Genomic DNA, 144,179 nt, shown 5'->3' on the forward strand with positions numbered 1-144,179 from the left:
TAGAAGGGTGCACAAAACTTGTTTGAAGCTACACTTTACACTACCAGTGTAATATGAGACGATTTCGATTTGTTGACAAGTCGTAAAACGCTTGCATGTTACCCATCTGAGATCGACCTGTTGATGTTAATTTTTAACATCAGACCATGCGTGTGCAAATCACCTACTTGAAGTTCGAAAAGAACGTGACACTTTTTCAATCTATTTTGCATTGACCCATTTGCGGTCCTATATAATAATTGTTTGTCTCAAACGAGGTTCGGAATAAAAAGGGCAATGTATCCGTCGTTCTGTTGGATATAGAAAAAACAGAAAAACTCGACATTTTTGAGACACAGAGAGATAGAGAGAGAGACGCTCACCCCCTCGACCAGGGCATCGTAGAAGCGGACATCTTCGTGTTGGAACGAAAAGGCAGTGCAGACGACGTCGCCTTGGAGGACTTTGGAGCACTCGGAGTCCTGGACCTGAACGGACATGGGTCTGAACCGGGCCTCGAAGTCGTCGACCTCGCTCAAGCTCTTAAAATCGCTGGCTTTGAAAACCTGGTCGTGCTCCTCGGAGAAACCGCAGTACTGGAGCCTCATAATGTCGCCGTCTAACTCCACCATCACGCTATACCACGCATCGTCGCTGGTCGCCCTAAAGTCCAACTTCCCCAGAGGGTTCCCCGGTACAGCATTCTCCGACGACATGTCGCGAAAAACACAAACTCAGCAAACAAACATTGAGCGAGAGTCCTTTGATCGGTTGAGGAAATGTTTAGAAAGATAAATGGGTTCCAATGTTCTTTAGGTGCAGGGGAAGTCGAAGAGAAGAGCCGGGAATGAAAATGCACTGTATATTTGTACACGTGGCGTACTATCATTTAGAGCATATGGGAAATGATAGGATCCCGCTGGGATTCCCTTCGTTTGTCCCGCTCAATTTTTTTTTTTTAATTTTACAGAAAAGTTAAAAAAAATGTCATTTAATTATATTATGAATTTTATTATTTTTTCAAAATATTTAAAAGTGTTAAAAATTTGATTTGAAAAAAATATTAAAAATTATTTTTTTTAACACTTTTAAATATTTTGAAAAAATAATAAAATTCACAACATAATTAAATGAGAGGTTTCATCATTTTTGGACATTTTGCTAATTTAGAAATGATTGACTAGATTTTTAGCTTGGGATTCAATGAGTAACCCATGACTATTTTGGATTAAATTTTCTTCAAGATTATGGAATTTTGAATGATTAACTTGATAGATTGTATTTCATTTTGCCTATGGGAAGGCTTAAAGTTCTATATTCTTAAACTTGATCAGTCATAGATATAAAGACACTATTGATGCTTGAACTTGTAACAAAATTTTGATGGCTTTCTTTCACTTTTACACTTGTTATAAAATCTGTCAAGCACCTTGGTTATACTGAAAAATGTGCTTATTGTCTAATTAACCGATCATAATCTCTTAGAATGAGAAAATGATTGGGAGAAGATGAAATTAGAGGTAAATCCAACTTCAAATTAGAAATGGGTGAAAATTGCATCCCAAGTGTTTGTTTTATTACTTTTTACAAGTTTAATTTCACTTCTACACATTTTCCTTAAGTCTCTTGGTTCTTGGTAATTTTAGATACATAGATTCATATTTATTTTCATCTCTCATGGTCGATACATCTTTTACAATAGAAATTTCACAAATACTTTGATAACCCTTTTTGTTCCTGTGGAATACGATTCTAGACTTATCCTTGATACAACTTGACACTTCTATACTTGGAAAAATACATTTGAGACAGAGTCAATAAACTCATTAAGGATTTGTTTTAACAAAGTCAAATTAAAAATAAAAACACCAAATTTACAATGATTTCTAAGAAAAACACCAAAAGGTTTGTCAAATGACTGACTAGTACTGTTGAGTTTTTATTTGTAGTTGTACTAGTACTAGTGTAACACATTTTTAGCGATTAACTAATGGAACTCGAGAGAAGATTAACCTCAAATGTTTTTGGAGAAAGGAAAATTTTGTAATTGTTCTCATTCATGTTGTCACCAAAGCTTTATATAGTTATGCATGTTGCTTTGATTCTATCAACATATCTCCAAAATATACACTCAAGTTTGTCGTAGCACCAGTCAATTAATTGAACTTATTGAATATCAGTCCTCGTCTAGTTTGAAATTTAAACTGAACTGAGATCAATTTAGTTTAGTCTAATTTTAATGTGAGTCTAATATCTAAATACCAAACTTTCAAATTACTAAACTCATCACAACTCAAAACATCTTTACACGTGGGATCCACAATTTTTTTCATCTTAATACATATTTACATGTGAAACCTTCAATCTTTTTTAATTTCTCATAAATACATTTAAACTCATATTAATATCCAAATACATCTAAACTCATCTTAGGTGGATCTCACAAAACTTACTCCACCAGTCCACCATCTTAAACTATTCATAAAGAAACTAACTCATCTCAACTCAATTTAACATCCCAATGTAAGTTATTGTAGTTTGAACCTGAAACCCAGGCTAATTCCACATTCAACAAATTGAGAATGAATTATTCTTTTCATCAACCCCCTTAACCCATTTTACAACTTACAACTTACGTAGCAGTCAAATCCAATCATTAAAAAAAAAAAAAACCATCGACTCTTCAAAACTCGCCCCAAACGAATGCCCTTTCGCCACGAACACTCATCTCCTCCCCTCTCCTCCCCTCTCCTTCCCTCTTCGTGCAGGCTATTCTGAGTTTCCCCCCTCTTTGGTAGCGGCCTTCGTGTACAGCGGCAATTGATAAAAACAATCAGAAGCTCCATCGCCCAAGGCTAATAGAGTAATAGCATCAATTGTTGGTGATAGATTTAGTTGGTGGGCTAGTTTGGTAGTGACTATGGAGAAGTGGTCTTGTGCAATCTTGATGAGGATGTAGAATAAAATGAGAATTAGGAGGGAGAGAAAAGAGATAGAAAGAAATGGGTTTTGGCTAAATAGGCAAGAGTAGTCGAGAAGGGTATCAAAGGTGGATTTGGGGCAAGGGGATCTTCTAGTTAGGAGCAATCTATTTGAGACTAAGGAAAAAAAGGTATGGGTGAGACGAGAATTTAAGGAGAAAGAAGAGGAAGGAGGAGAAGAGGGAGACAAAAAGTACTTCAAAACGCACGTTTTAAGAAGAAGAAAAAAATACACGTCAAGTGTGGAGTGTAGGGTGAATAGTGGTTAATGTATAGTATTTCTTATTGAGAATAGTGTATGCACACAGCCACATCTGCACACATGTTAGAGACCTCAGTCTAGTCCCTAAACACTATGGTTCTCTAGATCCGCTTTACCCAACTATGACCGATGAGCCTATCCTTCTTGCTCTCCTTCTTACTTGAGTCTAGACTTGAGTGATGAGATTTGGTGAATATGGATGATGGGTGTTTGTGGTTTGTGAATTAGATCTTAGTGGGATGGTATGGTATATGGGATGATGATGGTATGGTATGGTATGATGATGGCCGAATGGTGTGATTAGGCTATGGTAGGCGCCCCTTGGGTGGTATTATGGTAAATATGGAAGTGAGGTTAGGGTTTAAGGTTTCCTAAAATATAGAATATCCTTATGGGGGCTAGGGTTTATGGTAAGGAATATGGAGGCACTAGATCTAGTGTAGATCTAGGGCTTTATAATGAAAGGGGTTTAGATCTAGGATTATGGATGATAATATGGTGATTGAATGATATGGAAGTAAAAGAAATATGAAGGGAATAATCCAACAAGACTAGATCTACTTGGCAAAGTAGATATAGTGTGTTGGGATGATATGGTGCGTGTGATATAATGTTAAATGCAAAAAGAGTGATGTAAATAACAATGAAATAACAAGATTGAAACTCAATAATGGAAAAGAGAAACAAACTTGCTCATATATTGATAGATGAAGCAACACCCGTCCACAAACGTCAAGGTGTTGAATCTCTATTTGGGATTCACACGGGTTGCACCCAAATAGCCCAAGTGCCAAGCACCAAAGGAGATCTCAAGAACAAATAAGCCAACCACAAAGGGAATGTGTCAAAAGATAATGAAAAATGAGACTAGGATGGCCTTTATATAAGCTTACAAGGGGAGAGTCCTAATGGTACTTGAACAAGGAAATAAATCCTAAAAAGGAATTAATTCCTACTAACACTAGCCTAAGAAATTAATTCCTAGTTGTATTAAAACAAGGAAATAATGAAATATATAAATACTAGATGATTTTATTAAAATAATAAAATGCTGATAAAATTCTGACCGTGGGGCCCATGTGGGACCCACGGCCTGACTGGTGCTAGCCAGTGCTGAAAATGGCCCATGGCATGGGCCATGGGCACTGGCTGGTTAGCCATGGTCTGGTCGCATGGCTGGTGCCATGGTTGCTGGCCGGCTGGTCTAGCCCTGCTGCATGGCTGGTGCTGATGGGCAGCATGCATGGCCTGCATGCTGGTCATGCTGCTGGCCAGGCAGGTGGCCTGGCTGGCTGGCTGGCCTGCTGGGCGTGCTGGCTAGGCTAGTTGGCTAGGCGTGCTGGCCAGGCAGGTGGCCTGGCTAGCTGGGCATGTTGGCTAGGCAGGTGGCCTGGCCATACACGCTGGGCTGGCTGGCTAGCGTGCTGGCTAGCCAGGCTAGGCTGGCAGACCAGCCCACTAACCTCACCAGCATGCTGGTGCATGCTGTGCGGCACCAAGGGGAGGCCAACAGCCCTACCAGCGTGCTGAAGCATGATGGCCGAGCTGTTGGCTGGCTGGTCCGTCATGGCATGGGTCATGGCATGTTGATGGCTCACCATGGGGGCCGACTAGGCATGTCAGTGAGTGTGTCGAGGCTTGTCCCTGGGCAACTTTTCTAAAGGGTCTAACATTCCCCCTCCCTTCAAGCACATCCTTGCCCTCAAGGATAAATTGGGGAAACCTCGACTCCATATCCTCATAGTCCTCCCAAGTGGCTTCTTCTCTCGGCACTCCACCCCATTGGATCAATACTTGCCACACCTTCCTCCTCTTTCTTCCTCGTGTGATCACTCTATAATTAAGTGCTTCCTTTGGTTGCAAAAGCATCCTTCCCTCTTCATCAAACTTTGGCAACTCTTCCACAATGAGCTTAGGGTCACTAACTCTCTTTTTTAACACGGTCACATGAAAAACCGGGTGTAGTTTTGATGTGGAAGGAAGTTCCAACCTATTGCCATATCTCCTAGCCTCTCAATCACCTTGAAAGGCCCATAATATTTCTTGGACAACTTCAAATTAAGCTTCTTCCTTAGTGTCATTTGTCCATAGGGTTGTAGCTTTAGGTATACATAATCACCTACCTCGAATGCAACCACACATCTTCCTTTGTCATAATATTTCTTCATTCTCTCTTGAGCTCTTTCTTCACCTTCACTAGGATCTCATTCCTAGTGATTAATTCCCTCTCCACCTCATCATTCATGGCCGTGCATCTCTCATAATTCACCAAGATAGGTGGTGGTCTTCCATACACTACCTCAAAATGACTTCTTTGGATGGAAGTATGGAATGATGTGTTGTACCAATACTCGGCCCATGACAAGTAATCTCCTAATCTCCTTTGTTCTTCATGGTAAAAACACCTCAAATATTGTTCAAGTGTTCTATTGACCACTTCGGTTTGCCCATTGGTTTGAGGATGGTAAGAAGAACTTGCCTTCAATTTGCTCCCTTGGAGCTCAAAGAGTTCTTTCCAAAAGGTGCTCATGAACACCCTATCTCGATCGGTCACAATACTCTTTGGGAAACCATGGACCTTCACAACATTGTTCACAAAAGCTTTGGCCACACTCTTGGCCGTGTACGGGTGAATAAGTGGGATAAAGTGGCCATATTTGCTAAGGCGGTCCACTACCACTAGAATCACCTCAAATCCACCACTAATGGGTAGCCCCTCCACAAAGTCCATTGACAATTCCTCCCAAATTAAGTTTGGAATTGGCAAAGGTTGTAAGAGCCCGGAGGGAGGTCTTGTCTCATATTTTTTCTTTTGGCATGCATCACACTCGGCTACTAGAGTTTTCACCGCTTTCTTGAGCCCTTCCCAATTGAAGAAGTGCTTCACTCTTATGTATGTCCTCAACCAATCCGAGTGTCCCCCTTCCTTGCTATTATGAAAGTGATCAAGGATCTCTTTCCTCAAATTAGGAACATTCGGCACATAGATATTCTTCTTGTAGTAGATAAGACCGTCTCTTACCTTGAAGTTTACAACCCCCTCCCTTTGTGCTTCTAAGAGCTCAATAATCTCTAGGGATCGTGCATCAATCTTTGTGGCTTCGCAGATCTTGTCCCATATCTTCCACTCGGCCCCACTCAAGGCCAACATAGAGGACTCATCCTCTTCATGTACTACCCATAAGGTAGTGATTCCCTCTCTTCTACTTAAGGCATCGGCTACCTTGTTTTCCTTACCCGGTTGGTACACAATGTAGTACTCAAACCCAAGTAGCTTGACAATGAACTTTTGTTGCTCGGGAGTGACTATCTTTTATTGAAGTAGGTGCCTCAAAACTTGTTGGTCCATCACTATGGTGAATTTTCAGCCTAATAGGTAAGGCCTCCACATTTTCACGGCATGGACCACGACTAGCATCTCTCTTGCATATGTGCTCCAAGCTTTCTTCATTGGCCCAAGCGCTTTCGAAATAAAGGCCCAAGCTGAGCAATTGCAGTGCAACCACTGCCCAAAAAATGAAATGATGTTTTTCATTTGCAATAAAAAATGGTGCATTTTTTTCTCCTTTTCCTTCCTTCTTTCCATCCGACTCCTCTACAACTTTCTCCTTCGTCCTTTCCCTTTTCCATCGTTCTCCCATTCGTTTTCCCCCTTCTTGCTACAAACACTGTCTATGAGTATTGGTTCTAGTTATAGATTTAAGATTATTGGTCATGGTCCTCTCATTCCTTTGCTTCCCCACAGGCTTATTTCCCCCCCCCCCCCTCTCTCTCTCTACCCCTCCCCATTTCTTCTAGTCATTCCAGAGTTAGGTTTCGAAGGGGAGACAAATAGCAGTTCAACTTCATCTTCCTCAAGCATGAATCTTCCCATTCCACCACCTTCCCAAGAAGACCATGACCTTCGAGACGACCCATCAAGCCGAAATTTGTAACTTCCCCCTTCAAAACCGAAATCTTCCCACTCCCTTCGAAGCCAAAAGCTCTACCTCTCCCTTTGATCCTCTGCCTCCCCCATTTCTTCCAATCCTTTTTGAGTCTCGAGGTCAAGTTTTCATGGGAGGATAAAAAACAAAGGCTTCGAGTTTTGGTTGCAGGGTCGTCGACGAACACAGAGTAATAATTTGTGATTTTTGTATTTTTGGTTGCACAGGCTGCTGGTGAGGAGAAAGTTTTAAATGAGATAGATGAAAAAGATGAAGAAAATAAGTGGTCAGATAGCAAAACTGATGAGGCAGAGGATGAATCTTCAGCGCATGACGTGAATGATGTGGAGTTTCATGGCAAATAGGGATATAATCTTCAGCACAACCAAAATCTTGTCATACCTTAATCAAAGAAAGGATTCATTAGAGTTTCATGGAAAATGGGGATATAATCTAGTTGAGGGGACATGATTCTCTTTTGTAGATCTTACTTGATGCAAATAAATATCATTTATTGAATTAAGAATGCATTTGAGTTTATCTCTCTCTATCTCTCTCCTGGTTGATTGTTAGTAACTTGTTGTTGCCTTTTTTATTGCATCTCTTGCACCTATTATTGATGAAAATCATTTTGAAGGGAAGTGAATGGGAGAGATGGGGTAGTTGAGGAAGGAGAGAGAATGGAGGTAAGAAAGGGATTTGAGGGCTGTGAATGAAAGAGTGATGTCGTTTGCAGAGCAGTTGGAGAGAGAGAGAGAGAGAGAGAGAGAGAGAGAGAGAGAGAGAGAGAGAGAGAGAGAGGAAAAGGAGGTGGCGGAAGGGCTTGGAGGATTCACAGAGGAGGGTGGCGTTGTTCTTGCTTTGGTATGGGTCCTCAAAGGCGCTATAAGAAAAATTAATATTTGTAAACAATTTTTTACAACTAAAAGACTATTTGTGACTCATTTTAGTTGAAAATAATCATTTCGATGGAAATAAATAGTTGCAAATAAGCAGTTTTTTTGTAGTGAGGTTGGGATGTTGAGAGATTGTAGATCATAGTTTATGGGTTATGGAATGGAATCTGCCTTCCTACTGCATGTGGATCGATTTCAGGAAGAGATTTCTTTACTTTTCACATTTTGCATTTTTGCTTTTTGTTCTTTTTTTTATTGCACGTAAGCTTTACGTACGGCCGGTTACCCCCCAATTCCGCATGTTGGTTGTACCTAGCATATTAGAATTGAATACTAATATGTTTCTGGATTGATTCTCTTTCAACCTCTTCCTTTAATTATTATTATTACTATTATTATTATTATTATTTTGTTTCCTTGGTCCTCAAGGACCACAACTTTTAAAGGAAGTGTTCATGTATACCCAAATTAATTTTCGATTGAAGAAGAAAATTTTTATTTTTCATTAGTATAAATATAGCAAAAGATTTATTTGTAAATTCATTTATTGATTGATATATGTTAGGGGGTATTTTCGTCAGGGCCTAAAGCCCATGATACTGACCCAGGCCCATTATTTGGCCAGGCCTAATGAGCTCCAGGAATGTCAGCCCACGACTGGAAGGGCCCCCCTTAGTAGCCAAGGGTGGGTCCTAAACCCATGTGGATCGGGTGGGCTCCAGACCAGTACAAGTTAGAGGTAATCATCAATATTGAGATTGGACATTGTAGAACGACACGGGAAACCATTGTTAGGAAAAATGGGAGAGACGGCACCAAGTAACATTGCCAGAAACCCATGCCACAGTAAATGACTAACACCAAGAAAATTAAGCCGCATTAAATGTAGCATGGCGGTGGAGACTTCGGGGGGAGGCGTCTCTCTACCCCAGAGCACAGGACATGGCCCACTTGACCTAAAAGACCAAGTATAAAGGTCACCTAGAACAATAAGGTAAGGAGGTTGAACACTTGAATCCAAGTCTGTTGTGAATTATACTCCACTGTTGTCTTCTTGTTTAAAGTACTTTGATCTCTATACTAACTTTGACATCAGAGGTTTTTCAGGCCACCGCAAAGCCACCATTTGCTTTCCTCAGGATCTGGCTCGAGTGAAGACCCGGTCCGGCTGAGAGACCCAACCCAAGGGCATACGAAATGCAACGTTAACATTTGGCACCATCTGTGGGATCTGACTAATCTTACGGTCAAACGTGTCGTTCGTATGCATGCGAGGACCCGTTCTCAGTTAGCACGGGAGCAGAATGAAGGCATGGCAAGTTGCAAGAAAGCAAGGTTGGCCGCTATGGAGCAGCTCATTGAAAGACTCAATAACGAGGTGATGGACCTTCAGGAGGAAAACCAGGCCCTTAAAGATACCTTCCGCAACTCGATACACCACAATGAGCCTAGCGTAAGCGAACACCATTCAACAAAAGAGGAGGAGGGTGATAATGCCCAGGACGAAAGAAAAAGCATGCAGTAGGACTTACGTAACCTTCAAGGAAAGTATGAGGAGGTATTAAGAGAGATGGCTAGCTCTTCCTCAGTAGACCAACTACTGATCAGCACAGGCCAACCGTCCAGAGCGAGGGTGATGGCAGTCTCATTGCCACCAAAGTTTCGAGTCCCACCCATGGAAGCATGTGACGGGACTCGAGACCCGATGGAGCACTTCGAGACCTTGAATACCCACATGACGCTGCATGGGTACCCGGGGAAGTGGCATGCAGGGCCTTCCTACTGACCCTGAAGGGACCCACGAGAGCATGGTTTGGATCCTTGGCATCTGGATCCATCAAGAACTTTGACGAGTTGGCCCACCTGTTCCTCACTCACTTTATGGCCAGCCGAAGATGAAGATGCCCGGCCGCTTACCTCATCACCATCAAGCAAAGGGAAGATGAGAGCCTGAAGGCTTACTTGGCCAGGTTCAATAAGGAGCGGATGACCGCGGAAGACCAAGATGAGAATATCATGCTGGCGGCATTGCTCGGAGGAGTCTGGCCCCGATTGATGTTCATGGTTGAGCTGGCAAAAAAGACCCATGCCACCCTTCGAGAGTTCATGGAACAGTTTGATAACTTCATCAATGCAGATGATACCCTCCTCACCCTAACTGAGCCCTAGCAGAAGGAGCTGAAGGGAATGTGCAAGAAGGAAAAGGCCTTGACCAAAGGCCCAACCCGGGAGAAGATGGAACGTAAACAATAGGAGTTGAGAAAAGAGGAGCCCTCTGTAAGAGGCATGCAACACGGGTCTGACCGTTCGACGTTCACTATCGACGTTCATTATTGCACAGGAGGAGAAGCAGCACACCTCGGGGGAACGTCGCTACTGCACCTACCATCGAACCATTTCTCACCACACCGGGGAGTGCCGATCACCTCCAACAGGCTATCATCCACTGCAGTATCCACCCTCCTAGTGGAGAGAGCAGCTGTGGAGGGGGCTTTCCAAGGAGAGGAGTTCCGCCCGAGAATACCAACATAGGAGGCGGGAGAGCCCAAGAAGAGGAGACACACAACGCCAACTGCCCCCACCCTCTCAACAGGCGTACCAAATGATTCCCCCTACAAGGGAGATTCGTACCATCGCGGGAGGCTTCATTAGTAGAGGGACAACCTCGTCCGGGAGAAAGGCCCATGCCAGATAGGCCCGATATTGAGAAGTTTACTCAGCCTCCTATTGACTTACGAAACTCCCCCGAACCGAGTCCGCTTCTATAATCTCCTTCGAGGAAGCTAACAAGCAAGGGGTATTATATTCGCACAATGACACACTAGTGGTCACCATGCAGGTCGCCAACTTCACTACCAGAAGAATCCTTATCAACAACGCCAACTCGGTGGACATATTGTTATGGGATGCATTCACTCTCATGGGGATAGACAGCTTGGCTCTAACTAGCCTCAATGCCGCTCAAAGGATTTTCGGGAGAACGATCCAGCCGGTAGGTACCATCACCTTGTCAATCTTAGTAGGCAACCAGCCCTGCGTATCCTCGGTTATGGTCGACTTTCTGGTAGTAAAGATTCCTTCCTCTTACAACGCCATCATTGGCCGTCCGACACTCAACCAGCTACGAGCCATCACTTCCACCTACCACCTAAAAATCAAGTTTCCTATGGTCCAAGGAATCGATGAAATCCAGGGAGAGCAGACCTCAGTGCGGGAATGCCATATGCAAGAGCTAAAGTCCACCAGGGGGAGGCGATACACAGGCATGCACCAAATTTGAAGTCTTGACAAGCTCCCATCAGGATGCATGCTATCCCGACTAGGAGGAAGGAGGAGCAGTGCATGCCAAGAAGAAAGGATAACTAGGGCCTTCCTCGTTTTCTCACATTTTTGTTTTTTATTTTTATATGCATACTTTTTAAATATGAACTTGTGTTAGATTAATGAAAATGTTGAATCTCTTTCAAGAAACTTGCAAAACTACATATGACTACGATTATCAGTCAATGAAACAAGGCTCTCCTGAGAGAATGTCGAATCTCCCCCGAGGTAATGCACCTCGCACGGGAAAGCTCTCCTAAGAGAAGGAATGAACCTCTCCTGAGAAAATACTCCTCACAGGAGAAAGCTCCCGAACAAGGGAAGGATCCTCCGAAGGAATGCTTCGTTGAGAGGTTGACGATCCTCCGTTACGGGGAATGCTCCCGGGCGTAGGAAAGCTTCCATAAGGGAATGAACGAAGGCTCCCCTGAGGGAACGACAGACCTCTCCCAAGAAAATCACCTCGGGAGGGAAAGCTCCTGTAAGGGAATGAATGAAGGCTCCCCCGAGGTTCCACCTCAAGCGGGAAAGCTCCCCCAAGGGAATGAATGAAGCCTCCCCAGAGGCTTTACCTCGCGCAGGAATGTCGAACCTCCCTCGAGGAACCACGTCGCGCGGAAAAAGCTCCCCCAAGGGAATGAATGAAGGCTCCACCTCGCATGGGAAAGCTCCCCTGAAGGAATGTCGAACCTCTCCCGAGGAATCACCTCGTACGGAAAATCTCCCCTGAGGGAATGAATGAAGGCTCCCTTGAGGTTCCACCTCGCGTGGGAAAACTCTCTTGAGGGAATGAATGAAGGCCCCCCAAGGTTCCACCTTGCGCGGGAAAGCTCCCCTGAGGGAATGTCAAATCTCCCCCGAGGAACCACCTTACGAGAGAAAGCTCCCCCGAGAGAATGAATGAAGGCTCCCCCAAGATTTCTCCTCGCATGGGAAAGCTCCCCCAAGGGAATGAATGAAGGCTCTCCTAAGGTTCCACCTCGCGTGGGAAAGCTCTCGCAAGAGAATGCTCCCCTGAGAGAATGTCAAACCACCCCCGAGGCCGTGCACCTTAGCGGGAAAATCTCCCATGAGTGAATGCTCCATTGAGAGAATGACAAACCTCTCCCAAAGCCATGCACCTCGCGTGGGAAAACTCCTCCAAGAGAATGCTCCCCTAAGGGAATGAACCAAAGCTCCCTTAAGGGAAGAAATGAACCTCTCCCGAGGAAATACTCCTTGCTCGAGAAAGCTTACGTAAGGAAATGAACGAAGGCTCCCCTGAGGGAACAATAGACCTCACTTGAGGAAATCACCCCGTGCGGGAAAACTCTTGTAAATAAATGAACAAAAGCTCCCTGGTGAGGAAAAGTTCCCCGAGGGAGCAAACATGCCCCTCCCTCAGAGGAATGCGTGTAGCCTAGAATGCATGAAGTCTGGAGATTAGCTTAAGCCCGCAGAGGCTCTGAAGTCCCACCATGCCGAATTGGCAAGATAGGTCGGTAATGGTCAAGTTAAATTTACATATATACACCTGCACATTGACGTTTACAATGAACTTGGTCGAGTTTGGCTTACGCGACGCTCGACCATTTATTGAAAATATGCCAAGTTTGCATAACAGCACATCGGGGGAATCTCCATCACAGCTTCAGCTATGCGGCATAATTCAAGTGAGATGGGGACATTATGTACAAGATCGCAAGCCGATTATGCTTCAAAAAGTCTCAAGGGTCAACAAGGGCATAAGCACAGTAATGCCCAACGGGGTATCGGCAGGATAATCATCACTCATTGCGACGTGAGAAAATGGATGGTACATAGCTACCTGTGAAAGGCATGCGCAACATAAGGCATCGCAAGTAAAAGTATCGAAAGTAAAGGTAACTGATAGGAAAACATAAAGAAGAGAATTTTATTCATCAACTGCCAAGAAAATTACAACCAGAGGAATATGATACAACAGTGGGAAACCATGCAAAGATATACAAAAATAAAGAACAGCTCAAAGGCTTGAATCAGTCCCGATGGGGTACGGTAGCATTGGTAAAAAAGGGAACGGTGGCTCCCAAGATTCAAACAGCAACCCCAAAGAGGTACTATCCAACAAGTACCGAGGCGATGGGGGAAAGTAGGAGAGATCCTCCATCGTCCCTCCCTTCGCAGACCCTACTCCTACTCCTACTACACCCTGCGCAGGGGAGGAAGCGTCTAGGCTTGGGCAAACCTAGGACACTAGAAATCCCCTCCATTGACCCGGCCAGGGAAGGAAGCCCTGCTTGTCCCAAATGCGGGAGCAACCCAGGATGTAAGGAAGAACCGCGAACTGCGCGAGGAGTTCTGAGGCAGCGAAATCCATTGAAAGATTGTCCCGCAAAGCTAGGGACATGCCATCTTTTAAAAAAATCTCCTATTAATGAAGAACAGTATAACTTTTGGAAGAGCATTTGTGGGAACCTCAATGAGGCTGCCATGCACATATCTCCATAAAAACTCATCACAGGATTTGGCATTGCAAAGCCAACCCTGAATTAGGGTACCCATCGAAGTTAAGAGCAACCGGTATTAGTGCAAAGGGAGAAAGAGATAAGGTAGAATTTCAGAACACTTGAGGAAGCAGGAAGGAAGATTTGGTGGGAAGCAACGAAGGTTGAGGACCTACATATAGGTTGGGAATTACAGTTCACATCTTGAGATTCAGGGTATATGCACGTCGAAGGGCTCCATCAGATTAGAGGCAAATCTTGCAGAAACCGCCATCGCAGATTTTGTGGCACGCATGGGAAAACGGCATTCATGCCATGAAGGCAGGACAACCAACTGATCAGCAATGAGTGACTGACTATTTGAAATCCCTCCGAATCCGCAGGAGAAACGCTAGCCATTAACTCACTCCCTCTAGAAGGCTAAAGGGCAGGTACAACATTAATGATAGGAGAGCAGAATTCAAAGCGTCATCCAGAAAGAAAAACACTACAAGTAAATGGCCGCCAAACAGTGCTAGAGACTAAGTCAGTGCATGGAAAGAAAGTCAGGAAAGAAATATACATCTTTATTGATTAATCCGTCTGCAATTTACAAATGGACCACGTGGCATTTACTACTGACGTGGCCCCAAGAAAGAACATGAAAAGGAAAAGAAGAACTACGGTTGTGGAGGAGGATTAGGACCAGGAAGCTCTAGGCCCTTCCATAGATCAGAAGAGTCCGTCTTAGGAGGGTTCCGCTCTCGTTCGAAGCTAACCAGGGGATCTTCACGGTCCCCTCCCCTTGTGCCAGCCGCGGAAGTGCTCGCAGGGAGGAAATTTCTGAGGTCATCATCTTCCGACAAGAACTCATCCAGGATCGCCTCCCACCCTAGCTGGCCAACATGATTAAGGGTGGCAGCATTAGGCTTGAGGGTCTTGAAGTCCAAAGCCCGCAGATGCACCTCCAGCGCCTTGGAACTGCATTGAGGGTTGAGAATGATGTAGTCACTTATCCTGTCCAAGCCCTCTAGGTACCTGTGAGACCATGCCTCGTTGCGAACAGAAAGAGCCTTTCCCAGCTGCTTAATTGATCGCTTGGCCACCTCTAGCGCCTGTGATAAGTCGCTACGCAGATCTCGGATAACCACATCTTGACCAACAATGCTCTCACAAGCGGCAGCTAGGTCGGCCAACATCTCTTCCTCGTAAACCCGGGCCGTAGCCAACAAAACCCTACAATCCTCCACGATGGCAGACAGGTCGGAACGCTCCTCCTCCAGCATCTTGATTCGGCGTAAGTGGAACTCTTACAGGCTCCTCAACTCCTCATTCTTCATTTGGAGAATGTCCCATGATTCTTTGAGCCTACTCAGGGACTCTTGGGTCTTCAAAGCCCACTCCCGAGCCACAGCTAGCTCTGCCTAAGTATTCTCGCTCTTCCCTCTCCTGCTTCACTATGAACCGGAGACGCCATACCTCACCTTCAGCAAAGCGCTGGGCTAGCACTCTTATTCCCTGCACGGGCTCAGAGGTTAGACAGGAGACTCAAGACCAAGAGAGTAGAAAAGGAATGCAGAATGCGAGAAGTACCTTAGAGAGAAGTTCTTATAGCCGCTCCACCTTGTGGCCTATGGCAGGATCTTCCCGCAGTGACTCATTCAGAGGATCGACAGGAACTGCCGTGTTCACAGTTTTTGAAGAGCACACTTCCCTTTAGGAGGACTCGACTATATCACCTCTGCTAGGCCAAGTCAAGGCACCCTCGATCATCGACAAAACTAGAGGAACTACCACAGAAGAACCACTCTTGCCCCCGAGTTGGCAACCGTCATCCCCAAAGGAACCAACTGCCTCAACTATCGATTTGCCAGGACTCTGCGGGATGTAAGCTAAAGGTAACTCGGCACTTCCCTTCCAAGGCTCGGCGAGGTGGAAGAATCTCACACCCCCATTGGCCTCCCCTCTCTAGACCCGGCTTGGGCAGTAGCAACCGGGCTCTCACCCGCGCTGGGGACGCGCCCAGAATCATAGGCACCTTCATCATCGTGATCAACTTGGAGGGGATCCGAAGCCTCATCAAGGTCGAATGCTTCAATCAGGGACCGAGCAGTGGACGACGGAGAGGGAGACATCTCGATATTCAACTCCATAAGGGATTTAATCATCCAGGTTTTTCGAGATGCCCTATCCAGAAGAGCACTTCAGAAGTGCATGTTGACCACTTTCGCCCTACACGAAGTGCCGGTTGCATCCGCCAAGATGCACGGGTTCCTATGGTTAGGATCCCTCATAGAGACAACAAGAGAAAGTTAGAAGTTGCACTCATTCCGGCAACGCCCCTGCCCGCTGGTGTTGGTAGAGCATTGAAGAAGAAGAATGAGGGCCAACCACCTTTGCGGAGCAGTGGAGATAGGACGAGCCGCACTAATCATCCTAGGAGCGAAGGCCTTCGGATATGTCTGGACCTCCCCCCTTGGCTCCGGACAGATCCTTTTCCCTTTATCTTTGGGAGATGATCCAGTTGCTCGTTTCCTCGAAGAGTGCAGCAAAGGTTCAGGCACCACACCTCAAGCAAAAGGAGCGACATGACCCAACGGGGGAAGGAAGGAAGATAGACTATCTTCTCTAAGGAGGACCTCGGAGTGAACTAGGAGCGGATGCCGGGCTACCTAATCCCGCATGATCACGATGCGACTCAACTCATTTGATGTGACCACAGAGTGCACAACCTTGTCATTCAGCATAACTCCCCAAGCCGTCTTTATCGGGAACTCGACCCTGGAAATTTGTCCCACTAGGAATTCCCATCCTCGGCCACCCACGAAAAAGAATCTGTCGGTCCAGTTTGAGACTTTGTGGTATCTTGACTCTAGCACAACTAGCGTAGGCGCCACTCCTCTAAAGCTACCGATCTCTCATGTTCCTCTTTGTATATGATGGGTTAGGAGGAACTTGCGATAAGTAAGATTGGCATTCTCTGGGTCAGACTTCAACAGAGCCTACCGCCATAACAAGCAACTGCATATCAAAATCCATCAAGCATTCAGATGAAGCTGAGCGGGAGCCAGTCCCAAGTGGTATAGGACTTTGTGGATAGGACGGGGAAATGGTAGTCTTAGCCCGCAGGAAAACATGCCGGGAAAAAGGGCAACCCTCATTGTCGAGCCATCCGCACTCACGGCCGCCCGACCTAGGAACTTCTAGAATAACCGAATTCGAAATGTGGTAAGTCAGTCTTAGAGATTGAAGAAAGGCTGGAGTGGCTCTAGAGTGCCAGCGATGACCCAAGAATTTGAGCTCCGACGAGTTAGCCTTAGAGCAGTGCACAAAGCTAGTTAGGTTATCGGGTTTCTAGGAAGCCATCGTGGCTAGGAAGACTAAGTAAAGCAAGAAAAAGTTGAGGTTGCAAGAAAAGGAGGGCAGTGAGCATAGTAGAAACACGAAAAGGTAGAAGAAGGTTGCAACGCAGACAAAGATGAAAGCGAAGGCACGGTCTTACAGTCACAGACAGGAGGTAGCAGTTAATAGCCTAATTTGTAGGGTGTGATAACCCGCTTTTGAGTGTATTTTTGCTGAAATAGTTGTTTTTATTTTAATTAATATTTTAGTTATTTATTTTAATTTAATTGCGTTTTAAAATTGTTTTTAATTTAATTGATGTTGTGTTTTATTTCTTTTAGTTGTTTTGTGGTTTTTAATATTTTCGCGGCGGTTTAGTGTTGTTTTTCCCGGACTGAGGATTAGACCTCGTCTTTTCCCTGCATCTCTTTCCCTTTTTCCTTTTCTTTTTCCTTTTTCTCTTTTTCCTTCTTTCTTTTTCCTTTCTTTTTCTTTTTTCTTTCTTTTCTTTTTTTTTCTTTCTTTCCCGCTCGAGCCCCCCCGGTCTTTCTCTCTCTTCTCTCTCTCTCTCTCTCACGCCGGAACCTTCAGTAGCTCGAATCGCCGCCGTCCGGCCACCGTGCGGCTCACTGCCGGTCCCATCCTCTTCATCTCCCTCCGGCGCACCACTCCACCGATTTCCACCCTCATCCGGCCGGCCGTTTGGCCGGAAAAGCTCTCCAAAGGCTGCACGAATTTTGCCCCGATCCGCCGCCGTCGCTCCACCTCCGGCCACCATTTCTTCACCACTTCATCACCGGTCCCTTGCCGTCCTAACCCACCTATTTCCGGCCTCCAACGACCATCAGAACAGCTCCTATGAGCTAGCTTTCCTTTTTGGGAAATCCGGCCTCTTTCCGGCGATTCCGCCGCCACCCACGGCCAACCACCACTTCCAATAGCTTCACAACCATCCCTAGACCATTCCCTATCAATCCCAAGCCCTAGTTTGTCCCCGTTCAAAAGTGAGTTTTTCACAACCCACGGCCACAGTGAATTTTCACTGTGACGTTGCTTTTTCGCCGCCGTTTGCAACGCCGCGAGTTTTCTAAAATTGCCATATAGCGCTGTAAGTATTTTCCAAACCCTATTTTCAGATTTAAATATATATTGCTCTTTCAATTAATTAATCTGCTGGTTGGTTGATTCCGGACTGAGTCCGAGGAGTTCGGGGGTCGGGTGGATGGAGGACGGAGTTGCCTGTTTAATTGTTTTATGTTGTTGGATTATTTTATTATGCATTGTTATGGTATTGCATGGTGCATGCACGTGTGTTTATGGCAGTGTGTGAAAAGCCTGTGTATTGGCGTGAGTGGTCTTTCGGGTGCGTGTGTATCACGACCCCAAGCCGGGATGGGGTATTATCCCGGTGGAGCTCCTCTGGTCACTTGGGAGCGGAATAAACTGAGTGATGTCCCCTGAGTTGTCGCTAGACGACGGGAGCGGGGGCTAGGGGTTGCTTGGCTACGAACGCGCCGGGCGCGGAACCGGGCATCGCTCTACTCACCGACTCCGTGGCCCTTCGCTGGTGAGGGCTAGAGGATGTTTGGCTACGAACGTGCGGGGCACGGAACTGGGCATCGCTCGTTAGGTGAGTAGAGTGTGGCACTGGAGCCAGGGTGTGCGGATGACCCCTAGGGGAGGTCATGGTGCATACAGTTAATATGGATAATGGTTTGAGACGGATAAAGGCCAAATGTGACTTTTGGCGTGTTTTTCGGAAAGGATGTGTTTTTGGGCCAAATGGGTTTTTGGCGTGTGTGGAAAATTATGTTTTTGGGTTTTGTGCATTGGGCATGTTTCATGCATATTGTTTGAGTTCTATGTGTTTTTATCTGGTAGTATTTGGGTTTTACTTACCTGCGGTACCATTTTTGGTTCTGTAGCTTTTGGTGCAGAGTTAGAGGACGAAGAGGAGGAGGCTGAGCCCGAGGATGCGGCTCCGCCGGGTTGCTGATGCTATGCTTTATGTTTGGTTTAAAATTGTATTTGTGTTTTTGTAATATTTTATCTATGTATGTTTTGGACATCTTGTATTACGTTAAGAAAAATTCTAGTACTTAGTTATGACTTTCGTTATCCGCTGCGTGTTTCTTTGTGCACATATGTTGCTTTTGCACACACTTGGCACCCGTCGATAGGATGGTGACCCGGGTTGTCACCATCCGGACGTCTCGATTTCCCCGTGTTCGGGCGTGGGGATTTGGGGGCGTCACATAGGGTATGCGAATAGATGAGAGCCGTATCAGTACCTCATGGGTAACATATAGGGAATCGACATTAGACACATGGAGCAGCCACTAACCAAACCATGCCATGATTTGGTGACAAGAAGATTGATAAGCTGTAACAAGCAAGTAACTATGGAAATTCCCATTAGGCTAGCCTGATGAGAATTGGCGGAATAACTGTTAGGGGGTATTTTTGTCAGGGTTTAAAGCCTATGAAACTGCCCCAGGCCCATTGCTTCGCCAAGCCCCATGAGCTCCAGGAATGTCAGCCCGAGCCTGGAAAGGTCCCCTTGCCACATTAAATGACTAACACTAAGAAAACTAAGCCGCATTAAATGCAACATGGCGGTGGAGACTCCAGGGGAGGCGTCCCTCTGTCCCAGAACACAGGACATGACCCACCTAACTTAAAAGACCAAGTATAAAGGTCGCCTAGAATTAGAAGGTAAGGATGTTGAACCCAAATCTGTTGTGAATTATACTCTACTGTTGTCTTCTTCTTTAAAGTACTTTGATCTATATACTAACTTTGGCATCAGAGGTTCTCCGGGCCACCACAGGGACACCCTTCTCTTACCTCAAGATTCGGCTCGAGTGAAGACCTAGTTCGGCTGAGCAACCCGGCCCAAGGGCGTACGAAACACGACGTTAACATTAGACATGATATCGATTATGCTAGGGTTGAGCACCGACTTTTCGGAGTCGGTATTGTCGTCCTCCGACTCCGACTTTGTCAGAGGTCGAATGCGACCTCCGACTTCTATAGGCTCCGCTCTGACTCTGACTTTGACTCCGACTTCTATAGGCTCCGCTTCGGCTTGTCAGAGCCAAGTTGGAGTTAGGCTTTTTTATTGGATTTTTTTCTTAATCCATTTGATATTTTAATTTTACAATTTTGGACTCTAATCGGATTTGGGCTTCTATATCAATTTTTTTAAATATAATTTCTAATTTATTTAACCAAATTTGTAAAAAGAAATCATTCACACAAGGATTCTTCATTCTTAAATCCTTAGAACTTGATATACTCATTAAAATCTTGGACACTGTAAAATAAAACAAAATTCAAACTTGCAAGAAGAAATTTTTTAACTATGATACATACATTAAAAATACATAACCAAAATTACAAATTAAAATCATCTATACAAAATTACAAATTAAAAATATATAACCAAAATTACAAACTAATTATCCATCATTATCTATTCTCCCAAATTATCCAACCAACTCATAGCTCATCATTCATCAAGTTCTAATTCCATCAACAAGTTACAACTTACAACAAAAGAACCAATACAAATTGCAACGAATTTCATTTCAACTTGTGCCTGAAGAAAAAATAACAAAATTAGCATGACATGTTATAAGTTATTATAGAATCATATATTGATTACTATAATCTATACATTACTAGTACATGGTATATTAGGTACATTAGTGTTACATGTTATTATAGTAAAAGTGTATTATTTTAGGTACTTTTGTTCATACTATTATCGAACTCACTATATAAGTTATAGTTATATAAAATACATATGATTAATGTATAAAGAATATAGATATTTTTATAATAATAATTAACTCATGTTAGTATATATATTATTGAGTTTAACTAACAATATAAGATATAGTTATATAAAATCTACATAATCAATATTTTAGTTATTATACATTAGTATTACATGTTATTATAAATTTATTATTTATATATTAGTGTTTATTCATTGGTGTTACATGTTATTATGCATTTTAGTATTTATACATTATTATTACATGTTATTATATTTATATGATTAATATATATATAAAAATACATATATTTTTATTAAATATGTACAATATCAGAGTGAAGGCGGAGATGTTTGAGTCGGAGTCGGAGTCGGAGCCAGGACATTGGAGTCGGAGTCGAAGTCTGAGCGGATCAGAGTCAGTTCACCTCCACCTCTGACTTCGACTTCGACTCAGACTTTTCTTGGGAAAAAAACTCCGACAAGTAGGAGCAGAGCCGAAACGAAGTTCGTGTCAGAGTCGGATTTTCAGATTTCTACTCAGCCCTAAATTATGCAGAAATCTAGATACCATCAAATTAAAAAAAAAAAAAAAATTGTTTTAAGATTTTTATAACTGTTTTGAACCAACAATAATATACAACGTACATGAACCTGTAAACAGGAGAAGTACAAATCAAAATATAAATCGCGTACGTATATTTGGTCTTATAATTAATATATTAATAATGTATTTTAAAATTTTGAATTAAATACAAAATTCTAGCCCAGCCACTGTCGAGATCGATCGATCCAGCCTAGCTAGACCGACCCATATCAGAGTGCTTTCTAAATTGCCTTGTTAAAGTAGTTGAAACAAACAAAACAAGGAGGCCTACCAAGACGGATCAGATATGTACGTAGTAAGCAACCAACCTCCCACTCTCAGATGGCCAGAATATAGGCACTGCCACCTAATTGTCCCCCGGCTCACCCCCAAGGCCGCTAAGAACGTACTGCTAGCTGTACTTCTGTTTTCTGAACTACTGGCTATCTATGGCTAAAAAACCAAAAACAAAACAAAACAGTTTTGTCTCTACTATGCATGGCCGATGGCAGACTTACTACATCATTTCGCCTATAAATTAACAGGACGAGATAAACATATAACCTTTGAGAGAAAGAAACGATAAACATATAACCTTTGAGAGAAAGAAACGAACGTCAAATTTATCTGACGCTCTCTTATCTCTAGCTTGCGAAGACGTATGCATGCAAATTAATGCCAAATTAAAAGTACCCAAAGCCTCATCTCCTAATGTCCAACTTCGTTGGATAATTTGATCTATCACAGTATATTAGTTTCGTATAGAACTGAGGAGAGACAATTTTTGGCTCTAGACCAAGACCGATCGAGGCAAAGGGATTAACACATTCATATCCAGGGGCTCCCATTAAAGCAAAAGAAACAGCAAGCCAAATGAAACCCGATCGTGATGAGAAGCCAGGTATTCTGTCTGTCTTTCCCGGCTTTACGTCCCGTTTTGCTTTTGTAAGTTGCCAAAATCATTTCAAAAAGTGAGGTCTGCGAAAAAAATTATAAAAGTAAGAAAGCTAGCTTATAGATTGTTGATCACGTAATTTCATTTTATAAATTACCAAACAAACATTTCTCAATGCATTAAAAAAGTCGTGCAAACTTGCTAGCTAGCTAGTATATATGAATGGCCGTATTATATATATAGATCAGTATTTAGATTACTAGAGATCAAGGGTGAATTAGGGGATGAAATCGAGGAACATGTATATACGTATAGCATTTAATTCGTTGCGACATCACAATGGCAGTACGTATGTACGTATATAGTACTTACTATATATATGTGTGTGTATGTGCATGACAGTTCGACAGAAATATTTTAAAATGGCATTTTGACACTGTCAGGTAAAATCAACGAGTCTCCAATTGAGCAAGTGAGGGATACGATTCCCACCACAGATGATCCAACTATGCCAGCGCTAACTTTTCGAACATGGGTTTTGGGTCCCATAATAAATGTTTTCACGTCCGCCATGTTTCAAATCTTTTACTATCGACAAGTTGGCGTCATTGTGACAATCTCTCAAACCCAAATATTCATCCTTCTACTTGGAAAGCTAATGGCAAGGAAAATTCCAAACCGGATAGTGAGAATTCCTGGGACCAAATTTGAGTTCTCCACGAATCCGGGACCATTCAACATAAAAGAGCATGTTTTAGTCACCATACTTGCCACTACTGGATTCGAATCTTCTCAATCCATTGTCATTATGGACGTTGCGAGAGCCTACTTCCACAAGAAAATAAGTCTTTTACCATCCTTTTTGCTGGTCCAAACAACTCAAGTGAGATGTTCTTTCTATGGATCTGCATTAATAATTAACGTGGTAGAATCATGAAATGCATTTGTAACAAGTATGCGCGCGCGCGCGCACATACATAAATTATTTGATTGGCATGCATTTTCATTCAACTCATCATCAAACACCTTCATTTGCTTTACTTGATATTGAATTGTTTTATGAAATTGCATGCATTCATGACGAAGGCCGAACATACAGATTCAGCTTCTATTTTTCAGACAAACATTTATATTTTCAAGAACTAATTGATCGACTGGGTTGGCCCACTAGATCTCCATAACCAAGCTGATCAGATACCTGCGCCGTACGTACGTCTCTTATAAGTAAAAACAAAATATACTGATCATCGCCCGTTGTATAATTTACTGCATAATTCAAGCATGCATGCATTGAATCAGCATCAATGGTAGAACGTACAGTCAGTAAAATTCTTCCTCTATACGTACACAGATGATTGGATACGGGTTTGCTGGAATGTTATTCAAGTTCCTCGTTGAATCTCCTTATATGTGGTTTCCTTTTCTCTTACTGGACGTATCGTTTTACAGGTTAATTACTCTCCTCCTTTCCTAATTACTTGGTTATTTTATTTGTTCTCGTTCACTCCTCCTAGCTAGCTAGCAGGCCAGCCATCTGGCATTAGCTAGCACCCTCTCAAACTCAAATATATATATATATATATATATATATACATTTTTCCATGCACAAAATTGATTGAGCAATTAAGCTAGCTAAAAATTAATTGTTTTGTATATATGATGTTTTGTAGATCTCTGCACGAGACAAATGGAAGGCCCAAAGGAGGGCTTAGCAAATTACAGTTCTTACTCATTGTTTCTGTCTCAATGTTTGCCTACTCTATTGTGTCCAACTATTATATGGCATCGCTCATTACCGTCTCATTTGTGTGTTGGATATGGAAAGGCTCGGTCAAGGCACAGATAATTGGTTCAGGTTCTCATGGTCTTGGAATTGGCTCTTTTAGCCTTGACTGGATGTCCATTACTGGCTATATAGGATCCCCCATGGCCTTTCCCATATCTACTATAGTTAATAAGCTGGTGGGATTTGTGGCCATGATGTATATAATTGCTCCAATTGCATATTGGGCTAATTTATTCAATGCCAAGAGATTCCCCTTTTTCAGTCTTAATCTGTACGATTACGAAGGAAAGTTATACAAGACCGCTAGTGTCTTTGGCGACGATTTGGTACTTGATCCTCAGGCATACCATAATTATTCCAAAATCTATTTCAGTATCTTCAGCGCCATGGACTCGGGGTTTGGATTTGCAGGATTAGCAGCCACACTCACTCACTTTTTTCTATTCTACGGAAGGTACGTACGTGGGATAATTTTAATATTGCCCAATTCTTAAAATCAATATATATATATATTACATTAGTACTATTATGTTGTAGTCATTATGATGGACGAGAGAGCTCATGATATCATGTACTTGCGTATGTACGTGTGACTTTCAGGGATGCATGGGTAAGAATAAGGCAAGCAATACAAAACCAAAATAGTTGCCAAGACATTCACAATGAACTCATGAAGAAGTATCAATCCATACCTCAGTGGTGGTTCAACACAATAATAGCTTTGTCCGCGGGGATTTCCATTCTCAATTGCCAGGTATATGGGGACCAAATTCAACTTCCTACCTGGAGTTTTCTGGTTGCAGTGCTCGTGGCCGCCACTTTACTTCTTCCCATTGGTGCAATTAAAGCTACAACTGGAATCGTAAGCGGCATTTTTTTTACCTTTGGTCTATTAATCAGTGTTTAATCAGACTAATTTTGAGAACGTACAGAAACTGGTCTGCTCAAAAAAGTATGAAGATTATAAGATTACCAGTAAAACTCCCAAGATCTATAAGTGAAAGTGATTATAAAGAACGAGAAGCTTTTTTCATTAATTAATTAATATCCTAGTGGATCGGTATCGATTCTTCATGTGGGTGCAGTCTCTTTCAATGTTCCTCGTTGGTGAGATGATCATGGGTTATGCATCACCGGGAAAACCCTTGGCCAACCTGGCTTTTGTAGCATATAGCCAAAGCACCAAAAATCATGCCTTGAACTTTATAGCTGAATTCAAATTGGGACATTACATGAAGATTCCTCCAAGATCCATGTTCCTTGTTCAGGTAGGCATGCAGTACTGATCGATGAGAGACTTGCATGAAAAAACTCGATCGCTCTATATGTGTGTGTGTGTGTGTGATTTTTTGAGAGATCATGTGCTATAATATATAAGTATGTATATTTATGACAGATTGTTGGAGCATTGCTAGCATCCACAACACGCATTTTCTCATCATTGTGGGCCCTCACTTCAATCAAAAACATCTGCGTCCCGGAGGAGGGGAATATCTGGACATGCCCTGCCGTTACCAATGCCTACAACAGAGCATTGATATGGGGAGGAATTGGTCCAGGCCGAGTGTTTGCACCGCATGGGCAGTATGCATGGCTATACATCTTCTTCCTGATAGGAGTGATGGGACCAGTGATGGTTTGGATTCTAAGTCGCAAATATCCTCAAAAGAAGTGGATTAGACTGATCAATTTCCCAATAATATTTGCTGGCCCAGCAATGATGCCCCCAATGGGTGCAGCCCATATATGGAGTTTCTTTATCGTGGCCTTTATCTTCAACTTCTGGGTTTACAGCAGGCACAGAGGGTGGTGGTCTAGGCATGCTTATGATTTGTCTAATGGCCTCGATTTAGGGACTGCTATTTTCGGTGTACTCTATATGACTCTTGCTCTTCAAGATATCTACGAGGTGGAATGGATTGGGGGCTCTGATGAACAGTGCCCTTTGTCTGTCTGCCCTACTGCTCCTGGCGTTATTAAAAAGAACTGCCCCGTCTTCAACTGAAACCAATCTTTACTGCATATGTTATGTTTGACAGCATATGTGAAACGGATATCAAGCACATGTTATGTTTGACAGCATATGTGAAACGGATATCAAGCACTAGCAGACATTCCGTGCAGATATTGCTGGGAAACAACAACTACCCAACTTCATGGCCTCGTTATTTTTATATAGAAATAGGAGTAGAGGAGTCCATTAAAATGCCAACTCAGGTTATATAAATGCAGGCAGGGAAAACGTTGCATTTTTCATCTAAAATTGTTACATCTATAAAAAAAATTACACAAAAATAATCTTACAAACTAAAATTACTTTATCTGATATGTTAGATTAACTTTATAATAAAAGTCATTTTAATATTTGATGAACCAGATCAAATCATTTCAGTTTGTAAAATTGCTTTTGCTTAATCTTTTTGTAACTAGAATATTTTCATTTTTCATCTTTCAAAACTCCCTTATCCACCCACCACCCACAAATTAACTTATTAAAGCATTCAGTTAATATATAGTAGGTACGTACACTGATCAGGGGAGCCATATATATATATATATGCATATATATATGTATGAAGCTGATCATTGATACTTATAATTACTTAAGTGATGCATTGCAATCAAAAGCAGCCAACAAATCGGGAAAAAATTAACCCTCTGTCAGGCAGTCCTCAACTAGGAAATTAAAGAGAACATGCATTCAAATACATTTTCCTGGCCAGAGGATCTCTCTCTCTCTCTCTCCAACAAGTCATTCATTTATTAAGAGACTTCACAAGCCCTTGAAAATTGGAATCACTTCATTCCATTCCATTCCATTCTGGTAATTTTTCCTATAATGGTAAAAGAAAAAATAAAAGTTAGCTTTATAATGGTATGCTCAAACTACGTTATAAAAATAATACTTAATTGAAATGACCAGATATGATTGATTTTACCGTCAAATAATCAGTGTATCCTCTCATTGCCAGTTGACTTCGTTTTTTATTTTTAAAGTATTATCATAGGTGAATAAATCAATTTATCGTAATTAATTACAAAATAAAAAAATTCAAAATTCCATTAGTATTTTGTGTCATTTAATATCAATGGAGTAATGCTACATTCAGTTATTTTTATGTACTCTATGTGCACTCTACTGATATAATTGACTGGATTAATTTTTTTTAATACACAACTAATCATATCACTGAAATGTACAAATGAATATACAAAAATGACTGCACATAAAATTTTTGATATCAGTCATATACTAGATGTATCAATAAATAAGCTTGTAAATAGATATATATATATATATATATATATTTTTCTAATTGGAAATAGAGTTTTGCTGCTGCAACAACAACAACAACTTCAAAAATAAATTGAAGGATTTGAAGTTCACAGATTGCACTGAATGGCAAATGCTGATGGCAGTCATATGTATTGTAAGACTTGAACTACATATTCCGTCCGTACAAATATATTTTGCCAATGCAGCGTTGGAAACTTGGGAACATCTGGGATGAAATAGTGACTGTCAATAACTTACACGATAAGTTTTAATAAACAATAAATATGAAAGTAAATTAAAAAGAAAAAGAAAAATGCTCCCCCTGCACTTCAAAACCTCGCTTCATTTTGCTCTCTCTCTGCCCCTCTCCCTCTTTCTTCCTCTTTCTTCACAGACACAGATCAAATTCAAAATCCAACAAAAAATTCACTCTTCTGCCAAATTTATCCTCAGTCGCTCTTCTCTTTCACCCACACCAATCCCTCTACCCTCTCATCTTCTGCATCTCTGTTTCTCTCTTGTTTCCTCCGTTTGTCTTGCTACAATTGTACACACATACAGATTCACTCAGAAATATATAACATACAAATATACATTTACTGTCCGTGTTTTGTTTTTTTTATCCGGCGGTTGCCAAGATGAGCGGTGGTGGGTCCAGGGTTCCAATCCCAACCAGTGCGAGGAAGATGATCCAGAACATCAAGGAGATCGCTGACCATCACAGTGACGAGGAGATTTACGCAATGCTTATGGAATGTTCCATGGATCCTAATGAGACTGCTCAGAAGCTCCTTCTTCAGGGTACGATTGCTTCTATTTTCAGCTTGCATGGATTTTTGATACTGGTCGTGTTTTGATGGCTCTTTTGTGATCCATGGGTCGGGGCTCCGTTTCTTCTCTTCTAGGTTGTGTTAGTTCAGCTTTGTTTTGTTGTGTCTTCGATTTTATTCTGAGTTCGATTAAGCTTTGGTTGTAGAGGAAGTGAGAGTTTTTTGAGTTGGCTATTATGGGGTTTAACTGTTGGTATCCTTTTTGTAAGACTAAGTTGGAGATTCTGATATCGTCTTTTTGTTTTTGACACATTTTCCTTTCTGAAAGAGAAGCTCTTTTTATTTATTTATTTTAATTACTTTTTATTATCTGTAAATTTTGGTTTTGTTGGATGCTAGGAATGATATTCTGAACCTTTAAGGGTTTATCTCATAATTAGATTGGTCTGTTTAATTTTCCTAAAAGAAGGACTAAGTTACGAAATGGCGTTTTATTTCACAGCCATTGTGAGGGTCCTCATGAATTGCTCCCAAATACATGAAGCTCGTCCATAACTCCATTTTGCGTTATTCTATCTGATACCATCTATTTGTTTGCCCATAATGCCCAAGCAATAGACTAAAATAAATCTTGAAACTTGATCAAATAGAATCTCATTTTATGTATTAAAAAACTGGAAACTTCTCTACACAGAGGAGAGAGGCAGCCGGGGATTGTGGGGAGGTAATTAGATTGACCATGGAAGGTAGTTGCATTAGGTGTGGTGAAGTTCTGATTTTTGCATGACCGGTTCACAGGAAAGGAAAAATTATTTTCATCATTTTACCTCGCAAGCCCCATATCATTTTGTAGCAACCCAAATTATTATTGTTGTAATGATCAATAAACAGTTAACAGGAAAGGAAAAATGACGTTCAACATTTTACCTTTCAAGCCCCTTTCATGTTGTAGCAGCCCAAATGATTATTGTCGTAACGATCGATACTTTATTAGAAGCAACATTCAATCCTAGTCATTAGTCTGTACTCAGTAATACACGCCATAGTTGTGGTTGTGAAACATATCTAATTCAAAATAATTATTTTTCATTGGTAGCTTTGAGTTTTGGTTATCAAGATTTTATTGCCACCTCTTGTGCTTGGAGAAAGTTTGTTATCCTGAGTACTTTCTGCAAAAGCTTGTATTTTAGTTGTTCAAAGAATCTTTACTTAATTAAAAAAAAAAAAAGTTGTTCAGAGAAAGTACTTTTTGGTTGTTGGTTGAAACAGTCCATGGACGATTTGTTAGTTTTACATGTGGTTTCTGTTGCATATAATTACAAAGTGGTTCATCATGAAGTGCAAACTATTAATTTTGGGATTGTAGAGAGCTGTATTGGTCTGGCTGAAGACCCATTTTGTATCAGGAACTTACTAAAAATGTTACCATGCAGTGAAAATATTTGTCCATCTCTTATGGTTTCTTGGTTCAAGCAAGTGGTTGGCAAGTCTTTCTGATTGTGTTTCCTGTTTTGTGTCACTTTATTCCCTCCTATAATTTACATCTGATTTACATGTTCTGATTTGAATGGCTAAGAAATTTTGTTTACACTATTGGCCATATGGCATGTTCTTCTTTTGCCTTTTTGCCCTTTTCTTTTCCTTCTTGACCAAATTGAGATGTGTAATTTGTTGTTCCACAGATACATTTCATGAGGTCAAAAGGAAACGTGAGAGGAGAAAAGAGGTAAGACGTTTCTATTGGAAGTTGCCAATGGAGCAAGGTACTTTTGAATTTGTATATTTGAAAGTTTTATAGGATTGTGACATGCGTTATCAGTGTTATCATAATGGTGCAAACATATATTGGCTGCTAAGCCTTAACTTTATTATGGGAAATGTCTACAAAACTTTGTACAATTACAGTGCTTGTGATCTAAAATAATGGCTCACCATACTTTCTCACAGCCGAATGAACAGGCCGAATACCGTGGAATTTTATGCATATGCTTGTACCTAGTTGTTGTGATCTATACCGTGCATCACTTTAATGAAATACTGATGGACATTCTTGTAAAATGTTAGTTGAGAGCACTTGTGATCGGATAAGTTACCCCGCTTGGTTAACCAAAACAAAAAATCTCATCTTATCTCATCTTAACTTATCATTACAACTTTTTCAAATCCCCATACAAAATATAATAAACAATTTAACTTTTTCAAATTTCAATACAAAATTAATATTAAAAAATTATATTATAACAATATTTTATCCATTACTATTCAAAACATCTCATCTCATGTCATCTATGTAACCAAACGGGGCCTAAATGTTTCTAATCCATACAATTGGAATATATACGTAGTGTAAACGGCTACAAATAAGTGTGTGCCTGCTTTACTTTGCTTTATTTTTTGTTTCAAATAATCTTTTTGGGATAGGGTCAATGGTGGAAAAGGCTGAAATTTAGTGATGGATCAAGGGATTTTTATTTTTATTTTTCTTGGTTTCTATAATTTAGTGATGAGTATTTGTTATATTTTTCTTCAGACATTAGTACCAAGTTTTCTACTTTGTTGCTTATATTCTTGCAGAATCTGAACAACAAAGAGTCAGCTGAATCACGAAGAAGGCCAAGCATTCAGGGGCGAGGCGGCCGGGGTGGTCGAGTGAATTCCACACCTCATCTCTTGTCCCATGGTGAACAACCAATTTAAACTAAAATTTCCTTTAGGATTATTGGCCGGGATACTTTTTGCCGTATCCCTTCGTTCTAATATATTTAGGCTGATCTTGTAGCCATTAGCTGTCTTTGTTGGTTAACTATCTCCAAATATTCTCTTGCATTGACTATAACTGGCTTACTTTTTTGTGGAATATGATTCTGTGCTATTGGCCTGAGTCTGGGGCCGAGGCATTCCCGTCCCTCCTGGTTGCAATTATTGTATCATTGGGGTCAGTCTTGTGTCATAACAGCTAAGCTGACTGGCTTCTGTATATGTCTTTCCAGATGTTGGTGGTAGGAGGAATTCTGATCCTGGAAAGTTGAATGGAATTAACGAAGCTGCAGAAAAGGCTGTCATTCAAACTCTACCAAATTCACAGGACACAAAGACTAAAGATAAAAGTTTGGTAACAAGGTGGTTATGGTTTACGAAGTCCAACACTCGTTTATACTTGTTAGGTGATCTACATTGTAGTTTTATAGTTCTTAAATTGGTAAATTTTCATACAATATGTGACTAAATATCCCTTGCAGCTCTGGACCTGTCATTGCCAATGGGTACACTGGTGGTACTGAAGAAAGTTTATCCTCTGTCCCGATTACTAATTTGGGAACTGCAACACCTCCTGCTTATACAAACAAAAATTCTGTGAGTACCTTTGGAACTGAGGACTTGCATGGGCAGCCCTCACCAAGCTCCAGTAATTGCTCAGTATCAACAATACCATCATCTTCATCAGCAATCTGTTTCTCATCTTTGGACCCTGTACTAGTACCATCTAATGATTCACGGCTCCCAGGTGCCGTGGGTGCAATTAAACGTGAAGAAGGGAGCAATCAACCTCCTGGTGAACCAAATGCACTTATCCTTGCAGAGAACAATACTGGTCAGGACTCTAAAAGGAAACTGTATTCAATTTGATTTTCTTAGTGGTTAGATTAATGTAGTTTAGGTTTTATTAATGACTTGCATGGCAGCCTCCGAGATTGGTAGCTCATCCATACGAGGAAAGGTGCTGAGCAAATCCCTGGGAGCTGGAAAAAATCAGCCTGCTGAGTCTTCACAACCTTCATCTACATTAACTCATAGCAGCTCTTTGGTTAGTCGGCCTTCATCTAATTACAACAGCCGACCACATCAAATAATTGGCCCTCAGAAAGGTATTTCATTTTGAAAATGTTCTTTGTCTCAATTTTCAATGAGATCTTCAAGGATGTTAGTTTAACTCCCCCACCCCCCAAAAAATTCCAAAATAATGATTGACAGAAGGAGTGAATTTACTGTGGTTTTTTTTATAACAATACAAACACCCCATGGGCATGAAAGTTCTTAGTTTTTATAACATTACAAACTCCCCATGGACATCAAAGTTCTTACTCATTCTGACCTGCATGTAGACATTGGTTTGGTATTGGAATTCTAGTCGTGTTTCATGGCTGCTGACATTTTATTCTTATCCAGAGCATGTTTCTGTTGAAAGTGTTTGTTTGTTTCAAAGGCCTAGTGTTTCTTTTTTTTTTCCTGGAAATTTGGACCTTCTTTTTTTATTTTTTTTTGGGTAAGAAGTAAGTTTTATTCATACGAATGAAATAGGCATAGTCCGCGTACACTAGGCCTTTGTTTCAAAGGCCTAGTGTTTCTGTTTTCCTTCTTATTGCATAATTTATTTTTTGAATGAATTGAAACAGATCCGACTTCCTAATTCCTCTTTCTGTATCTAATTTATTTTTCTATCAGTCAGAGTTACTTCTATGATGTGGATGACTTGCTCAATACTTATGAGAAATTTATGATTTTTGTCTTCAACAGTTGGTTCTAATAAGGAATGGAAGCCAAAGCCAACAAATGCCAGTGTTGTTCAAGGTTCCGGAACAGCTGGTGCTGCTGGGGCATCTGAGCTTTGCATTGTTTCAGTTGAAGCTGCTGATCAGACACAGCTTGAAACTTGTGTGCTTGATGTGGAAGAAGCAACTTCAAGGCTGCAGAAGAAGCTTGGAGAGTTATATCCTTCACAACGTCAACCTGTTATACTTCCAAACCACATCCACGTCCCTGAATCTGAAAGGACCAAGTTGAGTTTTGGAAGTTTTGGTGCTAGTTTTGGAGTAACTGCAAGCTATGTTAGTGGTCCTGATGGTAACAAGAGCTTCACACCTCTTTCTGAAGCTTCACAAGATGTTGGAGAACCTGCAGAGGAACAGGCCTCAAGGTTTGGACTTATATCCTTTTTAACTTTAGTAAGTTTTAATGTACTCAATTTTTGAGCTAGTTTTTGAGCTAGTAGTTTTTGAGCTTGTAGTATTAACTGGTGTTATGCTGGAACGCAATGTTTGGAGAGATAGTGGTAGAGTCAAAGAGAATTGTGTTTGCGAGAGTAGGAGCTAACTTTCGCATCTCTGAAAGAGGTTGGAAGGAAAAATATGAGGTGGTTGTGTGCCGTAACACGGTGCTATGGCTCGTCCATGTTCTGGAGGAATGTCTGCGAGGGGGGAGAAAGGAGGTGTATTCCGTGGTAAGGGAGGGTTTTAGGAGTTTCATTGCACAACGCTGCACAAATCACCGTGGGCGCTATCTCTCGGTTGCAGAGTACGGACGTGAGGGAAGAGTTTCCCTTCTCTGTTTTCCAGAAGGTTCAGGTGGACGGGGTTGGAGGAGTCTAAAGGAACTAGCTCAGGAGATGACCAGGTTGAAGGAACAGGTAGTGAAGGTTGCTGGGGCTCAGGCGTATAGAACGAATGTGAGACAATCCAACCTGACGTATGCAGAAGCTCTCACGGTGGCGAGACCAGTGCACGGCGAGAAGAAACCAGGTGACTACGGGCGGGATGGGGTTGAGTCTCGAGCCATCCAAGCTGTATGGGGTGCAGGTTATGGCAGGCCTAAGGTTGGGCAGGAGACGTGGGTGAGTAGTAGGCGACTGTTAGACCTGCAGGGGCAGTTGAGAAAAATGCAGCGGGAATTGCAGGAGGTACGTGAATATGTCGGGATGAGAAAGAATGTTAAAGGGAAGGGGAAGATGCAGTTTGCTGAGGGTGTAGTGGACTCGGGGCCGTTTCTAGGGCCAGACGGGCCCAGGTGTGGGCCTCAGCCTCTCTCGGCTAAGGAAGGGGACCTAGGGCCTGGGCTTGGGCTGACCCAGCCCACTCACATCCCGAGCCCTGAGACCGGCTCACCCTTTATTTCGCGTGACCCAGGGCCTGGGCTTGGGCTGGCCCAGCCCACTCGCATCCAGAGCCCTGACCCGTTGTCCCTTTCGCGTGACCCGGAGCATCTTTCACTTGACCCGTTAGCCATCAACGTAGTCTCGGCTACGCCCGAGCTCGTGTTGTGCTCGCCGGCGAATGACTTGCCAATGGCGACTCCACAGAACGTGCCGACGGGAGCAGGGGGAAATTCCGGCAAGGTGCCGGCAGCGAGGGGTGTACAGTACCCTAGGCAAATCCTTAGCGTTTCAATTCCGGCAACGGCAGAAATTTTTTCCCCACTCCGAGATGGCCAGACAATGCCGATTTATGCAGGGGATCAAGAGGGAGGTGGATTGGAACTCTCAATCCTTTCAGAAAGTGATTCGGAGATGGAAGTTTTGGAGGGGGAGGGGCCCGACAACTGTAACCTTTCGGTGGAGGGGGTTTTTGAGGTTCCTTTTGATGGTGAACAGATGGGGCTGGAAAACATAACTCTAGATGGAGTTTTTCAAGGAAACCAGTTAAATAGAATGGAGGAACCCACTCCATTGAATTTCTGTTTTCCAGCTCAACCAAACGTATCGGATTGGGTATTTCACAAGGTGAAAGAAATACAGAAAATAGTGGGGCTTGAATGTGAGGGGTACGAGGAGCAGTTCATGGCCTTGTTTACAGCAATTGAGGCAGGGCATAAACAAAAAAATAAGGGTGAATCAAAGAAGCACCGGGAGCTCAAAAGACTGTCTTGGTCTATGAACGTGGAGGGCAACTCTAGTAGGAGTAGAGTAAAGGGGAAGGGGCAGACTGTTCTTCCATGAAACCAAAAATAGTGTCCTGGAACGTCCGTGGGCTTAATGATGCAGATAAGCGCTTGCGGATAAGGAATATGATTAGGGAATGGAAAGTGGACATTGTCTGTCTGCAAGAAACTAAGTTGAATTATATTGATAGGGGAATTGTGCGAAGTTTATGGAGCGGGGTTCATGTAGATTGGGCTTACTTGGCATCAAATGGGGCGTCAGGAGGAATTGTGGTATTGTGGGATAGACGTGTTGTAGAAAGGGTGGAGGAGTTTGTTGGAGATTATACGGTGGCTTGCTCTTTTAAGAGTGTAGCAGATAATTATCTTTGGGCTTTTGCAGGTGTTTACGGCGCCAATTTAGACAAAGACAGAAGCTTGTTATGGGATGAACTTGTTGGGATTCACAACTGGTGGGATCTCCCTTGGTGTATAGGGGGAGATTTCAACGTTGTGAGATTCCCAAGCGAAGCATCGGGAAGTAGAAGATTACGGCCAGCAATGGAAGCTTTCTCGGAATGCATTTTCGATCTGAACTTGGTAGACCTGCCGTTAGCTGGCGGTACCGCTACATGGTCTAATAATCAGTCATGGTCACGACTGGATCGGTTTTTAATTTCACCGGAATGGGAATGTCATTATCCGGAGGTTTGGCAGAAGCGGTTGCCCCGTATTTGCTCGGATCATTGGCTGATTTTGCTCGATTGTGGAGGAATCCGTAAGGGTCGTCGGCCGTTTAAATTTGAGAATATGTGGCTGAAATCGGAAGGGTTTGTGGATAGGGTAAAACAGTGGTGGTCTTCCTACCAGTTCCAAGGTACTCCCAGTTTCATTTTTGTGGCAAAAATGAAAGCTCTCAAAAAAGATTTACAAGTATGGAACATGGAATCCTTTGGCAACGTAGGGGAAATGAAAAAAGCGAAGTTGTTAGAAATCCAGGAGATTGAGAGACTGCAAGAGGTACAACACCTCACTCAGGCGGAACAAGAGAGGAAGGGTGAGCTGGTTGCAGAAGTTGAAAGGTTGATTCTTTTAGAAGAGATGTCTTGGCGCCAAAAATCAAGGGCTCTATGGTTGAAGGAAGGGGATCGGAGTACGGGTTTCTTCCACAGAATTGCAAACTCACACAGGAGAAATAATAATATTGAGATGTTGAAGGTGGATGGAGAAGAGTGCAGAGATGTACAGGTAATCCAAAATCATGTTGTGGAATTCTATGAGAATCTACTCAAGGAGCAGGTGGGATGGCGGCCTCCACTGAATGGGCTGGATTTTAACACCATAGGCTTGAGTGATGCATTACGCCTCGAAAGGGACTTTGAAGAGAGGGAGGTTTTTGAAGTAGTGAGGAAAATGGCAAAGGACAAGGCACCAGGACCTGATGGCTTCTCTATGGGTTTCTTTCAGGGTTGTTGGGAAGTTATTAAGGAAGACCTGCTGAAGGTCTTTCATGAGTTTTTCAGCAATGGAAGATTTGAAAAAAGCCTTAATACAACGTTCCTTGCTTTGATACCTAAGAAGGTGGGGGCGTCGGAAATTAAGGATTTCAGGCCTATTAGTCTAGTGAGTGGGGTGTATAAGATAATCTCCAAGGTACTTGCGAATAGACTGAGCGAGGTGATGGGGAAGATTGTTTGTCAACCTCAAAATGCTTTTGTAAAAGGAAGACAGATCCTGGATGCGGTGTTAATAGCTAATGAATGTCTTGATAGTCGAATGAAAGCCCAGAAAACAGGGATAATGTGCAAACTTGATATGGAAAAGGCATATGATCATGTTAACTGGGATTTCCTCCTTCATTTATTAAGGAGGTGTGGTTTTGGAGAGCGATGGAGAACATGGATCCATTGGTGCATTTCATCGGCAAAATTCTCTATCTTATTGAATGGAGTCTCAGTGGGTTTTTTCCATAGCTCACGTGGATTGAGACAAGGGGACCCACTATCACCCTTGCTATTTGTCATAGTCATGGAGGCGTTAAGCAGGATGCTATCGGCTTTGGTCGCGAATGGTGATATATCAGGTTTCCCGATCGGAACCCCGAGTAGGGGTATTATCAATATCTCCCACTTATTATTTGCAGATGATACTTTGATTATGTGCGAAGCAGACCAAAGGCAGGTTCAAGCGTTAAAGGCCCTACTTTTTTGTTTTGAGGCAGTCTCAGGATTGAAGGTAAATCTGGACAAATCAGAATTGGTGCCAATCGGGCCTGTTCCTAACACTCGCCTCTTGGCAAGAACGTTGGGTTGCAAGATAGCCTCTTTCCCTCTTACTTACTTGGGGCTTCCGTTGGGGAGTGTCTCGAGGGCTTTTTCAATATGGGATACAGTGATTGAGAAAATAGAGCGGCGGTTGGCGGGGTGGAAAAGAATGTACTTGTCCAAAGGTGGGAGAATCACTTTGATAAAAAGTACATTATCTAACTTACCTACATATTTCTTATCTCTATTCCCGATACCAGCAAGTGTGGCAACCCGTATCGAGAAGCTCCAACGAGATTTTCTGTGGGGGGGTTTGGGGGATGAATTCAAGTTTCATTTGGTTAAATGGAAACAGGTATGCCGCTCTATCCCGGGGGGAGGTCTGGGAGTTAGGAACCTAAGGGTTTTTAACCGGGCACTATTAGGCAAATGGCTATGGAGATTTGCCATGGAACCAGATTCTCTATGGAAATTGGTCATTGAAAAGAAATATGGAGGCTTATGGGGAGAGTGGTGTACTAGGGAAGTTAGTGGGGCTCATGGAGTTGGATTGTGGAAACACATCAGAAGAGGCTGGGAGGTGTTCAACCGCTTTGTTAAGCTTCAGGTGGGTACAGGAACCAGGATTAAATTCTGGAATGACATATGGTGTGATAGTAGGGCTTTAAAAGACTTGTACCCCTCTCTTTTTCAGATGGCAAGTGTAAAGGATTTATCAGTGGCAGATGCTATGGAGGTGTCGGGGGGACAGATTTCTTGGAGCATTAATTTCGATAGAGCAGTTCAGGATTGGGAGATGAGTAGCATTGTTGATTTTTACAGTTTTATTTATGCTATAAGAGTTAACAGCCAGCAAGAGGATATCATGTGGTGGATTCCAGCAAGAAAAGGAACTTTCTCGGTCAAGTCTTTCTATAAGGCTCTCACCCCAGAGTCCAACTCTCATTTCCCTTGGAGAAAGATCTGGAGTCACAAGGCACCTCCAAAAGCCTCTTTCTTTGTATGGACAGCCTCTTTGGGCAAGATTCTTACCACTGATAATCTAAGGAAAAGAAGGATCATTATCGCAGACTGGTGTTGCATGTGCAAAGGAGAGGGAGAATCGGTAAATCATCTTCTGTTACATTGCGAGGTAGCAAGGACTCTATGGAATGAAGTGTTCGTTCGTTTGGAAATGGTTTGGGTGATGCCAAAAACGGTGGAGGCAACGTTGGCTAGTTGGCCTAGCATAAGAGGCAGACAACCGATCAGAGCTATGTGGAAGATGATCCCTATTTGCATCTTGTGGAGTTTGTGGAGGGAGCGCAACGAGCGGACTTTCGAGGACAAGGAAAGATCTATAGAGGAGCTTAAATTCCTTTTTTTTAGAACTCTTTGTAGTTGGGCCATTGCTGTAGATTTTAATGGCATGGCCCTTCGAGATTTTCTTGCCTCTAATGTATCCACTTAGGTGGGGTATCAGAGTTGTAATTCAGGCTTTTTGCCATTCTTTGATCAATATAATTATTTATTTGTCAAAAAAAAAAGTTTTAATGTACTCTTTAGTATATTAGATTTACGTTACTCTGATGTACTTGCGTTGTGTCTCTTTACATTTGAATAAAATTAAGTACTTACAAAAGTAGTTTAGATTTCCTCATGGTATGGATCTTGTTCTCCACTTCTCCTTTTTAATTAATTTGAAGAGAGTGAGTTATAGTCACATGAGAAAACAATAAGGGGGAGTTGAGTAATTACTGATTTTCCTACAGATATAACCATGTTAGAAAGCGGCTGTAGTAGTGGGCTGCTGCAATAATTTTATCATCGGTGACTTAATGATCCTGTGGAAAAATGCTAGTAAGAAGCATATATTTTCTGGGATATAGATGAATCCTGGCATGGTAAAAAAATAATAATTTTTTTCATAATTTGGTTTTCAATGGGCTTGCATCCTTGGCAATTTCAAGGATCTTGTAACAAAGGCCAATTATTAGAGCCCAATGTTTTTGCTTTTCTTTTTGCCTCCATCATATGTCTTCTGTTGGACCAAGGTTTTAAATAGTCTAATGTTTGTACTTTTGGTCCTTGCATATTGATCCCTAGTTACTCTGCTGCAGATTTTGCTGTAGTGATCTCCATTTTAATGTTTTATTTAATTATAATGTTGGTCCAGCAATCAAAATGCCTTGGAAACTGCAGAGCAGGGAGATTATCTTGATCATTCCCAATCACCTACAAATGGACCTGAAAATTTATCATCTGGTCATGGTGATGTGTCATCCAATGCAATCCCAGAGTATAATGAAGCCAAACAGAAAACTGCATTGTCTCTTGAAGGCAATCAATTCACGGGGGTTCATACTTCGCCAAACTACAGTTTTGGTCTTGTGCCTCCAATGTTAGGGAGTCAACTTGCACCATTTGAAAACTCCGAGTCTCAAGCACGTGATGTTTCCCATCTTCCAAGCTTTGTTGTGAGCCCTCAAACCTCTGTTATTCTTTGTTATATGCTCATCTAGCTATTCTAAATCTGTATTCAAATTTTGATATAGCTGCAAATTTAGATATCCAGTAAGTTCAAAATTGAACATATTGATCAAATATGCCACATACTCTGATTTAGTTCGCTTATGACTTCAAACTTCATGTAATGATGGTAATTGTTGATACTGTTTTCTGAAGTTCTGCAATACTTTGGTTGACCCTAATTTAGGGCTTAAACTAATTACTGGTGGTTATTTGTTGCCTTTGTGTCTATTGGTCCAACAGCCATTTGATCCCAGCTATTATGCCCAATTCTACCGCACGGGTGCTGATAGTGATGGTCGTCTTTCTCCTTTCCTTTCTCCTGGCGTCGCCACCAAGTTCAATGGGAATGTTGCAGTATTGCCTCCGTCAAGTTCTCAGTCTACTCAAGAGGTTTACATAGATAAAGCACCTTAGTTTATCATTATCATTGAAGTAAAGTACTTTATATATATAAAAAAAGGTTGAAATAAAGCCTTTCTTCTGGATTGAATTATTTATGACTCTCATGCATAGTATATACTTCCATGAATAACTTAATATAAAACAATTATTCTTCCATGAATATATTTCTATTCTCCTTTGCTTGTGTTTCCTCAGTTTTTACTTTCCGATTATTGAACAAGGAGTAATACTCATTTATCAAAGAATCTATTGCCTATATATATATATATATATATATTTTATCAGTAAAGAAGAATTTTCTTAATGAGAAAAGTAGGCATAGCCCAAGTATGTGGGACATATACAAGTGCAAGACCTATGCGTGATTGTCTAAAAGATACAAGGAAGTCATGAATGTCATGCCATTAAAATCTCTTACAATTGACCAATGGAATAAAACATTAAGAGAGAACATTCTAAGCTCATCCATTGTCCATTCACGATCATCAAAGCTCCTTCCATTTCTCTCCATTCATATGCACCACCATAGACAAATCAGGACCATCTTCCACATGTCTGGAATTTGAGAATTACCTTGGATGTCTCTCCAATTTGCTAGTAAATCGACCACCCCTCGATACATCACCCAAAGCAATCCCACTCTAGCATAGACCTATATAATTTCTTAAATATCCTCTTTGTATTCTATTGAACCACTTCATCATTTCATTATATTTTATTGATCTATCCTAGCCCTTCACATGCTAAAAATACCCACTCAATTTTTTGACATTGAGATTAAAAAAAAAAAAAAGTTTGGAAAGGTTTCTCACCGTTATAATTACTAATTCAATAGATAGGGAAAAAAGGACTTTTCATCTTAAAGTGGTTATTGGTTTCCCATTAATTGTCTCATAGGCTTTTCCATCATTGAACTCTTCTATTTTTTTATTATGGCTTTTCCAATAAAGAACACAAGACTATTCATCTTATTGTAGCTATTGACTCTTTGTTATTTACCCCTTTGGTGTCCTCACCTCTTAACTATTCTACTTTGCATTCTTATTCTAACCAGTTGGTTCTTATGTTTGTTGACATAAAAATTGCCCTTCCTCAAGATTATAAGTATATTCTAGCATTTTAGACTCTTTTTGATAGAAATTTTAGACAATTAATCCACGATAGTCAGGTAATTATTCCCACGCATTGCGCAGGCCATCGTCTAGTTAGGCATAATACACTCAAATCACAGTTGCATAGCACCAGTATCATAGTATTGGTGATCTACTAGGTGGTGCAAATCTGCTGCTCAATTCTTCAGGAGGCCAAAAGCAAGCCCAATCTGTAATTTAGGAATGATCTCAGCCAACTTGATTGTAGTAAATAGCACCTTGAAATCAATATAGTTCAATATAATCCTCTCATGGCAAAAGGAAAATTATCAACATCATTGTGTTTTGTGTGAGTCCTTTAAGCTTCAGAAACATCTGCCTTTGATAATAACAGAAATGCATGCCTTGGACAAGTTGTAGCATTGTGGCTGTCACTTTACTGAGCAAATGCAGGCGTGATTGTCAAAACACATTCAGGTCATTTGTAACCTTTCCTCTTAAGAACATTATTGTGGTGCTGAAAATAATCTGGATTGCAAATTTTATGGTTGGTGAATCTGTTACTGGGATGAACAATTTTTTTCCTGCATGTTAATAGGTAAACATTTTACTCTAATCGTGCATCCTAACATGTTTCTGTATTTATAGGGTGGCGCCTTGTCTACAGCAAGCCCAACCCTACTGGTGACTCAGGCTACCGGTCTCATGCAAAGTTCAATGGCTATGACTCAGCAGCCAGTCCCCATCTTTAGGCCACCTGCTGGGGTTCATATATCCCATTATCCTCCAAACTACTTTCCATATACACATTATTTTCCCCCCTTCTATGTTCCACCACCAGCCATCCACCAGTATCTGGGCAACAGTGCATTTCCTCAGCAGCCTCAAGCTGGTGGTGTATATCCAGCTCCATCAGCCGCAGCTGCCACTGGGGTCAAATATTCACTTCCACAATACAAACCAGGAACTAACACAGGAAATCCAGCACATTTTGGAATGCCAAGTGGCTATGGGCCATACAGCTCCTCCCCTGCTGGTTATAACCCAAGTTCTACTGCAACAGCAGGAAATGCAACCAGGAATGAGGATCTTACTGCAACCCAATTCAAGGAAAGTGGTGTATACATTAGTGGGCAGCAGGTTAGCCTTTATTTCCTGTTTCTGTCTTGTTGCTGTAACCATTTATCATGTTGCGTTTTAAAATGGCTAAGTATCATCTTAGAAAATGTTTAAATGACAAAGTAGTATGATATTGAAAGCAATATCTGAAAGCTAGACCTCCTTGCCACACCTTTATCTATCAAACTTGAATTGCAAAAATTAACTGCAACATGTTTCCGAAATCTGTGGTGATGCTGAAGCGAGTAGTTGGTAGCAGCATTTGAGGTTGGGACATTGCAATGTAGTAGTAAGGTCTGTCTATTTTATCTAGTTGTTCAGTTTCTCTTCTCTAGGTATATGTAGCTATTGGTGGTGGTCAAGTTTCTAGGAATTACTAATCATCCAAACTATTGGTGGTGGGGAAACAATTGCTATTTATGTAAAGGTAAAACAGTTGTACAGAAATTGTTTTGATAAGTAATGTTTGCTGGAGGTGGTTTCCATTATCTTCTCTCTCTCTCTCTCTCTCTCTCTCTCATTTTCCTTGGGGGTGGGTGGAGGTGTTCATGGTAAATTAATGGTAAAAATTGTAAATGAAAGTCTCCATTCTCATTCCCATTGGAACAAAAATATCGCATGGATCGATATGGAAATATTCGGTACCTCAATCCATGATTTGTGTAAATATTTATAGATATAAGTAGGATGATGAAATGGGTGGGGTCTGAACAAAAATGCTGGAGGGTCGAACTCAAGGCCTGTTTCTCAAACATGGTGGGTCAAAACACTATTCGGGTCCCCTTCCTCAAGTATGAGCATGAACAACCTTTAGATTCCACTGGCAGCTGTTTAGGTTACCACTTCGTTGTCACATAATAGGTTGGCGGTCACTAGCAACCCTCTGGCTTGTAAGCTAGTGTAGATTCCCCGCCTTGTGTAGTGTGAATAGTGGCTAAGTGAATGTGAAAACCTCAAGGGTTGTGTGAAATGAGGTTGGTGCACTGCTGAGGAAGATGACTTGGTGATTTCAGATGATGGGTCATATGAAGAGCATGATTTACAGTTGGTGTGCAAGGAAACAAGCGTGGATGCTTCTGGAAATGGTTTGGAAGACTCGGGGGATGAGCCTAGTCCTATCTGCTCATTGCCTCTGGATCACTCTTGGGTTGGTTTACATTTGGATTGGGTTTTGCAGAAGGTGGATGAAATTCATGATTGCATAGGGATTTCTTGTTAGGGCTTTGAAGAACGAGGTAAAGCTCTTCTTATTGCTATCAAGGTGGGACAACCGCTTTTGGCTAGATCATTCTCGAAAAAAGAAAGAGAGCTTAAGAGATTGGCATGCTCTATCAATTATAATGCAAGGGAAGGTAGTGCAAGTAGAGGAAGGCACAAAGACAGGGTGAATATAAGTGATTTATGAAGCCAAAGATCATTTCATGGAATGTTTAGGGGTTGAATGACCCGTGTAAACATCTTCCTGTGAGAAATTTGATTCGGGGATTTATTAGAATGGTTGAGTAGTGTCTATGTTGTTTAAGGGTGGTTTGATGTCGAGCTCTAGGTGTTGAAAGTAGAATCAAAGACTTTTGTTTTTTCGAATGAGGGGGGTAATTTTATTTGCATTACTAAGAGAAGCAAAAGGGTGGTCAAGTTTGTTTCTCTTAGTGTGTCGACAATGTCATGGGTGGTTAGGGCGATGGAGGATTGCTTGGCTCACTCTTGCCATGCTGGTTTTGTCAGAAAATTGCGGGATGGTCATGGTGTCCTTATTATCCAGCGTCATGCTAACTTGAGGGGGCACTTTCTGCTTGTGGACGATTATGGGAATGGGAATAAGAGGGGTTCTCTGATTATTCCTGAAGGTTTGAGGGGTAGAGGTTGGGAAGATTTTGTGTTCAATGCTCATATAGTGGCTGGCTCTAAAGTCTTTGTTCCGGTAGATGAAAATGGAGCTAAAATTGTTTAGGCCTTACAAGCTCAGGTTAGGAATGAGGAGGGTTCCGATGATTCATTGCCATCGGGGAGGGCTCCCCTCTCAAAGGGTGCTTCATATGTTTTGGTCTTGAAGAAACCGGCATGTATTCAGGCAGGAAATAGATCACATAGTGGGGAGGATGTTAGTTAGAGGAAAGGGAAGGTTATTGGTAGTGATGTCCAAAATGGTAGGCAGTCTTCATCGCATGTTGACAAGTGGCATCACAAGGAGGAATGTGGAGTGGGTGGTTCACATTCTATGGTTATTTCCATGGTGGGAGAAGTTGAAGGGTTGTTGTGGGCTGCCAAAGCAAAGTTATTGGGAGTTTTGGAGAAGATTACAAGTTTAATGACCAAAATAGACATGAGCTTGAATTTGGTCATGGGCTTGAGCAGTGGGATGAATGGCCCACTTCATTTAAACCCACCCTCACCTATCAACAATGAGCTTAAGTTGGCAAATGGACATGGCAATGGTCTGGGCTCAACCAAAGAGGCTGGGGGACCAATCTCGAGGCCCATTTTCAAAACGTGGCGGGTCAAACATCCTATCGGGTCCTCTTCCTTGGGCCCGAGCACGATTATCTCTTAGATATTGCCGACGGTCGTTTAGGGCATCCCTCCGACATCACAAAACAGATCAGTCGGCAACCGACGACCTTCCTATTCCTGAGTTATTAGCGCTAATGTCTGTCTCGAACATGGAAATCAGTGGTGGAGGGGCCGTGGATACCTCTGTGGCCTTGCGAAATGAGGTTTCTCTCAGTCCTCAAGGTGCTAATTCCTATCCATACTGATGCTTCCCAACTGCCCATTTTATTTTTTGATGAAGCCGTATTTGACGGTTGTGTGAGGATGTCTCCTCAGTTGGATGTTGAGGAGGAATTGTCTAGGGTTTTGTGCACCACATAGGATAAGGTTTTGGGAAATTCGGATGAGGGGTCTGTTGAAGAGCTTGATTTATAGTTGATATGCAGGGGCTCTGGGGTGGAGGCTTTTTATAATGGATTGGAAGATGTGGGGGATGAGTTTAGTCCCATTTGCTCTATGCCTCCAGTGTGTTCTTGGGCAGACACTCGTTTTGATTGGGTGTTATAGAAGGTGGACGAAATTTGCGATTGCATAGGGATTTCATGTGAGGGCTTCAAAGAGCAATTTAAAGCTCTTCTTACCACCATAAAGGCGGGACGACCTTTCTTGGCTAGATCCTACTCAAAAAAAGAAAGAGAGGTCAAGAGATTGGTTTGCTCTATCAATCATGATGCAAGGGAAGGTAGTGCAAGTAGAGGTAGGCACAAAGACAGGGTGGACAACAGTGCTTTATGAAGCCGAAGTTCTCTCTTGGAATTTACCAGGATTGAATGACCTGTGCAAGCGTCTTCGGGTAAGAAATCTGATTTGGGAATGGAAAGTAGATGTCATTTGTTTGCAAGAAATCAAACTTAAATCCGTTGACAGAAATATTGTAAGAAGTTTGTGGGGTTATTCTTATGTGGGATGGACTTCTTTAGCTTCTTAGGTGGCTTCGAGGGGTTTTATTTTGACGTGGGATAAGAGAGTTGTAAATTTGGTGGATGAATTGGTTGGGGAATGTCTGGTGCTTTTTTTTATTTTTTATTTTTTTATGAATATTAATGATGGCTTTGGGTAGAACTTTGCTAGTGTATATGGGCCTAATGTCGATGGTAAAAGAAGATTTCTTTGGGATGAGATTGTTGGCTTGTGCAGTTGGTGGGAGGGTGCGTGGTGTATTGGTGGTGATTTTAACACCACCCGGCATCCAAGTGAAAGGTCGGGGGATTCTCGTATGGGTTCAGCCATGGTTGATTTTTCTGATTTAATCTTTGATCTAGATTTGGTCGATTTACCTTTGGCATGGGGCGATTTCACTTGATCGAACGGGAGGGCATGTTTCAGGTGTAACACCCCGTTCTCGTAGGATAGAGATGTTACTAACGTACATAACATATTGGCCGGTAAAGAGATTCTTATCCTGGAATACCGCATTTATTGAAAACATTAATTAAACTGAACATAACTGTTTAGTTGAAAACTTAAAACTGAAAATGTAACATAAAAACATAAACTAACCATACGCCTGACTTTTTATCATAAAAACATAAAAGAACTAAGTCCTTGTACTAGGTCTACTCCTGGTCCTCTAGCTTTACGTCCTTACAACCATCATCTGTGACATTTAAGCATAGAAGAGAACAAACAAACAAAGAAACAAACAAAAATGAGTCGAATACTCAGTAAATAGTACATCATATTGTAAAATATAACTTAACAAGATTTAATCTTTGAAAGACTCTTCAAACAAACATTTATCATTCACAGATTCTCATAGCATGTCTATTCATCATCTACATGAGCATAAACATACATGATCATGGCGAACATATAAACATAAATGCATAATTTTCTTATTTATCTTTTCTTTCACTTATTATATGGTGAACCACGCTTGGATCCGTGGTACTCCATAACTTGTCATGACATGGAGTGAAACACGCTTGAGTCCATGTTTCACTTTACATAAGGTGAATCACGCTTGAGTCCGTGGCACCGCATAACATAACTTGTAGTAAACACGCTTAGGTCCGTGTCACCCTTAACATAACGTGTGATGAACACGCTTAGGTCCGTGTCATCCTTAACATATCTTGTGATGAACACGCTTAAGTCCGTGTCATCCTTAACGTAACTTGAAGTGAAACACACTTAGGTCCGTATTTCACTTAATGTATGGTGAACCACGTTTAGGTCCGTGGCACCATCTTAACATAGCTTTTGGTGAACATGTTTAGGTCCTTGTCACCCTTAACCATCTTATCTTTCTTAATGCATGAGAACTTATTTAATATCATGAACTTTTCTAGCATGGCATATACTTGCAAATGGCATAGCATCACATGACATATTCTTATACATAGCATAGCATAACATGGCATATCTTTGTACGTGGCATAATATGATCTAAACATAAATATTCCATGGCATACATGATCTGAGTTCTATATGAACTTTACCTAACATACTTGATCTAAATACCTCATGATATTACATAGCATGTAAGATTTAATCACTACATGAACATGGTATACATGACCTAGTTACTACATGAACATGGCATACATAAACTGGCTATTTTATTACATGGCATGCTAGACTTAAAATTATTACATGAATATTTCATGACTTCCATGTGATTTAAAATCATTCACTCCATCAAACAACAAATTCATTCATACAAGAATAATGTCATAATTTATTAAAAATCATAAAAAGGAATCTAACCTTGACTTAGCTCGTAGCGTAGCATAGACAAACATCATATTTTCATATACCATTAGAGAATTCACAGTACACATGCAATTATATGATCATACTAATTACCTCTTAGCGTTGCTTTCACAATCTCACGTTGTAGCTCGTGACCTATATGAGGCACTAGACGTTACTAAACTTTTCTAGAAAATGTGTCGTAGCAATCTAAATACTTAAAATCCTATCATAGAGATAATTTTAATAAATATTCAAATATAAAGAGATTACATAAAATAATATTATTCCAAAACTCATATCATAATACTTAATATTCTATGCAAACATATAACTTAATAATTTTATAAAAATCTAGTTAAAGGTTAATTGTAATATTAACTAAAATAATAAGCTGAAACAATATAAAAGAATACTTTAAAATATGCTTAAAAGCCCTTAAATATTTTCTATAAAAAGGGTCTAAGACTAATATATTTATTTAAGTAAAACTTTGGTCTGATTTAAAACTCAGCCCAGCCCCAAATACAGAAAAAAAAACCCATTTAAAGTTACTAAAACAGTTTCTGTAAATACAACCAGCCCATTAAAAATAATCAAGCCCACAAAAAATCAACTCACTTAACTATTAAGATAAAATTCTGAAATATACTAGAATCAAGCCCAATTTAAAACAAACCCAACCCAAGATTAAAATTAACTCCAGCCATAAAGCAAAGCCCATGCAAATAAAAACACCTTTAAAGCCCATTGAGTCATATACCCTTAAAAAGCTGGAAGTATAATTGGCTTTTTGGAAACTCAACAGCAAAGTTTTATTGGCACAAAAGGAATTTCACCATCAATGAGATCTAGAGACTTCTTACTGCAGTTAAAAGATAAGATTTGGTGATGCATGACAAAAACTCATGGGGTATTTTTGGAATTAACTCAAAACAACATGGATATTTTGAGAAAAACAGAAATAAACCATAAAAGGAGACCCATGTTTCAGTTTGACTGACTAGAAACAATTAAGCCCAACACATACTTCCTTAAACACATAATTTATTTCTAGAACTCCAAAGGCTGGAAAAACAGATGAAAGTAAAAGGCAGCATGTGATATTAGTGAGAGTACAGCAGATGAAAAAGAAATGGTGCGAGGCAAGAGAGAGAGATCCTGTCAGGAACTTACTGAAAATGGTTGGCAGTGGCTGGAAAAATGAGGGGGCTGTGCAGGTAAGTTTCTTTATGTGTCAACTGGATTTTCTTGTGTTTAAAACTGAAGATCCCGTGGGATTTTTATAGATGAGGGAGAGGGAGATGCCGTGAGTCTCGAGGATAAATTGGATAAGGTCTAGAGTTGAGAGTTTGAATTCAACTAAACTTTGGAGAACTACTCCCAGGAGGAAAGGAAAACTGAAAGGATGAGAGATTTTGAACTGTTTGAATAAATAGTTTTCTGATTAGGAAAATCGAACAGAGAATAAAAAGGGATTTATATTATCAAGATGAATCCTATTCAAAATAAATTACCACCTCAAAACATAACTAATAATAATAATAATAATAATAATAATAATAATAATAATAATAATAATAATAATAATAATAATAATAATAATAAAAACAGTGGGTCTGGGTGTTACAATCTACCCTCCTTAAAAGAAATTTCGTCCTCGAGATTTAAAAAAAAAAAAAAAGTACTCAAAATACCCGATCTTTTAAAAAAACAAAAACTGGGAGAAATCTAAAAGAAAACCTGTAAAAGTACTTTTTAAAAAAAAATCAATAAACAAATAAATAAAATACTTAGACTACGTCTCACATGCTTAAAAATAAAATAAAATAGCTCATAGATATATATAACTTAAAATAAAATGGACAAGTCTAAAAAAATGCCTAAGTCTTCGCCTCATCTTCCTCGTTATGATCTTGTCCTGCGGTTCCATCCTCACAAAGGTCGTCACCTGCTACCCCATCAACAGTAGTGAGGGCAAACACTCTAGCTGGGGCCATGGGTCTCTGCCCATTCCCTTTAGTCAAAACTTGAGTGTTCTTTCTCGGGCAATTGCGGGCCATATGGTTGGGCTCTCCACAGATGAAGCAAACATTCTGACCCTGCAAGCATCTTCCTTGATGCATCTTTCCGCATGTCCCGCAAATTGGATAAGGTTGCTTATCTTGAGATGGTACCGGACGATCATTTGGGTTAAACTTTTTGTTGCGGTAAGGCTCTTGCAGTGTCTGTTGGCGTTTCTTCTGATTGAGTAACTCTGCATTTGTTCTCATGTCCTCTTCCACCATAGTGGCTCGCGTAACCAGGTCAGTGAAATTATGGATCCTGAGGGGTATAAGACGACTTCGAATCCGTGGATGTAGTCCTCGCTCGAACTTCTCGCATTTCCTCTCCTCATCTGGAATCAGATAACTTGCAAAACGCGACAATGCTACAAACGTTGCAGCGTAGCGTTCTACCGTCATGGTTCCTTGTGCTAGGTCCATAAATTGTCTCGCTTTTGCCTCCTGGAGTGCTGGGGAAAAGAATCGATCTAAGAATGCCTTCTTGAAGCAGTCCCAAGTGATGGGTACTCCCTCGCCAAGTTCGAGTTGCAGTAGATCCCGTGTGGAAGTCCACCACTCATTTGCCTCGTCTGCGAGCACATAAGTGACATACTCCACTTTTTGTTCATCAGTACAGAAAAGGGCTCTGAAGATCTTTTCCATTCTCTTGATCCAACTTTCCGCGTCGAGTGCTTCTGCCTTGCCGTCAAAAGTCGGAGGATGCTGTTGTGTAAACTGGTTTAGGGTGCAACCGGCCCTAGAAGCTCGGGCTCCTAAGTCTTGATCACTAGCAAAATATCGGAGAAGTCTGGTAGCAGCAGCAGCCAACACCTCTGGCTCGTTTGGTGGTGGTTTCGTGGATCCATCAGGGTGCTCATTACGCCTAGTAGCCGGTGCCATTCTAACAACACTATTCAAGCAATGAGCATATGCTAACACAATTACAATCACGCAATCAACCAAAACATGGCAATAATTAAAACACAAACATAAATAACCTCTTGAACCTCGAGCTGGCCAGGAGTCATCCTAGGTATATTCTATCCTAGAATCCATTTTTATAAAAAGAGTCTACAGAATCTCTCAACCTGGCTCTGATACCAATTGTAACACTCCGTTCCCGTAGGATAGAGATGTTACTAACGTACATAACATATTGCCCGGTAAAGAGATTCATATCCTGGAATACCGCATTTATTGAAAACATTAATTAAACTGAACATAGTTGTTTAGTTGAAAACTTAAAACTGACAATGTGGGGGTATTCATGAGGGGCGGAGATATTTTAAGTTTGAGAACATGTGGTTTCTAGCTGATGGTTTTGTAGAAAAGATAAAGAGAGTGGTGGTCCTCTTATCAGTTGTCGGGTACACCTAGTTTTGTATTAGTAGATAAACTCAAAGCTTTGAAAAAAGATTTGAGGAAATGGAATGTGGAAGTCTTCGGGAACGTAGGGGATTAAAAAGTCTCTTTTAAGAGGAGCTAATTTGCTTTGATGAAAAAGAGGCTGTCGGGGGTTCTATTGGTTGATGAGAAGGAAAGGAAACTTGGCATTGCTACTGAACTGGAAAAAATTACTCTCATGGAGGAGATTTCTTGGCGACGAAAGTCTCAAGCCCTTTGGTTGAAGGAAGGGAACAAGTGCACCAAATTCTTTCATAGAGTTGTCAATTATCATCGAAGGAATAATGCCATAGAGTGCTCCCCTTGGAAGGTAATGTCATTACAAAACAATCTGAAATCCAGGACCACATTGTTCATTTTTATGAAAAGCTCCAAACAAAGAGAGCCTTATTCCTGGTGTCCTAAGGTTGATGGGTTGGAGTTTGATTCGATGGACCAGCCTAGTGCACTTTGGTTGGAGAGAATGTTTGAAGAGGAGGAGGTGCTCAATATGATAAGAGGAATGGACAAAGATAAAGCCCCGAGTCCAGATGGTTTCTCCATGGCATTTTTTCAGGTATGTTGGGACATTGTTAAGGATGACATCATGAAGGTTTTTCTTGAATTTCACTCATTTATGAAATTCAAGAAAAGTCTTACCACTACGTGTATTGCACTTATTCCAAAAAAAGTTGGGTCCATGGAGGTGAAGGATTTTTGTCCTATTAGCCTTATTAGTAGTGTTTATAAAATCATCTTGAAGGTGCTTGCTAACCATTTGAGTGTGGTTATGGGGAAGATCATCAAAAAATTTCAAAATGCATTTGTTAAGGGAAGACAAATTCTTGATTCCGTTCTTAATTGCTAATGAGTGCTTGGAGAGTAGAGTTAGAGGTGGCGATCCCAGCATCCTTTGTAAATTGGATATGGAGAAGGCTTTTGACCACGTCAACTGGGATTTCTTGGTTTATACCCTAGGTGGGTATGGTTTTGGGGAGAGGTGGTGTAATTGGATGAAGCATTGCATATCTATAGTAAGATTTTCAGTTTTGGTCAATGGTACACCAGCTGGTCTTTTTAACAGCTCCCGGGGATTGAGACAAGGGGATACACTGTCCCCTTCTCTTTTGTTTTAGTTATGGATGTGTTGAGCAGAATGTTGAAGGCAGCGTTAATATTTCTCATCTACTTTTTGTGGACGACACTTTGATTCTTTGTGAGCCAAATTCTGATCAGATCCGTTCTTTACGGGCTCTTCTGTTATATTTTGAAGTTGTATCCGGCTTAAAGGTGAATTTATCAAAGTCTGAAATGACCCCTGTTGGTTTGGTTAATAATTTAGGAGATTTGGGTGATATTTTGGGCTGCAAAGTCTCCAGTTTGCCTTTGAAGTATCTTGGCCTCCCTTTGGGGGCACCTTACAAGTCCTAGGTTATTTGGGACGGGATTATAGAAAAGATTGAGTGTCGATTGGCTGGTTGGAAAAGGATTTAGTTGTTCAAAGGTGGTAGAATCACTTTAATCAAGAGCACTTTATCTAATATCCCAACCTATTTTCTATCTATTTTTCCTTTGCCTACAAGAGTGGCTAATAGAATGGAAAGGATATTTCCTGCTTTCTTGTGGGGCGGTATGGAGAATGAGAAGAAATTCCATTTGCTTAAGTGAGATAAGATTTGCACTCTTTTTTCATTGGGTGGTTTGGGGATTTGAAAGCTGAAAACTTTTCAATAAGGCACTTTTAGAGAAATGATTGTGGAGGTATCATCAAGAAGGGGATGCTCTTTGGAGGCTTGTTGTTGAAGCCAAGTACAGGAGTACTTGGGGGTGGTTGGTGTTCCAATGAAGTAAGAGGGGCATATGGTGTGGGAGTTTGGAAATTCATTCGTAATGGATGGGAGGAGTTCTTCAGAAATTTCATATTTGAGGTGGGTGGAGGAAACCGGATCAGTTTTTGGCATGACTTGTGGTGTGGGGATGAGGCCTGGAAGAATGTTTTCCCCTCTCTCTTCAAAATTGCTTCAAATAAAGGTGTCTTCGTGTCTAATCACATGGATAATTCTGCTGAATTTATTCAGTGGTCAGTAAGCTTTATTAGAGATGTCCAAGATTGGGAAGTGGGGGGACATTACTGATTTTTACAGCTTGCTTTATGCTTTAAACATGAACACTGGAGGGGAGGATAGACTACTTTGGAATCAGTTTGGAAATAAGAAATTCTTGGTTAGATCTTTATACAAGGTCTTGGCATCACATTCTTCCACTGACTTTTTTCCTTGGAAAAATTTTTGGAGATGCAAAGTGCCTTTTAAGGTGGCTTTGTTTGGGGCGTTGGCTTCTTACAAAAAATTCTTACCATTGATAAGTTAAGAAAGTGTGGTATCGTCGCAATGGATTGGTGCTTTATGTGAAAAAGATGTGGTAAATGGGTGGATCATCTTCTTCTTCATTGTGATGTGTCGAAGGCTTTGTGGGACGAATTTTTTGCTAAGGCGGGAATTGCTTGAATGATGTCCAAGAGGGTGGTGAGCATCTTTGCATGTTGGGGAGGGATTATAGGAAATTTTCAAATAGCTACCGTTGGAAGATGGTTCCTCTTTGTCTTACGTGGTGTATTTGGAATGAAAGGAATGAGCTTTGTTTTGAGAATAGAGAATGATCGGTGGAAGGGATTAGAGCGTTCTTTTTTCATACTTTGCTGCTTCGGGCTTCAGTTATTATATTGGATGGGAATAGTCTTAATGACTTTTGTAATTTTTTTCAGGGTTGGCTTGTAATTAGGTCTCTCTCTCTCTATGTACACTTCCTGTGTATTTGAGCTATGTCTAATTATGTTTATTAATAAATTTCTTATTTATAAAAAAAAATGATTCGGGAGTGGAAAGTAGATGTTATTTCTTTGCAAGAAATCAAATTGAAGTTCATTGACATAAATATTATAAGAAGTTTGTGGGGCTGTTCTTATGTGGGATGGGTCTCTCTCGCTTCTCAGGGGGCTTCGAGAGGTATTATTTTGATGTGGGATAAGAGGTTAGTAAATATGGTGGAAGAGTATGTTGGGGAACTTTTGGTGGCTTGTTCTTTTAAGAATATGGATGATGGTTTCGGGTGGGGATTCGCTGGCGTGTATGGGTCCAATGTTGATAGCGATAGAAGATTTCTTTGGGATGAGATTGCTGGTTTGTGTAGTTGGTGGGAGGGTCTGTAGTGTATTGGTGGCAATTTTAACATCTAAGGTTTCCGAGTGAAAGGTGGGGGGGGGATTCTCGTATTGGTCTGGCCATGGTCAATTTATCTAGTCTTATTTTTTTTATGGGTTTGGTTGATTACCTTTGGCAGGGGGAGATTTTACTTAGTCAAATGGGAGGATATGATCCAGATTGGATAGATTTCTTATCTCTCATTCTTGGAAGGTTCACTTTCCTGGCTTACGTCAAAAACACCTTCCAAGATTAAGTTCTAATCATTTCCACATTCTATTGAACTGTGGGGTATTCATGAGGGGTGGAGATATGTTAAATTTGAGAATATGTGGCTAAAAGTTGATGGGTTTGTGGAAAAGGTGAGATCGTGGTGGTCTTCATATTAGTTGTTGGGTCTCCTAGCTTTGTTTTAGCTGGAAGACCCAAAGCTTTGAAAAATGATTTCAAAAAATGGAATGAGGAAGTCCTTGGGAACGTTGTTGATCAAAGGAAGTTTCTATTTTAGGAGCTCCACGGTTTTGACAAAAAGGAGTCTGCAGTGGTTCTCTCAGTTGATGTGAAGGAAAGGAAACTTGGTGTTGCAACTTTGTTGGAAAAAATACACTTATGGAGGAGATTTCTTGGCAACAAATATCTCAGGCTCTTTGGTTGAAGGAATGGCACAAGTACACCAAATTTTTTCATAGAGTTGCCAATTCTCATCGAAGAAATAATGCCTTTGAGGTGCTCCACTCGGAAGGTATTGTTCTTACAGATCGTTCAGATATTAAGGATCACATTGTTTGTTTTTATGAAAAACTTCTTACGAAACAGTTTTTTTTTTTTTTTTTTTTATAAGTAATATTAAACTTTATTAATGTAAAGAAAGCGTAAGCCAGGTACACTGGGAGTATATATGTGAATACACCGTTTTAAGAAGTAGAAAAAGTTACAAGGAAATCATGGAAGCTGAGACCATTGAACTCTAAAGCCATGGCCCACAAAAACAGAGTCTTCCATTAAAAACCCCTAAATTTTTCTACAGATCTTTCCTGGTCCTCAAAATGCCTGTTGTTTCTTTCACTCTAGATGCACCATAAGATACAGATGGGGACCAATTTCCATATTGCTGCAATCTGTGTTGTCCTTGATATCCCTCTCCAACTTGCCAATAACTCAACAACCCTTCCTGGCATAGTCCATGCTAACCCCATCCTGCTAAAGAAATAATTCCAAGTGTCCCTTGCAAATTCACAGTGTAGGAGTAAATGGTCCATTGTTTCCCCACTCTTTTTGCACATACAACACCAATTCATCATTATAAGACCGCGCCTTCTTAAATTATCAATGGTTAGGATCTTACCGAGGGCTGCTGTACATACAAAGAATGCCGCCTTAGGAGGTGCTTTATTCCTCCATATGCTCTTCCACGGAAAATTAGGCAAAGGTGGGGCTGTAATAGTCTTATAATAAGACCCTACCGAGAATTTCCCTTTCCGAGATGGGCACCAAACCAACCATCAGGGGAGATGTTATGGAGCAGGTTAAAAAACTCCACCAGCATACTCACTTCCCAGTCATGAGCCTCCCTAGTGAGATTTATGTTCCATGCTTGAGCATCATGTGTAGTACCCCACAAGTCTGCCACCTTCGCATCTTTTTCTCTTGCGATGCTGAAAATAGCAGGGTAAGCTGCCTTAAGAGCCGTATCACCCACCCATACATCATTCCAAAAGCTGATTCTCTGGCCATTCCCCATACATAGCCTGGTATTTCTAGCAAAAACCCCCCACCCTTTTCTTATATGCTTCCATAATCCCACACCATATGCCCCCCTTTCCCACATTAGAGTACCATCCTCCCCTTGCACTCCCATACTTTGCATCAATCGCCCCTCTCCATAGTGCTTCCTTCTCGTAATTATAACGCCACAGCCATTTCCTCAGTAAGGCCTGATTAAAAAGCCTCACATTGTGGACCCTCAAACCACCCACACGTAGAGGTGTGCATACCTTGTCCCATCCAACTAAATGGAATTTAAACTCATCTCCTTTGCCACTCCACAAAAAGTCACGTAATTTTTCAATCTTCGAAGCAATACTAGCTGGAAGGGGGAATAGAGACAAGAAATAAGTGGGAAGATTAGATAACGTGCTTTTAATAAGTGTGAGCCTCATGGGGCCACACTTAATAAGTGTGGCCTAAGTGGTGAAGGCCTTGGTCTTGGGGTCTCATTCCGTTCAAGGTCCAAGGTTCAACACCTCATGGGTGCAAACAATCCTTTGGGGCCACACCCCCTAGTGAAAAGCCAGCGATTTAACCAGTTCCGTATAGGGAAACTTCCAAGGGTGCGGTGCACATGACCGAGGTTTATTCTGCAGGGGTGGGTCCAAAGGGCGTTTGGACCCTGCCTTGGAGAGGTTCCCCGACATCAAAAAAAAAAAAAAAAAGTGTGAGCCTCCCCCCCCTTGGATAAATATAATCTTTTCCACCTAGCCAACCTGCGTTCTAATTTTTCTAGCACCTCCGCCCATATTGTCTTGGCTTTGAAAGATGCCCCCAAAGGGATGCCAAGATACTTCATTGGCAATGAGGACACCCCACACCCCAAAATGCTGGCCAACTCCCGAATATTACTTACATCTCCCACCGCCACCATTCCTGTCTTAGCTAAATTTATCTTTAAACCAGAAGCCGCTTTGAAACATCTTAAGATGGCCTTCAAGGATTGTATATGTGCTACATTATCATCACAAAATAGCAACGTATCATCTGCAAATAAAAGATGAGAAATAGTAATAGGCCCATGAAGATTTCCCGTTGAGAATCCTGAAAAGAAGCCACCTACTATAGCGGTCGACACCATCTGACTTAGAGCCTCCATCACAATCACGAATAGTAGAGGGGATAGTGGATCTACTTGTCTTGCCCCCTCGAGCTATTAAAGAAACCCACAGGTTCATTTACCAAAACTGAGAACTAAGCTGTAGATATACAAGGATGCATCCATCCCTTCCATTTTTCCCCAAAACCACACCTACCCAATAGATAGAGCAAAAAGTTCCAATTGACAGTATTCTTGTAGACCCAAGGTTGATGGCTGGTTTTTTATTCGATTGATCAGTATAGTGCGATTTGGTTGGAGATAATGTTTGAAGAGGAAGAGGTGCTCAAAGATAAAGCCATGGGACTAGATAGCTTTTCCATGCCTTTCTTTTAGGCTTGTTGGGACATTGTTAGGGAGGACGTTATGAAGGTTTTTCTTGAATTTCACTCATTTGAAATTTTAGAAAAGTCTTAATACTACGTTCATTGTGCTTATTCCAACAAAGGGTGGGTCTGTGGAGGCGAAGGATTTTCATCTCATTAGTCTCGTTAGTGGAGTGTACAAGATCATCTCGAAGGTTCTTGCTAATTGAGTGAGTGGTGTTATGGGGACGATCATTACAAAGTCACAAAATGCTTTTGTCAAGGGAAGGCAAATTCTTGACTCTATCCTTTTGCTAATGAATGTTTAAACAGTAGAATTCATAGTTGGAGCGCCAACATCCTTTGTAAACTTGACATGGAGAATGCTTTTGATTGTGTTAACTGGGATTTTTTGGTGCACATTCTTGGCAGGTATAGTTATGGGGAGAGGTGGTGTAAGTGAATGAAGCATGGCATCTATACCATTAGATGTTCAATTTTGGTCAATGGCACCCCTGCAGGTTTTTTAATAGCTCTCAGGGATTGAGACCATGGTTTTGAATTTCGTACTGCCGGCCATTACGGCTGAAATATGTAGTACCGGCCGGGTAGCTAATACAAAGAAGACTCTTGTTTTGTACTGGTCAGAATTTTAGCCCGTACCGGCCGATATTTTGGCCTTTATTTTTTTCATTTCTTCAAATTGCCAGCTCATTTTTTGAACTCTAATTTAGATCAGGCTATTTATAATTTATATATATATGTATTTATATATAATTTATTCATATATAGACTATTATTTTAGAATATAATTTATATATATTTATATATAATTTATTCATATATCGACTATTTCAAAACGGTATCCGAAACGAAATATTTCATTCCAGTGCCTTGATCGGTATAGCCTCCGGTACGGTATTCAAAACTATAATTGAGACAAGGGGATCCTTTATATCCTTTCCTTTTTGTTTTAGTAATAGATATTTTGAGCAGAATGTTGAAGGCGGCGTTGGATAGAGGTTTTATCTCAGGTTTCTCAGTGGGTAGCTCTTTGCATGGCAGTATTAAAGTTTCTTATCTACTCTTCGCTGATGACACTTGGATCCTTTGTGAGCCGTACCCCTTGCTTGGATTGAAGTATTTTTCCATAAATTTATCATGTCTTGTATTCTGGAATTAAAATTAAAAAATATATTAGTTTAGATGGAGACGTGGGGATGGCTGTGGCAGTTGCTGTGGTACTGTTGTATGTTTTTTATTTGGTGGCAGTTTAGGTCAAACATGTATGATCCTTGCTACATCCTTAATATGATGTAAAAATAAATGTATAGCATCCACTCGCATTTATGAAAATTGTAGCAAGAATGTAGTGCCCGATTATGATCATTCCTGTCTTGTGTGGTGATCTGTTGGTTTAACTGTGCGCTGGTTATGCATGAAGAAGATCAATAAGCTTTTTTTGGGTTTTCTAATCTAAGAATCGAACTTGCTGTTTTCTTGTTTCCTTTTCTTTTATTACATCTACTCAAAGGATTTCATTTTCTGCAGGGCGAAGGTTCTTCTGTATGGGTTGCTGCACCTGGGCGAGACATATCCAGCATGCCAACCAGTTCAATTTATAACCTTCCACCTCAGGGACAGCATATGACTTTTACCCCGACCCAGGCTGGCCATGGCACCTTTCCTGGTGTCTATCACCCTGCGCAAGCAGTAACGGCAGCAGTGGTTCACCCACTTCTGCAACAGTCTCAGTCAATGGCTGAAGCTGTTGATATGTCGGGACCAGGTGGCAGTGTTTATCAGCAGCCTCAGCAAACACAGATCAATTGGTCAAGTAACTACTGAAACAGTGATCAGAGTTTTAATTTTTTTTTTTTTCTCTTTATAAACAGCAGAACAAGAAAATTCAAGTCCAATATCTCTGGATTTTTTGTGGGAACTCCAGCAAGTTTGGATGGAGGGACACATAAAGACGATACAAAGCTGACTGGATTTTGGTGTAAATCCACTGAAGGGGACTGAAAAATTATGGCAGTAGTATCTTCTGATTGCTTGGGTTGAGACATAAAAGTTGCTGTCCACCTGTAACCGATATTGACCACTTTTAAGTTAGTGAAGGTAGGTATGTGCAGGTATTCTCTTTCTAGCTGATGCTAGATATTTCACCATTTTCCCCTTTTAATGGTACCAAACTTTTCCTCTTATTGTTTTAAATTCTTAAGTTTTTCAACTCTAGAGTTTATTGTTGAGTGGTGAGAATCTCTTTCATTCTTCTTTTTCCTTTTTGATGTCTGAGGTGTTAGAAGGTTCTTGGAAGGTAAGATATAGGTCATTGGAGAGACGTTCGTTCCTTGCTTTCATCTTTCTGTTGTCTTACCTGTAAAGTGAATTTTGATAGTAAGCAAAGGATTTATGTTAACTATTATGTTTTTTTTTTTCTTCTTTTTTCTTTTTAAATCGAAGGCTAACATGTCAATTATTTTGCTTATCTCATCTGTCATTGATGCTTGCTTAGGATTTTGGGGGAAAGTTTCATGAATTTCTTATTCCCATACATAATAGAAAAGCCCAAGATTTGATATTTCACACTCGGCCTCTGAGAATGTAGACGCGGCCCATTGGTATTTAATTTAATTAATTAATTGTATGAAGTGTCTTCTAATAACGTGTCATAATTTTAATGTACCCTGAAAACATGCTAAGCGTCTGCCAGGAAAAAAGCATATGCGAATTGGTGTGCGTAGTTGTGGAAATGTTTTGCAAATTATGTTTACTTAAATGGATGAAATTCCATCCCCTTACTGCCTTACATATGAAGTATTACTGTTCAATGTCTGGATTTTAGAGTACGACAATGCACTAAAACTCATAGGCGCCGAGCATGAAGGAATGTATGTATAGATTGTTTGATTGACTACTGTTTATTTAGAATCAATGCATGCCAAGCCGTGAGAACCCCATGAAGGGATGATCTGTACTGTGTTTATGCTTGGGCGCATAATGCATTCAAGTGACTGCCACCCTTAAGGTATAACTTTCTGCTTGCATTGAGCCTTTTTAACTTAAGTTCTTGGCTTAACTTATTCAAGTTCATATCTTAGGTGCAAAATATTTTTTTGGGTCTATGTTCTATCGGTAAAAAGTCAATAATTTACCTTATTAGTGTGATGTAATTATGTTGCACGGATTCCAAATTTAGTCAGGTAAAATACTTGTTGCATTTACATGATTTCTAGACTTCCTCGTCATTAGAAAGAAATGTGAAAACATATAATAGCACCAACTACGTGACGTAAGGACCAACCAATGACACAGAGATTACAAAATAAAGATCAATGCTATGCTTCATCTGAATTTTTATCATCTTTAGTTACGCCGAGTCACCGTCCGATGTGGTACATTTAAAATAGCTTAACAAGTTGGTTTTCCAGCTTTGAGAACTCTTCATTGAAGTTGTTTTGAAAATTTTCAAGGTTGTTCTTGACATCTTTAAATGTCTGTAAAAATAACTTCAAAACGTTGCTGTGATTGTTCAACTTGCTTCATGGTGTTGAGTAAGGATGAGAGAATTTCTTCCATTTCAATAGATTGATAAAGCAGTTGCCAAGGAAAGCCTGGCTCTAGATAGCACTTGTAACACACCTATAGTATAGGTGTTTGGGTGACCAAAAAATATAAGAGAAAAATGCAAGAAAATTTGTGACATTTGAGGTTGACCTAGCCTCAGAGAAAAGAGAAAGAAAGCAAAATAGAAAAATATTTCATTAAGAACTTTACTATTCATAAGCTTCATACTCTACACACAATATAATTTTTTTTAATTTTTAATTTTTTTTGTTTATTCTTCTTAAAATAATTGAATTTTTTTACTCATTATCTATACACCACATATTTAATAAAAAAATAATTATAAAAATAATAAAAATAATGATATGTGATGAATGAAACTTATAAATAGAATTTTTCTTCTCGATAAATCCCCTGGGCGAATGCAACCCCAGTACAAATACTCACCTGCTCTTACTATTAATGGGCCCAAAATCCTAACCAGTAAAATAAAAACAACTCAGAGAATCCTAATATCTATAGATGGGTCATGGCCCAAATCAACACTAACGTATAAATAAAATAAATGGCTCTCAGCTCATACGCCCAACATAATTGAGCCCCATCAAATCCCAATGCCTTCGGTCCATTACTGCGCATATACAGAACTATGACACGTTCCACCCACCCACCTAATCCCATCCATTAAAAGAAGAGCCCATGTGGAGGCACTTTCATGGTCTTAATTACACCACAAGTACCACGATGAGGCTTTAGACATAACCATAAGCAAATATTTCACCGTTCAGATCATTGTTGGACTCTTTTATCTTTAACGATATGTTGTACTTGTAAGTGTTTTGTAGGATAACAAAAAGAAAATTATTTATTACTTATTTTTTAAATATAATCTTCTCATAATAATATAATATTAATATGTGAGTAACACGTGATTGAAATTATATAAAATTTTTAGTAATTAATAAAAATATTTTTAATTAATATAAATTTATGAATTGATGTAATATTTTAAAAATTATTTTAATTTTAATCAAATATATTTATAACGAAAGCCCTTGTTTTTGAAAAACTCAGAGCGGTTTTGGTAAAACCCTAGTTATATTTTTGTACCCACCAGAGCCTGGAGGAAAGCAGCAGCACAACTCCGACCCTCCTTATTCCAAGTAAACCTTAACCCTAGATTCCCTTTACCTATGCCCTGAAATCGAAATCTCATCTTATAAAAAAGACCCCATTTTTCTTTTACGTGGAATCGTTGGTTTAGCTGTTTGATTAGCTCTGAGAAATTTAGACTTCGACTGGTTGCAAAGTTAGCGAGGTGGGGCATGGCTGAAGAAACCCTCGTGGCAGAACCAGCAAAGGTTCCGAGGAATAGGAGGTTAACGAAGAAGAAGGCCTCTAGGGCTAAGAAAAACCCAAAGAAACCAATGTTAGAGGGCATTGGTCCGAACATCATCAAGGTTAAGAAGATTGACGGGAAAATGAAGAAACTGTTCCGCAAGCGAGCGCGAGAGTATAATTCGGATGAGGATAATGACAACGACTCTATGGCCGTCATTGAAGATGACGAATCTTCCGAGCTAGAAGAAGTGGCTATGGATAATGGAGCTTCCGATGATGAAGAAAATGATGAAATTCTTCCCGGAATTACGAAGTTTGTGGAGGGTTGTAGAGCATTCAGGATTGCATTCAGGAGTATTATCAAGAAGAGTGTGACTGATGATTCACTTGTAAGCTACCTAGCTGTTTGGTTTCTTTTCAAGACTGGCATTTTTATAAAGATTGCTCTGCTTTGCAGGGTCCGGTGCTGTCGGCGCACAAGAAGCTCATTGGAGAAAAGCTTGCAGAAGAGGAGGCTGAGAGGAAGATCAAGGGTGATACCAAGAAGGAAAAGCTCTTGGTAATTCAATCTAAAAAAGTCGATCATTCTGTCGAACAGATGTGTTTATGTTTGCTTGTCTATGTAATTGACATCCGTCTCTCACCTGATCTGAGTGGTTGCTCATTAGACTTCCGCCTTCCATTTAATATAGGTGGGAGAAAGGGGGCATGTTAAACCTGATAATTATTTGGATTCGCATGCAAAGTTCCTAGTAGGCGTTGCTACAAAAGGAGGTACTGTTTTTATGTTTTTTTGTTTAGGATCATGTGATGAGAGCAATGGTTTTATCAGGTTGATTTTTTGACTCAATAATTCTAACTAAGCTCACATTACCGTGTGTGTTGCCGGAGTTTCAGTGGTCAAGTTGTTTAATGCTGTAAGTTCTACAGGAAGCTTTTCCATTCTGTCCTTTTTTTTCTTTACTTAAATTTTGATTATTTTTCATTTCATTTTGTTGGATTGTTTCTATTGCAATCACGTTCAGTTCTGTCTTTGGTAATTTATGCAGGTCACTAAAGCACAAAATGCTCAGAAAGGTCTGAATCCTTTGAGGTCTAAGGATGCAAAAGGTATGCTGATAGATGGCGCATCTACAGTTGTCACCTTCAACAATTGTGGATGGCGCATCTAGAATTTGAGACCCCCTTATTCCTTGCTCTACCATATCTCCTAGCCCAGTTGTTTGCTGTCACCACGTCAATGTGAATATCTTTCTCTAGTTATAGCCTAAGATGCTCACCTTCCCAGAAAGAGTCTCGTATGATTAAGTTTCAGAATCACATATTTCTCTCTTATACTTGGGATATGCCTAATTATGAGGATCAATAACTTTTCTTACTTATCAAAGAAAATGTTTTAGAATCACATATATTCATTTCAAGTTCTTTCAGTACATGGGTGTTATTAGATTGCAATTTGTGGTTTTATTTCATTTTTTTAATGTTTTTCTTATGCCGATGTACGTATATTTGAACCTCTGAAATTAAGTTTTAACCTTTTGCCTGCCATTTCTAATTTCTTTTATTTTGAGTGCCCAGAAAAGCCTTGGTGTGAACTACTAATATGACGGGTGGGCACAAACTTCCCATTACAATCAACATATCTGAAAACTTCCATAATAAACCTTTGCAAGTTCTGGTGTCCCTCCACAAACATCTAATTTTAACATCTAAGCTACTGCTTTGATCATTGCGACCAAGTGTGCTCCATGAACAAACATCTATAAGACTATGGAAGATTCATATGTGGTTGTTGTTGAAAGCTGCCACCCAGTCCCCATATCTATCTTCTTCCACTCCGTATCTGGCATTACCATGCTAAAGTGCAACCCCATGTGGTTTGTAACAAAAGGCAGGAGTAGCATTCTTGTCTTTATGCATTCTGCTCAAATTTTATGTTTATCTAATTGTCTTCTCTTACCTACGCTTTTTTCATCTAAAAGGAAGAAAGAAGAAAAACCTTCATTGTAGAGGTTCATACCTGACCAACAATAGTATGACCATTGCTCATAAACAACACAATTTCGGGCAACAATTTGAAGTTTACAATTTTCTTAATCATTGTTTTTGGGTGAGACTGCTCACAGGACCCATGATTTGCTTTTGCTTATTGCCAATTTTGACTAGATGATTACAGCTTATTTAGTGTACCAATGTTTAATCCTCACCATGTCATCATCCATTTGATCCACATTTCTTCTTAATAGTTGCTTCCCTAAAGTGATTCTAAGTGAATATATTTGAATATTGCCAGCACTGAGGAAGCGGAGGAAAGAAACCTTTTTCTCAGAGTTGGGCAAAGCCTCACAGCCAGCAGCTGATACCCCTGCTAAGGTAGTCTTTTTTTCTTCTTGAATTTCTTGTTTTTTTTTTTGATGGCCAGTTTTAATCTACAGATTTCTTTTTACTTTATTTTGTGCCTTTTCTTTTTCTTGCCAGTAGGCCCGCTACCTGCCCGCTGGGGCAGGGAAGCCATTCACCCCACACCCGCATGGGCGGGGGGCTGAGTTTAATCCCTGCTGACCAATCCGCCCACCGTCATAGTAGGGGTGGGGCTGGGTGCGGGGACCCTGCCCCCACACCTACTTGGAAGTAGAGGTGGGGTTGGGTAGGGTGGGGGTGGGGTGGGTGTTGTTTGATCTGGATACGTTTCTGAATATTTTATTGTAAGATATTACTAAAGACTGTCTTATGGAGCGTGTTTTAATCCTCCACCCAAATTTGTACTCACAGTCAACTTCATACTGCACATTTGTCCATCAATTTATACAATTTGATGTATGTTAATCAGGAAGTGACAACTGCCATGCATTTAGGTGGTCTTTAACATCTCGAGGCTTTCACAAATTTGACCTTTTATTTTTTGTCGTATTGTGATATGCAGGGTCGTACATCTACTAGCCAGGTGGATGTAGAAGGGCCTTCCTGGGCTCCGTTGCGTGATAATTACATGTTAACTAATTCTAAGCTGAAGGACTGGGATAAGTTTCCTGTAAGAATTTTTCATTAATATTAATATATTGTTGAATGCGATTCTGTTAGCTCTCTTCCACGCATATTCCCAAGCAGATGCTAATTTATTTCTTTAAAGTAACATTTTTTTGCAATATGCTGCAGGAAGCCAGTGTAGCAGATGACTTCAGAAGCATGTCAGAACATGGTAATTCTGACGATTATTAATGTTTTGGAACTTAATTAAGATTGCCGTGATTGTTTGTCAGGCAAACTTTCTGTCAGCTCAGGGAAACCAAAATTTTGTTTCTTTTACCACATAGGAAGTTAATTATGCTTTGAAATATATTATTTATAATATTATTGTCGAAAGTAATGTGTTGTTTATAATATATCAATGATTTTTTTTGTTATCCATTCACCATAAATGAAGGCTTCAGGCATTTAGGTGATGATCTGCGTTTTAGTGATTCACTAATCAGTCCATTCTATGAATACATTCATGCATTTGGTGATACCAATTAGTTCCATGTATTGAAATTTTATTGGTTCATACAATTTCTAACCAATTTTACGCAGCCTCTTGATTCATACATCCAAGTTTCTTTCATATTATACAATTTATAATTCTGTCTGTGAAAAGGAGTCTTAGACAAACCACTAGTTTTCATATTGCTTCTTTCTTTTTCTTTCATTTTTCATAACACGTTATAAAGCTATCTGTGCAATTTGATTGACATGATTCTTGCAAGTTTCGTTAAATTTAACTGTACTATTTTTTATTTTACCAAGTAAACTTCATTGTTTATGGGGAACTGCTAAGGTGGTTAAATGTAAAATGCATTTTTTTAGTCTGTATTTTTTTTTTTAAGTAGTTTTAAAAAAAATCACAAGTACATTAAAAAATACTTTTTTAACCATTAAATAAATAAAAATCAAATCTGTGCATACAAGTGGTGCTGCTCTTGTTCATTCAGGGATGCAACCGTCACTTAGAAATTTATACTTACAATTACATGACATCTATAGATGAGCTACATTATTATTTGCACTTCGAAAATACCTATATTAACTTTGTTCACTGAAATTGCCAATTAAAAAAAATATTATTAAAATAAATTTACAAATTAACGTAATTTTATATATATAATTTCAATTTTATAAAAAATTTAATTTTATAATACATTAAGGTGTGTTTGGATGTCGAGATATTTTCAACATTTCTCAATATATTTTATTACTATTTATTATTTTATTATTACTTTTCACCTATTATTTACTACTATTTAATATTCTATTATTATTTTTTCATCTACTTTTTAATTATTATTCACAACATGTTTTAACACTTCTCAGCCATCTAAATCCAATCTAAATCTACCACATTAAATCATATTAATTTATAATTTATTTTTGTCCAATCCATTTATGTTTAAAATATTTTTCTTCATTATTATGTCACACGTGTACCACATCTGCAATTTTCATTCTCACATCTGACGGCATGGATCACAATACGAAGTCATATATAGCCACGCCATTGGTGATGTTGGCAGCTGGTGGTTTCAAGACTATTGAAGGTGTACGTGCAAAATGCAGTGATTTTCTTCCCGAAGTTCATCTTCAGCGACAAACCGAGAGAATATTTAATAACAAGCATTTCTGAATAAAAATTATCAACCATCTTTCCCAAAACTTACTTGTAGCAAACAAGAAGGCCATATATTATCATAATACCACCGAAGTATAACAATTATAGACAATGCCATAAACTGGCTGTCAACACTATAGATCCAGTGCTATTACAACTTTTCTACGGGAAAACAAAGCCCAGCAAACTATCCGCACAGTTCCTTTAACATAAAATTCTTTCGCACTTATGGCAACCCAAAATATTTACACTGACGTAGAACCACAAGATTCCCCTCTCCAAAGCAAAATATATAATCACGTGCTATACAATAATACATGCTCATGGAATGAAGAGAAATGTAGGACAAGTTTTTTCTTTTTCTTTTTCTTTTTTTTGGTGAATATGAATCCCACGCTATGAATTAAAAAAGAAACGATAACATTAGAAGTGCTAACATCTTCATCCATTGCATTGCTTCTGTTTGGCCAAATCCTAATGTGAGTATGGCCACCCACCATGACATGGCTATTGGATTACAACGATCGTTAATTAGGCTAGAGAGAAACGGTAAGCTTCTCCTTTCCCAATCCTGAAGAAAACCATGGCCCCACAGATGTAATCTTTCTTATTGCCCGCTAAGTGAGGCCACTCGGATATAATAATACGGTATGTCATTGCACAGGGAAATATGCATTGCTGTCATCCATTCTTTAGGCAACAATAAATGATGCCTCCAACAGACCATCAAGAGATTCTTTTCTTTTAAAAGCATGGTTAAAACCGTACTCTCAATAGCGTCTGGTTTGTGTCAATGGATCATAATCATAAGCATCACCAACTTTGACAAAGCGCCCCTTAACACGTCTTCTTACATCAGCCCTTGCTTTGCGAGAGGCATACCTCACTCTTTTCTCGAACCTAGAAAACAATTAGATAAAGTTAAGAACATAAAACACTGACTAGAAGATCACCATGCCAAGATGCTAAAAAGTTAAATAAGAGTTCAATGAAAATACCCTCAATTTTTTTTTTTTTTTTTTTCGTGAGGATCAAAGTTTATTGAATTATAGAAAGAGGCATAGTCCTAGTACACAAGATTTATGCAAGAGAAGATGCCTAATTAGGAGAAGTGATGGATACAAGGAACTCATGAGAACTAACTCCATTAAAATCTATATCTGTAGCATCAGCTAGGGTATTACATATTTGTGAGCATGTGTAACATTATGATTGAATGGCATATTATACAGTGGTACATATAAAGACATGTATATGTACATGTATGTATTTAATTGTTATGGCATGTAACCCAATCCAGACAGCTAGGTAGACATTCAAGGACTCGGAAACTTCATAACCACATGCTCTAGTAGAAGAAAAAGAAATGGAACCATGAAATTGTTAAAAAAGACATACCATATACAAAGAACTAGTAATGCAGGGAAGAAATCAAGAAAACCAAACTACAAAACTTTATCCCCTGGAAGCTAAAGCACAAAGAGTTGGTAAAGGAAGCAGAAGACAGTTTTCAATTTCGTTAAACAAAGTATTGGTTCAGTTTTAGAACTAATCATAGAATCAGCAGATGCTGCATTGCTGCATGCTGGTCGCATTGCACTAGCTAGTCCAACTGAGAAACCTTGGAGAAGAACATTTAGATTTGAACGTGAGTACATTTTTCAAAGATTTTTTTTTAATTTTGATAACTCATTTTACAAAGAATTATATTAGGAAAAGCTTAAAAATGGTGGGGAAAATATAAAATCCCATCTACCATGACTACATGTGAGACGGAGCACTCTTGTAAGGACACCATGCGCATCCAATTGTTCTAAGCATGCTAGTCCAATAAGCTTGTGAACAGTAATCAACATTAGAATTTTTTGACAAAAAAAGTGCTTAAGCATTACTGTTGGGTCCACCCCCAGGTCATGATTACATAAATGTATATCAAGTCAAATAGTCACGTCCATCATATAAAATTCATGCACCTTACAGTAAAAGATCCAAAAATCATGCCTTTAAGCAAATAAATATAAGAATCCCTTCTTGAAGGAAAAAACATCAGCAATAAAAACTACCTCGTCAAGTTAAAAACTGAAACTGCATTCATCAAATAAAATTTTAATCAACAAGCAATACTTCTTTCTTGGCATAAACAAGCAATACTTACTGGGAAAAAAAAAAAAAAAAAAAAAAAAGGGCATAGGTTATCCTCAACACACTAAAAGATACCAACTTCAGAACCAGGCATGGACAGACTTTGAGACACAACAGGCAAAGCACCAATAAGTATTACGCAGGAAGCCTACATTTCAAAGACGATATGAGATGAGTACCTCAGCAGCAACTGCACCCTGACAACTGGAATCAGTAGCAGACATGTCCTTTGTACCAAACAAGCTACCAATACCACCATTTTCAAGAAGCTCTTCAGAATGACTGAGAGCTACACCAAAGAGTTCTTCATAGTTTTCACTATTCAAATCCACTTCATCCATTTTGAAATCTTCATACAGATCATCTTCTTGACAGAGTCCAGGATCTTTTTTTATACTAGGACAGCATAACTGCATGTTAATAAGGTGAAATTTGGATGTCTTTGATGAAGAAACCAGATATAATTGTTAAACTCCAATAAACCATGCAACTAAGCTTAATTTTGAATGCTACAAAAACTTTAAAAAAAAAAAATGCATGACATAGATACCAATTGTTTCGTTCAACACCTTCAAGATCTAAAGCCCAAAATAGGGTCTCGAGTCATCACAACCATGAAAAATGGGAAGGTATGGGCACCATACAATTGATCTTGTAATAAAAAAGCGACTAGAAAAGACAATTTTATGAAACAAAAAGGAGAATTGGAACCTTTCATTCCAGCAGGAAGACTACTGGTGGGACCACAAGATTACACAAAGATGTAAAGCTCAAAATAGGCTCCCAAGTCATCACAAGCATGAAAAATGGGAAGGTATGGACACCATAAAACTGATCTTATACTAAGAAAGCAACTAGAAAAGACAATCATATGAAACACAAAGGAGAATTGGAACCTTTAATCCCAGCAGGAAGATTACTGGTGGAACCACAAGATTACACGTCTACTCCATTCCCAAACTACTTTAGCTTCAGTGGTCAGGTTTTAACAAGTTTAGAGTGTTTGAAGTACCAATATCAATCGAGCTTTTGCCAAGTCTACAATGTTGGAGTATCATCGTCAATCTAGCTAGTGCAGCATTGGACATTTGAATGAATGGTACATAAATCATAACTGGTGGAACCACAAAAGTATATAAAATCTTTTATGGCTTTGCAGCATATAGTAACTCCAGTTAATAATTGGCATCCACCTTATATGAATTGATAACCAGCAAGCTAAGCAGATTTAATAAACAGAGAAAAAAAAGTTTGAAAGAGAAAAATCCCAGTACCCAGCAAGACTGCAGTGATTTTATTGCAGTTTATCCCATAAACCATAAATTTTCTCTGCTGAAGAGTAAATGAGACAATTGATATAAACCTTGGGCAATAATGCATTTGAAGAACCAGCCGGTTGGTCCAGAATGTGAGGCTGAGAGGATCCAACCCAAACATTGCACTTCTTCAAGCTGTGCACAGCATTCAATTCAACTGAACTAGATATATTTTGACTCATGTTGTTTTCTGAATGGCCCAAAGCAGTTTTTGCATTGTTTTCCATTATGCTCATCAATCCTAGTTCCTGTTCACAAGTAGATTCACCCACAGAAGGGGAATCTAATACGAATGACCAGATTGAAGAAAGTTCTGCAGCTGACGGGCACCCAGAATAACAGTTGATCTTTTGTCTCTTGTGTGTTGAAGTTGAGGTAGAAGTGCCATGACCGATCCAATCACAATTCTGACAAAGAGAGATCATTTCTTGGGCATATCTTACTAATGCAGGTTGTGAATTGCATCTTTCACATAATAATGTTCTCGAGTGACGTTTGGATAAGGCATTAGCAGAGTGAACACTTCGGTCACATGACAAGCATAAGCATGCAGCATCTGACCGGCAATATACCATGGACTTATGATCCCCACAAAAATCACATAAATAACCCATCCTTCAATTTATACTTGTCCTGTTACCAAACCCCTAGCAAATTATGCAAGGCAATAATGCAATTCTTCCTAGTGCCCTTAAAACCTTCAAATAATGCAAGGCAATAGGTCAGGTCATATTAAATAAATGCATTTTCATTGGTAAGAAATTGGGATTATACCTCAGATACAAGGAAAAGGTCAATTTCAGAAGAAATTTACTCTCATCCAGAAGTCCCAAAGAAAGAAACGCAAGGAGGCAAATCCAGTTACTGTGAGGTCGCACGAACTAGAGAGAGAGATCTTTGAAGCACGTGTTACAATTAAAAGAATATGCTTTTGTCAACTAAAAAAGGTGATCCATGAACAATAAATCGTATAAACGAAATAAAATCACATCTTTCTTTACAGGAGAATGAATTCAAAAGTTGAAATGTTTAGAAGGGTCCATGAAAAAGTACTAAGTTTATAAACAGGATGTTTATCTTTCTTATTCATAATCGCCAATCATCAAAACTGGAATCAAACGAGAATCAAGTTAAAGGGTACCCAGAAGTGCAATATTCAAATTAAATATGCAAACAAAGGAGAGAGAATCAAACCTGCCATATGCTTTGAAAACAAATTAAAGAAAAAGTAATATTAGGTACAGTCACTTTTATGTATTTTTTGTGCACTCCACTTATATAATTGGCTTGATTAATTTCTTTTAATACACAACCAAGCACATCAGTAGAGTGCATAAAAGAGTAGGCAAAATAACTGCACATAAAATTTTTATTAAAAAAAAATATAAAGAAAAAAATATAGAATCAAACGAAAGCTTCCTCCTAAAAGCAAATTAAATAAAAATAATTAACTCGAAAATTCATAATAAGAGATTCACACGACAAAAACCAACTCCAAAGTTTTGAAAAAATAAAGGGTACCCAAGTGATAGTTTTTCAGTGCGTTCAACATACATACCATCCCACCCACAAAGAAGAACAAGGAATAAACATAACAAATCTAGCTAGGTTAAAATTTGAAGCTTTTATTCTTAAAATTTTATTGAGACCGCTCACAAGGAGATTAAAATAAAAGAAAGAATATTAAGTAATCATGCAAAAAAGCGAAAACAAAGAACAAAACAGAGAACCAGAGAGCACAAATGGAAAAGGAAAAAAAAAAACAGAGAGAAAGAAGGAAAAATTTACCGTTCGGAAAAGAGGTGGACAAGATCGGAAAAGAGCTGAGTTTCTAATTAATTATAGAAAAAATACATTCAAGAAAAAAAACCCAACGAACAAGACCTTTCCAGCATCTCCCTTGTATCCGTCCGTGAATGCAATTTGCTGAGGATAGGAAGATAGAAATGGAGTGGGTGTGAGAGCAAGTACGTGCGTAGTATGAGTGCATGTATGTGCAGTAGAAAAATGCCAGGTAGACCAATGGTCTACCGAAGTATTTGCACCGATAGATGTTTTTATTATTATTATTATTATTATTATTATTATTATTATTATTCCTTAACTGTTAAAAAATGTATTAAATAAATTTTTTTTTCCTGAACTTTTAAGAAATATTTTTCTTAATACTGAAGGAAAAAAAAAAAAAAAAAAACAATTTGGAGTGACCAGTCATTTCCATCGGTAGACCTATCGGTCTTCGTAGAACTGCCCATATGCTATATACGTGTACGGAAAACATGACATTACCATGAAAAAAAAAAAAAGAATAAAAAAATTTCTTAGAAAGAAGGAAATTTTATGTCCAAGTTTGTCTATTACAAAAAGAGAAATTATTATTGTAATCCTCAAACAGGAACTAGGCATGCACGCCCAATGTGGCAAAAATGAGATGCTTTATTACTCTTCTTTACGAAGTCGTCTTGCTTGAGTTTGCCCTTCTCTTCATGAGAGATGATTCTCCCCCTTCCTCTCGAGATTGCTTCTCTTTATGAGAGATTGTTCTCCTCCTTCCTCCCTGAGACTGAACCTTTGCTCAAAAGAACAATTTCGTCTTAGCCCAACCCTAATGTCGTCGTGCAAGGTGGTGGAGGAGCTACTTCTGCCCAAAAGAGTAATTTCATCTGAGCCCTAATGTCATCAGATAATATGGACTTCAATGGGATGGTGAATGACGGGGAAGAGAAGAAGAAGCAGACGAGGTTGGTGAGGAACCGCGAGAATGCGTAGCTGTCGAGGTAGAGGAAGAAGCACTACATGGAGGATAAGGAGGATAAGTTGAGGTCTATGCATTCCAATGTTTTCAAACTGAATTGTAAGTTATCTTTTATTATGGTCGAGAATGCCATTTTGCGCTAGCAATTGAGTGGTGGCACCCATTCCCCTATGTTGGAATGGGTGCACCAAAATCAGGAATGTTCCTCCATCTAAGGGTGTACAAAAAATGGAAAATTGATAATGACCGATACAGACCAACTGCCAGAAGCTGGAACCAGCAAGTAACCAGTCAGATGGCAGCAACATTTTAGCAAAACCGACGAACGTCGGTTCGATCAAGGGTTTGAGGTCGGCTCAAACCGCTGAACCGGCCGACCCCATATCCTATTCTTTTTTTTACTTTATACATATCTAAAACGACGTCATTCCATTTAAACTAAGTGGAACGACATCGTTTTACACCTAAAATTGTGTTTTAAACATAGCTAAATGACGTTTTTTTGTTTAATACCAAACCGTGTCATTTGATTATCGCATCGTCTTCTTCCTCGCTTCTTTTTCCCTGCGATTCACTTCAGTTCCTCTCTCTCTCTCTCTCTCTCTCTCTCTCTCTCTCTCTCTCTCTCTCTCTCTCTCTCTCTATAACTATCTCTCTCTACTCTCTCAAATGGCCAATGCCGTTAGGGGAACTGAGAACTGACCGTGAATCGCCAGAGAAGCATTGGAGTCGATACGGCTGATTTTCCTCCTCCCCATCAACCGATTACGGTCAGTTGCTCCTCCCTATTTTGTCCTATTGGTCGGCGTTGGTTTTACCCAAAAAGTATGTCAAAGGGGTCAGTTTTCACCCCTACCTCCATCCCACGATGGCACCTATAGGTTATACATGGGTGCCATATTCGCTCTATGTGGTGAAACCGCGAGGGTCTCGGGTTTCGTTGGTTCCAATACCGAAACTGAAACTACAGCAGTCGGTATCGATGCTAAAGATGAAGAAGTCAGAGACTAAGAAAAGTGAGGTGAAAACTAAGAAGGTTGCGAGTATTAGTTTTCTGTTTTTTATCTTGCTCTTTGGTGGGCTGGTTCCTTTTCTGAATGTTAGATACTGAGAAGTTGGGGGGCAAAGTTCTTGGAGGATTGGGCTATGTTAATTATAGGTTATTTGGTCAACACCGTGGTAGGGTTTTGAGCATTAACACATACTCGAATAGATAGGTGGAAAGCGTGGCAGTTGAATTTTCTAGTGGGGAATCTGATACTTATAATAGAGTAACTTATGAGAAAGGTCGCATACAAGAGAATGAGTTGGAACTTGAATGGAAAGGACAACAACCACAGCCTTTATCAGGTTCAAATGAATATGTTCATCTTGAAAACGTTAGTGAGGCTCTTGTTGCTTCTTTGCATATGCCGAGGAATGATAAGCTTGTGAAGATTGATGGCAACTTGATAATTTATTTTGTTCTATACATTGAGAAAGCTATGACATTTCAAGATACATTTAGAAAGAAGAATAATAGAGAAACGAGTTTAGCAATTCCTATAAATTTGGCTCTTGCATTGGCAATTCCTGAAAGTGGAGGATCTAACCATGATGCCGATGGTGGAGTCGCAGTTAAACACAAAATTGGAACTTGAATAGATAGGATGAAAGGAACATCGTGTGGGCTGGGTCTACATTACCAATGGTGGTGGTGGAGCTAACCACGACACTGAATTTCAAACAGCACAGAGCAAAAAGAGGTACACGTAGACTGGGTGAGTCTCAAAGCAACACGTAGACTGGGTGAGTCTCAAAGCAAAATCGAATGTCTCCCTCCCGTATATGATTTTTTGGCAAATTGGGGCATGGCATTTTGGTCATTTGACATATACTAATTTGGACTAAAAGACAAATAATGGATTAAACGAAGCCTGCTTCTACGAACTGTAGGTAGCAGCTCCGTTAAAAATATATATATATTTGAAGTCATAAATTATAAGTGTAGTGTATTCCTTTTTTAAAAAATAAATAAATATAGAATTCATATAAAAAATTAATTTTTTAATAGTGAATCCCAATCTTTAAAAAAAAAAAGTATGCAACGCTTATATAATCCATAATTGTATCTTACATTGCTCTTTTTTAAAATGTTCTAAAAAATTATTATTAGTGAATTTATGTTTTTTTAAATATTTTAAAAAAAAATTGCACTATCGGATACGCTGTAAGAGCTAAACGGCGTAGTATAAATATCCTAAGAAAGCGAGGTTGTCATGTGTTTTGCAGGGAAAGTGTGGCTCTTCAAAAACCTTTTGGGGCTCAAAATTCAAGGTTTGGCTTCGGCTTGTGGTTTAATTTCCGGATTAGGTGTCTAAAGATGCGTTTGAATATTGAGGTGATTTTAGATAATTTGAGTTAATATGTAAATAGTAATATTTTGTGAGTTCAATTGAAATACATTTGAATGTAAATCTGTTAAAATATGTGTTTGAATGTATGAAGTAAGTTGAGATAGTTTTAATATTTTTATAAGAAGTTGAAAAAATAATTAGTTCTATCAATAATTAGTTTGAGATGTATTGAAATTACTTTAAATACCAAACATAACCTAAGACTAGCAGCCTATTTCTTTTTAAAAGTAAATTTTTTTATATAGGTCTTGATATATGCTTTTTTCAAAATTGTGGCACAAAAATTGCATACCATAAGACTATAAATAATTTTCAACTCATGAATTCTCTCTCAATATCGGTCTCAAGTCACTCACCAACGACTACAATCACCCACTGCTTATTTTTTACAAATACAACAAATGTGGAAAAATAAAAGGATACAGCATCGAACCGGTATATATATTTATAATTTTTTGTATGATATTATATATATTGTATGTTAAATTACTAATTAACATAATATGAAATTATAATCTTATTATTTAAGTATATAACCTTATAACATAAAATTAATATAATATGTGATATAACATAAAATTAATCTTATAAATTTTAATATAACATCTAAATTTTAATCTTAAATATAAGCATTAATATTAAGTTATTAATATAAACTTACTTCTGATATATATATATATAATGTGTTTATACTATAGATAGACTAATAGCTTAGTATATGTAAATATCATATTATTACTAACATAGATAATTTGTAAAATGGGACCAGATTAGACTGAAACTAAAAAAATCGAAAGTTCCAGTTTCTATAGTGAATCGGTCAGGTATCGGTTCTTAAATTCTTAAAATTGGTGTATACCGGTTCCATTATAAAAATTGTACAGAATTAGATCAAACCGGACCGATTATACCCCTAAAAGTAAGTGTTTAACAAAAGAGACGTGACTATGTTTGGATATTGAGATGAGTTAAATGGAGTTTTGAATAGTAGTATTTTGTAGGTCCCATTGAAATGGATTTGACTTTTTTAGGTTGAGATGGGTTTGACTTTTTTTGGTTGAGATATGTTTAAATTTTTTGGTTAAAATATATAAAGTAAGTTGAGATGAGTTTAATTTTTTTATAAAAATTTGAAAAAGTAGTGCGTCACATCAATGATTGCTTGATTGGTTTGAGATGACTTGAAATTGGTTCAACAACCAAACACAACCTTATGGTTGTTTGGAAATAGAGATGGTTTAATCTAAAAATATTTCATCTCATTTCCTTCTAAAACTCACTCAAACACAAATATGTATTAATTTCAAATTTTCAACTTTTTCATTTAATCATAATCTAATTATTACAATTTTCCTAAACTTTCAAACAAAACACAAAAAATAATTCAATATTTTCAAATCTCAAAACAAAAAATTATATCAAAAAATTATATTCTAATAATATATTAACTTTATAATATTTTTGTTCAACTTTTTCTTTCTCATTTATCAAAATCTAAAAAAATATCTTAACTCAAACTATTTGACTATTATTTACAAATTTCTCGTTACATATCATTTGCTAAACATCCCTCTTTTTTTTTTTTTTCAAATCAAGCATGCTTAGTATTATATAAAAATTTGAAGTACGAAGAGAGTTCAAGGTAGATCCTTTCCACTATCGATAACAAAATGCATCTAGGAAGGTTTTCGAAAAGTATGTAGTCAAAAACTAGACTGGTTGTTGCTCATTGAGCCACTAGGTGCGCACATCAATTTTGAGTTCAATGGGTTTTTGCTATTTTCCACTTTGAGTTGTCAGAAGATCTACAGGATATCTTTAATGATAGAAGTGATTTGCCAATACGAAGAGAATTCTTTATTTTCAATGGCTGTTATGACTGTTTGAGAATTCTTTGTTGAAACTGAGATGCCATTTGGGAAGTTAAAAGGGTTGTTGAAACTTCGGCCATCATTGGATTTGTGGTTTGAATTTTTGATGCTCTAACCTCCAAAATTTCCCCTCTATGGTCCTTACATATTGCTGAGATTACTGAGAAAGAATCTCTGACTGCAGTGTCAAAGGAGAAGCTTTTGTGATTTTGAGGTCGGTTTCTAACATCCATTTGATTTTTTTGTTTGTCTTCCCATGCATTTTTGTGGGCTTGATAAGTCTGATTTAGTTGTTCTTTTGCTATCTTGAGAGAGAGAATCGTGTTACTGTAGACTATATCATTTCTTTGTTTTTCTTTGTCTCCAAATGAAGTCTATGATAATGAGTGCAAAAAGTTGGAAAGGATGTTTTTCTGAATCTGTTAGTCTCAATTCATTTTCTGGATTTAGAATCTTTTTTATCTAATCTTATATGGAGTATATCGGCAAGTTTCAAGATTTAATGGCCAAGAGCTTTGTTGCCATAAAATTCGATTAATGGGGCACTTTATGAAGAGATGGAATAAGGTTTCTTTAGCAAATTACACAGTGAACACTGTTCAATTTCAAATTTGGGGATGATAGAGGTCAATCTTTTTTGGTTGGGAGCAAATCAATTTCCATAGCATCAACTTATGGTGATCATGAATTTTCAAACTCCAAAGGGACTTGAAAACGAGCAGTGGAAAGTTGTACTGGGCCGTACCTTGATAACTAACTGCTATATGGTAAGTTGTTTTAGCTGTATAGTTCCATTGTGATTCGGGGTCAATTGAGTTTGTCTGGCCACAAGGAGTTAATTAACAAGGGTATTTTTTGGATTTCCAAGATGCTTTCAGGATTAAAAAAAATATATATATGTACTTTTGTAATGTCCCAAGATCTTGGGTTTTCAATTAGCAAATCAGATACTTTTAGTGAGAGGAGAACCTGATTAATTGATTGGATCAGTTTTGGCTTGAAGTTTTCCATTGTAGGAATCCATGGTTCTGTCCAAGCATTAACCAAAAGTCCGTTGTTGATTTGAAAGCATCTTCCTTTCTTGAGAAGGTCTCTTGTTTTTTTTTTTCAATTTCAATTTCCAATCCTTCAGTTTTTTTTCAACTCTATCCAACAATTCTTTGTAGCTCTCTTTTTCTCTGTTGAAATAGGTATAGAGACCAAGGTATTTTATTCTCAATTAGGAGACTTTGTATGGAAGCCACTAAGAGATTGTGGTTTTGATTGCTGAGTTGGTGTTTCTCATGATGAATATAGATGACTTGTTCAGGTTGATTCTTTGCCCTAACCATTGTTGATATTTCTCCAAACTATCGCAAATTACTTAGACGTTCCTTTCACTTGTCTTTGCAAAGATAATCCGCAAAGAGTATACGCAATATTGATGGGCTATTTTTGCTGAGTCTTATTCCTTCAAGAATTCCTTGGGTTTCGACTTTTAATACAATTCTTGATAATGTCTCTGTGATCAGTATGAAGAGAAAATCTGAGATCAGATCTCCTTATTTTAATCACCTCTACGCTTTTAAAGAGGCTTCTTGGTGAGCCGTTTATTAAGATGAAGAAAGTTGCCGTTGTGATGCATTATTTGATTAGATTAATCCATTTTTTACTGTAGCCCAATACTTTCATCACTGCAAAAATGAAATCTTATTCAACAAGATCGAAGGCTTTTTCCATAACGAGCTTTGTGGCTATTAAACCTCTATTCCTTGTTTTCTCTTAAGGTGATGGAACAGTTCATCGACTATTATCTTGTTCTCTTTAATGTTACAGCCAGAGACAAAAGTTGTTTGAAGAGGGAAGATGATGTTGGCTAGAGTGGATTTGAAACAGTTTGTCAAGATTTTTGTGATGATTTTATAAATGACGTTCGTGAGACTGATTGGGAGATATTGGCTCAGAGCACTTGGGTTCTGAATTCTTGGGATGATGGCTATGTTAGTATGAATCATTTGTTTCAAGAGTTTTCACTTCTGAAAAAACTCTAAATCATTGTGATGATCTTTTTTTTTTATGATACTTCAGTAATGCTTGTAGAAGAGTGCTATCATTCCATCTGGGCATTGTGCTTTATGATTTATAATTTGTTTCAAAGCACCAAAGATTCCTTCCTTGCTTGGCATAGCACTAAGAAAGTCATTGTCTTGATCTGAGACATGCTTCTCAAATAAGTTTTCTAGCTGCTCCATAATTTGTGGATTTGAGGAAGTGTAAAGGACCTAAAGTAATCAATAAAAGATGATTCAATAATAGTTGGATCCATTGTCCAATTACTTATTCCTAGTTTGATGGAGTCTATCGCGTTGCTTTTTTTTCGGGATTGTTGCTGATAGATGAAAAAATTGTGTTGAGGTACAAGGATGTAAGCCAAGCAATTCTGGATTTTTGACACCATAAGGTTTACTCACTCTTCATTTCTTTTTGGAGGTTGAATTGAAGAAGCTTCTCTCTCTCTTGGTTGTAAAGATTTGTTGGTTTACATTGGATTTCAAGTAGCTCACTTTCTATTTTCTGAATATTTGCCTTAATTCTCTCCCAAAGTGAGTTTTATTCCATAGCTTGAGAGCTTCTTTTGTTGATTTTATTTTTTTGCATAGTATGAAAGCCGGGTTACCCCTGAATCGTTTGCTCCATGCTTATCTGATTATGATTTGGCTAAGTGGTTCGTGTATCTAGAACTCTTCAAACTTGAATGATGAGACTCTTTGTTGAGTTTTTGTTGTGTGTAGCAAAAGAGGATGATGATCTGAAGTCGAAGAAGCTAGATGTTGCAATGCTGCATCCGGAAAAAGCAAGCACCAATTTTTATTGGCTATTACACAGTCTAATATTTCTTTGATAAGGGCATTGCCATGTCTGTTACTTGACCAAGTGAATTTTGGACTTGTGTATCCAATGTCAATAAGTCCATACTTTTCCATTAGAGGTTTGAGGCCTCCAACTGATTATAAGGGGACTGGATGCCCTCCAAATTTCTTTGATCAATTAAGAAGGTCATTAAAATCAACCATGCAAATCCAAGGACCTAGGAACACTTGATACATTAAATCCAAGTTGCTCCAGAAATTTGCTTTGTATTGCCATTGAACAGGCACATAAACATAAGTAATTAGCCAAGGTTGATGTGGAGGATTTGAGTAAAATAAAATTGAAATTGCATTCATGTTAATATGGACAAGCTCTATTTCTACACTTGGATGTCACAAAAGTAGTAGGCCCCATTTTTTACAAAAAACTAGATAGCTAACAAAATGATGGAAACCTAAGCTATTTACAATAGATAAGGTGCGCTCTGTAGACATCATGGTTTTTGACAAAAACATAACATCCAGGTTATTTTTCTTAATATTAGCCTTTAAACTTCTAATTGCCTTGGATTAAGCTAGATCTCTGCAATTCCAAGCCAATTTCTTCATTCAGATGGGGGAGGCATTTTGAAGTTTGCCTTTCAAGATTTTTCGGACTTTAATGGTGATGGTGACATAGGCCTACTATAAGGTGACATGCAGACCTTATTCTTTGTTTTTTTTTATTTACCTAGTGAGCCTAACTGCATTTCTAGCAAGGTGAGGGCCAATGTAACATTGTCGGGGTGATGATTTGCGGCTGCGTTCATTTCTTGGTGGGGCATTTTAAGATTATGAATATTTTGTGCCTTTTTCTTCAGCGGCTGGATTTCATCTGAGGGAGTTAAAATGCTAGGCCCCTTTGGTGTTAGTGGCTTGAAACTGATTGGTATGGGTGAGACCCTGTTTTATGGGACAAGGATTGAGTCTATTTGGCTCAGGGTTCAGTGGGTAGCTGGGCTTGAAGTGATCGCTGGGCTTAAGCTGCTTCAGGAGTGGTTGAGGGGCTTTAGGGGCTTGAGAGAAAGGTTGGGCTTGAAGGGCTAGTGCTGGTTGTGTTTAAGGAGAAGATGTTTTTAGTTGGTTTATGCAAGAAGAGTGGGTCTTGTCTAACAAAAGATGAAGTGAGAGGGTTGGGCTCACCTATATGGGCTCCAGTTGGTTTGGCCCTATATTTGGCTTGCTATGCTTTGAATCCTTGCATAGTCGAGTATATTTGTCAGCACTGTGCTTTCCATGGGGTGTATCTTCTAGCTGACACTCCAAAGGTATTTGAGATAAATTCCACCTGCTGCATTGTTGCCATCTTATTAGTCAAAATAATCTCTATTCTAGTTGGTGAAAGGGATAAATTTTGTTTGACTGTTGAGTTTGACGTAGTTGAAATGAGTGATGGCCTAATAGGGAAGTAATTGATTTGCTCACTGAACTGTGTGAGGGTAGGTGGCACCTAATTGAATATTGGTGTTGCACTGTAGCTGAACAGTGATTTCAACTCTTGGAACACCATGGCTGGAGTTTTCTTTGCTTGCTCAAAGGAGAATGCCAGCAAAGAAAAGAAGCTACGGAGTTTCGGCTGCCCTTGTGTGTTGCCCATAAAGGTATGTTCTTCTGGATTAAGGACCGATAGATGGATTGTTCTCTATTGTTGGTTGTTTGCTATTAGGATAGCCTTCCCTTTGGATTTCCATGTATGTTGCTTGGTGGCTTGGTTGAGTGGGGTTAGGATGTGCTCATTTGGTTCATGCGTTTCTGGTGTTTGATGAAAGGTCTAAGCAGTGTGTGGGCTCATGTATTCTGCTCGCAGCCAAGGACCGAAATTAAAGCTTGTGGGTGGGATCTTTTGATAGTTAGAGAAGATTTAGGAATGACCAAATCTTCCACATGCATAACAGAAATCTAATAACCTCTCATATTTAAAGGATATCCAAGTCTCTTGATTACCAACTCTTGGTAACATGAATCATTGTTTTAGAGGAAAAGTGACATCAATTTCGACTTTTATTCTGATATATTTTTTGCATGCTATGCCAAAAATTGGGTCTTTTTCTACCTTTACCAGTTTGCCTATAGCTTTCCCTATGTTTGTGGCATTATTTAGGGTCATGTGGCCCAGTAGCAAACCATGGTTTGGACATTGAAAATGGAATGATTAAGGCATATTTCTTGTGAGGTAGAACCTAGAGACCATGGTTTTAGGATTAGGAGGTGACCTTTGAAATCTCATTATGCTTGATTGAGCACTCTAGTTTGTCTTGTGGAGAATGGAAAATGAATAAGAACATATTGGCTTCTAGATCTTCAATGAGAAATTTTGAATGAAGTTCCAGGCTACCTTGATGCTTGAGTGAATAACAAACTTGTTGAGTGGTCTGTTTTCTACTAAACAGTCTACCAGTGCCGTATCTAAAGTTGCGAGTCCAGCGAGAGAATGTGAGAGATCAAAATGTGACGTTCTAGTTAATACTGCTAAAGTTCTAGCTAATACTGCTAAGAGAATAACTTCTAACTAGATTATCCTATAAAGTCTTTTTATCAGAAACCAATAGAGGATAGCCACGTAAGGGCCACATCTTGAAACAACACTCCTATGCTGCAGAAAACCACTATGTCAAGACCCTCTCTCTCTCTCTCTCTCTCTCTCTCTCTCTCTCTCTCTCTCTCTCTCTCATGCAACACGGAAAACCCCTAATGTTGCAAGTGTTGCTTGCAGTACTCTCCTTCAAAGTTCATCCAAGCAAAACATATCCAGTTCATTCGTTCGATTCTCTGCATGTGGTCTCTCTCTGTCTCTGCGTGTCGTCTCTCTCTGGCCACCAATCCATTTCTTGTATTCGATTCTCCGCTTGCCTCTCTCTCTCTCTCTCTCTCCTCACTATCTCCCTCCCAAGCAACTCCATGAAACCAAACCAAATGAAGAAGTGTTACCGTAACTCTAACCCTCCCTCCCTCCCTCCATCCTACATGAAACCAAAACCCATAAAACCATAACCCTCCCTCGACTCCTACGAACCAGAAATTTTTAAAAACAAAGCTCATGTTCATCTTCTTGTTCTAAATCTTCCCATTTCGGTTTTAGATTGCCTCATTGAAAAAGGGAAAAAAAATTTTGGCTTCCCTCATACAGATGTTCATCTTCTTGTTTTAAATTTTTCCATTTCAATTTTAATTTGCCTCACTGAAAAAGGAAAGCAAAATACGACTTCCCCCATACAGAATAAAGATCGAAAATGGTGGCCTACGAACTTGGCGTCCCAGGTTTTGAGGTCATCTATGTTTGCAGTGCTCTATGACCCAAAAGAATCGGATTTTTCTAGTTACTTTAATGTTCGTGAATGAGAGAGAGATGGAAGGAGAGAGAGAAGGTAAATTCGGATATTTTCAATTTGACAGAGTGAGAGAGAGAGAAAAAAAGGGAGGTGGGGTGGGTGTCTTCACAGAAATCTTCTCCTACTTCGCGGCACACCAATTTTGAATTTCTTGCCCTTATATGGCACTGTTTCATTAGTCTCCGTTATTCTACCATTACAGACAAACCGGCCTGAAGTGTTTGTCCTAAACATCCCTCTTGAACAACGAGAAACCATGAGTTTCAATTTTAAGAAAGTTACGTGGCAACATACAAGAAGCGATCACCTCATTACCCCACTGGAGTCAAGCCGGACTTAAACTTCATGCGTAGAAATTAGAAAGTATGGGAGGTGCCGCTGTGAGAAATTTCAGGCTTTACACCTTTCAATCCTGATTTACCATCATAACGTTTCAATAATTTTACAATAGGATTATTAATTATATAAAATTTTATACATAATTACTTTTACATATTTATTTTTATATATTTTATTAATATAATTGATTATATATTAAAAAAATTAATATAACCAATTATATCTTTTAATTATATTGGGTTAAGTTTTTTAAAAGCAAAATATAAAATTCTAAAATTTAAACACAATAATGGTTGACCTGTCAATCTTTTGTTGAGTGATGCAAAGTCGTATTTATCATATCTATTAAAGTATGTTTTATTTTATTAATATGATATTTTACTTTGGTGAAAGTTAAATTACGATTATATACTGAGGTGATTTTAAATATTAAGTGAAAAGTAATATTAAGTATAATCTTTATTTAGAGATTGTAATACAGGTTTAAATAATTTTATTTTAAATTTTTTTTAAAATTATAAAAATTTTTCTATGAAAGGATTTTTTTATCTAATAAAAATTTACATATGCAGTGATTAGTGAGGATTATAAATAGAATTTTTTTTAATAGTAATAAAAAATAATAATAAAATAAAAAATAATTATAAAAAAAATAATATAATAATTAATAATAGTGAAATATTCTCAGAATATTATAATATTCAAACTAATCCGATTACGTTTGGATAATAAAGTATTTTTATTTTTAAAATGTGAAAAAAGTGATTTTAATAATCTAATTGGAGTAATGTTACATATAATTATTTTTATATATTTTTTTATATATTTTATTATTGTGATTAGCTATATTAATTATTATTTTAATATATAATTAATTATATTAATAAAATACATAAATAAATATGTAAAAATGACTACATATTTATAAAAAATAATAAAATAATAATAATAAATATCCAAACACGTCCTACAGATTAGACAGATTGGAATTGGGAGGACACCTGTCCCTCCCGTGACTCGTCCAATACATTTAAAAATAAAAAATACAAAGGTGACCCATAGTTGCGTAATGCGAAGGGAAACGAGCGGCCTTAACGATTCCCGAGCCCGCATCCACGTCTGCCTCCCTAAAAGTAATATAATAGCTAGGCACAAACTGGTCAAGTTATTCATTATAGAGGGTCCCAGTCTCCACCATACTCCCCGGCTACTCAGTTGAGTTCACAGCCACATCTCATCAAACTCCTCTGCTTCTTCTTCACTCTCTTCACGTTATAATGGCGTCCATGGCTGCCACCGTAGTCCATACACTACCATGCTCCAATCGATCCAACGCTTCTTTATCCTCTTCCACATCCTCCTCTCATGAGGGCCGTATGAGCAAAGCCGCGACTCTCTCATTCTCCGCTTCTCGTCTCTGCTCCGGCGACATCAAGACCGCTGCTTTTGGAGCCCTCCGTCGCCACACTACAAATCACCCCAACCCCACTCCCCACGTCGTCTCTCCCAAAGCCGTTTCAGATTCCAAAAACTCTCAGACTTGTCTCGACCCCGACGCCAGCAGAGTCAGCCCCTCTCTCTCTCTCTCTCTCTCTCGATTGTTTTACTCATTAACTCAACTGATTGATTTTTTAATTATCAAATCATGTAATATTTAGAGTGTTCTGGGGATAATACTCGGAGGCGGAGCTGGGACCCGGCTGTATCCGCTGACGAAGAAGCGTGCGAAGCCGGCGGTTCCTCTTGGGGCCAACTACAGGCTGATTGATATCCCCGTCAGCAACTGCCTCAACAGCAACATCTCCAAGATCTATGTGCTCACACAGTTCAATTCCGCCTCTCTCAACCGCCACCTCTCCCGGGCCTATGCCAGCAACGTCATGGGGGGTTACAAGAACGAGGGCTTTGTTGAGGTTCTCGCTGCCCAGCAGAGCCCCGAGAATCCTAATTGGTTCCAGGTTTCTCTTTCAAACTCACCTTCCTTTCATTTTTCAACATAACGTGTACACTTACAAGCGCGCGACTGTTTTAGTCTTTCATCCAGTAGCAGTAGGCCAGCGAATGGATAATATGAACTGATTATTGCATTTAAATCCATGTTGAGTGTGATTATGACAATTATAAGTGCAAGTGAATGGTTGATATAACTTAAACCCTTAAAATGATTCGAGAGACTCTTATCACCCCCTCATAATATCAGATTTAATATTAAAGTTAGCTCCTAAGATTTTATTTATATTTTATCTAGCTTTTGTTTGTTTTGTATTTTTACCTCAATGATCAAAGTTTTGGGTCTTTCTTTTTATTTTTTTGGTATTAACCTTTCGAATTACATACAATGCATAAAGGGTACTGCTGATGCCGTAAGGCAGTACTTGTGGCTGTTTGAGGAGCACAACGTGTTGGAATTCCTTATTCTTGCCGGTGACCATTTGTACCGGATGGATTATGAGAGGTTTATACAAGCACACAGAGAGACTGATGCCGATATCACTGTGGCTGCACTGCCCATGGATGAAAAGCGTGCCACCGCATTTGGTTTGATGAAGATTGATGAAGAAGGCCGCATTGTTGAGTTTGCTGAGAAACCCAAAGGAGACCAACTCAAAGCCATGAGGGTTGATACAACTATTTTGGGTCTGGACGATGAGAGAGCAAAGGAGATGCCTTACATCGCTAGTATGGGTATTTATGTTGTCAGCAAAAATGTCATGTTGGATCTGCTTCGAGACAAGTTCCCTGGAGCCAATGATTTCGGAAGCGAAGTTATTCCTGGTGCGACTTCCATTGGGATGAGAGTATGTATCATCCTTTTGTTTTAATCTAGTCATTCTTCTTTCTTAAATTGAATCAATGAAGAGGTGGTTGTTTATTTTCCAATTTATCCGTGCTGAAGCCATCCTACTTTGACGCATGTATTATGTATGCATGATATTATACGGCATGGCAGATAGGCTTGCATATACTGCATAAGTAAGGAAACATGCAGTTAGAAGCATTTGTGGGTTGTCTTGCCGTGTGTACCCCTTTGGAGATAAAAACCTTTTGGTATTTTCCCAGGTTCTAGTGAATTCTATGGTATCAGCAATATGGGCTACATCAATAGCCTCATAATTCATGGCCGCTATCATCTCATTCTAGAAAATGAGAGCAAATGTGTGATTTCAAAACTTTGGCATAACAAATTGATGCATCATCGCTTGCTGATGGTTTTTCAATCTGAATATTTTTTCTCCACTTTTTGCTTTGACTTCTACGGAATCGCAACTCCCAGAGGATTAATTGTGTCTTGCTTCTTTGCCTCTATAGGTGCAAGCTTACTTGTATGATGGTTATTGGGAAGATATTGGTACGATTGAGGCTTTCTATAATGCAAATTTGGGGATCACAAAAAAACCAGTGCCAGATTTTAGGTTTTTCTTCTACTAATATTGTTTATGGATATCGTGATTTTCTTTTGGTATTTTACATATGATAGATAACCCATATGAATTGTCATATGTCTGTATCGTTTTGGACTTTCTATTCCAGCTTCTATGATCGTTCATCTCCCATTTACACCCAACCACGGTATTTGCCTCCATCCAAAATGCTTGATGCTGATGTAACGGACAGCGTCATTGGTGAGGGTTGTGTAATAAAGGTACGATATTGAAAGGTTATGTTTGCAACCTACTTACAGTTTGTGCCTTGGTTGTTTATTGTATCACATACTTGTCTGTTTGCCTCTTCAATGTTTGAAAAAACTTCAAAATCTGGTTGTGACCAAATAATGTACACTCCTATGCAGAACTGCAAAATTCACCATTCTGTGGTTGGGCTTCGGTCTTGTATATCAGAGGGTGCAGTCATTGAAGACACACTATTGATGGGAGCTGATTACTATGAGGTAATACCTGGTAAAAGGGTTTTTGACCTGTTTTTTTCTTCTTTTTTTTGAAGTGGTGATGTGATATTATTTTCCATTTTTATTTTGTGTGTATATTGGGATAAGTAGCTAAGCATTTAAACGTTGGGCTGGGTCTGCTAACATTGTAGTTGAATGGATTTTGGTGTTGAACTGATTCTGATTGTTAATTTGTTATTGTTTTCCTCCAGACGGATGCTGACAGGAGGTTCCTGGCTGCAAAGGGTAGTGTTCCAATAGGTATTGGCAAGAGCTCCCACATTAAAAGAGCTATAATTGACAAGAATGCTCGGATTGGGGACAATGTGAAGGTTGGGATCTTTTCAGCTTAACTTACCATCAATCTTTTAATTTGTTTCTACTATGAAGTCTCATGGCTGTTCTTATGCATCTTTTCACTTTATTTTTTGGGGAAGCAAGCCAAAGCTTAATTTGATGTCTGTTTTAAATTGGCTGTCTGTTTATCATCATCATCATCATTATTATTTAACCTGGTCCTTGGAGTTCATGGTTAGTCTCAGCTGAAAAGACACCAGAATTATTGAAAGTGAGAATGAAACATCAAAATTTACCCAGTTTTCAATTGTTATGCAAAGGAGAATTTTTCTAGTGACGGAAACTTGCACACATCTCTCTTCAGAATTTCCGCTTGCGTACTGTATGCAATGTTATGCTTGTCATGTTTGCTGATTAACCTTTACCTCTTCTATTTTCTTTCTTACCTTTTTCTTTCTTCTTTTTATTTTTTAATTCTTGCTTTCTTTTTTGGTCGGTGCCTTAAGCCCTTAGAGATGAATATATATATATACACACACATATATGTATGTATATATATTAGTTAATTTGATTTCAACATGTGTTATAAATATTTTCAGATTATTAATGGGGACAATGTGCAAGAAGCAGCAAGGGAAACGGATGGCTATTTCATTAAGAGTGGGATTGTCACGGTGATCAAGGACGCCTTGATTCCAAGTGGAACCGTAATCTAGAAACACTATTTTACCTGTTCCTGCCGACTATGGAAGCTTCTCCCTAGATGTTGGTTTGACAAGCTGTTATAGGAAAGTCTACTTCCTCCTGAGGTTGATGTTTTCTGATTATGATGTATATTTGCCGGTAGTATATTGTAATTTAATAGAGGAAGAGACCTCAAGGTTACTCCGTTTTTTGTACTCGAATAAGAAGCTCGTCGATACAAGCCTCCATGTTCCCCTTTACATCTTATCTACGACAAACACCTATATGATAAAGTCTATTGCTGTTTCTTCGAGGGTTTGCGGGAATGAGCAGGCCGGATATTATAATAATATACTGAATGAAACAAACTGTAAGGTATATAAAACCTTTCATTAGATGAATAAGTAAATGGTACCTTTTCACTAGATGATAATGGATGAAACGGTACGAGAACTGGTGAAAATACTCTTATCCCCAAATTGTCATCTTTTTATCACGTGGTTTTCAAAATTCTACTTTATAGGTTTTAGACTAAGTTTTGAAATCCGTTCTGGAGACCATTCCGGTTGAGGCACTGGAACGGAATATTTCGGTATCGGTACGTTTCGGTGTACCGTTTCGGGATTAATTATATATTATATATAAATATTTATATGTATATATAAATTAATAATTAATAAAATAAATACATATATATGTAAGTGTGTGATATGTATATGTGTATATATATAGAAGAATTAAAGATTTATAAAATGAATATATATTGAAAAAAATCACAAACTTGAGTTAAGACACAAAAATAAAGAAAAAAAATTAAAGAATAGACAGATTATTAAAAGTAACAATATTTCTAGTACATAGAAAGGGGTATTCGAATTCTAAAAGTACAATTTTATTCATTATTTTTCAACTTATTTACAAGAGAGTTCTTTTTTTTTTTCCTGACCGGAATTACTATTTCGGCCGGAATACCGGAATTCTGGCCGGAATTGACCGGAACGGCCAAAATTTGACCCGGAACGGAATAGATACCTATCCCATTCCGGTCACTGTTCTGGCACGAAAAATTCCGACCATTCCGGTCGGAACGGAACGATTTTCAAAACATTGTTAGAGACCGTGTTTAAGGTGCCACCTCTTGTTAAATGGCATCTTATGCAATTTTGATTGCTATGATTAGAGTGGTAATTTGTGTTTATGTGTTGTGTCAAGTTAAGAGTATTAGACTATATAAATCAATCTTAACACAATTTTTTCTTTTATTTTTTGGTATTGTAAACCATATATTTCATTCATTTCAAAATGTACACAATTTGTCAAACAACAACTCCCTGCGTACTTCCTCAGGGCATTCCTCCACCCAAACTAATTCCCCTCTAAGAGACAACCAAACTTGCCAATTTATGTGCAACCTTATTACCTTCCCTATGAACATGTGTAATATCCCACCCCTCCATATGAACAAAGATGGCTCTAATATCATCAATCAAATGTCCATATCAGGAGTATTATATCTTTCCCACTACTAACAGCCTGCACCACAACCAGTGCATCTCCCTAAAAAATGACATTAGTCAGGTTCAACTCCACACCATGTTTAAAAACACCATGTTTACTCATACAAAGTAAAATCAATACTTCCCCCATTGAATCTAGAATGATAATGCCTGTATCCATCATACCATTCTTTAAATCCAAAGCAGCATCCTAGTTTATCTTTACTCTATAGTCCATTGGTGCCTTCCACCTGATTTGATCTCTCGCCACCCATTGGGGAAAAAATTCTGATTTGGACCTCTCTTGTGCCTTCTGAAATATCTCTTTGCACCTTGAACCAACAAACTTGGACTAGTGAAAGTTTGTTAAAAAAAAAATATGTTCCTGTGCATCCATAACTCTCTCACATAGTAACCGCCACCCATTTTAGTTCTTCTGCTGATAATCTCTGTTGCCCAGATGACTAACACAAGAGAGGGGGTGAATTGAGTTGTTTTAAAATAAAATAACAATTATAAATCAAATATACGATATAAAATATAAACAAAATACGAAATAACAATAACTATAAAGAGTAAGGGTAAGAGAGAAGTAAATTCAGTATGTTAACGAGTTTCGGCCCCACTGCCTACGTCCCCACCTCAAGTTACCCCTTGATGATTCTCAAATTCACTATTCAACTCCTTTAGGTGGAGATAGAAACCTATTATACCTTTGAACAACACCGCTACAAAGGATCCGTGTAGAACACTCTCTACACTTGCAATCACCTTACACATGGTTATTCAACTATTCCCTGTGTAGAATACTTTCTACACGCACAAGGGTTATACACACCCTTTTACTGATACAAAAGCTGATAGTGGGTAGGTTATCAGAAAACACTCATCAATGAGTGAAATAAGAACAATACAGCACAAACTATATCTCTCAAAATGAACAAGAATTAAGCCTCAATGCTTAGAGAAGAGAGAATGAAAGCTTTGAATGAATGTTGTATGCTCTGGATGTTGTAAATGTGAAGCTCTCAAATGATATATTTATAGGCATATGAGACTTCATATTCAAATTAAAAAAGATTCAAATGTCAAAAACAACATCATTCACTTTTTCAAAAAATTCAAATAAAAGGTTCTTCTTTTTCAATTGTCAAAGACAACATCATTCATTTTTCAAAAACTTCAAACCTAATCTTTTACTTTTGGCGTATGACAAAATGAACACACTTTACTTTTCAAAAAATTTAAACCTAATCTTTTACTTTTGAGTTTTACTACATACAAACACAGTCGCGCACTAATCTATATACCAATACTGATTTATTCATACTTAAAATTTAAATTAATATTATTTTCAATAAAATCTACTTTTTGACCAATCACATCATATTAGTGCACAGATTAGTGCACAATTATGCTTGCAACTATATTTTTCCTTTATTTTTTGCATATGACAAAAGGAGCACACTTTACTTTTCAAATATTTCAAACCTAATCTTTTACTTTTTGTATATGACAAAAGGAGCACACTTTACTTTTCAAATATGTCAAACAAAAACATCTATCTTTTGCATAAGTCAAAAAAAGTATCAATCACTTTTGAAAATATTCAAATAAAACATGCACATGTGAAAGATGACAATCAATCATCTTTCAAAATTTTCAAATTTAATTTTTAAAATATTCATGCACATGTGGAAAATGTATTTTAATTCTTTATGATAAAATATTAATTTTGAGCCTTAATCATAATTTCGAATTTTGAAGAGATTTACAACATTACTCTATAACTTTAATGTGAACTTGTTCCCTTCTTGCTCATACTTGTTTCCTTGATGTGCTTGACTCCATTGTGTAGACAACTTGAGTTTGAGACTCCTTTATTCTTTGAATTCATTTGTTATCATCAAAATCCATGTGTAGATATATAATTACACAAAACTTGAAACCTTGGGTTCAACAATCTCTCCCTTTTTGATGATGATAAATACTTGATAGAACTTGAAACCTGTATTAATACTTAAGCTCTCCCTGAGAATGCGCATTAGTTTTTCAAGCAAAAGTATGAATATAATTCCAAGCATATATAACAAGTTTAGCAATTCAAACAATGTTAATGTTCTAATCTAATACTTCTCCCCCTTTTGGCATCATTAAAAAGGATCCGCAACAAGTAAATGGACTGAAGAAAACGGTGCATTAGTAGACACTGTAGATAGTTAAAAAAACAAATTAGATCCGTCTATGACCCGACAAGTGTGGCTGGAGATTTGAAAAAAATCGCCTGATGTTGTTGACAAACGAGATTGAAGGCTCCGAGTTTCTAAAAAATGTCATTTTCACCAATCGGGAAAAAAAAAAACATTGCTCTTTGACTTGGATGATAGCTCGTCTGGTTCTTTATGCTATCTCTATAAAATCAGTCTTAAAGTTCATCCAATCCGCATCAAGTTTTCTTCTCATCTCTATAACTCATCTGCATTCTTTCAACATTCTCGTTTTAAGCCTTCTATTCTATTCTCAATGACTCATTCTTCTAACATTTCTCTAGATCCATCCATGAGGCATTCTGCACCTCAACCTCCTGTCCTTTCTGCAGCTGCCATTGGTGCCATGTTGCAATAAGAAAATAATAATCTGACTAATAAGTCAGATTCTGATGCTATCTATGACTTGGTGAGTCTTGAGACTCGCTACTCTTCCTCTATTGTTGCTTTTTTCCAAAGGCTACAAGCCAGAAATCATGAAGTGAAAAGTTCAAAGAATAAATTGTTGTACTTCAATGAATTGTTCAAGAGTCTCACACAAGGGAAGGAATCATTCGGCAAAAGAATAAACAGTTGAAATCTTTATTAGATTCTTCATTCCGCTTGCCAGTTCCCATGGATAAGAATGACATGATATTGTATGAAGAGAATGAGTGTCTCAAACATGAGGCTAAGAATCTCAAGTTTATATAAAAGTATTTAAAAAATCTATCTCTATTTTTATTGACTCTGGTCTGTCTTTTAAGAGATATTTGTAGCATGCATCATACTTATTTCTCTTCTGATCATACATAATCTATCTTCTGGTAAAGGTTTTGTGAAAATATATGCTAACTGATCGTGCGTGTTTGTGAACTCTAATACTATATCGCCTTTCTGCACATGATCTCCAAGAAAATAATATCTTATTTCAATATGCTTAATTTTAGAATGTTGTATTGGGTTCTTTGAAAAATTTATAGCACTTGTATTATCATATTTGATTGGAATGTGATTATACATGAGTTTAAAATCTTCAAGTTGTTGCTTCATGTAGAGAACTTGAGCACAACAACTACCCGCAGCAACATATTCTGCCTCAGCAGTAGATAGTGCAACAAAATTTTGTTTTTTATTAAACTAGGAAACTAGTGCATGACTTAAGAAATGGCATGCTCCACTAGTACTTTTTCGATCTATTTTATACCCAGCATAATCTGCATCTGTATAGCTGATTAGATCGAAAGATGTGTGTTTAGGGTACCATAACCCTAGGTTAATTGTACCATTAAGATATCTAAGAATGCGCTTAACTGTAATTAAATATGATTCTTTTGGAGATGATTGAAAGCGTGCACATAAGCACACATTAAACATAATATCTGGTTTACTGGCTGTTAAATATAATAAGCTACCAATCATACCTCGATATATCTTCGAGTTAACTGGCTTACCGGATTCATCTTTATCAAGTTTAGTTGATGGGCTCATTGGTGTTCCAATTTCCTTAGCATTTTCCATCTCAAACTTCTTCAGTAATTCCTTAATATATTTTGATTGATTGATGAATGTCCCACTTTGTGCTTGCTTAATTTGTAATCTGAGAAAGAATGTAAGTTCTCCCACCATGCTCATCTCAAATTCTTCATGCATAGTTTTAGCAAAAACTTGACATATATTTTCATTAATAGAATCGAATATTATATCATCAACATAAATCTGAATAAAAAGAATATCATCATTTTCATATTTAATGAAAAGAGTTGTGTCAATTTTTCCTCTTGAAAAACCTTTTTCAATCAAGAAACCATTGAGTTTCTCGTACCAAGCTCTAGGAGCTTGTTTAAGTCCATATAGTGCTTTTGTGAGTTTGAAAACATGATTTGGAGAAATATGATTTTCAAAACCTGGAGGTTACTCAACATATACCTCTTTATTTATAAAACCATTTAAGAAAGCATTTTTAACATCCATTTGAAAAAGTTTGAAATCTTTATAACAAGCATATGCAAGTAGCATTCGAATAACTTCTAATCTTGCGACTGGTGCATGTCTCATCATAATCGATTCCTTCTTCTTGATTAAAACCTTAGGCTACAAGTCAAGCCTTATTTCTAGTAATGATTCTGGACTCATCTTTCTTGTTTCTAAAAACCCATTTTATTCCAATAATAGTATGATTTTTCGGTCTAGGAATAAGTGTCCAAACATCATTTCTTTCAAATTGATTCAACTCTTCTTGCATAGCTAGAATCCAAGATTCATCAAGAAGTGTTTCATCAATATTTTTGGGTTCAAACTGAGATAGAAAAGCAGTATGATTGCAAATATTTCTAAGAGATGATCGAGTATTTACACCTCGTGAAGGTTCTCCCAAAATTTGTTCCACTGGATAATCTTTCACAAATTTCTACTGTTTGGTTGCATCTTGTATTAAATTTTGATGATCTTTCCTGATGGCTCCATGTTGAACTTCTTCTATTGTTTTCTCTCTGTTGAAATTGAGACTTTCCGTGTTATTTATACCTCCTGTTTCTTCATCAATAGATTTCTTGGAGAGTGGAGAATTAGATTCATCAAATACTACATGCATAGATTCTTGCATAACCAAAGTCTTTTTATTGAATACTCTATAAGCTTTACTATTAGTAGAATACCCGAGAAAGATACCTTCATCAGATTTTACATTAAACTTGCCTAAATTATCCCTGTCATTCAAAATAAAACATTTGCATCCAAATACATGAAAATAACCAATGTTGGGTTTTTTCTCATTCCAAAGCTCATATGGGGTTTTATCTAAATTAGACCTTAGCATAACTCTATTTATAACATAACATGCAGTACTTACCGCTTCGGTCCAAAAATAACTAGGCAAGTTGTTCTTATTGAGCATTGTTCTTGCTATCTCTTGAAAAGATCTATTTTTCCTCTCTACTACCCCATTTTGTTGAGAAGTTTGAGGAGCAGAAAAATTATGCATAAAACCATTTTCATCACAAAATGTTTTAATATTTTTATTAACAAACTCATTTCCTCTATCACTTCGGATACATGAAATAATATAGCCCTTTTCATTTTGAATTCTCTTGCATAACTTGGTAAAGGCATTATGTGCCTCATCTTTATGAGCAAGAAAGATGACCCAAGTATATCTAGAGAAATCATCAACAATAACAAATGCATAATATTTTCCTCCTAGACTTGCAACTCTATTTGGTCCAAAAAGATCCATGTGTATCAGTTGCAATGGTCTAGTAGTGAAAATATGTTTCTTAATTTTAAAAGAAATTTTTGTTTGTTTACCAAATTGGCATGCATCACAAATTTTGTCTTTAAGAAAATTTGTTTTTGGCAAACCTCTCACAAGATCATTTTTTGAAAATTTGGAAATAAGTTTCATGTTGGCATGACCTAATTTTCTATGCCATAGCCAACAAGTTTCATTTTGAGCTGAAAAGCAAATAGTATCTTGTGAGATAATTTCTTCAAAATCGATTGTATAAAAATTATTGTTTCTAAAAGTAATAAAACAAATATTACAATCATGATCATTCAAAATAATGCACTTATCCATTTTGAAAATAACTGTAAATCATTTATCACATAATTGACTTATACTCAAAAGATTATGTTTTAGACCTTCAACAAGTAGAACATCTTCAATTATGAGAGAAGATTCATTACCAATTTTACCTATTCCCACGATCTTCCCTTTCGAGTTGTCTCCAAATGTCACATGCCCTTTTTCTTTAGATCTAAGATCAAAGAACTTAGTCTTGTCTCCCGTCATGTGTTTTGAACATCCACTATCTAAAAACCACTTATTTTTGCTTGTGGATGACTTCATGCATACCTATAAAAACAATTAAAATGATTTTTCTTGGTACCCAAGTTCTTTGGGTCCTTTATTTATTAGTATTAGAAAAAATAAGATTTTTAGGTACCCATATGGCCCCCTAATAGTCATTGTATGATTTCTTCTAATAGGACAAGTATGATAATTATGACCATTTCTATTACAGAAATTGCAAATAGCATATGACATATATGAAGAATTTGAATGATTATAATAATATCTTTTTTTGATGAAATTATTTTTATGAAAAAAATTTTGAATATTGGTCTTAGATGTACAAGGATTATCAAAGAAATTTTTATAAGGTTTGTGTTTTTGTTTTAGCATATATCTTAAACCTGCCTTGTCAAAAACACATTTTTGCCTACTAAGAAGTTTTTCAAAATTTCTTTTTTCATTCGTAAAGTTTTCAACAATATTTTCTAAATCGGTTTTCTTCTTATTCAACTCAAGATTTTCATCTTTCAAAATGATATTTTCTTTTTTTTAAATATCAATTTCATTTGTTAAAGAAGAATTTTTCTTTTTCAAAGCAGTATACTTGATACCCAATTTTTCAAATTCCTCATAAACCTCTTCTAAAACATTTTGCAATTCTTCATATGAAGGATCTTCAATATTATCAAGATTTGTTACCTCAATGTCATCTTTAGCCATAAGACAAAGATTTGCTGATTTTCCATTGCTTGCTTCACTATCTGAGCTATTTGAATCATCATCCCATGTAACTTTCATTGCTTTTTTACCCTTGTTTCGATCTTTCTTTAGCAGAGGACAATCTGACTTGATATGACCAGGCTTATTGCATTTATAACAAATTAAAGTGTCATTTTTACCTGAATCTTTCTTGAAAAACTTTTTGAACGATTTCCGGAGGAATTATATTAAACTTTAAGAACCTCTGAATTCTTCTTGTTATAATCGCAACTTCTTCATCTTTGTCGTCATTTTCCTCATCTTCATCACTTTCACTTTCATGAGGAACAACTTTAAGTACCAAGTTCTTCTTTGGCTTTCCTTATTCTTCTCCTCTTTTCAATGTGTACTCATGGGTGATAAGTGACCTGATGAGTTCATTCACTTCAAGCTTATTGAGGTTTCTAACTTCAAGAATTGCTATCACTTTTGATTCCCAGCGTTTTGGTAGAGAGTTGAGAATTTTTCTTACTATCTCCACCTTGGAATAAACTTTACTAAGAGCTGTCAAGCTGTTTATGATGTTAATAAAATGAGTGTACATACTAGAAATAGATTCATCATCATTCATCTTAAACATTTCATATTCATGAGTAAAAATATAAATTTTTGATTTTTTGACTTGCGAAATAATTTCCAAGTTATCTCAAATTTCTTTTGCCGTAGCGCAAGTCATTATTCTATTAAACTCATTTCCATTGAAAGCATTAAATAATAAATTCATAGCAGTTAAATTTAAAGTATAAAGTCTATCGTCTTCACGATCAAACTCTTCTTCTTCCTTTTTGACCTTTACTCCATCAACCACTTTTGTTGGAATATAAGGTCCATTTACAATGCATTTCCAGATTTCTCGATCTTGAGACTGAAGAAATATTCTCATTCTAACTTTCCAAAATGAGTAATTGTCTCCACAAAAGAGTAGAGGCCCACTGCTAGATTGACATTTACTAAATGAAGCTGCAATGTTAGCCATAAGATCTTAACTCAAAAGATAGTTAATCTTATAATAGAGTTTTTAGCTCTGATACCAATTGTTACTGATCATAGGCAGCACCTATATCACCTAACAATTGTACCTACCAGACTAGCCGGCCACCGTCTCTACCGGTGCACCGTCACCCATGGTCGGAGAGTCTTGCTTCGGTGATACAGTCACAAGTGAGAGTTCCCATGAGTGATCTGCCTGTATGAACAGTACAGGTCAACTAACTCTGATACCAATTGTTACCCAGATGACTAACATAAGAGAGAGGGTGAATTGAGTTGTATTAAAATAAAATAACAATTATAAATCAAATATACAATATAAAATATAAACAAAATACGCAATAACAATAAATGTAAAGAGTAAGGGTAAGAGAAAAGCAAACTCAGTATGTTAACGAGGTTCGGCTCCACTGCCAACGTTCTCGCTTCAAGTTGCCCCTGAGGATTCTCAAATTTACTATTCAACCTCCTTCAGGTGGAGATAGAAACCTATTACACGTTTGAACAATACCGCTACAAAGGATCCGTGTAGAACACCCTCTACACTTGCAATCACCTTACACGTGGTGATTCAACTATTCCCTATGTAGAACACTTTCTACACGCACAAGGGTTATACACACCATTTTACTGATACAAGAGCTGATAGTGGGTAGGTTATCAGAAAACACTTCTCAATGAGTGAAATAAGAACAATACAGCACAAACTATATCTCTCAAAATGAACAAGAATTAAGGCTCAATACTTAGAGAAGAGAGAATGAAAGTTTTGAATGAATGTTGTATGCTCTGGATGTTGTAAATGTAAAGCTCTCAAATGATCTATTTATAGGTATATGAGACTTCATATTCAAATTAAAAAAGATTCACATGTCAAAGACAACATCATTCACTTTTTCAAAAAATTCAAATAAAAGGTTCTTCTTTTTCAATTGTCAAAGACAACATCATTTATTTTTCAAAAACTTCAAATCTAATCTTTTACTTTTGGCGTATGACAAAAGGAGCACACTTTACTTTTCAAAAAATTCAAACCTAATCTTTTACTTTTTACATATGACAAAAGGAGCACACTTTACTTTTCAAATATTTCAAACCTAATCTTTTACTTTTTGTATATGACAAAAGGAACACACTTTACTTTTCAAATATTTCAAACAAAAACATCTATCTTTTGCATAAGTCAAAAAAAGCATCAATCACTTTTGAAAATATTCAAATAAAATATGCACATGTGAAAGATGACAATCAATCATCTTTAATATTTTCAAAATTCAACCCTTTAATCAAGATATGCATATGTGAAAGATGACAATCAATCATCTTTCAAAATTTTCAAATTTAATTTTTAAAATATTCATGTACATGTGGAAAATGTATTTTAATGCTTTATGATAAAATATTAATTTTGAGCCTTAATCATAATTTCAAATTTTGAAGAGATTTACAACATTACTCTATAACTTTAATGTGAACTTGTTCCCTTCTTGCTCATGCTTGTTTCCTTGATGTGCTTGACTCCATTGTGTAGACAACTTGAGCTTGAGACTCCTTTATTCTTTGAATTCATTTGTTATCATCAAAATCCATGTGTAGATATATAATTACACAAAACTTAAAACCTTGGGTTCAACAATCTCTTGCAAAGAAAGCCTCATAACACTATGAAGTCCTTCTCTAAGCAATGTCATTTCTGAATAGGAGCAGGAAATTCCAACCACACATTAGAGATAGCACAACATCCCCACAACACATGCTCTACAGTCTCCACTTCCCTAGCACTGATAGCACAAAGCTGTGTGTCACATATTTTCCTCACAAATAGGTTTTTCTTAGTTGGAAGGCATTCATTCAAGGCCTTCCACAAAAAAGTCTTCACAATACCATAGAAATTCAGACTCCACAACCTCCTCCATACTTCTTTCAAGTTGTCTATCTTAGAAAACTGTCCTCTCTCCCTCTGTCTCCTTTACATCTCTAGGTGATATGCACTTTTCACTGAGAAGACTCCATTTTTTTAATGAAACCACATCCTTCTATCGAGAAGACTAGTTAAACTAATAGGGAGACTGCACATTAACTCGGCCTCCTCTTCACAAAGGATGGCTCTAACCAGGCACTCATTCCAGACTCGACCCCCTTCCACCAACAATTCACACATTCGGGAGTCTTTATTCAGAATTTTGACAGGGGATTGATATACCCTAAGCTCGCCTCCAGAAAATCAGAGTTTCTAAAGTATTTCTCTTTAAGAACCTTAGTAACCAGTGAGGAAGGATTTGAAAGGATTTTCCAGTACTGCTTAGCTAACATGGCCTAGTTAAAACATTCCATATTTTTGAATTCCAACCCACCTCTACCCTTAGCCAACCCCATTTTATCCTAGCCCCTCCAATGAGTTTACTTATCATTCTGCATATGCCCCCCCCCCCCCCCCCCCCCCCCCAAAAAAAAAAGAGCCATCATCCAAGCCAACTCCTTGCACAATCTCACAGGTAGCTTAAAAACACTCATATGCTAGATGGGGATGGCCTGTACAACAGCTTTCAGGAGCACCTCTTTCCCAGGAAAAGATAAGAAATGATTCTTCCACCCATTCAACTTCTACCACACTTTCTCTTTAATTCCTCTAAAATCTTTGTATTTGGATCTTCCCACCATGGTTGGCAATTCCAAATACTTCTCATAACTACTGCTATTGGAAGCTCCCACTTCCCTCAATAGCTTCTGTTTCACCTTCACTTTCACATTAGAATTGAAAAAATTACAGTTTTCTCCTTATTAATACACTAGCTTGAGGCAATTTCATAAATTTCCAACAAAGTATTGAGCCTTCTCCACTCATCTAAGCTGGCCTTCCCAAAAAAAAAAAAAAAAAAAAAAACACAATCATCAACAAAAAGGAGGTAAGAAATCCTCATCCCCCTTCTAGCCACTTTGACCCCTCTAATTACACTACCACTTTCAACTTGCTCCAATAGAGAACTGAAGCCTTCTACACACAACAGAAATAGGTAAGGGGATGGTGGATCCCCTTGCCTAAGACCTCTAGATGGAATTAAACTTTTATCAGGTTTACCGTGATCAAATCAACCCATTGCCTCTCACAACCCAATTTCAACATCATGACCTCCAAGAAAACTCACTCCACCCTATCATACGCCTTGGACATATCAAGCCTGATAGCCATATGCCCAACCTTTCCCTGCCCCTAGCCTTCATTGTGTGTAAAACCTCGTATGCCACCATGACATTGTCAGTGATGATCATCCCAGGAATAAAGGCACTTTGGCTTGTAGAAATAATCTCATGCAATACTAATTTAAGCCTATTAACCAAAGTCTTAGCAATGATATTATACAAAACGTTACAAAGGCTAATAGGCCTAAAGTCAATTACTGCTCTGGACTCCTTTATCTTAGGGATGAGGGATATAAATGTACTATTTAGAGTCTCCCCCATATTACTACCCGTCAACACTTTTAAGACTGCTGCACTCACCTCCTCCCCCACTATATACTCAGTAAGTCTGGCACACACACGACCGAAATCCATCGGGACTTGGGGCCTTCAAAGACCCAATTTGGCTTAAGGCAGTCTTCACTTCCTCCCTAGTAAATTCTTTTAAAAGCTTACCATTTGTCTCATTGGTGACTCTAGGCAGCATAACTTGTAAACAAGTCGCCAACTCAACAGTAGAAGGATTAGTTGAGCTGAAAACATGCTTATAGTGCTTTTGAAAAGCCTCCACAATAGGATCCACCGATTCCAATTGATCAGAATCCACCATAGACTTAATAGAGTTTTTCTTATTTCTTTGTGAGGCACATGCATGAAAGAACTTTGTGTTTTTTTCCTCCAGTTTGTACCAATTACACTTAGCCCTTTGCCTCCACTTCAAATCCTCCAATTCTAGCAAAGTCCCCATCTCCTTCTGTAGCCGTTTTATTCTCTTAGAGTTGTGAGGCCCTTCAGTATTCTGCATCTTCTTGATCTCATTTGAAAGCTCATTGATCTCTTTAAACCTATTTCTCCTTCTATATCTGGCCCAATCCAAAAGAGAATCACTACAACCCTTCAATAAATTCTGAACTTTCCCCATAGGTTCTATCCCTACTCCACCCTTCCCCCATTCTTCAGAAATTAGACTCTCACACCCATCCTCCTTTGCCCAACTAGCCTAAAACCTAAACATGAACTATTTCCTCCTATTTAGATTCAAAGGAGTTTTCCAACATAGCTGCAAAGGCCTGTGGTCTGAGCACCTCCTAGTTAGAACCTCCACCTCAACCCCTTCGAAACATGAGAATCACATGGGATTAACTACAAACCTATCCAACCTCTCCTTAGTCAATGTATCATCAGAGTGTTTATTACTCCAAGTAAACCAATCCCCCTTACAACCCACATCATCCAGAAGATTCTCCATCAACAGTTCTCTAAACAGCTCCATCTGTTTCTCATCCCTCTATTTACCCCATCTTTTTCTTATCTTGAAAAATAATTTCATTGAAATCCCCATACACACATCAAGGGACCTACTCACTATGTGATAAAAGATTACGCAACCTCTAGGATTCCTGCCTTTTAGCAGTTTCATGGTGCTCATAAAAGCCAGTTAGGAAACATCTGTTGCTCATCCCCTACCCTTGAAACCAGGCACTGATGTGTTAAGAGAAGTTAAAAATCTCCACCAACTCCTTCTACTTCCATAATAAAGCCAACCCCCCTTTCCTCCCCATAGCATCGACAACAAAACACCATTCAAAGCATAATTTCCTTCTAACCACCTCCATTTACTTGATCTAAGCTTGGTTTCAACAAGAAAAACCAAGTTGGGCTTCTTCCCCTCCACCATCTGATGGAGGTCTCAAACTGTCCGAGGGTTCCCAAACCCTCGACAATTTGGGAACCCTCGGACAGTTCCAACTAATTAGATTCATTGGACTTGGCGGGGCTGGCAACCAGCCTCCTCCAACTCAGCTTCATCTCCAACATTACCCTCCCCCCCTTCCTTTCTCAACCTGCAATTCCTCTCCACCACCCCACCCTCCTCCTCAACCACCCTACTCAACCTCTTCCTCCCTACTTTTATAGTCTCAATCAGGCTTGAGACCATTTTTTCCTAAACCCTCATCTTCCACAGGCCACGTTTTTTAGATCTTATCTTTTCCCCTTTCACTACTCCACTACCCAATTTGACTTCCCCCTCAGGATGAACACTCACTTCCTCATTTGAACTGTAGCTCACACAATGAATCCCTCTCACTACCTCTTCCCCCTCAATAGCCTTAGAAGGCTGTATAGGCTTCACTATTGCCGAGGACCACTCATCTTCTTCCTCCTCCCTCTGAAATACCTTACCCACAGACTTCTCCCCTTAAATCCTTAACCTCCTCTCCACCCTTCTCCTCTGACATCTCAGAGAACTCCTGATTGCCCCTCCTCACTTCCTCATCCCCATGCTTTCTCATCCCTTCAAATCTAAAACTTTTACTCAAACCTGCTCTCAACCAAGGCCCAAATTGGCCCTTCTCTTCACCCGAAACTATCAAACACCCCTCCTCAGAATGAAGAATCCTACCACATTTGAAACATATCCTCGAAAGCTTCTCATATGATAGAGGGACCCACACATTTCTCCATAGCAGATTAACTGTGCGACCACTAGCCACTACCTTATTTAGATCACACAATACACAAACCCTCGTAAATCTTCCACATCTCATGCCATCCTTCGTCACATCTACATCCACTACTTTCCTTGCAAGAATTTCCAACCAGCTCTCCCACTGTCTATTTCATACAGGCTAGTGGTAAGTTATGCAACTGAATCCAGAATTTCTCCTCCTCAAAACTGATTTTATTAGGTTGAGTGATACCATCGAACAATTTCAAAACAAATAAGTGATTGTCAAAGAGCCATGGCTTAGCTCGCAATACTCAATTCCTATTGCCATAATGCACAAAGGTAATAATGAAACAAATTGGCTCTGAACTCATGAAACACTAGAGGTTTCCCGACACTCCAAATCTTCTCCATAGTCCGATGAACCACCTCCTTCCCAATTATTCTATTAGCAATAATCTTCCCCACCAAACTGCATTTTGCCTTCAACGAGAATTCCTCCCTACATTTATCGTGATCAGCACATTCTCTTCTTCATTCAGCTATAGACACTCCCAAACCTCCTCCAATCCCTCCATTACACCTCCTCGACCATGCTATGAAGCAAGAACAGGGAATCTCAGCTACCCCTTCCTGAAACAAAATCTAGAAAAGGAAAAACAGACTAACAGACTCCTCCTCCACCAATCACTAGAGAGCATACTGCTTGCTAAAAAAAGGTAGACAAACATCTAATCGACTTACTGAACACAGCATAGTTTATCTCTTGAACTCATTTGATACAAATGGATTGATTTGATCAGTATATTTATTTTAATTTAATTAATATAATTTCATATATAATACAAAGATAATTATATAAATCATTCATAATTATGATTAGATTCAATGTATAATATTTTATTATTAATACCCAACTGAAAAATAATATCATTTTTATGTATATATATATTTGTCCTTAATATTGTTATGTCCACTTGAATAAATTGATATGATACTTTTGAAGTAAATTTTTTTTTTAATTTTGATAGTTAATATAAAAGATTCATAACAAACGGATTATTTATAATGTGTACTTATAAGTGAGCATGACTAATGACTCCTCGTTAGAACAACCTCATAGTCTGATGCAAATTTTGTAAAAAGAGTCCGAGGCCCAATTACATCTATCGACCAAAAAAAAAAAAAAAAAAATACTGATAAAATTCTTCCCAAAACCTCAAGAAATGTCAAAGCAACATGATCGTTATTGGTGAAAGCCATAGGATGCGAGAAGTTGACTGTCACACTTTGGTCGCAATTTTGATCTAGAAGGATTAGTGAATGTTTTTCATCTATTTCATATTATCTCATTTCATTTCTTTTTCAAACATCACTCAAACACAAATATTTTTAAACTTTAATCATTACAATTTTTCTAAAATTCTAAATAAAACACAATTCAACCTTTTCAATTCTAAAAAAAAAAATTATATTAAAAAATTATATTTTAACAATATTTTAACTTTATAATATTTTTTATTCAACTTTTTATCTCTCTTTTCTCAAAACTCAATTAATACGTAACTCAAACTATCTCATTACTATTTACAAATTATCTTCTATTTATAAAATTTTCATTTCATCTCATTTCTCAAACATTGAAGAGATGAAGTATAGGTTTCTATATTCTGATGGGGAACTGGGGCAATGGGCTGAGCATTTGTAATGGGTAATTAAAGTTTGAGTCTTTGTTATTATGTTTGGGTCTTTATTATTTCGTTACTCATTTATAACTTGAGTCCAATGGGTGGGTCACCTTTTATTATATGTTATTGTGTTTGTCATGCAGCCCGCGTCTAGAAGGGAAATATTGGTTAGGATAATGCTTAGTGAACCTATAGTGTACTGATTGTTGACCCATTTTGTTTCATTTGTTTTTTAATTTTTTTGTTAGCGATTAAATAAGTGAATATTATTAAGTTTATGTATTTATATATATATATATATATATAATATTTAAAGATATTAAAATAAAAGAAAAGCTAAAAAAAAAATACAAAATTTTTTAATGGCATTGATCAATTGGATTTGTAGGTAGAGACATTTTGTTAGGGACCCCGGTCAAGTCCCTAGACAATAAGTCCTTCACGCCAATGGTGGTTTTGTGATGACCGGATCCTTGTTCCTCTCTTGCTTGATTCTCGAGCAATGGTGGTCAAGATGACCACTTGGGTATGGTGTAGTTAGGTGTTTGGGCAAAGATGGGTGTATGTAGTGATGGAAATGGACAAGAGATTGTGGTGGGTTCAATGGTGATGGGCGCATAGCACTAGAGTGGTCTAGGGTTGGCGCCACTTGGAAGATGGGGTTTAGGATTTGGAAGATGTATGATGGACGGCTAGGATGGAGGTTTAGGGTTTTGCTTGACTTGAGGAATTCTATGAATGGAGTGATTTTAGGGATATGGTGGTTTGAGGGATTGAGTGATTTGAGTAGATGGAGGATAGGATTTTGGGAGGATTCCTAAGTGGTAGGAATCCTTGAGGATTTGGTGGGACTAGTTTAGTAAGTCAAAGTGGACTTGAGAGATTTAAGGGATGAGAGATTTAAGGAATTGAAAATGATTGACAATTCCTTAAATTAAGAGATGGGGTGTATGGTCGGCTATTGAAGAAGGGCTTGGTCAATTAGGATTTTTAAATTATAGGAAACTTAATTGGCAAGATGAGTGGGCAGATAAGGCAATTCAAATTAGGCAAGGATTGCCAAAACTTGAATTCAATTCCCAAAGGGAGGGAATTTCGGCCAAGGCTAATAAGATGGAGCAAACAATTTATGGAAAGTTAACAAACATAAGTGTTGGACGATTTTATGGATTGGATGGATTGGAAGAGCAAAAACTATGAAGAACACTCAAGAACAATGAAGAATACTCAAGAAAAAAAGCACAAACTTATGAACTTGAATGAACAAAAACATAAACAATACTAATTCAATACTTGATTCACGAATTGCACAAGAATTGAATAAATCTTATATATTAAAGAACTCAACTTGGATTCACGGATTGCACCAAGTTGCAAATAACAAGATGAATGAATTACACTTATTCAAGAATTGCAAAATGTAATTCTCTCTTTGAGATTCACAAATTGCACCCAAAAAGCCCAAGTGCAAGGCACCAGTTTGTGATCTCTCAAACAATAGTCTTCCCTCTAGGAGTTTGCCAAAAGATCCCTAAAGCAAATGAAAGATGTCCTATTTATAAGCAAAACAAATTGGAAACCCCCAATAGGTCCCTTGAAAATAAATAACTAAATAAAATTAAAGAAATAAAATAAATAACATGATAATGATCATGGACCAAGGCTAGCCGTGGCATGCATGGCCCATGGTGGGCTAAGTGGGTGCACGACAGTCTTTGGGTTGGTCCATGGTCAGGTGGTGCGGCATGGCTTATTGATGGTGAGCCATGGTGGTGCACGGCATAGCCTAGGCTGGTGGCCTAGGCTGGTGGCCTAGGCGCTGAGTCTGCAAGGCATGGGCTGGAGCCATGTGTTGGGTGGCATGCCTGGTGGGCATGCCACTGACCTGCTCTGTAAGGCACGGGCTAGAGCCGTGCACTGGATGGCATGCCTGGTGGGCATGCCACTAGCCTTGCTGAAGTGTGGCTGGGTGGGCTGGAAGTATCGCGCAAGGCCTTGTGGTGCATGGGTGCATGCAAGGGCCACGCGGCCCACCATGGTGCGCATGGGCCTGCGCACTGAGACTCGCATGGGCGTTCAGCTCTAGGCTGCGCACACAAGCAAGCTCTCACTAGCCACGCTAGCCTGCATGCTGGGCGCCCCGTGTGTGCCACCGCGCGGGCCAAGACATGCATGCATGCTGGGCGCCTCGTGCATGTCACCCCATGAGCCAAGCCATGCTTATGGGCTAGCCAATGTGCTGTCCTTGCCTCCCAAGGGTAGTGTCAAAGCTTGTCCCAAGGTGACTTTTCTAGGAGTTGTAACACATTGGTCCCTATAGCAGTATCTTATTGGTTATGCTTTTCGTGTGTCAGCCTTTATACAAGGCATATTCTGTATGTATTTGGTTATGTCAAATTTTATGAGAATAAAGTTACTATCTTTTCCCTTTCTTCCTCTCTATCTATGAAGGCACCCGTCCTCAAAGTGAGCCATTTTCCATTTTCATCAAACCTTCACTCAATTTTTTTAATAGAAATAAAATATATATTACTGCACAAATACAAGAGTATTACGTTCTTGCTATTAGGGATTTGATCCCAAGTGACAAAGTATGGCAGAAGGAACCAGACTTAATCAGCTCCAGGATGGACTTTCGACCTTGAAGAAATACAATAATTCCCAGTTGAAAGAACTTCATCTAGCTAGCTTCCTTTCTTCATTTGGATGATGCTGTGATTCCTATTGTATTGTTGACTCCAAGCTCTTGGGCAGTTGCTCAGCTCTTCTGACTATGCTTTTTGTGGTGAACTTTTTCGACTCTTCATGGTTTGCTGTGAAAAAGAATAGGTAGTTCTCAGGTGTAAAGGAAGAGCTGCCCTTCTCCCATTCCTTCATACTTGCTTTCATATGTCTGGTAGCTTCACTTCCATTTTTTATACTTGTGCATTCTTTCAGGACTTCCATGACTTTTTTCATTTTAGAAAGTTGAAAGATGTTCCTCGTTCTTAGTTTACAAAGTAAAGTAAAGGAGTTGAGCTTGCAGAAGACAGAAATGTTAGCCCTTAAAAGACTGATTCTATGGTGCAACAACTAGCTTCTCTAACATTAAAGCTGCAGAAAAGGAATAACAATAGCCCTCATGGAGAATCATCTTCAGGCAAACATGGCTCCCAGAATGAGCAGGTGGAGCAGGGAAGAGAGCCCCATCCCTGCCTGGTAAGAATTGATTTTTCCACTTTCCATGGTAAGGATCCTAGTGGCTAGCTATATAAGACTAATCACTTTTTGGCATACCACAACACACTTACATACCATAAGCTAAGGTTAGCTTCATTTCATATAGAGGAACAAACCTTGGTTTGGTTCCAAGACTTGGAGAAGTCTAGGAAATTCAAGATTGGGAGAGTTTCACTAAGGCTCTATTAGTAAGATTTGGATCATCTTCTTATGATGATCCAATGGAGTCCTTAACTAGGCTTAAACAAACTGGATTACAAAAGAGTATAAATTTAGTTTTGAAGGGTTGTCTAATTAGCTAAGATGTTTATTAGAAGGATATAAGTGGAGTTGTTTCCTTAGTGGGCTGAAAGATGAGATTAGACTTTGAGTATGTATGTTTAATCTCAAAAAATTGTTGACAGCCTACAACCTTGCTAAGATTCAAGAGGAGAATGTAGTGGTTAGTAGGAAGAACCCTTGAGTTTTTTAACTCTCAACATGATTCTGGAATCCTCAAACACAACACTACCATTGCCTCAAACAACACCCACACTAACCCAAATGCCATTATTCCAGTTCAGAAAATTAAAACCCATAAAATGTAGGAGATAAAAGACAAGGGGCTGTGTTTTTTTTTTTTTTTTGTAATTTTAAGTGGAATCTGGGCCATAGGTGCCAACAGCCCAAATCATTCTTGATAGATGAAGTGGATGATGAATTTGATGAAATTGAATAAGAAAGACAAGAGGTAGCTAGTGAAGAAATTCTAGACTTTGTTAATAACCCCAACCAACTCGAGATTTCCTTACATGCACTCATTGGTTCTTTAAACCCCAAAACCATGAGAATTAAGGGATGAATAGGGAATCAAGAATTGGTTGTGCTAATAGATTTAGGAATTACTCACAATTTTTTGGACTCTTCAATTGTTAAAATGGGGGAAATTCTATTGAATAGCCATGAGAAGGTAAAAGTTAAGGTGGCTAAGAGCACAAGCAATGACGCAGGAAAACACCAATGCAAACCAATATTTAGCTAACAACCCAATTAAATCTACTACATTTGAAGAACCAAATGTAAATTTTTTGCTTACAAGCTACAGTGTCTCTACATATTTGGATAAGTACTGTTTACCATCTATTGATTATTTTATCACTTATTTGTCTCTCCCCCCACTTGCTCTCTCTCTCTTTCTCTCTCTCTCTCAACAGAAGGTAAAACAATAATTTAATTAAAAATTAAATTATTAATTAACATATAGTCAGTGTAATTGTAAAATATGAAAAGAAATAATAAAAATTATTATTATTAAAAAATAATATTTTATTATTATTTTTGCTAATAGATGAGTAATCCAATTTGGAAATCTCTCTTGAATGTTAAAGGCAAAAGGTAAAACATGTAATTTTAACCAAATTTTACCTTTGCCTACACCATTGCTTATGCTCTAATGGGGAACAAGTTAGTAGTGAGGGAAGATGTGCAGCACTCAAGGTTAAGCTACAAGGGACTTTTTTTTTACTATTGATGCATTTGTTTTAGTGCTGGTTGGTTGTGATATGGTATTAAGGGTCCAATGGTTACATGATTTGGGACCCATCTTGTGGAACTCTAGGGATTTTTCAATGCAGCTTCAATATCAAGGAAGGGCAGCAAATTTACAAGGGTTATGTCCCTCCAATCTCATTGAGGAGAGAAATATTGATCAAAATAATAAGTTGGAGAAAAAAGGCTTGTTGTTACAGTTGATTGAGCCGAGAGAGGAAAACATAGCTGAAGAAATACATCCTCCCATCTAAGAGTTACTCAGCTAATATGGGGATGTTTTTTGCGACTCTACACCAAATTAGTTTTAGGAAGACCATATCGATACCCCTCTTCCTAGAAAGAATAAATTGAAAAAATTGTGAGGGAATTGTTGAGTACATGGGTGATAAGGCCTAGCCACATCCCTTATTCTTCCCTTGTTTTATTGGTGAGAAAGGTTGATAGTATATGGCGAATGTGTGTTGATTATAGAGCCCTAAACAATGTGACTATCAAAGAGAAATTCCATATTCCAATGGCAGAGGATTTGATGGATGAACCCATTGGGTCAAGACTTTTTTCCAAGTTGGACTTACATTCAAATTATCACCAAAGTATGGTTAAACCTGAGGATATTCATAAAACAACATTTAAAACTCATAAAGGGCATTATGAGTTTTTGGTAATATCGTTTGGGTTGACTAATGCACCTCAATTTTCCAAATCTTAATGAATGAAATTTATAAGCCCTATTTAAGAAAGTTTTTACTAGTATTTTTTTATGACATTTTGGTGTACAACAGAATCATGGAAGAGCATGTCCAACACTTACAATTAACCTTGGAGGTTCTAAAACAACCCAACTTGTTGTGCTACTACGGAGGTATCCTATTTGGGGTATCTAATCTTTGCTGCAGGGGTAAAAATAGATCATGAGAAATTGGCAGCAATGAAGAACTAGATTCCTGACTACTTTAAAATCACTAAGGGGTTTGTTGGGCTTGACTATATATTATAAGAGGTTCATTAAAGGATATGGAAGCATTGTAGCCCCTCTTGCCCGAGTGCTAAAGAAAAATCAGTTCTATTGAAATGAACAAGCTAAGGAAGCCTTTTAGAATTTGAAAAGAGCATTAACTCAACCCTTTATATTAGCCTTACCTAATTGTTTTCTAACATTTTTGATCGAGTGTGACACTTCAGCTTCTGCTATTGGGGCTATACTTTTGCAAAGAATTAAACACATACCATTTTATAGACAAGCTTTGAAAGGGAGGGTCATATCTCTATCAACTTATGAAAAAGAAATCTATGCCTTGGTGATGGCATTACAAAACTGGGGGCTCTGCTTGTTAGGACACCCTTTTGTGGTTAGAATTGACCATCAAACCTTTAAATATTTGTTAGAGCAAAAGGTGGAGATATCTATGTAGCATAAGTGGATTTCAAAATTGCTTGGATATGATTTATTGGTGAAGTAATGGAAGGGTCAAGACAATACAGTGGTTGATGTTTTGTTAAGGAGAATTGAAACAGAAAACCCAAGAGAAGAGGCCACTTTAGCAGTCATCTCACTACCTACGCTTGACTGGTGGGAAGAGATTAAAGAGAGCTATGCTGTAGACCTTAAAATCCAAGACTTACTTTAGAGATTTCAAAGGGGTGAATTACCCCCAACTTACATTATCAAGTTTTGGACTCTTATTTTAGAAGCAAAGGGTTGTTGTGGCTGATGATAGAAGTTTCAGGCAAAAGTTACTACAATTATTACACACCAGTCTTGTGGGAGGACATTCTGATAAGACTCCTCATCGATTCAAGAGAGATTTTTTCTAGATAGGGATGAAGGCTGAAGTAAAAAAAAAAAAAAAAAATCATGCGGGACTATGACGCTTGTCAAAGTTATGGGTGAAAATTGACTCTATCGGTGCAGTTTCGGTCCCCTTCATTAGTGGTTTTGGTAGGTATCTCCCCTTGAAAAAACACGTCAGTGCGGTTTTGGTCCAAGACCGATTACCATCAATTCATCGGTGACCATTGGTGTTTCCATCGGTTTACAAGTCTAGAAAGAGATAGTGACAATTGGATAATAAAGAACTGTTTGTCTTTGAGTATTTTGGATTAGAAGTAGAAAATCTAAGTTGGAAGAATCGGGGGATGAGTAACGTAATTAGAAAATATCAAAAAACCTAATTTATCTCTCCCTTTGAAGTGTTGCAGAAAACTCATTACAAAATACCAGCCCATAAAACTCAAAGCAATACTCATCTAGAGGACCAAAACTAAGCCATAACAAAAAACTAGAAAATTTAAAAGAACCCCATCAACAAATCTCACAACAAATATCACAAGATTCACAATAAAATCACTAGAAAAATTAAAAGAACTCCATCAACAATCCTCAAATCAATCATAGATGAGAGAGCTTGAAACGATGCAAATGGATGAAATGGTGCAAGTGGTAGGGGGAGAGAGGGACTGCAATGGAAGAAGAACCGCATCAACAAATCTTAAATGGATCGATGGGATCGGGGGTAGAGAGAGAGAGAGAGAGAGAGAGAGAGAGAGAGAGAGAGAGAGAGAGAGAAGACTGAAGTGAGTGGAAAGGGGTGCTCAAGGGGTTAGGGCTTCAACCCTAACCCCAAACAGCATCGTATGGTGTATTAAACCAAACAACGTCATTCTTTATATATTTTTTTCAAAACCCTGGGTATAAAACGACTTCATTTAAATCACTTAAGTGAAATTGCGTCATTTTGTATTAGAAATATAAATAAAAATATAATATATTATGTCGGCCAGTTCTGCGGTTTGAACTAGACTGAACTGGTCAACGTCGGTTTTACTTATTTTCTACTGCTGGCTGACTGGTCCCCACCAGTTTTAACTGGTTCCTGAATCCAAAAGTCGATCTCCATCAACGACAATCAGTCCGGCTGGTTCCTCTTCACCCTAGTGTCAAAGTTGAATAGACTAAACCAAGTGGGTTGTTGCAACCCCTCCCTATTTCTTCACAGCCATGGACACATATCTTTATGGATTTTATTGAAGGTCTGCCCCTCTCATAAGTGTTTATTAGCCTATGGGTTGTAGTGGATAGACTCACAAAGTATAAAGATTTCACTCTCTTGACCATCCATTTTCTACTAAAAAGTAGCTCAGTTGTTCACCAAGTATGTCCTATTTCATGGGATAACCAATTCCATTGTCTCTGACAGAGGCAGTACTTTCACTAGCCAAATCTGGCGGGAGTCGTTTAAGATCCAAGGAGTGCATCTTGCATTTAGCACGGCTTACCATCCTCAGTCAAATGGTCAAAGCGAAGCAATCAACAAGTGCATTGAAAATTACTTGAGGTGTTTTACAGGGGATAGGTCTTGAGACTGGGCACTATGAGTTCCCATTACTGAATGGTGGTACGACACCACTCAAAATTTTTTCACTCGACTAACCCCCTTTCCAAGCCCTATATGGATACCCTTTTCCCAGGCTATTAAGTTATATGCCAGGGACATTCGGGGTTGAAGCTATGGAAGACGCCTTACAATCAAGGGAACACATGCTAAGGATCCTAAAGCATAACTTATAGAGAGCTCAGAACTACATGAAAAAAATATGAGGATCCAAGAAGGAAAGGCAGAGCTTTCAGATCATCCTCTGCTGTTGTACCAACAACTCTCAATGGCGAATAGCCACAACCTGAAACTCGTGCCACGGTTTTATGGACCTTTTTAGGTCATCCATAAAGTGGGTTCAGTGGCATATCGGCTACAACTCCCTCCCACCTAAACCATATATCTAGTATTTCACGTGTCCTAAATGAAGAAGAAACTCGGGTAGAGGAACTTACCTCTTGTAGATCTGCCCCTCAAAGTCTTAGCATGGGTCCTTAAACCAAAACTAGAGAGGGTGTTGAGTCGTCGAGTTTGCTAGTCCAAGAATCAACCTCTCACGGAGTTACTGGTGCAATGGCCAAGGCAAAACAAGGATGGCGCAACATGAGAACTGTATGAGCTACTGAAGCTCTCTTATCCACACCTTGTGGGCAAAGTGCTCTAAGGGAATGGTTTTGTCACACTTCGATTGCAACTCAAATCTAGAACGATAAAGTGAACCAATGAGGTGTAGGGTTCTATCTTCTGATGGGGGAGCTGGGCCAATGGGCCGTGCTTATGTAATGGGTAATTAAAATTTGGATCCTTGTTATTTCATTAGTCCTTTATAACTTGAGCTCAATGGACCAGTCAGCCTAGCTGTAAGTGTTTATTATTGTGTTTATTGTGTAATCCGAGTCTTTGAAAGGGAATCTTGGATGTTATGATCTTCGTGTGTCAGCCTTCATACGAGGCACATTATTTGGTTATGTCATATTTTATGAGAATACAATCACTATCTTTTCTCTTTCTTCCTTTCTATTTCTAAACGTACTCACGAATTGAGCCATTTGCTATTTTCATCAAACCTTTACCAACCTTTTAAGAAATACATTATATATTAGAAGACAAATATAAGAGTGTTACATCGACCTCAAGTAGTTTATTAGCGGTCAATATTCTAATTCATATTATCATAATTTTTATACGTCGCCAATAATTAAACAAGTCAGTTATTTTAATTCAAATATATAATAAATTTTAAAAGGAAGCATAATATTTCTCCTGACTTTAAAGTATCATGTACTAGAATCTAGTCGCGAATCGTATGAAAAATCACCAGCCATGATTACGAGTATGAATTGCTCGTAAGCATGTAAAAAAAACTGGTGAACTGGTAAATCGGACCGTATCGGTGGGTTAGGTCCTGTATCGAGTTTGGTTCAGTCTAATACCAGTTTAATTTTTTTTAAAAGCGATTAAAATGGGTCCCGTTCCAGTATTTCTTTTTCTAAAACCGGACCAGACCGGTTTATATATATATTTTAATTTTTATATTATATATAATTTTTATATATAATATATAATTATATATAAAATAATTTTGTATTATATGATAAATTACTAATTAATGTAATATTAAATTTTAAAATCTTATATCACTATATACTATAATATACTATAATATATCACTATATTATATATTATAATATATCACTAATGTTTATAATACAATTATAATATATATTATACTATACTACAATATATTATCACTATATTATTACATACTATAATATACTATATTATATAATGTTATATATTATATATTAAAACTGAAAAATCAGACCGAATTAGATCGAAAAATAGTAAAACTAAAGTATTAATTTAGGGGATTAACCAATGCGTAATCGATTTTTTGAAAAATACAAAACTGATGCATGCATGTCGGTTTGGTTTTAAATTTTGTCTAAAACAAGACTAAACCGATTACACCCTAGTCGCTTGCTGCCCATGAAAGTCAAATGAGAGGGCGAAAGGAAAAAAAATATTAAGAAGCCATTTAGAAGATACTCTCAATTATTTCATATTATCTCACTATTCTAAATTTTATAAATTCTCACGTATAATATAATAAATTAATTAATTTTTGAAAATTTTAATTTAATTTTTAAAATTTTAAAATAATAATAATATTAAAATATAATATTTTAATAATATTTTATTTAATTTTAAGTTTCTCCGATCCAAACCATTCTCACTATCTCAACAATTCAGTCATGTTTTTCTTCCCCGGTTTGAAAAAGGTAAACAACAAAACGAACAAATATGTAGCCGGCATTAATGGCGGGATATGAGTGGTTGTGGGATGATACGTTTCGCTTCCATTCTCCTTTTCCTTCTTATTTTCGTTGTTATTATTATTATTATCTTTTAAATCAAATCAAACCGTTTAATGCTCCCATAATAGCCACTCGCTATCTCGTGACGGGTGAAGTGAATGAATGACAGATATCTCCGGCTCCGGTAATTCCCACCCATTGCCTCTCCGAATATTTTGCGTATTTTGTTTTTGTGCTCATCTCAACCTACAAACCCGTCCGTTCTACTTCATCAAAGAGAAAGTTCTCCACGAGGTCGGTCTATTCCGCGTCCTTCTATGTGTTCTTCAACGCACAACGCTACAGAGCAGTAATGCCTGTTCTTGGAGATGGAACTCTCTTTGTTATTTTGGAATAGCTACACCTCATGGATGATAACGACCACGACAACAGCAACAAATCACCAATGGTTCGGGTCCATTCCACTGTGGAGGTTCGCTTCATCATCATCGTCGTCGTCGTCGTCTTATCCTTCTTCTTCGTTCTATAAACTTTGGCATTGATTCTTTTCTGAAAGGCATTTGCACTTCTTCCTTGCTAATCACAGATGGGGTCGTTAGAAGGAAGATCGGTCATTGAATTTGAGGACGACAACTTAGTAAGTCCTTCGTCAATTTCTAGAAAGAAACATTCTTTCCATGAGCCTCCGCGTACATCTGCTGGCGGTTCAGAGAATTTTTGTCCGAAACACATGATGAATAGTGTGATTGGTAGCATAAAGATCGTACTCCTCTCTGCTAAAATCAACTTACTCATCCCTTTTGGCCCTCTAGCAATCTTGGTCGATAAATCCTCTGGCCATCACGTGAGCTACCTTTATACACTTTTACGCTCCAGTACATATCTTCCGTATAATCATTGGATAAGCGCTTTGTTAATTTTGTTTCTTCAATTCCATTTCAGGGATGGGTATTCTTTTTGTGCTTATTGGGTATTATGCCTTTGGCTGAGCGTCTGGGTTATGCTACAGAGTAAGGTTTCTCTTATTTTACTATGGTGAGCTTTCGAGGGTGAGTTAAAATAAGATGAGACGAGAGAGATCATAGTTGGAAATTGAATAAAATATTATTATAATATTATTTTTTAATATTATTATTATTTTGATATTCGAAAAATTTGAATTATTTATTATATTTTGTATAAAAATTTAAAAATATTATAATAATTAAATAAGATGAGATAAGTTGAAATCAATTTATTTGAATCCAAATGGGGCTTGACCTGATTGTGGAAGACTCATGCAGCATAATCTTCTGCAAAGGATCGACATGCCTAGCGGGGAAGAGAGCAACACATTCGTTGTTAACTTTATTCTATTTGTTTAAGCAGTGCTCATTTTGCGTTTATTTCGATTGAAAAGTGACAAGTACCTAATATGTCGTGGGATTGCTTTGATGCAGGCAGCTGGCTTGCTTTACTGGACCTACAGGTGATTTTATTTAAGTTCTAGCCTAAAAATAGCCTCTTTGCTTTCCTTTCTCCACTTGTAAGTCCTTTCAATTCAATAAGATATCGCATTTTTTGTTTATATTGATCAGTTATTGCTAGCATTTGTCCTTAATTCTTTCGATTCAACTGTGATTTCATTCCATGATCAACAAAAAAAAGAAGTTACTGTTCAAAATTTCCTCTTCCCTCCAGTTGAGTCAGATTCTCATGCTTTCTGAGTATTCAAAGGTGTCATAACTTACTCTTGTGTCACCACATGTTATGTATTACTTTATGTTACTCTTCATGGTTCACTTGACAATACATCGACCTTTTTTTCAATAATCAAGAGAAATCTCTCTTGTTCATGGACAATAAGTCGGGGGTAGATCATGCCAACGACTATGTACCATCCCATGCATTTTGGCGTAGACGTTATGCTTAGTTGCTTACAATGAAAGCCTGAATGAAAACTATCATTACCATCTTCTACACTTATATGTTCCTTTACTTTATGGCATGATATGATTATTTTCAATTTTGATCACTTGAGATACTTTCTTTTGAGCTTTGCAGTTGGAGGTCTTCTAAATGCTACTTTTGGAAATGCAACAGAATTGATAATATCAATTCATGCATTGAGAAGTGGCATGATACGTGTTGTTCAACAGTCACTACTGGGTTCAATTTTGTCTAACATGCTGCTAGTCCTTGGATGTGCATTCTTCAGTGGCGGGCTCATGTTTTCTGAGAGGGAACAAGAGTTTAATAAGGTTATTTTTTCACCATTGGAGCATATATAATCTTTGAAATAAATGAATCACATTTAGTCGTTTATACTCTTTCTTGTATCATTTATATATTTGTAGACAATAAAGTTCAAATTATTCCACATTTATTTTCAGGCAGCTGCTGCGGTGGATTCTAGTTTACTGTTGATGGCAGTCATGGGCCTGCTATTTCCTGCTGTTCTTCATTCTACACACACAGAGTTACATTTTGGAAAGTCTGAGTTAGCCCTATCAAGGTTCAGTAGCTGTATTATGCTTGTGGCATATGCATCCTATCTTGTTTTTCAGCTGAAGAGACAGAAGAACCTGTACCTCCCAGTTAATGAGGTTTGTACATTGATAATTTGCTGAGGGAAGATCGTTTTCTTATTATTACAGTGTGTCAATGTTGTATTACTCATAAAAAAAATGTCAGTGTTGTATTGAAATACTTTTTTCTTAATTATTTTAAGAAACAGGTCTAATCTTGATTTTATTAACTATCCTCACTTTTCAGCAGAGGAATACCATGTACAAGTAGAAGAGTGTTGGGATTACAAAATCCCAAAACCAAACTCTTAAAACTCTTAGAAAAATAAACCTATCAAATAAAACTATACTTAGTACATTTTAATGCCTTAAAGAAGGAAAACCTGCCTTATCTGTATTCATTTTATTGCTGTTTTGGAAGTCTCATTACTGTAGAGAAAGAAGGCTCATAACCTGCAGCACCATGGTTAGCCAAAGCATCTGCAAAAAGATTAGCCTCTGTAAATATGCTTTATCTCCACCTGGCTGTAAGTTCGAAGTTGTAATATGCCATCCCAAATATCAACATACTGCCAAGGGGGGCTGCTGTGTTCTTGAAATCAGTTAACAATAGGTAGGGAATCATTCTTTACCATTACATTCCAAAGCTGGATCAGCCGATAACAGCTTAGAAGGCCAAGCTTAAGAGCAGATAATTCAGCCAATACATTGTTACGATTTCCCAGAAAACTGGAAAATTCATAAAGAAAAGAACCACCAGCTGTACGAATTACACCCCCACAGCTAGCAGCACCTGGGTTTCCTTTAGATGAACCATCTACATTGAGTTTTAGTTTATCCTGTGGAGGAGGAAACCAATTAAGAATAAGTAGAGAATCAGTCACTACTATTACATTCCAAAGCTGGAGTTGATAACAGGTTAGAAGGCCAAGCTTAAGAGCAGATAATTCAGCCAATACATTGCTACCATTTCCCGGAAAACTGGAAAATCCATAAAGAAAAGAACCACCAGCAGTATGAATTACACTCCCACAGCCAGCAGCACCCGGGGTTTCCTTTAGATGAACCATCTACATTGAGTTTTAATTTATCCCGAGGAGGAGGAAACCAATCAACCAAAAGAGATTTTTTCAAAGTAACAGTTAAGAGAGGAATATTGCGATTATCCAATGTAGAGATACTATGTTTTGCAACAGGTTTAAGGGGTTTAACAAAAGGGTTAAGTTCCTACAACCACCTATTTACCTCTAAACATATTTGTATTGAAATACATGACTATTCATTCCATCTAAACGTGTTCATATTTTATTTTGAATTTAGCTAAATAATTTACACCTTGGGTTTAGATAAGTTTTGGGATGTTTCACTAAGAACATCCAGTCCATGGTCAATAAAGAATCATCATAATGTGTGAGCTTCTATGAACACCTTAACAAACGGTATTGAGTACTGAGGTTGAGAAATTATGTGAGGTTGAATAACGAGGTTTTGAAAGTATAGCCATTCACTTCTCATATAACACTTGTTAAAAGTTTCTCTTTTAATGTTCTATTGATTTTTTTAAGTTAAATGACTTAATTTCAGGGAGATACTGAGACTGAAGGGACTTCAGATGATGAAGAAGCTCCTGAGATTTCTAAGTGGGAATCAATAATATGGCTATCAATTTTGACTGCATGGATTTCTATCCTCTCAGAATACTTGGTCGAGGCCATTGAGGTGACTTTGACCTGTGAATCTGTTCTGTTCTTTGATGTGTGGTAAATTTTTTGGGAGCACCGTATTATCTACCAGGATATTGATAGACAATTTCTGAAGATGGAAGTCTATGTCATTTTTGGAAACCCTGTTTCTGTTTCTTGTTTCTAAATTTCTGTTTTTAACTAACTTATTATTTATCGTTGAGGGCTTATGTTTGTCAGATATCCAGTGTTCTTCAAAAATGTCTTATCATCTTCCTAGAATTTTTGAAATTTGCATTTCTTGTTACGTGTGTCTTCTCATATAACATAAGTTTTGAGTTATTGAAATATTTTCTTAAGTTCATATATGGTGAAAGGAATTGGTTCGTTTCACTTGTATTGTTCACAATTTGTAATTATGCATTCAGGGGGCATCTGTTGCATTAAAAATCCCAGTAGCGTTTATCAGTGTTATTCTACTTCCAATTGTTGGGAATGCTGCAGAGCATGCAGGTGCTATTATTTTTGCCATGAAAGACAAGCTTGTAAGTGCTTATCCTACTAGCATAACATTACAACCATGCATGGCCAATCGTAAGTCTTTTACCTTCTCTAAAATTTTAATTTACTCAGTGTTGTATGTAGGACATATCTTTGGGAGTGGCAATAGGCTCATCAACACAGATATCTATGTTTGGGGTGAGTTCTGAATATTATAACATTGATCATGTCTTGCTTCTTAATGCCATTACTTCCTGAGTTCAACCTTACCATCCCATTCTTGCTTTGAGTACATTTTTCCAACATGGAGAAAATGATGTCCCTAGCGTTATCCCCTTTAAAAATTAATAAAAATAAAAATATGTAGAAGAAATAATTTACTTATATAAGTATGGATATATCTGAACTAGAGTGTATCTTCATTCTGCTTTCTTTATTCCGACTTGAGTTGTCTGACCTATTAGCTTATTTTTTATCATTTAAGTAATTCTATGGAGTGCTTGATCTGCTTGAAACACTTCCGCCTCTATCCTCATATTTGGATCAAATGCACATTTGATCAGATGAATTTCATTTATTTCTTTTTACAAGGTTTATTCCTATTGTCTTTTCTTGCCCTATTTGGGTTAAGTATACACTTAAATGCAAAATTGTTACTATGACTGCAGATTCCCTTTTGCGTGGTTGCTGGCTGGGCCATGGGACGTCCTATGGACTTGAACTTTCAAATTTTTGAGACAGCCACGCTTTTCATAACTGTCCTGGTGGTAGCTTTCATGCTGCAGGTTAGCCAGTGAGCGGTTTCTTTTGTTTTGTAATTTTAGGGGTCTGGGAGTCTGGGTGGCTGACATGACTGATAGTATTGGGAATAATCAACCTATGTTATATTTTGCAAAGACAGTGCATTTTCTGATCATAAAATATGTGTGTATTACCTATGCAAAACATATATGACAGATCCAATTCCATGACAAATGTTTGTCTTGCCTATTGCCTGGAAATTTCTGTCATTTTTCTACTAATAAATTTTATTTTTACCATGCAGGACGGAAATTCAAATTACTTAAAAGGACTAATGCTCATTCTTTGCTACCTGATAGTTGCTGCAAGTTTCTTTGTACATATAGACCCTACTTCAATAGGTTAGTTCTCACCACCTTCGCCTTGGATGGTCAAATGCAAGCTCTAAAGATTTAAGACAAATTGTATTGTTTCTTTTGCTTGCTTCTATTGCTTCGGTTATGTTTCCAAAGTTATAAAATTTGACAAACCACTGATCCTATTCCGTGCAACATTTTCTGAAAAGTCTATTCCAGTTTAAGACTTGCGTTATCTGTACCTTCAGGCTGTCATAAAAATGTACATATTACATAAGTGGTATCAGATATGAGTGGAAATGAGTTTTCTATCATGCATTACATGGCACTCGAATTTAGTTCATTTTTCTTATTCTTGTAACTATTTGAATAACGTCCACTCATCTGTTTATGTTATAATTTTTGTTTGTAGAGTTACTTAAACATATAATATCTGAATAAAATGTTCCCAATATTATTTTATATATATCTGAATATTATGTTCCCAATCTTTTTCTTTGCAACAAATCTTTTAAATTTTATACATTTGATGCTTAGACTAAAACACTCTCCTAATTATGTCGTTTTGCAGAGGATAAGCCCCTTAAACCTGGTCATTGAAGACATGGGATTTTGAAGTGGGTTTTACAAGAGCTCAAGCCCCCTAAGCATATTCATTGAAGACATAGGATCACAGGATTTTTTTAGCGGATTCAATATTAAGCTAGTTTTAGTAAGGAAGCGTTTTTGCAAAGACTCGCTAAAACTGAAGTCAATTGAGAGCGAGCTATAAGAAGGTGGATGTTCTGAAGCACAAGGTTCGTCTTGTTAGTGTATTAGCTTTCCGAGTTCAATTTTTCTGTGCTCCCACTTTAAGGTGGCTTTCAGGGTCTTGTTCTTTGATGTGGTGGGCAATGGAACTTTCTAGCCCCTCGCAGGTAGCCCAGAGTATAATTGAATAGGGACACCAGTTTTATGAAACTATGCTCCCACTCAATGCGTGAGAATAATTTAAGATATTTCATAAAAAATAATACACATGTAATTCCATTATATAAATAAAAGAGAAATGGTATCAACACAGCCCTCCAAACATTCTTTGAAACAAACGTAAAGCTTTTCTTCCTATTTCTAAAGATGATGGTCGTATAAAGTAAAAAAATAAACAGAAGAAGAACTTGAGCTTACAACTTTATGCTTCCAAAATTTTTCAGTTAAGATTCAAGATTGAAACGGTCAAAATATCAATATATACTTTTTTTTTATAATATATGTTTAATAATTAAATATATTATATAATAAAAGAGCTAGTTTAGACTCGAAAATCCAAACCAATAGAGATAGTGATCCACATTGGACTAGTCATCCCAAAGTCAAAATAATAATATAATATTATATATTTTAATAATAAATTTTAATTTCTTTTTAATATTTTGCAAATACACTCTATATATTAATTAATAATTTAATTAATGTAGAAAATTATTATTTCCCAACTAATTTTTTCTCAACCTAATTATCTAACAAACACATTTTACCAACCATTCTCGCACCCAACAAACACATATACAATTTTCACCAACCTTTCTTCTACCCAAGTAACCCAACATCCACATTTACATTAAGATAAATCGTGTGGTAAATTTTGATACAAAATGTTGTTGTAACCCGACTAGGAACAATTAAACATAACTTGACATTAGAGTAAGAATCCCATATTACCGAAGCTAGCGACCAGTTCATAAACAAAACATTTTCACCAACTACTACCCAACAGTGGTGAAAAGCAGATCATAACAGTACCGACAATTCCATAATAGACAAACCAAAACAAAACATCTACTGAATAGATTTCCACCATTTCCACCAACAATTCGTAAAATAGTACCAACATTTCAGTAGCAACATTGAAAGTTTGTACCAATTTCCACCATCTATAGAGTATTTCATTCAGCAACATTTCTAACATTTTCAACTTTAGCAAAACATTTGAGTCTATACAAAACATATGCTGGACATAAAAACATCAACAACATTTTCAACTTCAGCCAGTTACATTTAAGTCAAACACAAAAACACGCCACTTGAACTTCAGTCTAAATATATGACACCTAGTTGCTACCCCGCCACATGTTTCTTCAGCTCACATGTGGCTAAGCAGCCACTAAAATCAAAATAAAAATGCATTCTATAGCCAGTTACACACATCAATAAGGTGTTGAAGGAGATGTATCTCTGGAATGGGACTTTGATGCCTCAAATATTTTCCTCTAAATATGAAGTATTCTTGTTGTATGGCATTCATGTCAGCAAGATCCATTCTCATCATTTTGGCATCGAATTTCTTCTTCTTTAGTTCAAATGTTGCACATTTATTGCCATCTGCCTTCAGCACAACTATTCTCCTTTCTACCATGCACTTGTGTCTATCCTCGGTCATTCGAGCTATGGCGTTGTTGATCTCAGTATTGTGGTCTTCCAAGGACTTCTGCTTCCTCTCCCTTTGTTTTTCAGCCTTTTTGCCTAGAACTCTCTCACCAATAACCTCCACGTTCTCCTTCATAGTGTAGCCCACAACTTCACTTTCCTTCTCAATGGCTACATGTTTATCGTGTGGCTTTCTCCTTGTACCAAGGGTCATGATGTGCTGCTGCCATTTTGGTTGGTGTCTTTTGAAACACCAATAATCCTCCATTGTGAAGTTTGCCCTCTCCATATCTTTGTACATAAAATTTACCTTCTCAATCTACAAATTCAATGGAATATTGTTAGTTCATAAATAAGCCCTACATAATTGCATAATTAAAGGAAAATGCAATATACTTTGTCTTACTTCGTTGCACCACTCTGGTGCAATGATTTTACTTGTGCTAAAAATGCACAAAACTTATTTATGTATTTTTGAATTGAGGACTACCGATTCATCAAAGAGCCTACAAAACGGTTCACTGTGTTTGATTTTTTATATTCATGATAAAAATAAAAAATTATTTGCCACATTTGAGTGGATTTTTTATAAGTACCTCTTATAGCATCAATACTAATATTAAGCCAAGCTGAGACAACCTCATATGCAGTGAAAGATACACATCTTTGAACTTTTTTTGTATGAGGCCTATTTTCACTGTCAATGGGTATTGCTTGCACCACAATATTAGAATGTTGCGTTGGAGGTGCTATTACAATCTTCTCCTCCACTTTGTAAGAGAGTGGTGAAGAATGGGTCATTATCAACAAGTGTGTCCATCCTTAAAAAAAATTAAATTTTTAAAGAGTCAGTCATGACCATACAAACTTCAGCAACTATAGCCCATAACAAACCAAAGTACGTAGAACCATACCAGAGTTGTTAAGAATGAGCAGTAGAGTAAGCAAAACAATTCATAGCAGACCATAATAGTTCATAACATTCTTCAGCAAATAAGTTCATAAAAACAAAATATTCTTCAGGTTTTACTTCCTTCTACCCTGTGGCTAAATGAACTGCAGGCATTTGCAGATGAGCTTGGGATCTCTTTCCTTGAGACAAGTGCTAAAGACTCTATCAAACTTAAATATGAAGAAAAATAGGAGAGTAAGTTCCATAAAACTTAAAAAGACCAAGTGAGATTACAAATTCACCACTAAATAGTGCAATTTCTTCAATATGTTCTACCCAACAATCACATCTAGAGAAAGGTCATAACATCAATATCCACAAATCCTTCTTTTTATAAGTGGCATCCATAACAAAGTTCTCAAACCCAAGTCATAACATAAAAACCTACTAATAAGAAAGGTCATAGCATCAAAACCTACTAATAAAAAAGGTCATAGCATCCATATCCTTCTTTTTATAAGTGTCATCCATAACAAAGTTCTCAAACCCAAATCATAACATCAAAACCTAGTAACCTACTAATAAAAAAGGTCATAACATCAATATCAAATTTTAAGCATAATTGGAGAAAAAAAACAATGTCATTTAATCAAGTCTGCTGATATGTTCTACCCAACAATCACATCTATAGAAAGGTCATAACATCAATATTCACAAACCCTTCTTTTTATAAGTAGCATCCATAACAAAGTTCTCAAACCCAAGTCATAACATCAAAACCTACTAATAAAAAAGGTCATAACATCCATATCAAATTTTAAGAATAATTGGAGAAAAAAACAATGTCATAAATCAAGTATAAGTCTATTGATATGTAAAAGTATAAATTTAAAATAGAAATGCCAATAACCAAAAAAAGTTTCTAGGCTCTTGTCATCTGAGTGTCAGATCCACAGATCACTCATGCTAAGTGTTATCTGGAGGGGTGTGACGCCCCCAAATCCCCATGCACGGATCCGGGAAAATCGAGACGTCCGGATGATGACAACCCGGGTCATCACCCTATCGACGAGTGTCAAGTGTGTGCAAAAACAACATATGTGCACGAAGAAACACGCAGCGGATAACGAAAGTCATATAACTAAGTACCAGAAATTTTTCTTAACGTAATACAAGTTGTTTAAAATATACATAAATAAAATATTACAAAACACGAATATAGTTTTAGACCAAACTATAAAGTATAACATCAGCAACCCGGTGGAGCCGCATCCTCGGGCTCAGCCTCCTCCTCCTCATCCTCAAAACCTACACCAAAAGCTACGAAACCAAAAATGGTACCGCAGGTAAGTAAAACCCAAACACCACCAGATAAAAACACATAGAACTCAAACAATATGCATGAAGTGATGCCAATGCACAAAACCCATAAAACATATTTTTCCACACACGCCAAAAAAACCCATTTGGCCTCTATAACCGTCTCAAACCAAAATCCATTTTATTCGTATGCGCCATGACCTCCCCTAGGGGTCATCCGCACACCCTGGCTCCAGTGCCACACCGCAGAGTACCACTACGCATGTGACACCTAACGAGCGATGCCCAATTCCACGCCCCGCGTGTTCGTAGCCAAGCATCCTCTAGCCCTCGCCAGCGAAGGGCCACGGAGTCGGTGCGTAGAGCGATGCCTAGTTCCGCGCCCGGCAAGTTTGTAGCCAAGCAACCCCTAGCCCCCGCTCCCGTTGTTGCCTAGCGACAACCCAGGGGACATCACTCAGTTTATTCTGCTCCCGAGTGACCAGAGGAGCTCCACCGGGATAATACCCCATCCCGGCTTGGGGTCATGATACACACGCACCCGTAAGTCCACTTACGCCAATACACAGGCTTTTCACACTTAAACAAAAACACATGTGCATGCACCATGTAATGCCATATCAATGCACAAAAATAACCAACCAACATATATCAATAAAACAAGCAACTTCGTCCTCTATCCATCCGACCCCCGAACTCCTCGGACTCAGTCCGGAATCAACCAACCAGCAGATAAAATAATTGAAAGAGCAATATATATTTAAATCTGAAAATAGGGTTTGAAAATACTTACAGCGCTATACGGTATTTTTACAAAACTTGCGGCGTTGCAAAAGGCGGAGGAAAAGCAACGTAACAGTGAAAATTCACTGTGGCTATGGGTTGTAAAATACCCACTTTTGAACGGGGAACAACCAGGGCTTGGGATTGATAGGGAATGGCCTAAGGATGATTATGAAGCTATTGGAAGTGGTGGTTGGCTGTGGGTGGCGGCAGAAACGGCGGAGAGAGGCCGGATTTCCCAAAAAAGAAAGCTAGCTCGTGGGAGCTGTTACGGTGACTATTGGAGGCCGAAAATAGGTGGGTTAGGACGGCAAGGGACGGCGGAGGTGGAGCGACGGCGGCGGATCGAGGCAAAAACTGTGGGGGCTTTAAAGGTATTTTTCGGCCACACGGCTGGCCGGATGGGGCAGAGATTTGGTGGGGGCTTGCGTCGGAGGGAGAGGCTTCGACCGGTGGGGGCGGTGTGCCACACGGCGGCCGGACGGTGGTGGGTCGGGGGTTTGGGTGGTTTACGGCGTGGGTGAGGAGAGAGAGGGAAAGAGTTGATCGGGAGGAGAAGGAGGAAGAAAAAGAAAAGAAAGAAAAAAGAGAAAAAGAAAAAGAAAGAAGAAAAAGAAAAGAGAAAAAGGAAAAAAGGAAAAAGGAAAAGAAAAAGATGTAGGAAAAAGATGAGGTCTAATCCTCATTCCGGAAAAACAAAACAAATCCGCCGAAACGAGATTAAAACCCGAAAACGACTAAAAAAAATAAAACACAACATCAAATAAATAAAAACTAATTTTAAAATGCAATAAATTAAAATAAATAAACTAATATATTAATTAAAATAAAAACAACCCTTCAGTGAAAATACACTCAAAAGCGGGTCATCACATCCTCCCCCCCTTAAAAATAAATTTCGTGCTCGAAATTTGCAAGATCAACCACCAACTTAAAGAAGCCACATAAAAACACACAAACCATCTGTGACCAAGATTAAGATACATACCTTCATCCTTCAAACAAGTACGGGTACTGCTCCCTCATGTCCGCTGCTCGCTCCCAAGAGAAGTCTTGAGCTAACGGATCTCCCCAAGCCACCTTAACCAAAGGTATCGTCTTGGACCTCAACTGTTGCTCCTTCCAATCCATGATCTGCGACGGAACAACTTCATAAGTGAGATCCGGTTGCAACTGAATACCCGCTGGGTCGACGAAGCGTGGCTCTTGCTGTCCAAAGCTCTTCTTCAGGGATGATACATGGAAGACATCATGAATATCCCCAAAATATCCTGGCAAAGCAACTCTATAGGCGACGGACCCTACCTTCTCCAGAATCTGAAAATGGCCGACATACCTCGGATCCAACTTCCTCTTTTTACCAAAACGCTTAACACCTCTCATGGGAGAGACTTTGAGATAAACCCAATCACCAACTTCAAAAGACAACTCTCTCCTCCTGGTATCAGCGTAGCTTTTCTGGCGACTCTGAGCTGCCGCCATTTTATCTCTGATGATCCGGACTTGGCTTTGCATCTCTTGAATTGTTTCGGGTCCAATTATCCTACTCTCCCCGACTTCATCCCAACACAAGGGCGACCTGCACTTTCTCCCGTAAAGAGCTTCATAGGGAGCCATCTGAATGGTCGCATGGAAGCTATTATTATATGCAAACTCGATGAGCGGCAAATGGTTTTCCCAACTCCCTTGAAATTCCATGACACATGCTCGCAACATGTCTTCAAGGGTCTGAATCGTGCGCTCTGATTGGCCGTCTGTCTGCGGGTGATATGCAGTACTGAACTTCAACTTAGTACCCAAAGCTGCCTGCAAACTCTTCCAGAACTGCGACGTAAACCTTGGGTCTCGATCCGACACTATACTCTTTGGTATGTCGTGCAGCCGCACTACCTCCTTGACATACAAGCGGGTCAACTTACCCAAGGAATCGGTGTTATTAACAGGCAAGAAATGAGCACTTTTCGTTAACCGGTCAACAATCACCCAAACAGAATTTTTCCCACTAGGCGTTCTCGGCAAACCCACTACAAAGTCCATCGTTATGTCATCCCATTTCCACCCAGGAATAGGGAGGGGTTGGAGCATACCTGCAGGTCTTTGATGCTCGGCCTTCACTTGACGGCATGTGTGGCATTTCTCAACATATAAGGCAATATCCTTCTTCATTCCATCCCACCAGTAATTTTTCTTCAAGTTCCGATACATCTTTGTACTGCCGGGATGAACTGAATAAGGGGCCGCATGAGCTTCCGCCATGATCCGTTCTTTGAATTCTGAATCTTTAGGGACCACTCTGCAATCTCGGAACCGAAGTATCCCATCGTTATCCATGCTATAATGCAACGGCCCTCGAGATTTTTTGACTCTTTTTTTGATATTCAGCAGCTTCGGATCCTTCCTTTGAAGAGTCTTCAATTCTTCAAAATCAATTACCCGAATATCAAGAACTGAAGATAAAATCTCTTCTTGCTGCGAACTCTCAATAAGGAGCCTTCTCATCCCACAAAGCAACGAATCCAATTCTGACTGCTCGGCTTCATCTTCCAAGTGTGACTTCCAGCTCAAAGCATCAGCAACTATATTAGCCTTCCCCGGATGGTACTTGATCTCACACTGATAGTCACTGATTAGCTCTAGCCATCGCCTCTGCCTCATGTTTAGATTTTTCTGGGAAAACAAATGCTTCAAGCTCTTGTGATCAGTAAATACCTCGCAAGCTTCCCCATACAAGAAGTGCCGCCAGATCTTGAGAGCAAAAACAATCGCAGCCAATTCTAGATCGTGCGTCGGATAATTCTTCTCATGGTCCTTTAGCTGACGAGATGCATAGGTTACAACCCGTCCTTCCTGCATAAGGACACAACCCAAACCAAACTTAGACGCATCACTGAAGACTACGAATGGCTTATGCGGTTCTGGGAGCGCTAACACTGGTGCCGTCGTCAACCTGTTCTTTAATTCTTGGAAGCTTCTCTCACATTTATCTGACCAAACAAATTTTGTATTCTTCCGAGTCAAAGCTGTGCGAGGTCCGGATAGGCGAGCAAAACCCTCTACAAATCTTCAGTAGTATCCGGCGAGTCCCAAGAAACTCCGGATCTTGCGCACTGTAGTCGGGCGCTGCCATGACAAAATGGCTTCTACCTTACTAGGATCAACAGCCACTCCGTCTCAAGAAATCACATGCCCAAGAAATTTAACTTCTTCCAACCAGAATTCACACTTGCTGAGCTTGGCGTACATCTGGTGTTCTCTCAATTTCCCAAGTACCAGACGAAGATAATACACATGCTCTTCATCATCTTGGGAATAAATCAGAATATCATCAATGAATACTACCACAAAGGAATCCAGATAAGGTCGAAATACTCAATTCATTAAATCCATGAAAGCAGCAGGGGCATTAGCTAACCCAAACGGCATCACCTTAAATTCATAATGCCCATACCTCGACCTGAAGGCAGTTTTAGGCACATCCTTGTCTCTGATCCTCAGCTGGTAGTATCCCGACCTCAGATCAATTTTAGAGAACACGGCTGCTCCTTGAAGCTGATCAAATAAATCATCTATCCGCGGGAGAGGATATTTATTTTTGATGGTCACCTTATTCAATTCCCGATAATCTATGCACATACGGAGGGTTCCATCTTTCTTTTTAACAAACAAAACTGGTGCACCCCACGGTGAAGTACTAAGCTGAATAAATCCCTTCTCTACCAGCTCTTGCAACTGAGTCTTCAACTCTTTTAATTCAGCCGGTGTCATGCGATAAGGTGCTTTATGCACAGGAGCCGCTCCAGGTTCCAAGTCTATAACAAATTCCATTTCCCGCACAGGGGGTAGTCCGGGCAAGTCGTCCACAAACACATCGAGAAATTTTTCCACAACTGGAATGTCTGCCAAAGGCTTCTCCTCGGACGACGTGGACACCATCTAAACCAAAAATGCATCCGCTCCCCATGCAATCTCTCTTCTTGCTTGAATTGCCGATATAATTATCGGTTTTTTTTTTTAACTTACTCCCTGCAAATTCCAGACAATCACCATTTGGAAGCTGAAAGCTAATTATCCGACTTCTACAATTAATACTCGCAGAATATCGATATAGCCAATCCATCCCGAGGATGATATCAAAACCCAACAGCTTAAACACCACCAAATCAGCATCCAAAAACCTTCCCTCAAAATTTAACGGGCATCCCAAAGCAACCTTGGAACACCACACCATTTCACCATCGGGTAGAGCCACTACCATAGACTTCGGCAACGGTTCCGTGACCAAATTACACACCCGCGCAAACGTGAAAGATACAAATGACTGCGACGCATCGGAATCAAACAAAGTACAAGCATAAAACTCATACAAACGGACTCTTCCTGTAATTACTCCAGCATCATGGGTCGCTGGCGCCTCATCATCCACCTCTCCGGGTGTGACAGCATAAACCCGGGCTTGCACTGCTTGTCTCGGGTTGGTTCTTCCACCGTGTCTACCTCCACGGCTTCCTTGAACTCTGACGGGGCAATCCTGAGCAATATGTCCCACTTGGCCGCACCGGTAACACTGGGGTCCACTACTCAGCCGACACTCGCCCTCATGAGCTCTATTACAAGCTCCACAAATTGGCACCCGTCCTCCCATACGAACACCTGAGGACGTTTGAGGTCGAGTTCCGGTCCGCTGAACAAATTTCTGGGGCGAACCCAAGCTGCTTCCTTCACCAGAAAAACTCCGCCTCTTATGTCTTGGAGGGGAGCCCATACTCAGATTATTTTCTCGCTCCACAAGGGTGGTCACATCCACTAATTCCTGAAATGTGGATATCTGATGGCTGACCACCATACGGCGTATGTCATGGCGTAGTCCCTCCTGAAAACGATCAGCTCGCATCTCCTCTGTGGTGATAAGGTGAGGAGCAAATCGCCCAAGTTCTATGAATCTCTGGGCGTACTGTTCCACTGTCGCACCCCCTTGGACCAGATTTGAGAACTCTCTTGCCTTTTGCTTCCTTACCGCTGCGGGAAAGAAGCGGTCATTAAATTCCTTCTTGAAGCGCTGCCAGGTCACAGTAGCGAAAGATCCCAATTCTGATTCCAGCATCACCCTCTTGGTATCCCACCAATCAGACGCTGTGTCTTGCAACAGATAACTGGCGTAGAGTACCTGTTGCGCCTCGGTGCAACCACACACCTCAAATGTTCTTTCCAGATCTTTGATCCATTTTTCAGCTTGAAGTGGATCCTCTTCTCCAGTGAAGTGTGGAGTCCTATGTGCCAAGAAGCGCTCATAGGTGCATCCGGCTTGCACCATGCTACTGGACCCTCCTGGGTACATCCAAGGCCCTCCCTGATGTGGCCAAGGACCTCCTGGTTGTGGCCAAAACCCTCCTTGCTGTGGACAAGGCCCTCCTTGTTGTGGCCAGGGACCCTCTTGTGGTGGCCAAGGTCCTCCTTGTTGTGGCCAAGGCCCTGTCTGTTGTGGCCTAATATTCTGCTGCATGAACTCCGTCATCTGCCGTATTGCTTCGGCTATGGAGTCATCTCTTGAGGTATTGACCCGTGGCTCCTGAGTAGATTTCCTTGGTCTCCCCATTTTTTTCCTGACACCACAACCTTTGACCCCCTTTCAGAAAACAAAAACAAATAAAACCAACAACAAACAAAAACAGAACCACAGACCAACACCACATCACAGAAAACAAAAGAAACTAACTTGCAAAAACATAACCAAATAAATAAAAACAAGCAAACAAGCTCAAACAAATAAACAAATAAAACAAATAAAACAAATCAAATAACTTTACTTAACATAATTTTTAAAACACAACTTTAAAAATATTCTGGTACTACCTACGGGACATGTAGTTTTACCCAGAGCCAAACCGCTCTGATACCACCTGTGACGCCCCCAAATCCCCATGCACGGACCCAGAAAAATCGAGACGTCCGGACGATGACGGATAACGAAAGTCATATAACTAAGTACCAGAATTTTTCTTAACGTAATACAAGCTGTTTAAAATATACATAAATAAAATATTACAAAACACGAATATAGTTTTAGACCAAACTATAAAGTATAACATCAGAAACCCAGCGGAGCCGCATCCTCGGGCTCAGCCTCCTCCTCCTCATCCTTAAAACCTGCACCAAAAGCTACGAAACCAAAAATGGTACCGCAGGTAAGTAAAACCCAAACACCACCAGATAAAAACACATAGAACTCAAACAATATGCATGAAGTGATGCCAATGCACAAAACCCATAAAACATATTTTTCCACACACGCCAAAAAAACCCATTTGGCCTCTATAACCGTCTCAAACCAAAATCCATTTTATCCGTATGCACCATGACCTCCCCTAGGGGTCATCCGCACACCCTGGCTCCAGTGCCACACCGTAGAGTACCACCGTGCATGTGACACCTAACGAGCGATGCCCAGTTCCACGCCCCGCGTGTTCGTAGCCAAGCATCCTCTAGCCCTCGCCAGCAAAGGGCCACGGAGTCGGTGCGTAGAGCGATGCCTGGTTCCGCGCCCGGCGCGTTCGTAGCCAAGCAACCCCTAGCCCCCGCTCCCGTCGTCGCCTAGCGACAACCCAGGGGACATCACTCAGTTTATTCCGCTCCCGAGTGACCAGAGGAGCTCCACCGGGATAATACCCCATCCCGACTTGGGGTCGTGATACACACGCACCCGTAAGTCCACTTACACCAATACACAGGCTTTTCACACTTAAACAAAAACACACGTGCATGCACCATGTAATGCCATATCAATGCACAAAAATAACCAACCAACATATATCAATAAAACAAGCAACTCCGTCCTCCATCCATCCGACCCCCGAACTCCTCGGACTCAGTCCGGAATCAACCAACCAGTAGATAAAATAATTGAAAGAGCAATATATAGTTAAATCTGAAAATAGGGTTTGGAAAATACTTACAGCGCTATACGGTATTTTTAGAAAGCTTGCGGCGTTGCAAAAGGCGGAGGAAAAGCAACGTAACAGTGAAAATTCACTGTGGTCGTGGGTTGTAAAATACTCACTTTTGAACGGGGACAAACCAGTGCTTGGAATTGATAGGGAATACCCTAAGGATGATTATGAAGCTATTGGAAGTGGTGGTTGGCCGTGGGTGGCGGCAGAAACGGCGGAGAGAGGCCGGATTTCCCAAAAAGGAAAGCTAGCTCGTGGGAGCTGTTCCGGTGACTATTGGAGGCCAAAAATAGGTGGGTTAGGAAGGCAAGGAACCGGTGATGAAGTGGTGAAGAAATGGTGGCCGGAGGTGGAGCGACGGCGGCGGATCGAGGTAAAAACCGTGGGGGCTTTAAGGGTGTTTTCCGGCCATACAGCTGGCCGGATGGGGCAGAGATTTGGTGGGGGGTTGCGCCGGAGGGAGAGGCTTCGACCGGTGGGGGCGGTGTGCCGCACGGCGGCCGGACGGCGGTGGGTCGGGGGTTTGGGTGGTTTACGACGTGGGTGAGGAGAGAGAGGGAGAGAGTCGATCGAGAGGAGAAGGAGGAAGAAAAAGAAAAGAAAGAAAAAAGAGAAAAAGAAAAAGAAAGAAGAAAAAGAAAAGAGAAAAAGGAAAAAAGGAAAAAGGGAAAAAAAAGAGATGTAGGAAAAAGATGAGGTCTAATCCTCATTCCGGGAAAACAAAACAAATCCGCCGAAACGAGATTAAAACCCGAAAACGACTAAAAGAAATAAAACACAACATCAAATAAATAAAAACCAATTTTAAAACGCAATAAATTAAAATAAATAAACTAATATATTAATTAAAATAAAAACAACCCTTCAGTGAAAATACACTCAAAAGCGGGTCATCACAAGGGGGATAGCAATACCAAGTACTATGATTATCTAATTAAACAATGATGAATTTAACAAAAACCTTGATTGACTCTGAGGCACCCACACTCACAGATACATTTCTATAATTTCCTTAGCTCGAGGCTAAATGGATGAACTCTCAGCAATGAAAAATCAAAATTAGATAAGTTTTAGAGATTAACAAAATCCTAACATGTTTTACACATAAATTTGGACCGAGGAAAATAGGGTTTCAAATCCCTTCACAAAACCAACACACAATTACTTTAATCCAAAGGTACGAAACCCGAAATTTTCTCACAAAATAGGGATCGCCCTCTAACACTTCCATATTCAAGAAAAATATGACACAAAGAAATTTATGTAAAAACATGTTCAAAACAATATACTCTCTTCAAATAACAAATCCTAGTCATGGTATAATACTTCCTAATCAAAAAGTTTACACAGAGAGAGATAGAGTATTATCATACCAGTAATTGTTCTGAGCCAAAAAGCCTAAAAAACTATACACACACAGGGGGTGCTATCGGAGAGAAAGTGTTTAGGGTTGGCAGAATCACTAGGAAAGAAAATGGGAGGAAGGGAAAGAAAAAAAGTGGGAGGGAGAAAGGAGAGGGTGCAATTTGGCGAGAGTGTAGAGAGAAGATGAAGCTGCGAGGAAGAAATGAGAGGGTGCAATTCGGAATGATAGAAAATGAAGAGAAAAAAAAAACAAAAAAGAGAAATGCAAAGCTAAAAAAGGAAGGAAGAAAGAGACGTTGGGGATAAGTTTAATCAATAAAATGATGTTTGGTCAATGAATAGTAGCTTGCCAATTTTGGAAAAATAGATGGAAATACTATAGCTCAAAGCTCAAGCCATTGAACTTTGGATATTTCAATGTAGACCAATTTTACCATAGTTGGCTATAATTTGATGAGTCACTGGCATTTGGCTAAGCCAATGCGTGCTCTACTAAGCTTTACATGCTCGGTCGCTCGAGAGCCGACCTCGCATGTAATTTGACCAATTTGATCAAGAGTCATATACTTATAGAGATTGGACTCAATACGTGGGCATTTAATGTGAGCAAAGTGCTCGCCTAACAAGTGTGAGATGTTGTTCCTTATTTTAGCTCATTGTTGTTGCGCACCTCGAGCAAAGTGCTTGTTGTTGTTGCTTGCCCTTCATGAGGAGTACTTTGCTAGGGGGTGCGAACACTTTCGCTTTGTTAAGTTCAAGCACTATTGCCTTTCACAGGGGCAAGCTTTGTTACTCGTCCTAGGGTTCGAGATCTCTTTACTCACCCAACTAGAAAGGAGCTTCCACATGATCCGAGCAAATTGATTGGGGGTCAGATACGTGCTCGATAGAGGTGTAATCGGTTTGGTTCAGTCTGATTTTGGACTTTTTTTAGAACCGAATTAGTATACATCGATTTTGAAAATTTAAGAATCGATACCACATTAATGAAATGTTATAAGATTAATTTTATGTTATATTAATTTTATTTTATAAAATTAAAATTGACATGTTATATCAAAATTTAAATATTATATTAAAAATTATAAGATTAATTTATGTTATATCATAATGAAATGTTATATTAAAATTTATAATATTAATTTTATGTTATTTCAAATGTTATATTAATATTATGTTATGGGATTAATAGATATGAATAATAAGATTAAAATTTCATATTATATTAATTATCAATTGGCATATGATATATATAATATAATATAATATATAAATCATATAAAAACATTTTTATATATAATATAAAAATTTTAAAAGTATATATCTACCAGTCTGGTTCAGTTCAAACCAGTGTTCTAAATATCAAAACCAGAACCAAACTAGTTTATAATTAGTTATGATTATTGGGAACGGGAACTGAGTATCAGTTTGTTTCGGTTTGGTCGGTTTCACCAGTTCACCAGTTGTTTTTACAGCTCTAGTGCTCGGTATCTGATATTGCATCGAAGGTTGGATCTTGTGCTTGGGATCCGACATGCCATGTGATCCGATCAATCTGATCAGGCCAGATCACATACTTGAAATCAAAGCTCCCATATGAGCCGATCACATGATTGGGCATCAAACTCCCACATAATTGGATCTATTTGATCGAGGTTGGATCATGTGGGAGCTTGGCTCCCGAGCATGTGATCCGACCAATTTGCGCTAAGTGTGACATGCTCGGGAGCTTTCTCAGTATTTGAGGTATTTAATCAAGAGTAGGATCACATGCTAATGATCCAAGCACCAATGTAATCTAATCAATTTGGGTTATCAAAGCACTTAACCAATTTCTCCCTTTACAAATTTAATATTGATCGTTGTGGTGGACCAAAAATTACCTCACAATATTTTCAAAACATCATTTTTTCTTCAAATTTGAAATAGTATTAATAAAGCTATGGGTTCCAAAGAACTATATTAAACGACTAAAGCTCTAATTAGTTAGAATAACAATTCCCTTTTAAATGAATGTTATATATAAAATTGGTGGGTTTACACTCGTTTTTGCAAAAAGGCTTATGAGTTTTCCAATTTTTGTATATTATTCATTTGTTTTCAAAAATTTGCAATTAAAATTAAATGATTCATCATGAGTCCCTGACTGCTGTTAGATTAAATTAATGAAATAATTGATTAGTGGTGTTATTAAATATATAAGTCGAGTATGATATTCACACAACACATTTTACAATAAATATTGTAAAAAAATATATATGAATTTTTAAACTAAAAATATTATAAAAAAACTAAAGTTTAAAAAAATAAAATTAATCAAAAATATTATAAAAAAACAAAAGTTTAAAAAATAAAATTACAAAAATTATAAATAAAAGTTACAAAATATGTTATTTTTTACTTTTATTCATGCATCAAGGACGGTTGTACCGTTTGCCTTTATATTTTACACTTTATGCATTTAATTATATATTAATTAAATATCCTGATATACATAGTTGGTATCAGAGCCATTGGTTATTATATTGGTATATTATATCTTATTGTTATTTTATTTTATTGTTAGTTTATTCTAGTTATGTTTAATTTTAAGATGAACTAGTACGCTCATGATATTGATTTTTGTGATTGTTATGAATTAAATTGTTTCGAATATAATTTGAGACTTGAATTAAATAATTTAATGAAAATGATAAAGTATCTTAAAGAAAAATAATTATTAACGAGATTAGATTATTGCTTAATGATGGAAAGATATCATGTATCTCAAAGTAGACAAGCTATAATAGAAGAATTAGAAAATCATTGTAATTTCTTAAGATCATAAATTAAAAGTGTAAGAAATAATCTAAGTATTTATAAAAATAAATAAATAAAAAGAGTAAAAATTCACTAATACAGAATTTTAACAACGATAACCTACATAAAAGAAAATAAAGTATATTGAGAGTTTTGTGCTAGTAAGCCATGAACATCCGTTGGCCAGCCCGTTTATGCCAAGAAGGCTTCGAGGGTGATCCCGGTGGTGTTCCCTCAAGATCTTAATATATTTATTCTTCTTTTATATAGAAAATATTTGCATAAAAATTATGTTTCAATGAATTTTTTATTCAAACCTGAAACACCCACTACCAATACACTTATAGAAACTAATAATGTAAACTAAGAAAATTATTACATAATAGACATAGAAAGAAATTTATAAGATTGGACAATTCCTAATATATCTAAAAATCAAATATATAAACAATCAACTTTTTCTTCTAAATTATTATTTCTTACTAATTATACAATTAAAATAGTAGAGAAAACTATTAGTCTAAATAATGATTAAGAATCATTACAATTATTAACATCATAAGGAGCAGAAACATTTATTTATACATATTGGATTGGTACAAGTAGCTATAAAACCGCTTACCAGAAACGGACTAAATGCTTCGGTATTACTTTGTTTAAGAAACGGAAGACATTATAATTTACATGATTTATTACTTGGGATGATTAAATCTAGCTTATTCCAAGGCCCAATTTATTTTAATTGTTACCTGAATTATTCACTTTCATTATTTAATGTTAATATTTTACATGCTTTAACATTAAATATTAAAACAAATGATTATGATATTATGAAAGGATCACATCCTTTAACTGTAGTATATAGGATTCATTATAAATTAATGAAAACAATATTAGAGCTGCAAGCTCTTATTATTAGTCCAATATGCTACATATTATTATTACAATCTAGTACATTAAATTCTAACATACAAATTCTTGAATAGATTCATTGGAATCAGATTACTCTTCCTAATGAATTGCAATTAGAAAATATTAATCTACTACCAAAAATAGAAAATAATTTTGAAGATGATTTAGATTACATAGATAAAAACCAGGACGGAACAATCCAAATTGCTTTTCAACCTTTTAGGAGACCATTCTCTCATTATTCTTCTCTAGCACCCTCCAACTATCATACACCTAGATTTGCACTCACTAGAAATAGATCATAAAATTTTGATAATAGATCTGCACTCACTTCAATCTCTAGAAACAGATCACAAAATTTTGATACCAAATCTCAAAATCTGGATACTCCAATTCGGGGAGTTATTCTTAGAAATATTATTAATACACTAATATATTCAGTCAATCATCCTGATTTGGCATTCACCTCTAATCTACATCAAACTAAAGAACATTTTTCTCCAACATATTCAAAAGTAGTTGGATATGATGCTTAAATATTCACCATGAGTAAAAAAGAATTTAAATTCAACAAAAATTATTTTAAACAAAATTATATGAAAGAAGAAAATAAATAGAAAAGATTAGCATTTTTCTCTTCTTTCTCAAAAATAGAAAGAGACTATATCCAAACAAAATATTATGAATATTTAGAAAGTGTACAAATTAATATACCTTTCTTTACATGGTTTGAAAAATATAAACCAAATCAATTATAAATAAGACTACTAATTAAAAGGTTAAAGTAGAAAATAATCAAATTATTTATAAAAAATATCCTCATTTTGAAGTCATTAAGTATAATCAAAGAATTACACAAATATTAACTTCACCAATAAAGAAATTAACTTCACCAGAAATTAAAAATACTGATAATATAATTCAAAAAAATAATTATACTAATTTATATTTAAAAACCATGAGTAAGCAACTAGAAATGATTAAAAACCTAATATCTCCTATTAATACTCCTATTAAAGAAGTAAAAGAAATTTCTTTATTTATTTCCATGAAATTTCTGCTCAATTAAAATCTAATTTTTCTAAAACTAAAGACGATTTGCTAGAATAAATCTCTAGCAAATTAGAAAAAATTAAATATTGATAATACTGCATCTACTTCAAGAAATAGAAATATTAATATATTCACCTGATTTATCATATTCTGAAATTAATAATATTGAAAATCAACTTAAAAATTTACAAATAAATAAGATTAGGATAAATCATACTAATGAATATTATCCTAGGGAGTCTAAAGACATACTTCTATTACTCGTAATTGGTATCCAAGGCTTACCCTTCTGGATATGCAATTTGAGGAAAGAGAATATATAGTAAGATCTACTTTTTCATCAGATGCATTATATGAATGGAATATAGATGAATTATTTGAATACGAAATATTAAATCATTTTCAAGAAATAATTATGGTAGCTAATATTTATAAAGCCAGTAGAAGGACAGATCATCAAGTAGCATATGTTCTGGTTACAGGTTTCATTGACCAACTAAAGGGCTAGTGGGATCATTATCTTTCACAAGAACAAATGATAGAATATTAAGCGTTTATAAACATGATGAAAATATGTAAAAGATTAAAACAGAAGATGGTCAACTTATAGAAGATGCTGTTAATAATTTAATATTTATATTAACAAAGTATTTTGTAGGTGATCATTTTCAATTTAAAGAAAAAACTAGTGATTTATTAATCAATTTAAGATGTCCTAAATTATCCGAATTTGGATGGTATAAAGATGTATTTCTAACTAAAGTTATGATAAGAGATGACTGTCAATAACCATATTGGAAGAAAAAGTTCATAGCCAGACTTCCATATTATTTCTCCCAAAAGGTACGAGAATTTTTAGTAAACTAGATGGTACTATTGATTTTATTAATCTCACATATGGAGATATAATATCTGTTATTAATATAACTAGTCTGATTATGTGTAATAACTTAAGATTAAAAAAACAAATGGAAAAAAAAAATTGCTAAGTGTGACGCCCCCAAATCCCCACGCCCGAACACGGGGAAATCGAGACGTCCGGATGGTGACAACCCGGACCACCATCCTAACGACGTGTGCCAAGTGTGTGCAAGAGCGACAAAGTGCACAAGACAAACGCAGCGAGAAGCAAGTCAATAAATAAGTACCAGAATTTTTCTTAATGAAATACAAACTGTTTAAAACATACTTAAATAAAATATTACAAGAAACACAAATACAAGTTTGAAAACAGATAAAAAGCACAGCATCAGCAACCCGGCGGAGCCGCATCCTCGGGCTCAGCTTCCTCCTCCTCTTCCTCGATCTCTGCACCAAAAGCTACGGAACCAAGAAAGGTTCCGCAGGTAAGTATGACCCAAACACTACCAGATGAAAATACATACAACCCAAACAACAAGAAAACAAGATCAAACAAACACACGCCCCGCTACACATATATTTTAACACGCACGCCAAAACCCAAAAGGCCCACCAACCTCCATAAAGCCACACCTCGCCATTATCCCAGATAATGGCCCAAACCACCATCTTTCCCAGAAAAAGGATCATAACTAAAAAACCATACCACAACCCGCTCCGTATGCACCATGATCTCCCCTAGGGATCATCCGCACACCCTGGCTCAGTGCCACACCGTAGAGAACGGCTACGCGTGCGACACCTAAACGAGCGATGCCCAGACTCGTGCCATGCACGTACCGGGCCGGGCCATCCTCTAGCCCTCGCCAGCGAAGGGCCACGGGATCGGTGAATAGAGCGATGCCTGGACTCGTGCTCAGCACGTACCGGGCCAGACCCATCCTCTAATTTCCGCTCCCGGAGTCAGTGAGTAGAGCGATGCCTGGACTCGTGCTCAGCACGTACCGGGCCAGACCCATCCTCTAATACTACTCCGTCATCGCGCAGGGCCTCAGAATCGGTGAATAGAGCGATGCCTGGACTCGTGCTCAGCACGTACCGGGCCAGACCCATCCTCTAGTACCAAACTCGTCAGCGCCCAGACGACTACTCAGGGGATGTCACTCAGTATTGACCGCTCCCGAGTGACCAGAGGAGCTCCACCTTGATAATAACCCATCACGGCTTGGGCTCGTGAGACACACGCACCCAAACGCCAAAACGCCGATAAACATGATGCACATGCACGCGATATGCAACGCACACAAATAAAATGCAACGCACACCACACGGCCCAATCGAAACAACCAATAACAACCAACCAAACAAACACTCCGTCCTCAATCCATCCGACCCCCGAAACTCCTCGGACTCAGTCCGGAATCAACAACCAACAACAAACAATTAAATAAATAATTAAATAAATAAATCAATTGAATGAGCAATATATATTAAAATCTGAAAGTAGGGTTTGGAAAATACTTACAGCGCTATACGGTATTTTTAGAAAGCTCGCGGCGTTGCTAACGGCGGAAAAACAGCAACGTCACAGTGAAAATTCATTGTGGCCGTGGGTCCGAAAAACCCACTTTTGAACGGGGACAAACTAGAACACGAGATTGATAGGGAATGGTCTAGAGGTGGTTGTGAAGCTAATGGAAGCGACGGACGGCCGTGGGTGACGGCGGAATGGCCGGAAATGGCCGAAAATGGCAAATCGGAAAACAAGCTCGTGGGAGCTGCTCCGGTGGTCGATGGAGGCCGGAAATGGGTGGGTTAGGACGGCAAGAGGTCGGTGATGAAGTGGTGAAGAAATGGTGGCCGGAGGTGGAGCGACGGCGGCGGATCGGAGTGAAATCCGTGCGCCCTTTGGAAGCTTTTTCCGGCCAAATGGCCGGCCGGTTGGGCGTGATTTTCGGTGGGGAGGTGCACCGAAGGGAGGGGAAGAAAATGGGACCGGTGGGAGGTCGGGAGGTGGCCGGACGGCGCTGGGCCGGAGGAGAGAGAGAGATGACGCGGGAGAGGGAGGGAAGAGAGAGAGAGCACGGGGGGGGGGAGCCGATCGGGGAGAGAGAAAGGGAGGGAAAAAAAAAAGAAAAGAAAAAAAAAAGAAAGAATAAGAAAGAAAAAAAGGAAAAAGAAAAAGAAAAAAGAGAGGAAAAAGGGAAAAGATGTAGGGAAAAGATGAGGTCCAAACCTCATTCCGGAAAGCAAAACTAACCCGCCAAAAAGATTAAAAAAACACAAAACAACTAAATAAAACACAACACCAAATAAAATAAATTAATTTAAAAACCAACATTAAAAAACGCCAATAAATTAAAATAAATAGCTAATATATTAATTAAAATAAAAACAATTATTTCAGCGAAAATACACTCAAAAACGGATCATCACACTAAGAAAGAGTTAGGTACCTTTTGTGAATAGTTTGGTTATTCCCCATTATTGGTTCATTCTACAATATGTAAAAATGGAAAAAGATTTTATAAGAAATGAAAATATAAAAAACCCTATAAAAATACGAAAGATAAACAAATATATAATAAACTAGTAAATGGTACAAAAAAGGTTAATAAAAGGAAAAAAAAAATTGTTTGTTATAAATGTGAAAAAGTTGGACATTATTCATCAAATTTTAAGGTTAAAAAAGAGATTAACGAATTAGATGTATCTGAAACAGTAAAAAAAAAAATTACTAAATATTTTTATACAATTAAGTGAAGAAGATGAAATCTCTTTAGAGGAAGAGAAAATTTATCAATTAAAATAATCAAGTTTCTCAGAATAATCTTCTAATAGTGAGTCAGAAGAAAATGAGGTACATGTTTATAATTGTTTAGATAGAAATAATTGTATTTGTAACAAAACCATTAATGTATTATCAACACATGAAAATATTATATTAGAATTGATAGATAATGTGACGCCCCCAAATCCCCACGCCCGAACACGGGGAAATCGAGACGTCCGGATGGTGACAACCCGGACCACCATCCTAACGACGTGTGCCAAGTGTGTGCAAGAGCGACAAAGTGCACAAGACAAACGCAGCGAGAAGCAAGTCAATAATTAAGTACCAGAATTTTTCTTAATGTAATACAAACTGTTTAAAACATACTTAAATAAAATATTACAAGAAACACAAATACAAGTTTGAAAACAGATAAAAAGCACGGCATCAGCAACCCGGCGGAGCCGCATCCTCGGG

General features: G+C 38.4%; 8 protein-coding genes across 16 annotated transcripts in view; 6 read left to right on the top strand and 2 right to left on the bottom strand.

Annotated features, from left to right (window-relative positions):
• Positions 1 to 842, bottom strand: part of LOC122306695 — a 6,803-nt gene extending 5,961 nt beyond the window's left edge. Inside the window, exon 1 of one of the 2 annotated variants that reach the window (XM_043119168.1) lies at positions 363 to 837. In XM_043119168.1, the coding sequence (XP_042975102.1) occupies positions 363 to 695 (333 nt within the window). In that variant the 5' untranslated portion in view covers positions 696 to 837. Of the gene's footprint in view, positions 1 to 362 lie in introns of both variants that reach the window. The other variant, XM_043119169.1, reaches the window with a different exon arrangement.
• Positions 843 to 24,192: 23,350 nt separating this feature from the next.
• Positions 24,193 to 26,204, top strand: LOC122306562 (oligopeptide transporter 5-like). Its single transcript, XM_043118983.1, has 4 exons — positions 24,193 to 24,653; positions 24,800 to 25,061; positions 25,285 to 25,467; positions 25,596 to 26,204. Exons 1-4 carry the CDS (start codon positions 24,193 to 24,195, stop codon positions 26,202 to 26,204), a joined length of 1,515 nt encoding a protein of 504 aa, XP_042974917.1.
• Positions 26,205 to 27,776: 1,572 nt separating this feature from the next.
• LOC122306165 (GBF-interacting protein 1-like) lies at positions 27,777 to 59,731 on the top strand. Of its 3 annotated transcripts, XM_043118598.1 has the most exons (12): positions 27,777 to 28,277; positions 29,929 to 29,972; positions 30,821 to 30,926; positions 31,237 to 31,366; positions 31,486 to 31,838; positions 31,930 to 32,112; positions 32,762 to 33,161; positions 39,296 to 39,596; positions 39,892 to 40,041; positions 41,793 to 42,284; positions 58,858 to 59,143; positions 59,255 to 59,731. In XM_043118598.1, exons 1-12 carry the CDS (start codon positions 28,115 to 28,117, stop codon positions 59,329 to 59,331), a joined length of 2,685 nt encoding a protein of 894 aa, XP_042974532.1. In that variant the 5' UTR covers positions 27,777 to 28,114; the 3' UTR covers positions 59,332 to 59,731. The 3 variants fall into 3 exon arrangements, with proteins under 3 accessions (XP_042974532.1, XP_042974533.1, XP_042974534.1); XM_043118599.1 differs by having other exon boundaries at positions 58,858 to 59,731; XM_043118600.1 differs by lacking the exons at positions 27,777 to 28,277; positions 29,929 to 29,972; positions 30,821 to 30,926 and having other exon boundaries at positions 31,267 to 31,410.
• A 2,203-nt stretch (positions 59,732 to 61,934) lies between these two features.
• LOC122306166 (RRP15-like protein) lies at positions 61,935 to 65,621 on the top strand. The gene is made up of 8 exons (XM_043118601.1): positions 61,935 to 62,606; positions 62,675 to 62,776; positions 62,910 to 62,991; positions 63,115 to 63,134; positions 63,267 to 63,327; positions 64,511 to 64,590; positions 65,141 to 65,248; positions 65,374 to 65,621. Exons 1-8 carry the CDS (start codon positions 62,202 to 62,204, stop codon positions 65,434 to 65,436), a joined length of 921 nt encoding a protein of 306 aa, XP_042974535.1. The 5' UTR covers positions 61,935 to 62,201; the 3' UTR covers positions 65,437 to 65,621.
• A 1,287-nt stretch (positions 65,622 to 66,908) lies between these two features.
• Positions 66,909 to 72,300, bottom strand: LOC122306167 (zinc finger protein CONSTANS-LIKE 9-like). Of its 6 annotated transcripts, none has more exons than XM_043118606.1 (5): positions 72,106 to 72,299; positions 71,092 to 71,198; positions 70,365 to 71,015; positions 69,181 to 69,411; positions 66,909 to 67,759 (listed from the first exon to the last, which is right to left on the bottom strand). In XM_043118606.1, exons 3-5 carry the CDS (start codon positions 70,929 to 70,931, stop codon positions 67,715 to 67,717), a joined length of 843 nt encoding a protein of 280 aa, XP_042974540.1. In that variant the 5' UTR covers positions 70,932 to 71,015; positions 71,092 to 71,198; positions 72,106 to 72,299; the 3' UTR covers positions 66,909 to 67,714. The 6 variants fall into 6 exon arrangements, with proteins under 6 accessions (XP_042974540.1, XP_042974539.1, XP_042974542.1 ...); XM_043118605.1 differs by having other exon boundaries at positions 71,092 to 71,212; XM_043118608.1 differs by lacking the exon at positions 71,092 to 71,198 and having other exon boundaries at positions 72,106 to 72,300.
• Positions 72,301 to 73,940: 1,640 nt separating this feature from the next.
• LOC122306563 (bZIP transcription factor 17-like) lies at positions 73,941 to 74,712 on the top strand. Its single transcript, XM_043118984.1, has 2 exons — positions 73,941 to 74,171; positions 74,290 to 74,712. Exons 1-2 carry the CDS (start codon positions 73,941 to 73,943, stop codon positions 74,710 to 74,712), a joined length of 654 nt encoding a protein of 217 aa, XP_042974918.1.
• Positions 74,713 to 85,055: 10,343 nt separating this feature from the next.
• LOC122306169 (glucose-1-phosphate adenylyltransferase small subunit, chloroplastic/amyloplastic) lies at positions 85,056 to 89,022 on the top strand. Its single transcript, XM_043118609.1, has 8 exons — positions 85,056 to 85,460; positions 85,554 to 85,853; positions 86,244 to 86,693; positions 87,205 to 87,308; positions 87,427 to 87,538; positions 87,686 to 87,784; positions 87,994 to 88,113; positions 88,678 to 89,022. Exons 1-8 carry the CDS (start codon positions 85,173 to 85,175, stop codon positions 88,792 to 88,794), a joined length of 1,590 nt encoding a protein of 529 aa, XP_042974543.1. The 5' UTR covers positions 85,056 to 85,172; the 3' UTR covers positions 88,795 to 89,022.
• A 26,818-nt stretch (positions 89,023 to 115,840) lies between these two features.
• Positions 115,841 to 122,554, top strand: LOC122306790 (vacuolar cation/proton exchanger 3-like). Its single transcript, XM_043119302.1, has 12 exons — positions 115,841 to 116,279; positions 116,394 to 116,651; positions 116,750 to 116,817; positions 117,247 to 117,275; positions 117,851 to 118,047; positions 118,180 to 118,392; positions 119,899 to 120,033; positions 120,425 to 120,541; positions 120,642 to 120,695; positions 121,166 to 121,282; positions 121,543 to 121,639; positions 122,166 to 122,554. The coding sequence occupies exons 1-12, from the start codon at positions 116,214 to 116,216 to the stop codon at positions 122,192 to 122,194; spliced, it is 1,380 nt and encodes a 459-aa protein (XP_042975236.1). The 5' UTR covers positions 115,841 to 116,213; the 3' UTR covers positions 122,195 to 122,554.
• Positions 122,555 to 144,179: the final 21,625 nt, after the last annotated feature.

This window comes from Carya illinoinensis, chromosome 4 (assembly GCF_018687715.1).
Source record: "Carya illinoinensis cultivar Pawnee chromosome 4, C.illinoinensisPawnee_v1, whole genome shotgun sequence".
In the NCBI taxonomy this organism is placed as follows: domain Eukaryota; kingdom Viridiplantae; phylum Streptophyta; class Magnoliopsida; order Fagales; family Juglandaceae; genus Carya; species Carya illinoinensis.

Coding starts and splice junctions, on each gene's coding strand:
- LOC122306790 (XM_043119302.1), top strand. CDS start 116,214: ATGGATGATAACGACCACGACAACAGCAACAAATCACCAATGGTTCGG. Junction 116,280..116,393: donor GGGTCCATTCCACTGTGGAG/GTTCGCTTCATC, acceptor TGCTAATCACAG/ATGGGGTCGTTAGAAGGAAG. Junction 118,048..118,179: donor GGGAACAAGAGTTTAATAAG/GTTATTTTTTCA, acceptor ATTTATTTTCAG/GCAGCTGCTGCGGTGGATTC.
- LOC122306165 (XM_043118598.1), top strand. CDS start 28,115: ATGAGCGGTGGTGGGTCCAGGGTTCCAATCCCAACCAGTGCGAGGAAG. Junction 29,973..30,820: donor AACGTGAGAGGAGAAAAGAG/GTAAGACGTTTC, acceptor ATATTCTTGCAG/AATCTGAACAACAAAGAGTC. Junction 33,162..39,295: donor GCAGAGGAACAGGCCTCAAG/GTTTGGACTTAT, acceptor ATGTTGGTCCAG/CAATCAAAATGCCTTGGAAA.
- LOC122306167 (XM_043118608.1), bottom strand. CDS start 70,931: ATGGGTTATTTATGTGATTTTTGTGGGGATCATAAGTCCATGGTATAT. Junction 69,412..70,364: donor CAAATGCATTATTGCCCAAG/GTTTATATCAAT, acceptor ATTAACATGCAG/TTATGCTGTCCTAGTATAAA. Junction 67,760..69,180: donor AGGGTGCAGTTGCTGCTGAG/GTACTCATCTCA, acceptor ATTGTTTTCTAG/GTTCGAGAAAAGAGTGAGGT.
- LOC122306562 (XM_043118983.1), top strand. CDS start 24,193: ATGGCATCGCTCATTACCGTCTCATTTGTGTGTTGGATATGGAAAGGC. Junction 24,654..24,799: donor TTTTTTCTATTCTACGGAAG/GTACGTACGTGG, acceptor TGTGACTTTCAG/GGATGCATGGGTAAGAATAA. Junction 25,062..25,284: donor TTAAAGCTACAACTGGAATC/GTAAGCGGCATT, acceptor ATGTGGGTGCAG/TCTCTTTCAATGTTCCTCGT.
- LOC122306166 (XM_043118601.1), top strand. CDS start 62,202: ATGGCTGAAGAAACCCTCGTGGCAGAACCAGCAAAGGTTCCGAGGAAT. Junction 62,992..63,114: donor AGGCGTTGCTACAAAAGGAG/GTACTGTTTTTA, acceptor CCGGAGTTTCAG/TGGTCAAGTTGTTTAATGCT. Junction 63,328..64,510: donor GAGGTCTAAGGATGCAAAAG/GTATGCTGATAG, acceptor GAATATTGCCAG/CACTGAGGAAGCGGAGGAAA.
- LOC122306169 (XM_043118609.1), top strand. CDS start 85,173: ATGGCGTCCATGGCTGCCACCGTAGTCCATACACTACCATGCTCCAAT. Junction 85,854..86,243: donor AGAATCCTAATTGGTTCCAG/GTTTCTCTTTCA, acceptor CAATGCATAAAG/GGTACTGCTGATGCCGTAAG. Junction 87,539..87,685: donor GTGAGGGTTGTGTAATAAAG/GTACGATATTGA, acceptor ACTCCTATGCAG/AACTGCAAAATTCACCATTC.
- LOC122306563 (XM_043118984.1), top strand. CDS start 73,941: ATGGCACCTATAGGTTATACATGGGTGCCATATTCGCTCTATGTGGTG. Junction 74,172..74,289: donor GGCTGGTTCCTTTTCTGAAT/GTTAGATACTGA, acceptor TCGAATAGATAG/GTGGAAAGCGTGGCAGTTGA.